General features: G+C 38.3%; 2 protein-coding genes across 4 annotated transcripts in view; both read left to right on the forward strand.

Annotated features, from left to right (window-relative positions):
* Nucleotides 1-5,339: 5,339 nt before the first annotated feature.
* On the forward strand, nucleotides 5,340-112,845 carry AGO3 (argonaute RISC catalytic component 3). 2 transcript variants are annotated; one of them, XM_069067929.1, is made up of 19 exons: nucleotides 5,340-6,164; nucleotides 22,418-22,589; nucleotides 36,731-36,851; nucleotides 38,971-39,179; nucleotides 42,970-43,106; nucleotides 68,921-69,055; nucleotides 72,382-72,469; nucleotides 72,622-72,769; nucleotides 73,569-73,688; nucleotides 82,610-82,732; nucleotides 83,071-83,204; nucleotides 84,118-84,302; nucleotides 84,930-85,089; nucleotides 87,540-87,630; nucleotides 94,095-94,289; nucleotides 95,318-95,452; nucleotides 98,917-99,018; nucleotides 100,830-101,029; nucleotides 101,848-112,845. In XM_069067929.1, exons 1-19 carry the CDS (start codon nucleotides 6,146-6,148, stop codon nucleotides 101,954-101,956), a joined length of 2,583 nt encoding a protein of 860 aa, XP_068924030.1. In that variant the 5' UTR covers nucleotides 5,340-6,145; the 3' UTR covers nucleotides 101,957-112,845. The 2 variants fall into 2 exon arrangements, with proteins under 2 accessions (XP_068924030.1, XP_068924031.1); XM_069067930.1 differs by lacking the exons at nucleotides 5,340-6,164; nucleotides 22,418-22,589; nucleotides 36,731-36,851; nucleotides 38,971-39,179 and adding an exon at nucleotides 40,271-40,344.
* A 22,006-nt stretch (nucleotides 112,846-134,851) lies between these two features.
* TEKT2 (tektin 2) overlaps nucleotides 134,852-144,179 on the forward strand; it is a 9,616-nt gene continuing 288 nt past the window's right edge. The window contains exons 1-10 of one of the 2 annotated variants that reach the window (XM_069068195.1): nucleotides 134,852-135,042; nucleotides 135,821-136,033; nucleotides 136,332-136,457; nucleotides 136,655-136,860; nucleotides 141,812-141,955; nucleotides 142,218-142,332; nucleotides 142,597-142,704; nucleotides 142,867-143,010; nucleotides 143,331-143,410; nucleotides 144,176-144,179. The exon at nucleotides 144,176-144,179 is cut by the window's right edge and continues 288 nt beyond it. In XM_069068195.1, the coding sequence (XP_068924296.1) occupies nucleotides 135,878-136,033; nucleotides 136,332-136,457; nucleotides 136,655-136,860; nucleotides 141,812-141,955; nucleotides 142,218-142,332; nucleotides 142,597-142,704; nucleotides 142,867-143,010; nucleotides 143,331-143,410; nucleotides 144,176-144,179 (1,083 nt within the window). In that variant the 5' untranslated portion in view covers nucleotides 134,852-135,042; nucleotides 135,821-135,877. The remainder of the gene's footprint in view (nucleotides 135,043-135,820; nucleotides 136,034-136,331; nucleotides 136,458-136,654; nucleotides 136,861-141,811; nucleotides 141,956-142,217; nucleotides 142,333-142,596; nucleotides 142,705-142,866; nucleotides 143,011-143,330; nucleotides 143,411-144,175) is intronic. The other variant, XM_069068196.1, reaches the window with a different exon arrangement.

Consider the following 144,179-nt stretch of genomic DNA (forward strand, 5'->3'; position numbering starts at 1 on the left):
AATACCTGGGAATTAGATTGTGTCTTTTCCTATTTGCCTCCTCATTCCACCTCCTCCCTTGGGGGCAAGTGTCTATATAGTGTGGAAAAGCATAGGAGTGACTCTCAGGCCTTCCCTAATATGTCTTTTCATTTAGAATGTCAGAACCACCTCTAAATAAGGCCAAGGCCTGCACAGATGCTTGAGATAAAAGTAAAAAAACAGCTTTCCTTTCTGTTTTCCTGGCTTTGTGGAGGGACTAGACTAGAGCTGAGCATGCTGGGGTGGCTGCAGTTTGGTTTAGGAGAGACTGTGGTCCTATTAGTGGAGTGGAAAATGCACTGGAGTCAGAACCTGGGTTTCAGATCCATTTTTAGCACTTCCTGGGTAGGCAAGGGCTTAACCTTTCTGAGCCTCAGTTTCTTCCCCCATAAAGTGGAGATATTATTACTTGCACTACCTACCTCACAGGGCTGTTGTGAGGAAAGCACTCAAAAATGGAAGTGATTATTATGTGATACCACTTTCTTTCCTAAAGTAAAACCACTTCCTTTATTATCAGGTAAAGATAGACCTCCAGCATCCTTCATCATGTCCTTTCCCCAAATAAAATAAATAAAAATGGCCCAACAGTTTACTAGGTCACATGACTACTGTAAATTGTTCACCAAATAATGCTTAACTCTATAAATTCTTATTGAACATCATTCTCTTCCAGGAAAACCAGTATCTGACCCCCTCTGGCTGAGCTGACTGGCCTGGTCCTTGGCACAGTGCCATGTTCATCTCAGTGAGATAGCTCAAGCAGGATATGAGGAATTAGAGCCTCCAGATTGGGAAGAGAGAGATCACATGCCCCAGCCCAGCCTTCCAATAAGGGTTAGGTATTGGGATTTTTCCAGATGTCCTGAACACAAGTACTGCAATTGCCTGTGGCCACATACCTGGCCAGATTCCACTGGGAAAAAACCTTTTTGTATTAACAGCTAAATCCTAGTTTCTTTTTGGGGAAGAAGTAGGGCTGGATGAGGGGTGGCTGACTGTGGTTGAAACTGTAGAGCAAGTTGGAACCTGGAATGAATTTTTTCCAAATGAAATGGAAACCTGAAAAATAAGTCGTAATCCAAATACTAGCAGCAGGCTTATTCTGCTATCCCAAGGGCCACAAAGTGTCTAGGTGAGGATTGTGGAGATGGCCTGGATGATTCGCTGCTATATTTGGACTTAGAAGCAACTGAGGTTTGTATGAGCCTCTGCATTAGGCAGCTGGCTGCTCCCCTGAGAACAGACATCTTGCTAGTGCAGGGAGCTAGGGCTGGCCAAGTGTGTGTTCAGTTCCAGGCCAAGGCTGTATTCCACCTGGGCCCAAAGCCAAAGATCCTGGGCTCAGGCTTGTCTCAGCCACTCCGTGTTCTTTCTCTGCATAGGTTGTGCTGCCTCTCTGCCCATCCTGGGCTGGGGACATGTATCCAGAATTCCTGTGAACAAATTATCCTGTCTCCCATATCTTTGCAGGTGTGTGGGGGACAGGGGGAGGGGATTCCAGCAATTTCCAATGAAATGGTGATGGAAGCCAGTGCAGAAGCAAAGTTGAGGTTGAAATGGGGTCCCTGTGGGGTTAAAGGGCCAGCACATTAGAAAACATGTCCAAGAAGTTGATGGCATTTAGGTTAAGTTGTGATGGGAGGAGACATAAGGACAGAGCCAGAAGAACCTAGGTTTCTTGCTCTTAGATCAGGCCAGCCCTGGCACAGACAATAATCTGGTTATGGGGAGTGGTATAGTAACTTTACCAGTCCCTTCTCTTGGCTGCCCTAGCAGCAAGCCTGGCATATATATGCTTCCCTGAGCTGAGGAAAGATTGGTATGGAGGGTGGACCAAGCCCAGCTAGAGCTCTACTTCAAAATTGCACTTCTGGAAGGAGAGGTTGGAAAAATCGAGGCTTGCTGAGTCTGACTGAAGAGCCTTTTGGTTAACACACTGCAACTGCCTTGTCTGAGGCCTGCAGCCAAGCCAAGGCACTGCTTCCTCTCTCTGCCCTAGCCCCTCCCTTTCCTTGGATGTTCCCTTTCCACAGGCTGCTGTGGTTTACACTCAAGGAACATAATGTCCTGCTCTCCCTAGTATGCTGCTCCAGGGGCCGATACAAATCTTACCCTGCCCCCAGTGCTACAGAGGGACAAGGTATGGGGCAGAAGGAAACTGCAGCCCCTGGGGTCCACCTTGTTTTCCTGATCAGCCCCTAACCTCTCTCCCCACCAGAAATATGCCATATTTTATAAGATGTCAGGGATGTAGGATTAGGGTAAAGGATCCCAGGCAGATCTTAGAGAAATAGGAGTTGTTTGTTTTTTGTTTTTTTTTTAATACATGCTATAGGAAAGAATCTTAGGAATTCCATATCTCCAGGTCCTAGTATAGTGAATAGCACATATTAGGTGCTTAATAAATGCTTTTTCATTCTTTTAAGGCAAGCATCAGCAGTTGGACCCAGGGGAAGAGGAATGAGTCTACTCCAGATCCAGTCCCAGCCCCCATATAGTGGTTGAAAGATCCCATGTTCAGTCATCTCAGGGCCAGAGCCTGACTCTTGGGGGACTGGTGGGGCAGGGGAGCTGTGTGTATGAGATGAGAATACACTTTGATAGCTGCATCTATCTGGTTATCCCCTCCTCATCTCTCCTGGGCACAATGGGCATCTTGTTGGAAGCTGAGATGGTTTAGTTTTCATAGGGCACTCCAGCCTACTCCTTATTTTACCAGGACTTCTATTTTCTGTAGTGTTCCTCTTGGATTAATATGTGCCAATGGGAAGGAGGAAAGAGCTGGTATAAGCAGGTGGCTGCTGCTGTCAGGCTGAGAATAAGGCTGGGTTGATGTACTTATTTCTTCAATCATATTCACAAAGTTGGAAGGAATTTCAGAGTTTAATCCATACCTGGTTGAGGGTTACTTCTTACAGTGTCCCCATCAGAATGATTATCCAACTTTCACTTAAAGCTCTCAAAGAGAGGAAGAACCTATTACCCAACCTGGGTCAGCTCATTTCAGTTGTGGATATTGTTGGGAAATTTTTCCTTATGTCCAGTCAAAATCTGCCTCTATAAATTAGTTCTAGCTCTGTCTCCCAGGACCAAGCAAAACAAAATTTCTTTTCCACCTGCCCTCCCCTCTAAGTTTCTTTTCTATAGTTTAGCAACCCACCCTAACCTTAAAGTTAAGGTGGTGGGGAAGCAGATTTTTGTGTTCTTAAGACACATTCAGTTTAGAAGGAGATTGACCAAACAGCCACCTCCAGCTTTGCTTTTCATTAAAAAAAAATTAATGCCTTTGAAAAATACCAATTCCTTTCCACTTCCTCATTTCTATTGCAGAGAACTAAACATATCTCAGAAATTCAATTTCAAGAAGTCCTTGAGGTCTATCCTCTACCTGAAGTATGAGTCCCTCTACTTGCTTGGATACTTCAATACCATTAGAACGTAAGCTCATTGAGGCTGGGGATTACTTTTCTTTTTGTTGTTGTAACCCCAGGACCTAGCACATAGCAGGTACAAAATAAATCATTGTTGGATTAGCTACTAAAGAAAATTCATTATTTTATTGCTATGGGCTTTCTTTCAACCTATGCACAATTTAATTCCTCCATCTTAGTGGTCTGTTTCATGAACTGTGGTAATCAACAAATTCACCACCCGATGGTCAACCCTACAATGAATGAATGATGAACTTCAACTAAACTGGTTCCTATTTGACAAACACCTATGTCACTAGGCCTAACCTTGAAACCTTTCTAGTTTGGCAGAACCTCCCAGGAGCCCATATCCTGCTGGCGGAGCCTTTGAAAACTCAGGGTCACTTTCATGCCACAATAAGGCATCAAAGGTGAACTTCCTGCCTCTGTTCTGAAGACCTCACTGGTGACCTGCCAAAGAAGTTCATTTCTTTTTTTTAATAACCCCAATTGTTAGCTATAGTACTTCCTTTATCTTGAGCTGATTACTGCCTCCCTGTAACTTTCACCTCAGTCCAGAAAGTATAATCCCTCTTTCTCATGACCTTCAGGAATTTGAAGAAAGTGATGCTGTCCTCTCCAGCCTAAACACCAAATGTGAGTGCCACAGTCCTTTAGTCTAAAGAGGCCGAATTAAATAGGTTATCTGTTTGACAGAAGCTCCCTATGCCTGGAATCCAGGGATTCAGTTGTAGGAGCCAGCTGGTATCCAGTAAACACAACCACTCTCCCTTACTGGGAGCATGGGGAATCACTTAAGGAGAGTCAAAGCCATCCACAGTGTACCATAGTGGAAATGCAACAACAGGGAAAAGGTGACTAAAGACAGCTTGGAGACAGTCCTCACTGTGTAGAATTCCGGTCAGTGGCAGGTGCTCTATTTCCCAACTCATTTCCCAGAGGACCGGCTTGGCCAGAGGAGGAGTGTGTTTTTGAAACTCCCTCAACTACTTATTGCTCAATCCAAGATTTTTACTTAAGAAAAAAATAAAAGTTGGTATGTGGGGGTGGGGATGGAGAGCACACGAGACTGGGGTGATGCTAGGATGGGTTATCGGCATCTGTTTAACTTCTCTTCATTCCTAGAATGGGTTTTAAGGCAGCAGTTCTCGTTCTTGGAGATGCTGTCTCTCCCTTCTTTGGAACTTTTGAGGGAGCTACTGCTGTATCCCTTCCCCTAAATCCTTGGCCACTGAGAGGTTCCGAAGAATTGACGGCGCTGTTGGGAAGAGGGGCCTTAGTTTTCCCATCTGTAAAATGACTAGATGAGTCCTGACGACCCTTTCAGCGTTGACGTCAATGCAACAGGCATTTATTATGCTCCTACTACATGTACCAGGTGCTGGGGATTCATGGAGGAAAAGCCGCCTGTACTCAGATAACTTTTGTACAATTACTGAATGCATATGATGACCAGGGCCTGCGATAATCTAGGAATTGGCATCGTGCCTAGCACTTAATAAGCGCTCGACTGATCACCCGCAGGCGGGGCGGGGCTGATGTCTCTCTCCGCCTAGAGATGATGACTGAGAGTAGAAACTGTCATGGCGGCCCTGCTGGGAGGCTCAGAGCCGAGGCAAGCTGCTGGGTGGGCAATGTCCAGGGCAGCCCAGTCAGCGCGCGGGCGCTGGGCGGGCGACCGTTAAACGGCCAGGCGGTAGCAGTTGGTGGAATGTTCATGCTACTCAACCCCGAAGTGTAACTACATACACAGTGAGGGGGGAAATCAGAGCGTCCAATCAGAGAAGCGGAAAAGGTGACAGACCTGGCCACTAGCCAATCCTAAAGCCGTCGGGGGGGGGGGGGCTGTCTAAAAAAAAAAAATCTACGTTTCCCCGCCCCCCACCCGTCAGTTAGCGTGGAGCAATGGGAGGTACTTGGAGAGCTCGGTAACCCTAAGAAGACCACGCCCGCAGAACTTTCTTTTTCCCGATTGGCCCCAACCCCAGCACACCTGAGGGCGATGGGACGTGCCCCAAGCCGGCAGGTCTCCTCAGGCCTGGAGGCGAGGACACACCCCTCCGCTTGTGTCCCTGTATTACCATTTGCTCCGCCCCAACCCACACACCCATTCTTCCCTCCCTTCACCTCCATCCCCGCCCTCCTCCGGCCCGAGGAAATTAGGCTTTCCCCGGAGCTTTGCGCCCCACCTCCTTTTCCTCTCCAGGTAGCGGGGCATTAGAGCGCGCGCTGGAATAAAGTGTTCATTCAGGGTAAAGGGCGGCTAGGCAACGGAGTCAGAGGGCTAGAACTGGCTACGGAAGTGACGTCGGAGGGCTTCCGGGGGGGGCGCCGGCGGGGAAGTCGGCGGTAGTGGCGGTTGAGCGAGTCAGAGTGTCAGCGGCTGCAGGCGACTACAGTTCGGTCCGCGGCTTGCTCCTCTCTTCCTCTCAGCTCGGCTTGTGTCTGTGTGGCCGGCGCGCCCGCCTTTCCTCCGCGGCCGTGACCCCCCTCGTTGTCGGAGCGGCAGACCTGAGGAGCGCTGAGCCCGGCCGGCAGTTTGCCAGCTCGGGGAAGGGGCCCCAGAGGAGGAGCCGCCGCCGCCCCGGGAGCCTGGCTCGTGGAGCGAGCCGCCACCCACCTCATTTCGTCTCCTCCCTCGTCGGACTGGGCCCAACTCTCTTCTAGAGCAGCCCTGCCCATCTCCATGAATGGAAATCGGCCCCGCAGGTGAGTGGGAGCCCCCTGTGGTGTGTCTCCAGTTCCCCCGCCCCGCGTGCTCCCCGTGGGAGGTCTGTGGGAACCCTCACTCCGCTGTGAGCTCTCTGCCCCTCCTGGGAGTCTCCGCGGGGTCCCATGGGGGTGTGTTTGTGTCACGCTGAGAGCGGTGGACGCCACCCATCTCTGTCACTCCTGGGTGAAGTGTGTGGGGAATAGCTTCGTGGGCCAGCTGTCCATCCTTCTGCCGCCTTCACCATCCCACCCTGAGGGGCTGTGGAAGTGGTCTAGAGGGTGTGTGCGCGTGTGTGCTGACATCGCTGTGTCTGAGCATGTCACCTTTAGGAGATGCTCTGCTGTTCATTACTTTGTCTTCCGCAGGGAGATAGTTTGCTCGCTAGACAGGGCTGTGTATGTCCCAGACTTGTTTTTAGACTTCTTGCTCGCCTCACGTAATTGTCAGGATTAAGGAGAGAACGAATGTGTTGGAGTAACTTTGAAAAAGTGTATAAACTGCTGTGGAAATACTAGGTGATACTTGTTGCTGCTGCTCTCCTCTTTACCCTTAATCGTCGTTACCATTGTAAAGTGCTCTAAAGTTAACCCTTTAAGTAAATCCACCTAGGTCATTGCGTGAGTGCCTTGGTCTTGCCATTGCGTCTGTGCCATAGGCACTGGCAGGGTCCTTTGGGAATTTAGAATGTCAGACTGGATAAGCTCCTTGAAGACAGGGACCATCTTTTTGTTTCTATTTGTATTCCCAGGGTTTAGCGTAGTGCCTGACACATAGTAATCGCTTAATTTGTGTGGATGTGTAAAGGGAACGGTCTTTATGGCTGTGGAAACTGATCTAAAAAATTAGTGTCAGTGGTGATTTGTTTTTAAACAGTTTTAAATGCAAATATAACATTTCTGGAGATTTTGCTTTGGGGGGAAAGTTGAAATCTAAGCAATGCTTTGTCCACTTTTATTCATCAAAAAAAGCCCTTTGTGTAGAAAATTGAGATGTATGCCCTACTTGATTTGTTTCTAAAATAGTCATATTTGGCAAATCTAACTTTAAAAGTATAGTTTATTCAAACATTTAGAAATTAATTTGATTTACTATTTAGATAATTATCATAAATGGAGCTACAAATTGCTGAGCTTTGAACTTAGTCTTTGCCTGTTTTAGAAACAGGCAAAAACTTGAAGAAGAAACCAACATTATAGTAAAGCCAAATTGCTTCATTTTTTCTGGGCATGATGCCCACTGTAACATCCAACAAATACAGAAAACATTCTTTTTCAGAAAAGATTGTGAGGGGGAAAAGAGCCCTCCATCTCCAAATTCATCAACTACAATTTTTGTTCTTAAGATGCTATTTTCTTACCATTATAACATCCTATAAAACGGAGCTTTTGTTTACCTGCATTTGGGCAAACTACACCATCTTTTACAAGAATTTTGGCACTGACCTTGAAAATCAGGAGAGATGTGGGTTCGCTGATAATATCTGAGACAATGAAAATTCAGTAAGCATTTTATTAAGTTTGAAGTAATATACCAAGTACTTGTTTGAGAATACTAAGATAAAAAATTCCTTTCCCTCAAACATCTTGCTATATTATATTAATTACATATTATATTATATATTATTTTCAAAACCTTTCACACACTTTATGTCATTTGATCTTTAACAATAACCTTAGGAAGGAGGTGTTATGATTGTCCTTATTTTACAAATGAGGAAACTAAGGCTCAAAATCAACAAACAGTAAGGACCTACTGTGGGTAAGAGATTATGCCGCAAAATAGGGACAGTATCTGCAGTATCTGCTCACATTGTTCTGAAATATAAATAAAATATGTAAAATAATTTGCAAATTTTAAAACTCCACATAAATGTCAGTTGTATCTTGTATATTAAGTTTTCTTTATCACATGGTTTTTAATTTAGCCCAATAGCAATGTATGAGAACCTTACCTTTATCCTATAAATCATTCTAAAACAAATTTTCTCACTTATGCTTTAGGTAAAAGAAAGCAAAAGGGCTTTTTTTTTCTTATCATTTTCTCTGCACACCCCCTTCCTCTTCCTTTTTTGACTCTTTACATATCTAGACTCATCCACTTTGTTTTTTCTGTTTCGGTACAAAGTTATAGGAAAGATCAGATGTAATCTGCCTTTTTAAATGAATTTCTCAAGAAGTTCAGTTTAGTGCAAATTATACTGTGTTCTTGCCATTTGAATAGTTTTTACTGCTTTTATCTTATACTAATGGTGAAATACATTCTCATATAAGTGAAAACAGAGGTAGTTAATTTGTACTTTGTCCCTGTGCTTGAACATCTTGACATAATCACTTTATATGCTTGGCTATAGTAGCTAGTATGTAAATCTACTATAGCCAAATAACTAAAAATAACTACAGTATTATTTTAAAATAATCATCTATGGTTGTTATTTAATAAAACAATCTTGTACTGTTCTTTATATTTTTGATGATGGGGAATATGACAGCTCAATAGTAAGCATTTATATGACACTATAAGGTTTGATTAGATGAAAAAGGAATACTGAACCTCAGAAAGGTTTGTGAAAAAGAACTTGAGATACGTAGTAGAGAATATATTGTAGTATAATATTTAGATGTTAGAATATCAGATTTTCAGAGTTAGAACCAGGACCCTCATGACCATTTAGTTCAGTGGTATCAAACTTAGATAGAAATGGGACCACTACAGAAGGATCCCTGTGGATTGTATTGACTTAGAAAACCACATATTAACATTATCTGTGTTGTATTGAATTTTTTTTATTTTCCTGAATATTTTCCAATTACATTTTAATCTAGTTCTGGCTGCACTTGGGAGTGTTGTGTGGTTTGTCTGCAGGTCCAATGTTTGAAGCCTCTGATCTACTCTAATTCTGAACTGTCTCAACAAGAATCCTAGTTTACAGCTTCCCTGACAAGTGATCATCAAAGTGTTTTAGTCACCCATTTGGTACTTTAGAAGTATAAATTGAGCCCCCCCCCCCTCCAGTTATGTGCTAATGTTATTTTTCCGAATTTCTGAAATGCTCTGAAATAAGAATCTTAGGACATAAGGTAATTGTTTTAATTAGTGGTTAGATAATAAACTCCAATTATAGAATTGTTTTATATTAGATGTCTCTGGAGAGAAAAAAAACTATATAATTTTATTTGAATTGTTTTGTGCATCATTTCCACAAACTTTAAGCCTCTTGTTTCAAATAAAACATTTTAACTAGTGTTTAAGATTATTTTATGGTCTTGACATCCCTATTTATCACAATTAATTGATACAAGTGAGAAAACTGTCCAAATTTAACTTAAACTGTGGGTTTAAGGAACTAGATAGGATTACTGTAGTTTCAATTCAAACTTAAAAAAAAAAATTTGAGTACCTTTTCTCCTTCACCCACCCCTCTAAAAAATAGCAAGATAACCTTTTAAAAGCAAAGATTAATTGACTTTGACCCATCACCATTATAATAGTGTGTAAACAAAGCAAAACAGTCACCACAATGAAGAGTATGAAAGATCAAAAAACTATGTCAACCAGAAAATACTGAATCTTGTTTACTAAGCAGGGAGACATGGTAGCCAATGGAAATGCTAGTTTCAATTATAAACTCCTCTATAAAGCATTCAGGGATGACAAGAAATTATGAGCAGCATTGCTCAACAAAACAGTGAAAAGAAATTGAGTGGGAAATGACTGCAGAGAGGATGGCACTGGAGCTGACTGAGTTAGGGCATATGGAAAGATTTGTATATGAAGTAAATCATTCAATAAAGCAGTGATTATTTGTTAAACACCTGCTATGTGCCTGGTACTGTGTGAAACCCTGAGAATATAAATATGAAAGTGAAACAGTTCCTGCTCTCTAATTGGGATAGATAATAGATAGGAAAGAAGAGAGAGGGGGGGAGAAGAGAGGTAGGAAGGAATGAAGGAAAAATGGAAGGACCCACTGAAAATTTTTGAAAGGGGGTGGTGGTGACTTGGTCAGACCTATACTTTAGGAAACCAGTTTAGCAGCTGTGAAAAAAGCTGTATTGAAGCAGAAAGAGTTGAGCCAGGGAGACCAGTTAGAAGGCTGTTGTAGTAGTCCAGGTGAGAGATGAGAGCCAGAACTAGAATGGTAGCTGTATGAGTGGAAATAAAGGCATGTATTTTGCTGCCATCATTCATTCTAATTGAGTTTAGCTCCACTATCCCATCAACTTAAATGGCCCTCTCAAACTTGGTCTCAAATCGGTGTTGCTCATTTTTATCATTGAAGAAATGTAGGCTTCTTAAAAGAATGAATCTCAGCCACAGACTGACTGCTCAAAGAAAAGCCAATAAAGGCTGCAGAAAAGATAAAAACATTATTTATATGTAGTCTTGCAAAAGATAAGATTATATAGGTTAACCAAAGAATATTGCCCACATAATTCATATTCAAGTTTTTAAAAATCTTAATTTCATTAGCAATACTATAACTATAAGATTTCTGCCCCTAAACTTATCATCTTTTTGCATGTATTGGCTTAGATAACTGAAATGGTCTTATAGTCTTCCATACAGCTTTTAGAAAGAGTTAATTCTTAGGAGATTTTGAGAATTTTTACCTAAAACAGTAGGTTAGTTATTTTCATTAAACCTAAGTATATTCTTTTGATTTTTCTACTACTCAAACTCTTCTCATTGCATCTCAACACTCATGCAAACTGATACAAAAGACATTCCAAGAGTCATAGCACTCACTTATATACTGAAATGCAAACTTCATGTTGATCTTGGCTGCAGCTACATCATGAGGGACAAGCACCTCTGAAATTCCTGTCAGAGGAATCAAAGGCAATGAAGTGAAGCATTCTGGTCTTTACAAAGCTGATAAATCAGTGAATTTCAGTTTCAGTTAAATTCAGACAGTTTTCTTGCCTGGATCAAGCATAAAGTTATTTAATAACGATAGCCAACATTTATATAATGCTTACTATTTGTGAGGCACTGTGCTAAGTGCATTACAATCGTTATCTTATTTGATCCTCACAATAGCTTATGGGTGTTAGGTGCTATTGTTTTTCCCATTTTACAGATGAGGAAACCGAGGCAAGTTACTTCCCCCGGGTCACACATCTAGTAAGTTTCTGAGGCAGGATTTGAACTTGGGTCTTTCAGACTCTAGGCCCAGCTCTTTAGCCATTCTGCCACCTGGCTATTTGTTTGGCATTTAAAACTCTTTAAAGCAGGCCCCTTTCTACCTTTTGTCTCCCTGTAGTTTACTTTCAGCCACACTCCCTGATTTAGCCATATTAAGCTGCTTGTATGACACTCCATCTTTTATCTTGTGCCTTTACATTGGTTGTCTCAGATGACTGCAGTTTGCTGTCTCTCTCTCTCATCTTAGAAACTCTGGCTTGAAGTGCCCCCTTCTGGGGAGACCTTTCCTGAGATTCCTCTTCCGTCCTCCCCCCACCTCCAAGTCTTCCTCTCTGTGGTTACTTTCCTTTCACTTCTTCACATATCACTTTGTGCTAGAGCATATAAGGTCCCCGAGAGTGGCAGTTATGTTTGCTCTCCTGGATATCCTTAGTGGTCATGCAGTAATTGCTAATAAATTAATTAGTAAACATTAAAACATAATGCAGCTGTGAGTATAGAACACAGCTTACATACTCAATGGCATGCCCATTTTAGGATATTTCTTGGTATGCTTATAATTTAAGAAGAAAAGAATATTCATGTCTAATTTTAGGAAGTAATGGATTTCATATTTCCCTGATGCTTTATTAAATACAGCATACTTTATGTTAATTGCCCAGTTTCAATTTGTTAGTATTTGTAGTAGGTTTGACTAGTTATAAGAGTTTAAACAATTATGGAAGATTTAAATGGCGAGGTGTTGTTAGTAGCTGTACTTAACTGTTTGCAATTGACAGAGTAACTTGAAGAAAATAATCTTAAAACAACTCAAAGCTTTGCAAATGTTATGAAGAAATAACTGAAAATGAATGTAATGAATGAAAAGACCTTTAGATGATGGTACTTTTAAAAAGCATTTTTTTTTCATTAAAGGGAGTGAAGATATCTTCATTAATGTGGAATTGACTTATATTTTCCAAAGGAAATGATGAGTTGTTCTGACTGGGCCTCTGAGTCTAAGCAAAGGTTTGGGGCCCTGTAAAAGGGAATTTTTCCTAGAAGGGTTCTTTCTGTTGGACGTGGACCAGTTCTCTATGACATAAAAAAGCTTCAGTTTAGAACAGAATATCTGCTTAGACAAATTATTTTGAGCTTCTGAACCATAGTTAAGTGATATTTTATTAATAACAAAATTATCTTGTCTCACACTGTCTGTTTAAAGGATTTTGGTTCTACTTAAAGGGCGGATTAGATGAAATTTTTCATTAATCTAGGCTCAAATTCTTTGTTTTGTAATACTGAAAAGTGAGAAAAGTATGCTGTTTTTACGTTGTTGGTAAGTAATTATATGCTTGGATGAAGGGAGAACTGACATTTCTTGCTTGAGGGAAGGTTAAAATAAAAGGGTATTTTTATTTCAGATCAATATTCTTTCCATACTTATTTAAAAGATTAGAAAAAATTGCTATGATGCCTCAGAATGCTCCCATGAATAGCCTTTACCAGACATTCCTACTTCTAATTCAGTTATCTAGTATACTCAATAGATCCTTATCCTTGGCTTTTAAAGAAAATAGACATGACAAAGTGTAGTATATGGTTCAAGCATAGTGTTTCTGCAGTTAGGATATGTAAACAGCTTTTCTGTGTTTGTGGATTTTTTTTGGTCTTCCATTATCTGTGTGGTACTATTAGTGACTTTCTTCAGGTATTCGTTCTCTCTCTCTCTCTCTCTCTCTCTCTCTCTCTCTCTCTCTCTCTCTTTTGTAGTTGGTTATAGCCAGAGATGGAGTCTGAATGCAGATCAAAACATACTGTTTTTTAGTTTATTTTTTTTTATGGGGTTTTTTTTTGGTCTGTTTTCTTTCACAACATGACTAATATGAAAATATGTTTTGCATGATTGCACATGTGTAACCCATATCAAATTGCTTGCTGTTGGGGTGGAAGGAGGGGGGAAGGGAAGGATAGAATTTGGAACTCAAAACCCAAACAAATATGAAAAATTGTTTCTACATGTAAATGGGAAAAATTTTTTTTAAAATCCTTTTATCTAGCATTCAAGATCCTCCCCAATTTCTTAACACTACTTTTTCGTATTCTAACATTCCTCTCCTTTACACACATTGCCAAACTCAACTATTCTTTGTACTACTTGACCCCTAACTTCCCTGCTTTTTACCATTTCACTTTCTTCTCTGTCTTGGATATCTTCCTTCAGCTTGATTTGTTCCATACTGTCCAGTAAAGCTCAAGTCAAACATCACCTCCTTCACAAAGACTTTCAATAACAGCCCCTACATATTTTATCTCCTAGAGGACAGGAAATGTTTTATTGTTGTTATATCTCCAGAATCTAGCTTAATATTTTGCATATACTAAGAAGCATTTGGTAACTAGAGCACTACATATCTCACTCATTTATATTTGGCTTATTCTATTACTAGAAAGTAAGGTCCACAGAAACTGGAATCCTGCCTATCTTATCTAAATCCTCTGTCTTTGCTAGCACCTATTTTGTTTGAATGAACTCAGGAAACACTTAAAACTTCATGTCTGTCATCCTAATATATAAAGATTTAAGTATGACTAAGTGTAGACTACTGTAAAGCAGTGCAATCATTCTGGATGTCAATATGGAATCATTCGAGAAAAGTGACACCAAACCCACTATTAAGCATAACTCTCTAAGGAAGTCATAGACAGAAGAAGCAAAGGTCCGATAAATACCCAAATCTTCATAGCACCTATCTGTGGTAGCAAAGAACTGGAAACAAAGTGAGTGCTCCCTAATTAGAAAAAATGCTTTAAAAAAAAAACAACACCTCAGAGCCTTGGAGTTTTGGTGTTTTAAAATTTTTTTACTTTTGGAAATTGTGGTGTCCCATGACTCCGTCATATAACATCATCAGGAGAAAAAGGAATTCTAGAATTATAAAAAATATGAAACACAAGATATGCCAGATAAAAATATATAGGGGAGGTTATCTAAATCCAAAGACAGACAACATTATAATTATTGAAAGAAGCAGATAGAAAGAATTGGACAATTGCTTTGGTATGTGAAAACCAATTCCAGTGCTCTGTTGTTCTTCAGTTTCAGAAGCTGCATATTATAATGCAGAAAAAATTTTCGCCACCAAACATAATTGATGAATATCTCTTAACATAGAGTTTCCTCATTCTATAACTGTAAATCTTCTTTAGTGAAGGGAGGGGAAATGTCTTTTATCACTTGTTCTTTATATCTGCTATTGATCATAGTTGCCTTTTATGTTATTTATAGTTATTATTCTGATGACACCTATCTCTCATCTCTGTATCTTTGCACTGACAGTCCCTTATGCTTAAAATATATTTTCAAATTTGTCTTTTCACCTCTTAGAATCTCTTGTTTTCTTCAGAGCTCAAGCAACACCTTCTATATGAAGCATTTCCTGATCCCATTGCCTGCTAGTGCCCTCCCTTCCAAAAAAAGAATCTTTTTTATTTATTTTGTATATTTTAGATACTTTGAGATGTTTTAAATCTCTCCAACCTCCCCCTCCTTAAAAAAATTAAAAAGAAAAATAAAACTTGTAAGAAATATACATAGGCATAAAAATTCCCACATTGGCCTTATAAAAATGTATGTCTCTTCTGCATCTTGAATCTATCATTTCTTTGTCAGTAGAGGGGTAGCATTCTTCATCAGCCTTCTAAAATCACGGCTGGTCATTGCATTGATCAGAGTTCTTAAGTCTTTCAAAGTTATTATAGTGTGGTTGTTGCATGTGTTGTTCCCCTGACTATGCTTATTTCATTCTGCATCAGTTCATACATATCTTCCCAAGTTTCCCTGAAATCATCCCTTTCATCATTTCTTATGGTATAGTATAATAATGTTCTATTACATTTGTATGGTATAATTTGTTCAGCCAATCCAGAATTGGTGGGCACTCCTTAATTTTCATTTTTTTTTTGCCAGTATAGAACCTTTTCCTCTTTCTTTGATAGCTTTGGACTATAGACCTTGTAGTATCAAAGAATATGCACTGTTTAACAACTTTTTGGGTATAGTTTAACATTGCTTTCTAGAATTTCCAGAAATGCACTGCCCTACCAAGTGTACATTAATGTGCCTGTTTGACCATAACCTCTCCAACAATTGCCATTTTCCTTTATTGTCAACTTTGTCAGTCTGAGGAATATGGAATAGAGCCTTAGTTAATTATTTTTAAAAATTTTTTTTGCTTTTTGGAGGGCAATCAGGGTTAAGTGACTTGCCCAAGGTCACATGGCTAGTTTTTGTGTTAATTGTTTGAGGCCGGATTTGAACTCAGGTCCCCCTGTGACTCCAGGGCCTGTGCTCTATTTACTATGCCACCTAACTGCCCCAGTTAATTTTCATTTCTCTAATTTTTAGTGTTTTGGAGCATTTTTTCATATGGTTAATGATGACTTAGGTTTCTTTCTTTGAAAGCTTCTTGTTCATATCATTTGACTATCAGTTGTGGGGAATGGATCTTATTCCTATAAATTTGAATTTGTTCCCTATATATCTTGGAAATGAACCTTTTTCAAAGAAACTTCCAAGTCTTATTTTAACCCATACCTATTTTAAAACTTAATTTAATTTTTTTAATTAATAAAAAGCCACCTTCTCTCCCTCTTCTTCCATTGAAAAAGAAAATAAAACCCTTGTACCAAATATGCATAATCAAGCAAAATGAATTCTTCCATTGGCCATCTAAAAATAGATATATAGATATTGGTAGATTGCGTCCACTATCATTCCCACTTTCTCATTTATCTTCAGTCATTCCCTGTCTACTACTGACTGCTTCCTAACTACTTACAAATATGTCCAAGTCTTCCCCAATCTCAAAAGCCCTGATTTGATTCATCCATTCTTGCTAGTTATAGATAGGTTCTATAGCTAGGTGATGCAGTACATAGAACAGGAGTCAGGAAGACCTGGATTCAAGTCTGGCCTCAGACACTTACTACCTATGTGACCCTGGGCAGGTCATTTCACTGTGCTTGCCTCAGTTTCCTCATCTATAAAATGAGCTGGAGAAGGAAATGGCAGACCACTCTAGTATCTTTGTTAAGAAAACCCTAAATGAGTCATGAGGAGTCAGACATGACTCCTCATAGGCCCATGACTATATATGTATAATCTATATCAGATTGCTTGTTGTCTTGGGGAGGAGGAAGGTAAGGGACAGAAGGAGAAAAATTTGGAACTCAAAATTTTATAAAGATGAGTCTTGAAGACTGTCTTTACATGTAATTGGGGGAAAATACTATTAAGGATAAAAAAAACCCAATAACATAGGCCCGTAGCCCTCTGCTCTTTTGTGGCCAATCTTCTTGAGAAAGCCATCTACAATATGTGCCTTCACTTACTTTCTTCTCTTTTCTTAAGTTTCTGAATCACAGTTGTCAAGCTTAACATTAGACAAAAGTCCTGAAAGCAGCCAGAATTATATAAAAATGCTATTGAAAAATTCACTTCAGTAAGCATTTATTAGGTGTCTACTATGTGCCAAGCACTGTACCAAACTCAGGGGATGCAAGAAGAGGTAAACAGACAATCCTTGCCCTTATGGAGCTTACAGTCTAATGGGGGAGATAACATGCAAACAAATGCATACAAAATAAGCTGTGTGTAGGATAAATAGGAAATAATTGACAGAGGGAAGGCACTGGAATTGACAAGGGTTGAGAATTCAAGGAAACCAGGGATGTCAGTAGTCAGAGTAGAGGAAGGAGAACATTCCAGGCATGAAGGAAAGACAGAGAGAATGCCTGGAGCCGATAGATGGAGGGGCTTGTTCGTGGAATAGCCAGAAAGCCAGTGTCATTGTATGTCAGAGTATGTCTTGTGGAGTAAGGTATAAGAAGACTGGAAAGGTAAGAGGGGGCTAGGTTATGAATGGCTTTGAATGCCAAACAGAACATTGTGTATTTGATCCTGGAGGCAATAGGAAGACACCAGTGTTTATTGAGTAGAAAAGCTACATGATCACGCTTGCATTTTAAGAAAGTCATTTTAGTAAAGTGGCTTAATGGAGAATGGATTGTAGTGGGAAGACATTTGAGGCAGCCAGACCCCTCAGCAGGCTAATGCAGTAATCAAGACATGAGGTGATGAGGACCTGCCAACACAGTGGTGGCAGTGTCAGAGGAGAGAAGGGGACATATATTGCAGAGATGTTGCAAAGGTGAAATTTGTAGGCCTTGGTAACATCTTGGATACAGGAGGTGATAGTGAGGAATCCAAGATAACTGCAAGGTTGTGAGCCTGAGGGACTAAGAGGCTTGTGTTGCCCTTTATAGTAATAGAAAACCTTTCCATTCTTCTTAAATGCCCACCCCTTCCCCATGTATTCTGCAATTACTGAAACTGGCCTCCTTGTTCTTTCTTGTACACAACAGTACATGTCTTGATTCCAGGTATTTTTACTGACTGTTCCCCATGCTAATCCCCCATGAAAAGGAGAATTCTCTCCTTCCTTATCTTTGCCTACTGGCTTGCTTTAAGTTTTACTTAAAGTCCCACCTTTTGCAAGAAGTCTTTTCTAATTTTCCTCAATCTTAATGCCTTCCCTCTGGAACTATCCCTAATTAATATTGTCTATCTTGTTTATACGTAGCTGTTTGCATGCTGGCTTTTCTATTAGAGTAAGGTTGTTGATGGTAGGGACTGACTTTTCATTGTACCATCAGTGCTTAGCACAGTACCTGGCACATAGAAGATGCTTAATATATCTTGACTTGACAGAGACTTGTATTGTCTATTGTAGTGGATTTATTTCTTTTTCATGTGTGGGTTGGACTAAATGGCCATTGGGGTCCCTTCCATCTCTGTAATTCTCTTACTGTGGTCTGATTCCTCATTATATCTATATGTGCCTGTTGGACATATCTATCTGGTTGTCTCATTGACACTTGAAAATCATAGTGCAGGGGAAAAATATTGGTTTTGAGTCAGAAGAATCTTGTTTTAAATCCCAGTTTTGCCACTTAACTACTTGTATGACATGAAACTGCCTTTGGCAAGTTCCCTAACCTCTCTGGACCTTAGTTTCCTTATCTGTAAAATCTACTGTCTAATGTAACTCCTTACTTTATTCTTCAGTCCACCTCTGAACTATGCAGCTAGGTAATATAGTGAATACTATGTCAGATTTGGAGTTAGGGAAGATTGAATTCAAATCCTACTTCAGTCACTAGCTATGTGATCCTGGGCAAGTTATTTAACTTCTCAGCCTTATCTGCAAAATGGGTTCAATAATAGCACTTCCTTCACTGGGTTGTTGTGAGGTTCATATGCAGTGATTAATATATGTAAAGTGGTTGGCAAGCCTTAAAGCATTACAAAAGTGCTAACTATTATAACTATCTTATTTTTGTTGGGTACTTCCCATTATTCCATTCACTCACATTTATAACCCAACAGTGAATTTTGATTCTTATCCTTTACTCCAAATTTTCAGTCACTTGTCAAGTTTTGTCAATTCTATCTTCACAACATATTTTTGCACTGTCTTTTCTCTATTTATACTGCTGCTGTCATAACTGAGGCTCTCATCATTATTTGGTTAAAGTAATGAAATGACCTTCATATTGTTCTTTGGTACTTCTAGTGTATACCGCTTCGATTCATCCTTCACACAATTCACATCCTTCACTGGGGAAAAAAAAATCTTCCTTATGCTCATCACTCCGCTGCTCAAACCTTCAGTAGCTTTCTGTTGCCTTTTAAGTTAAAGGAATTTATTTAAGTACTTTTGCATTCTGGCTCTACCCTACCTTTCTAGCTTTATTTTACTTTATTCCTGGGCAGCTAGGTGACATATTAGATAAAGCGGGGTGTCAGACTCAGAGAGAAACAAGGCCACGAAACTGTGCATAAGGACCCCAGCAGGGCACAGGGGTGGTAATGCAGAGTGGTATTTTGATACCTCTGGGGTAGAGTAAAATAAAACTTGGAGACAGGAAGACCTGAGTTCAAATCCTTCCTTAGACACTTATTAGCTGTGGGATCCCAAGCACATTGACTAACCTATGTCTCTCAATTTCCTCATCTGTAAAATGGGAATAATAATTATAATAGCATGTTTCTCATGTAAGTGTTATGAGGATCAAATGAGTTATGTATGTAAAGATAGGTAAAACAAATACAAAATACATAAAGTACTTTTCAAACCTTAAAGTGATATAAATGCTATAAATATATAAATGCTAACTAATATTAACACCTTGTTTTCTAGCAATATTGAACTACCAGCTATATGCCATACATGGAATGTACTTTCTTCTCAACTCTGATTTGTAGAATTCTTATCATGAAGATTTAGCTCAGGTGCTACTTCAATAAAGTCCCCTGTAATTTCCTCCATTATTATTATTTTCTCCCTTTTAAAAGTTTCTTGGGATATTTTCATATCTATTTCTTGTTCTCTACAGGTTAGTGTGATACCTGTATCTATTCAGCTGTCTATCTGTATCAGTTACGTGTTCTATTTCCCTCCTTGAGGCTTAGTACTGTTTGGTTTCTCTTTATATCTCTAAACCTAGTGCACACAGTAGGCCCTCAGTACATACTTGTATCTGTTGAATTTCCATCTTGATTTCAGGCTGTTGCAGGATAAAGACTGAAATCTTGTGACAAGAAAAGTGAGTAACTTCAGGATGGATTCTTGAGTGCCATCCCTATGGAGATTCTCCCTTTTTTTCTTTTCTTTTGTTTTGGCACAACAAATAGGCTTAATCACACAAACCAACAACCTAGTACCTTACCAGACAATAATTAAGTAAAGCAAAGAGTGATTGTCACTCGTAATGGCCTTACCAGTCATTCAGTCAATCCTTAAGAATGGCTTGAGGAAATAAGTTAGCATTGCATCTTAGGGAGCAATGAAAAACATGGTTAGCCTAGATAACCTCCTTAAAATCTACCGTGTTTCCCCGATAATAAGACCTATCCCAAAAATAAGCCCTCCCCTTACTGTGTAAGATTCCTCTAAAATGAGCCCTCCCCCCAAAATAAGCCCTATTGAGATTGCTACTGTAGTGAAGGTGATCCCCTGCGCTACACGCTACATTACGGTACCCTCTGTATGCACCGTTCCTCCCCCCCCCGAAACGCACACCGCGCTCTGAGCTGCATCCAATCAGAGCTGCAGCAGTGAGCGCATCATCCTGTTCTTCCCCAGTGATTTGCTTATTGAATAAAGGTACATTTTTTTGTTCACATTTACCTGTTTATTAAAATTGCTGTCAATGTTCATTAAAATAAGCCCTCCCCTGAAAATAAGCCCTCTGGTGTTTTTCTGTCCAAAAAAATAATAAGACAGTGTCTTATTATCGGGGAAACATGGTATATAGTTCCTACTTCAGTAGGTTTTAATCAGACAATCTCCCTCTTATAATTATTAGAGGTCATTGAAGTGTGTGTGTGTATGTATGTATGTATTTGTGGGAGGGAGATGGAGGTAGGCATAGTAAAGTATCCAAAAGATCAGTTTTAGAATCAAGAAGATCCGAGTTCCAATCCTTCAGCTGCTGAATTGGTAATGAAGCCACTTTTGGGGGGGGAGGGGCGGAACTTTTTGGAGGGGGAAGGCAGGGCAGTAGGGGTTAAGTGACTTGCCCAAGGTGACACGGCTAGTAAGTATTAAGTGTCTGAGGCCACATTTGAACTCCAAGACCAGTGCTCTATTTACTGCGCCACCTAGCCACCCCATGAAGCCACTTTCAAAAGTCACAGGTGTTAAGGAGCTTTTTCTAAGATTATAAATTGCCCAAGTGAAGAGAGTTTGAGAGTTCTATAACAATTCATCTTTCTCCTCCCCCCCAAACTCTCTCTGCTTTCAAAATATTCCCAATAACCTAAATTCACGATCTAGATGTCATCTTCAACTCTACTTTCATTCACCCTTCATATCTAATGTTACTCCTCCCATTCAGTAAAATCCAGTTGTTTCCTATTACCTTTAGGATCAAATTAAAAATCCTCCGACATAAAAAGCCCTTCATCCCTGGTTTCCTCCTCTTCTCTTTCCAGTCTTCTTATGCCTTAAATCTCAATGAACTCTGTAATGCAGTGATACTGACCTCTCTGCTATTCCTGGAAGAAGACACTTCATATCTAGACTCTGGGCATCTTTTTTATTTTTTTTGCCTAGAATAATCTCTTCTCCACCTTCTGGCTTCCCTGACTTTCTTCAAGGCACAGATAAAATCTCATTTTATATGAGAAGCCTTTTTTTGCTTACCTTTAATGCTAGTGTCTTCTTTTGATTATTTCCAATTTATCCTGTCCATAACTTGTTTGTACATAGCTATATGTTCCCTACCCCCCCCCCCCACTCCCCCATTATACTGAACTCCTTGAGAGCAGGGACTGTATTTTGTCTTTTTTTGGGAGGGAGGGGAGATGGAATTCCCAGTGCTTAGCACAGCACTTGACACATAATTATAGTGCTTAATAAATGCTTATTGACAGATTTTGAATTTTAACCCCTTTTCATCTCCATTCACTTCTCTGACTCCTAAAGTACATTGGTTATTAAGTTCTTACCAATCCCATGACTCTTCCCTTTGAAATTCACTATTGTGGGTATCTCAGTAGTTTTAGGATGATTATCTCTTAAGTAGATATGACATACACTTACAGGCAACACTGTCAAAATTGGCTTTTTTCATACTAAATGTATAGGAACCCTCAACCCAAGGTATATACATTAAGCTTTGCAGCAAACCCAGATCCAGGAGCTATCAAGTACTATTATGTTACCTGCAACTGAATATGACAGTGTAAATATTAGTTATGTAGAACAGGGATTTATAAGCTCCTTTATCATCCCCCCCCTTTTGGGGGGGTGCATCAGCCCACTTTGGCAGTCTAGCGAAGCCTATGGACCTTTCCTCAGAATAGTATTTTTAAATGCATGAAATAAAATTCAGAGAATTATTAAAGAAACTAATTATATTGAAAGAGTTATAAATAATTTTTTAAGGTAATAAGAAATTCATGCATCCCAAGATAAGATTTCCCTCCTCTAAATCTCTGACCCTAATATAGCAAATGTAAGATATAATGATATATTTCTCTTTTTTTTCCTTGCAGGACCCGTTGGGGCACAGCCCCTGCTCATGGTGCCCAGACGTCCTGGCTATGGCACCATGGGCAAACCCATTAAGCTGCTGGCCAACTGCTTCCAAGTTGAAATCCCAAAGATTGATGTCTATCTCTATGAGGTAGATATTAAACCTGACAAATGTCCTAGGAGGGTAAACAGGTAAGATATGAAACATTTTGATTTTAGGAGTACTGCAACCTACTTTAGTTGTTTGTGCATCTATTATAAGACTGTGTTTACATTTTGACTAAGTATACTCCAATTTACTTTAGAAATCACTATACCTTAGAGATAAAAGAGTTGCAAAAATAGGAGTACTGTTGTATAAACTGCTTTGAAGCTATGTTTCACTTCAACTTTAACATTTACATTTCCCTAGCTATGATAGGAAAAGTCTGATGCATCTGTACATCCTTCCTCAAACCAGGGTAAACCCAGTAGTGAGGTGGGGAGCATTGGATTCTGACATAGTAGAAAGAGTGCTGGATTTAGAGTCAGAGGGGCTGGGTTTGAATGTGAGGCAGATCATTTAACCTCTCTGGCCCTCAGTTTATTCATCTCTAAAAACAGGGGTTATGGTCCCTATACCCCCTTCCAGTCCTAAATCTATGGTGTTGTGTTTGTGTTATATTCTTCTCTCCCCTTTCTACCTCTTTTCACCCATCCTTCACAGTTGCCCACATTGCCTCATTTTTGGCTTCTAACAAATCATTCCTCCTGTTTAGGGACAATGATGGTCAGAAATATAGCTGCTATGATATTACACTACTAAGGATGTGTTAATACCCTGTCATACTTATTAGTCACAGGACTTTGAACCAAATAATGTATTGGTTCATTTTAGAGATTATTTTGGTCAATAAGTATTTTTCAGGTGCCCATGTACCAAATACTCTGCTAGGGAATATAAAGACCAAAAAAAAAAAAAACAGTCTTCTCTCAAGGAGCTCTTTTGGGGGAGACAACATGTACTGATATGTACATACAGAATACATATAAATAGCTTCAAGGTAGTTAAGGAAAATGCTAGCTATTGAGGTGGGGGGAATCAAGAAAGACTTGTGTGAGTTGCATATCAAAAGAAGTGAGGGAATTTTTGAGGCAGTGAGGAAGGAGTGCTTTTCAGGCATGGCGGGGGAGAGCAATGCAGAGGCTCAGAAATGGGAGATAAAATGCTGTCTGTGAGGAGCTGAGAGAGAGTTGGTTTGGATGGACCATAGAGTAAGGAAAGGAGAGTAATGTATAATGAGCTGGAGAAATAGATTGGGGCCAGTTTGTGAGGCTTTAAATTAAAGTCTATCAGAATAATTTGTACTTTATCCTAGAGGCAATGAAGTATCACTAGATTTTATCAAGTAGCAGAGTGATATAGTTAAATCTTCACTTGAGGGAAATAATTTTGGCATCTGTGTGGAAGATTAATTGGAGTGGGGAAAGATTTGAGGCAGAGAGATCAAGTAGGAAGCCATTCGAGGTTGTCCAGATGAGATCTGTGGAGGGCACCTGAATTAAAGGTGGTTGTGTGAAAGATAGAGAGGAGTTTAGGTCAAATGTGAAGAATATTGTGAATGTAGAAATGGCAAGATTTGTCAAATGTGATTCAATATGTGGAGTGAGATGGAGGAATTGAATATGCCTGAGTTTACAAGTCTGGGAGATTAGAAAGATGGTAATGCTCTTGATAGAAATAGAGAAATTCAAAAATAAAGAGTTCTCTTGGCTATGTTGAGTTTAAGACATCTCTCTGTGATAGCCAGTTTCAAATGTCTTAATAAGCAAGTGGCAATGCAGGACTAGAGTTCCACAGAGAGACTCAGGCTGGATATGTATAGATCTTGGAGTCATTTGCATAAACATAATTAAACTCATGGGAACTGATAATATCGCTGTGTGAGAGGGAAGGATACATGACTGAGCCTTAGGGAATACCCTCAGTTAAGGAGTGTGTGATATAGTGGATTAGCCAAAGGAGTGGTCAGTGAGGTAGGAGCAACAACCAAAGAATAGTGTCAAGAAAACGGAGAGAGGAGAAAACATCCTAAAGTAGAGGGTGCTCAGCAATGTCAGAAACAGAGGCCAAGAGGAATGAGGGACCGAGGAGACGATCAGAACTGGTAATTAAGAGATCATGATCATTTTGAAGAAAGTTGAGTAATGAGGTAATTTGAGTGGTACAAAGTAACTTGATGATCCAGTTGTATCCCAGTTCCATAGTCATAGAAAATAATAATCGTTCACATTGACATAGTACTTTATACTTGAGAAAAAATTTTCAATAAATTTTATTTTTCTGCTAACCAGAATCTACCTTCTCTCAATACCCACTTGTCTCCCCACCACCTTACACTTTGAAAGCCTTTTACACATTTTGTCATTTGATGCCCAAAAAAGCCCTCATGAGAATTGAAAGTTTATAAAATTATATATAAAAATAAGCTGTTAGGTAGTGTAAGAATTGTTATTTTCATTGATGAGGAAGTGCAGGCTTAGATGGGTTGTAACCTAGAATCACAAAATTCTAGAGCTGGAAAGTATTTTAGAGATTATCTAGTCAAATCTATTCATTTTGCAAATGAGGAAATTGAGTTCCAGGAAAATTGACTTGCTTTGAAACTGAAATCTCTTGGTGTCAAAATCAGGACTTTTCACTATATTGACAAGAACAAATATAAATAGAAAATCAATACAAGTAGGTTTATCCCAATTTGAATTCAGCAGGAATTGAGCTTTTACATGCTCATTTTTGGATGTTAATAGAGATCCCTGCCCACAGCCTGGTTGGAAAAGTAATCCGTGATGCACTAAACTATTAAATAATAAAAATATAGAAGTTAATGTGAATTGCTACTAAGGTATCTAAAAACTCGATCATTGAACAAATATTTGAACACATATTCTATGCTATTCAATAAAATTAAACAAATATTAAGTGCCTACTATCTTTAACATTCCATGTTAGTGTTAAGGACTATTAAGGGGTTCTCTGAACTTGTCTTTGAGTTGCCATATTTTCCAGAAACACTAGACTCACTGGGGATACAAAAGACAAAAATGAAATTGTTCCTGATCTCAAGGAGCTTACATCCTAGTGAGAGGATACAGCATGTACTAAATACATAGCTAAATATGGGGTAATTTGAACTGAGTGAAAATATTAGGGGTGGAAGGAGGGAAGTCATGGAATTGGAATCAGGGAAGATTTCATGTTAAAAGCTTAAGTATGATTAGATAGTAATTATAAATGAAAAAGATCGGTGACTTTTAGTGGCTTTTTATTCCTGTTTGAGCCCTCATCACCTTTCACGTGGATTACTGCCAATAGCTTCCTAATTGACCTCCCTCCCTCAAATCTTTCCCCACTTCAATTTAAAAAAAAAAGTCATCTTTAGAAGACTAGCTTTCAGGGTGGCTAGGTAGTGCAGTGAATAGAGCACTGGCCCTGAAGTCAGGAGTACCTGAGTTCAAATCCGGCCTCAGACACTTAACGCAAAAACTCACCATGTGACCTTGGGCAAGTCACTTAACCCCAATTGCCCTCCAAAAAGCAAAAAAAAAAAAAAATTAAAAAAAAATAGAAGACTAGCTTTCAAGAATAGGGAGGTTATCACTTGTGCTGTAATTTGAATATTGTTTCCAGTTCTGGGTGCAATTGATATAAGAAGAAAATTAATGAACTGGAGTGTCTGAAGAAGGACTCCCAGAATGGTAAAGGACCTTTAATTGGTGATAAGTGAAGATCAGTTGAAAGAACTGAGTAAATTTATGATGGATGAGAGAATACTCTAGGGAACATGATACACATAAGTATTGGAAGGACTGATATGTGAAGGAAGAATTAGACTTGTTTTGTTTGAACCAAGAGGCAAATTTGATATCAGTAGAAATTTCCTATCTGAAGCATACAGAAGTAGAATTGGCTTCCATGAGAGGTGGTGGGTTCTCCCTACATGGAGGTCTTGAAATAGAGACTGGATGACTACTTGACAGCTATGTTGTAATAGTGATACCTTTTGGGTATCAGTTGGACTAGGCTGCTGAGGTGTCCCTCTAAAGTTTGATACTGAACTGAATCTTGTAGGAAGATAAGGGTTCTGAGAGGTAAAGGTGAGAAGGAATGCTTCCCAGGCATGGGAAACAGATGCATAGGGTGAAAAATGCCTTTATGTTGTCTAACTTGAAATCTATTGGTGATTTATTTATTCCATCTGAATATAGATAAGAAAACTATAAGATACTATGTATGTGAGGGGCGGCCAGGAGGCTCAGCAAGTAAGAGCACTGGCCCCAGTGTCGGGATGACCTGGGGTTCAAATCCGGGCTCAGATACTTAGCACCATACCCAGAAATAACTGGATGTGTAACCTTGAGCAAGTTACTTAACCCCGATTGCTTAATAAAAAAAAAAAAAAAGATACTATGTATGTGAACCTAAAATGGATTCATTATAGATATTTGAGAAGGAGAATGTTATGTTAAAAATAGTATTCTAGAAAGATACATCAGTTAGTTAGCAGTAGGGTAGAGTCTGTGTGCAGGGTTAATTACTCTTGAAGTAGATGAGACTTGAGGTGATGAGGAACTGGCTTAGAGGGAGTGGTGGCCGTTGGAGTAGAAGAAAGGGATATACTAGTTCACTAGATGTTTAAAAACAAGTAAACTATGAAACCACAAACCAGTCTGTGTGTATGTTTTAAAGTGTGTGTGTGTGTGTGTGTGTGTGTGAATATTGGTTGTTTGTATTTTTTAAAACTTGTTTGTTTCATTTACTATAAAAATGCTAAATGTAGATGAGATTAATCCTTGGAGTATGAATTGGATTAGATCGTTTATAACTTCTTTTCCAATTCCATATTTCTTGTTCTTAATACATTGTTTCATTAAGTCTCCAATTTTATATCTTGAAATTTAATTATCTTCTCATTTGTTTCATCATTTTATTGTTACTCAAGTAGGAGGAAAGAGGATCTCTGATTTTGCTAGTTTTATTTTTATTTTCAGTGTCAAGTTCTCTCCTTCTTTCCCATCTTCTTCCCCACCCATTGAGAAGGCAATAAATATAGTACTCATTATACATATGAAATCATGCAAAACATTTACACATTAGCCATATTGTAGGGGTGGAAGCAAGAAAAAAAATGTAAATATATGTGTCAGTGTGCACTCAGAATTCATCAGTGGTATTTCTAGAGGTAGATAGCATTTTTCATCATAAGTCCTTCAAAATTGCCATGGATCATTGATCAAAGTAGCCAATTTTCTTACAGTTTATTATTGTTAAATATTACTGTTGCATCAGTTCATATAAATCTAGATTTCTCTGAAATCATCCCATTTGTCACTTCTTTTTTTTTCTTTTTGGAGGGGCAGTTGGGGTTGTGACTGCCCAAAGTCACACAGCTAGTAAGTGTGAAGTTCTTGAGGCTGGATTTGAACTCAGGTCCTCCTGACTTTAGGGTGGGTACTCCATTCACTGGGCCACTTACTTAGCCGCCCCCATTTGTCATTTCTTTTTTTTTTTTCCAATTTTTAAATTTATTTTTAGTTTTCAACATTCATTTCCACAAGATTTGTAGTTATGATTTTTTCTCCCCATCTTTCCCTTACCCCCCACCCCAAAATAGCGAGCCTACTGAATACCCCTTTCCCCAATCTGTTCTCTCTTATATACTCCCTCATCCAGTCCCCCCCAGCTTTCTAGTAATAGTAGGGCAAGATGGATTTCTATACCCCAGTGCCTGTATATCTTATTTCCCAGTTGCATGTAAAAACAAAATTTTTTTTTAAACATTTGTTTTTAAAACTTTGAGTTCCAGATTTTTTCCCTTCTTCCCTCCTCAACCACCTCTACTGGGAAGATAAGCAATTCACTATAGGTTGTACATATGTACAACCTATATGTTACAACATAAACTCAAAACATTTCCATAGTAGTTATATTGTGGAAGACTTATAATTCCCTCCATCCTATCCCGCCCCCCACTTATTCTGTTTTCTCCTTTGACCTTGTCCCGTTTCAAAAGTATTTACTTCTAACTACCCTCTCCCTCAATCTGTCCTCCCTTATATCGTCCCCCCTCTTATCCCCTTCCCCCCTACTTTCCTGTAGGGTAAGATACCCAATTGAGTGTGTATGTTATTCCCTTCTTAAGCCAAATTCTATGAGAGTAAGGTTGACCCATTCCCTTTCACCTTCCTGCTCTTCCCCTCCATTGTAACAGTTTTCTCTTGTCTCTTTTATATAAGATAATTTACCCTAATCTATCCCTTTCTCCTTCTCCCAATATATTCTTTTCTCACATCTTAATTTTATATTTTTAGATATTATCCTTTCATATTCAACTCATCCTGTGCCCTCTATGTATACATGTACATACATATGCACACACTCACATATATATTTATACACACATACAGCCTCCTATATATACATATATATGTATATATACATATATACACATATATGTTCCCTTCAACTATACTCATACTGAGAAGAGTCTTATGAGTTAAAATTATCATTTTTCCATGTAGGAATGTAAATAGTTCAACTTTAGTAAGTTCCTTATGATTTCTTTTTCTTGTTTACCTTCTCATGCTTCTCTTGCTTCTTGTATTTGAAAGTCAGATTTTCTGTTCAGCTCTGATTTTTTTCATCAAGAATGCTTGAAAGTCCTCTATTTCATTGAATGACTATATTTTTCCCTGAAGTATTATACTCGGTTTTGCTGGGTAGGTGATTCTTGGTTTTAATTCTAGCCTCTTTGACCTCATGAATATCGTATTCCAAGCCTTTTGATCCCTTAATGTAGAAGCTGCTAGGGTCTTGTGTTATTCTGATTGTGTTTCTATAATACTCAAATTTTTTCTTCCTGACTTCTTGCAGTATTTTCTTCTTGACCTGGAACTCTGGAATTTGGCTATAGGAGTTTTCTTTTGGGGATCTTTTTCAAGAGATGATCAGTGAATTCTTTCAATTTCTGTTTTGCCCTCAGGTTCTAAAACATCAGGGCAATTTTGCTTGAGAATTTCTTGAAGGATGATTTCTAGGCTCTTTTTTTTTGATCATGACTTTCAGGTAGTCCAATAATTTTTAAATTATCTCTCCTGGATCTATTTTCCAGGTCAGCAGTTTTTCCGGTGAGATATTTCACATTGCCTTCTTTTTTTTCACTTGTTTGAATCTGTTTTATGGTATCTTGATTTCTCATAAAGTCATTAACTTCTATTTGCTCAAATCTAATTTTGAAGGAATTATTCTCTTCAGTGAGTTTTTGAAATTCCTTTTCCATCTGGCAAATTCAGCTTTTTAAGGCATTCTTCTCCTTATTGACTTTTTGGGCCTCTTTTGCCATTTGGGTTAGTCTATTTTTTAAGGTGTTTTCAGTTTCCATACTATAACTGCTTGAATGGACCATTAAATCTCTTGATTAATTAATAAAATTTGTGGTTTAATGGGAGGGGGGGAGTATTCTGAACTTGCATAGCTGGTGGTCTAGAAAAGTGAGAGGGAGGGGCAGCCAGGTGGTGCAGTGAACAGAGCACCAGCCCTGCTATCAAGAGTACCTGAGTTCAAATGTGGTCTCAGACACTTAACACTTACTAGTTATGTGACCTTGGGCAAGTTACTTAACCCCAATTGCCCTGCCTTCCCCCCTCCAAAAAAAGCAAAAAAAAAAAAAAAAGGTGAGAGGGAGCTAGGATTCATGTGTAATTTGCATTTAGTTTTAACCATACAGCTGTGAATAAAATCCCAAAGCCAGAGTATGATTAGGTTTTAATTTGCAGAGTGGTCAGGTTCTATCTAATGATGTGTTAGTGGAAAGGTTTGTTAATTTCTGAGAAAGCTTATTAGTGACTCACTTAAAAGTGACTAATACTCCGAAATCAACATGTATTATTAGGTTCAGCAGGTCCATATGCAGTTCACACAAATATTTGCCAGAATTATTGTATTATTGGATTAATGTATTAAATGGAGTAGTAGAATGATAGATCCCAATGAATTTCCATTTCAGTCAGAAGGGATTTTATTGGTTCTCAGCAGGTCATTAATTGCCTTTGAATCATCTTATGAGTAAACTGGCAAGATTTATTCTTCAGATGTAAAAGACTATGACCTTTATGTCCCTTTAAAAAAAATTATTTAGTTTTAGTTTTCAGCATTCACTTCCATAAGATTTTGAGTTCCAGATTTTCTCCTCATCTCTCCCCTCCATGTAATTTGATGGCATGTAATTTGATATAGGCTCTAAATATACATTCAAATGGAGCCTATTTTCACATTAATCATGTTGTAAAGAATTAGAACCAATGGGGAAAGCATGAGAAAGAAGAAACAAACAAAAAAAGAAAAAAAGAGCAAATAATACTTCGATCAATATTCAGACTCAATAGTTCTTTTTTTCTAGGTGTGGGCAGCATTTTCCATCATGATTCTTTTGGAGTTCTACTTGTATTTGCTGAGAAGAGATAGGTCTATGTATCTAGTCATCACATATTGTGACTGTTACTGTGTGCAGTGTTCTTCTGGTTTTGCTCACTTCTCTCAGTATAATTCAGGTCTTTTCAGGTTTTTCTGAAGTCTCTCTGCTCATCATTTCTTATAGCACAATGATATTCCATTATATTCACATACCACAACTTGTTCAGCCATTCCCCAGTTGATAGGCTGAACAGGTCATGATATATGAGTGTAATGGAATACTATTGGAACTTGTGACCATTTTTATTACACTGGTATCAAATGCTATAAATACTTATTTTTAAAAATTATATGGATTATAATAAAAAGAAACCTTTTAAGGACCGACCCATATCAGAAATACTTTTCTGATTATATTATATTAACATTGATAACTTATTTTCCTTCAGTGATTATGTCTGCAAGTTTCTCTGGAATAGAAGTTATTCTGATTTTGGAAGGACTATATGTTCTACCTTGTTTTTATTTTATATTGTGCTAAATAGTATTCACTTTCAAGTGCCTATCTGTGTACTAAAGTATTATGGTATTCACAAGCAGCTGAGTTCTGCCATCTGGCCCTATTCCATCAAGAGTAACTTTGAGATCTTAAATGCTATATCAGCAATACTATACTAACCCATGTCTAGATGAGTCCATTTAAGGATGCTTACCACTTTCCATTGCTTTATTGATCCTTACAATAATGAAGCCTATGAGAAAGTTACATAGAACTGTATATAATTTTTAGCTCCTTTGTTTAAGGAATTTCTTTTTTCCTCTACTAAAGCCACCTATGAAACAGTGTGGCCTTTTACTTCTTGCCAACTAAAAGGCACAGAAAGCTTATATTCATTAAATGAATTATTATGAAATAAGAGAAAACTATCAAATATTTGGATGAGATTTCAATCTGTATTGAAGCTAGATTCTCTAGTCTCCAAAGGGTAAAAGTATCATACCAGATACAATACAGAAATAGTTTAAAATCTAAGCGTCTGATTGCAGCATGGCTAAAGCTTCACATTCTTCTAGAGAGCAACTGAACTGCCCAATCTGTGGAATATGAAGCTATTTCTTTTTTTCTTATACATTATGTGATTATCATTGTGGGTTTCTAGGTAGATATCACACAGAAGCCAGCAGGTTGCCAGGATTTCCTTCTCTACTTCAGTGCTGCAATGGCACCCAGAACTGGTATCTTCTTTGACCTTCAACTCTTTCTCCTTCTGTAGTCACTACTGTTCACTCTCAGTCCAGGGCTGCTTTCACTGGCTTCAGTTTCTTGATTTTTTCATACTCCTGCTTCAGAAACCTCAGCAACTCACTTCTCAGCCTGTAGCAGCTGCTGTATAACTCACAGCAAGCTGGCTATAACCATGTCAAGACTGCTAAGGCCAAACTCACTAGCACATATTTAATTAGTAGGACAAAGTGAAAACAACATCCTTTTTGAATGCTTTTGAAGCTGTGCCATTGACCTGTATTATCAGCTTGCCAAGTGCTTGCCTTTTTGTTCAGAGCTTCTCTGTAAAGTATGGGATAATGTTCCTTTTGTTGCAGAGATAGTGAAGACTGAGATATTAAATGATAAAATATTTAAGTGCAATGTAATTTCTTAATGGACTAATTTTAAGAAAAGAAACTAGTATTTTTCTGTATAAGGTTGTTTTTTAATAGATATACTAATTCTGTTCCAATCATTGTAGGAATATTAGTGGCTACAATGTAGGGTAGTTGCTCCAATGCAGGTATAGAATGCTTTTGTTTGATTAGGAGGAAACCCCCAAGAAGACACTGTCTGTGAGAAATTTACTTTTAGGTGCTGCTCTCAGTGTTAAACTCTGTTGGGGAAAATATAGCAAACAAAAGATATCAACTGATAGTATTATTATTCATTATTTTACTTAGTGAGAAAACTTGCAAATAGCAGTTGAATGCCTCACAGAGCTTAAAATGATCTTGGAGTAATATCTAAATACATCTTAATTGAAAGGCAGAATGATTCTTTTTAGGACAGAACTAAAATTTGGAATGATTATATGTGGATTTTTAACATATAAAATTAGATACCTTTCCTAACTTTTGACCATCTTAGCAAACCATAACTTTTTAGAACTGAATAAATAGGACCTTGGAGACTGATTCCTTATTTTCCTTAACTTTGTCCTTTTAAAGCTCAATTTGAGGGTTTTGTTTTCTTTGTATAGACCTGTGATCCGAGTCCCTCCTGAAATAAAGGTTCTGGGAGGAGTTATTCAGTCTGAGAGAAGGGCCCCAGGGACTGAAGGACCCTACTTTTGTGGGTGTTTCAGAGCTGAAGGAATCTTCCAGGATGAAGAAATTTCTGGAGCATATGGAGAAGTCCTGAGTAGTGTAGCCAATTGGAAATGAAGAGAATTATGTAATGACTAATTTGGAGGAGGACCTTAGTTATTTAGTCCAACTCTTACCTGATCAGGAATCCCTAGTACAATATCTCCAGGTAGTTAGTCATCTATCTACTTTTCCCTTAAAGACCTATTCTGAGAGAACCTAATGCCTCCTGAGAAAGCCTGTTCTACTTTGTGACAGCTCTAACTGTTGGGAAATTTTTCTCGAGAAAGGGCTAAAAGCAGCTGGACATAGTGAAAGAGATCAATCTGAGTTCTGTGATCCTAGGTCAGTTAGTCATCTAGCAGTTATGAATTACCTGCTGTATGCCAGCCACTGTGCTAAGCACTGGGTATACAAAGACAAAAACAATTTTAAAGATTATCAACAGAGGGAAGGCACTAGAATTAAAGGGGAAAAAAGGAAAGTATTTTGTAAAAGGTAGGATTTTAGTTGGGATTAGAAGGAAGCCATGAATCCATGGAGACCAACCAGCAAGCTATTTATAAAGATTTAGATGTGAGATGATGAAGGCCTGTGTACTAGGATGGTGGCAGTGTTAGAGAACAGAAGGAGATGGTATGTATATGGGAGAGATATTACGAAGACAGAAACAGCAGTATTTGACCACTGATTGGAAATGGGATGGGAGGTAGTGAAAGTGAGGAGTAAAGAATGACACCTAAGTTGCAGGCCTGGGAATGGTGGTATCCTGGATAGTAATAGGAAAGTTTAGAAGGGGGTGGGTTTGGAAAAAATGTGTTCAGTTTGGGACATTTTGAGTTTAAGATTTCTTTTTTTCTTTTTTTTTATTAAATTGATTTGTTTATTTACTTTTAGTTTACAACATTCAGTTCCACAGTCCCTTGAGTTACAAATTTTTTCCCCCTCCATCTCCTCCCCCCCATCATGGCGGCATGCACTTGAATATAGGATCTACAAATATCTTCACATTAATCATTAGTCAGGTTGTAAAGAAGGATTATAACTGATGGAATGATCAGTGGGAAAGAGGAAACAAAACAAGAAAAAGAAACAGCAAGTATTTTGTTTCAATCTACATTCAGACTCCGTATCTCTTTCTCTGGATGTGGATATCTCTTTCGATCATGAGTGTTTTAGAGTTATCTTATAACTTTATATTTGCTGAGAGGAGCCTAGTCTGTTGAAGTTAGTTATCACACCTAAGTTGTGTCTGTGATTGTGTACAGATTTCTTCTGGTTCTGCCCTTCTCACTCAGTATCTGTTTATATAAATCCAGGTTATTTTGAAGTCTGTCTGCTCCTCATTTCTTATAGCTTATTCCTATATATTCTTATAACTTATTCATATAGTATTCCATTACATAAGTTTTAGATTTCTGTAGCACATTCAGTTCAAGATATCCAACAGGAAATGGGAGACCAGGGATCATTAGAAAGGTTAGGGCTGAACAAATAAATCTGACAGTCATCTATAGAGTGATAATAGTTGAATCCATAGGAGTTGATGAGATCACCAAGTAAGAGTATGGGAGGAGAGAACCCAGGAGTGAACTTTAGGGAACAGTTATTTGTCTGTATTTCTATAAAATTTATGTGCTTTGTGGTTGTGTTCATACAATTCTTGTATGTGTCTTAGCAAATGGACACAGATATGTTATATTCTATTAGGTCAGTCAGTCACCAAGGCTGTATTAAGGATTTACTATTACTTTACTAAGCACAAAGGATGTGAAGATAAACAAAAACACAGTACCTGCTTTCAAGGAACTCACATTTTAATAGAAGACAACTTGAAAAATAACTAAGTACATACAAGATGGATACAATGTAAATGGAAGATAATTTCAGAGGGAAAATGCTAGCATTGAAGGGATAAGGTGGGGTAGAACAAGCAAGAAGGTGGAATTTAAACTGAGTCTTGAAGGAAGCCAAGGAAGCCAGGAGTCTGAGGTGAGGAAGGACAGCATTCCAGGAATGGGGGCAGCCAGTACTGGACAGCAGAGTTGGGGGGGGCGACTAAGTGGTGCAGTGAGTAGAGCGCCAGCCCTGGAGTAAGGAGGACCTGAGTTCGGATCCGGCCTCAGACATTTAGCACACACACACACAAGAAACCTAGCCGTGTAACCTTTGGCAAGTTACTTAACGCCTATTGCCCAAAATATCCAAAAAGCAAAAAAACAAACAAAAACAAAACCCACAAAAGCAGAATTGGGAGATGGTATGTGATGTTAGAGAAGCAGCAAATAAACCGATCTAACTAGATCATGGTATGTATGAAGAGGAGTAAAGCCTGAGTCCTGAGTAGTGGAGAAATTATATAATTAGCAGTCCTGGATCTAGCTGATAACTCTTAGTTTAGGTTCATTTTTAGAATGAAGTGAGTTATATATTCTTTTAACAAAGAGAGGTTTACTTAGTTATTAGCTATAATATAGAAAAAAATCTTCAGGAAGAATACTGTGTGATTTAGCTTGGGTAGAAATGTCTCATCTCTGTTCCTTTGTGTAGGCTGTTCCCCATGTTTGAGACTCATTCTTCCCATATCTCCCCCTCATAGAATCCCTTTCATCCTTCAAAGCTTAGGTTGTGTTGCCTCCAGGAAGCCTATCCTGATGTCATCAGTCATTAGTGTTGTTCCTTCCCCCTCCCAAAATTAATTTGTGTTTATATTTTGTATTAAATTTTTCAATGCCCATGTTTTTCCACTCTAGTAAAATATAAGCTTTTTGAAGTAAGGCAATATTTTGTTTTTGTCTTTGTATTTCCATTGTCTAGTTCCATGCTTGATCCATAGCAGACTAAATGCTTGTTACATGGTTGGATAGGTGAAAAGAGAAAGAAATTTCAATGTAGAAATTAAAGCTTTTTCTTGGTAAAAGAGGAGATGAGGCATGGTTAGAGGCCTGAAGAGAATGGAAAAGGTTTGAAGAACAACTTTGTGAATGAGATTGGGATTCAGAAATAAATAAAAAGATTATCTGGCATCAGTGTGGGTTTACTGTACTTCTAACTTCAGGTTTGGGGATTTCCATATAATTATATATGCAAAGCTTCTTTATATACAAGGCTATTTCATTACCTTTCCTATTAAACCTGATTCTTTTGAGTAACTGCTGTATTCCAGTCATGAGGCCTGCTTCACTGTCTCAATTTTTATCTGAGATATCTAACTCTATAATTTTTAGATTTTTTTTCTATCTTTTCCTTCATTTCAGTTGGCAGTCTTCTTGATCAAGTTATCCAGCCAAAAGCATTCTTCCCTGTCTTCTCAAATATCTAATCCTTGCCAGGAGCATATTGTTTTGATAATCATTTTCCAAAAAACCAAGTGCCTTTCAGAATTTTGACAGATTCTTAAATCTTATAAAAAATCGATTCATCTGAATAGGTGAAACTAAAATTCTTAAAATTTGTGATTTATCATCTTTTTTTCCTTTCACCCTCACATAGAAGTTCATATTAATGTTTTTTTTTTCTTCTTCAGGGAAGTGGTTGATTCAATGGTTCAGCATTTTAAGGTAACGATATTCGGAGACCGAAGACCAGTTTATGATGGGAAAAGAAGTCTTTATACAGCCAATCCACTTCCTGTAGCAACTACTGGGGTAAGAGAGTCATACTTTTTGTAGTTTTTATTAACTTATATATGCTTTTACTAAGGCACTCCCCAACCCTCCACCCCCTCCAAAATAAAAGCAGGACCAGAAAAATACTATACATCATGAACATATAAGAGAAAAAAAATGGGGCAGGGGGAGGGAGAGTTAAGAGATCTGATGGTACAAGGATGTGGCTGAAAAGTTGATAGCTTATGTGTGAAAGTTATTTGAAATGTAATTTGTTACATTGCACCTCTTGCCTTCAGGCATTTTCTCCAGCCTGTGTTCCCTTCTGGAACTTTCTCCCTCCTCATCTCTACCTCCTGGCTTCCTTTAAGTCTCAGATAAAATCCTTCTTACTACAGAAAGCATTTCCCAATCCCTATTAATTTTGGTGCTTTTCCTCTGTTGAATACTTCCTGTTTATCCTGCCTACAGCTTGATTGTATGTAGTTCTTAAATTTTGTCTCCCTCACTAGATTGTGGAGTCTTTGAAATTAGGGACTGTCTTTTTTTTTTTTTTGGTATCATTTATACTTAGTACAGAATTTAGCACATGGCAGATGCTTAATAAATGCTCCACTAAAGTTTAGTTGACTGTCTTAATGCTTATTATTAAAGTTTTAATAACTTTTAATTTAAGATCTGTGTTTATAGCTTTGAAAGTCTTGCATTACTTTCATTTAAAGTGCTTTATTATTGTCCACGTGAATAATAATATACATTTTAAAAGTTTTATTTATATCTTTTAATAGCACCTTATTTACTATTATGTCCTTGCCTTCTCCTCCTCCCAGAAAGCCATCTCCTCTAACAAAGAATAGAAAAAGAAAAATTCTGTTTAGCCAACAACACATCAACCCTTGTCTAACATTATATGTAGGTTTCTTGATTCATGGTTCCTCAGCCTCTCCAAAGAAGGAAGGGAGGTCCATCATTAGACTTCTTCAATGAAGGCTTGTTCATATTAGGCAGTGCTAAGTTTAAAATCTGTTTTCAATTTATATTGTTCTAGGGATTGTATGTATTATTTTCCTGGTTCTGTTGACTTCAATTTTATATCAGTTCATATGATTTGCCATTCTCCTCTGTATTAATTTTCATTGTTTCTCACAACAGAAATATTCCATCACATTTTATGTAACACAATTTGTTTAGTCATTCTCCAATTGATGGCTTCTACTTTTTATTCTAGTTCTTTGTATTACAAAAAAAATGATACTACAAATATTTTGATTTTTTCGATCTTTCATTTTGCCATTGCCTCTTTGAACTGTGGGCCTAGCAGTGGAATCTCTCTGTCATAGCGTATGTTTAGCATAATTCCAAATTGCTTTCTAGAGTGTTTGGACCAATTTACAGATCCACCAGTAGTGCATCAGTATGTTTGCTTCTATCGTTTATTATTCCCTTCCTTTTTCATCTTTGCCACTGTTTTGAATGTGAGGTGAAACATCGAAGGTTACTTCAGTTTGCTGTTTTCTTATTAATGATTTGGAAATTTTTCCATAGGGATATCATTAGTTTACAATTATCTTTTTTGAGAACCATTTGTTAATATAGTTTAACCACGTTGTTTGTGGGGAATTCTTTTGTCTTACATATTTGCATTAATTTCCTATATATCTTGGATAGCTAACCCTTAATCAGAGGTAGATGCAAATATTTTTACCCATTTAACTGATTTCCTTCTTATCCTTATTGTTTTTAATTTTCTTGTATAAAAACTTTTCAGTGTTAATATATACATTTTTAAAATCTCTTATGTAAGTGTGCACTTTTACTCTGTTGTTTTATTAATTACTGCTTCAGTATTTTAAGGCATTTGAGATTTCATCTAATATCTATACTCCTATCTCCACTTGAACAGCCTCAGTAGTTTCTCTGACCAAAAAAAAAAAATAAATCCCTCTGTCAGCATTCTGGTAATGAAGTTACCTGTCTACAACCTGGCCAGTTCTCCTACCAAAGACTTTTTAAAGTCTGGGCCCATATTTGAAGCCTTTTTTTGTTTTAGTGCAGTACAGGGTTTATGTTCTGCCGACATAGTCTTTGTAGCCTAGTGTCGGCCTCATGCATATATATCCTATTAGGTTTTGATTTGGTTCTTTTTCCCTCCCTACAGGTGGATTTGGATGTTACATTGCCTGGAGAAGGTGGAAAAGATCGTCCTTTCAAGGTGTCAATAAAATTTGTGTCTCGGGTGAGCTGGCATCTGCTGCATGAAGTTCTGACAGGACGGGCTTTACCTGAGCCTATAGAACTAGACAAACCAATCAGCACTAACCCTGTTCATGCTGTCGATGTGGTGCTACGACATCTACCCTCCATGAAGTGGGTTCTCTTACTATCTTTTTATTTCTTTAAATGAGAGGTGATTTGTGCAGATTTTTCTTTGAAAGGTCCTCATTAGTTTTACTATGTTGATCAGGCATAATATGAATGATCATCTGAAGTACATATATATTTTCCTTCAGGACTTGATCATGTAGCTCATTGTGTCAGCATCCATCATAATTGTATACTGCTAGCTACATGTGGTAAAATAGACATTGTATTAAAGTAGACACTTGCCCTTTCTCTTAACTGCTTACTTTTTGCAGTAGTTTTTATGCCTTAATGTGTTCCATGTTATCTCATTTAATCCTCACAAAAACCCTGCCAAAAAAAAAAAAACCCTGTCCATTAGATCATATAAGTGTTATTTCCTTTTCTCAGATGAAACAAGCTTAGAAGTTTTGACTTGCTTTAGGTCACACAGTAAGTGGCAGAACTAGGATTAGAATTTAGGTCTTCTGATTCCAAACTTGTTATTCTTTACACTATGCTACAATACTGTTGTTACTATATTTAGACCACCTTATATTTTAAAATCTAGTTATCTGACTCTTCAACCGATTAGTAAGCATTTGTGAAACTCCTACTATTTTCCGGGTACTGTGCTGAGCCCTGGGTTACAAATATTAAAAAATGGAGCCTCTCTCAAGAAATTTGTATTCTAATGGAGAGATACCAAGTACTTATAAAAGTGTGTATAGAATAAACATAAAGAAAAAAATACAAGGGTAGTTAGGAAGGGAGGGCACTAGCAGTTGTAAGATAGGGATCAGGAAAGGCTTCATGTAGGAGATGGTGTTTGAGTTGCCTGTTGAAGAGAGGAATTCATTGAAGTAGAGATGAAAAGAGTGCTTTCCAGGTATGATGGATGGTCAGTGCAAAGGCATGGAGACTGGGAATAGGGACTAAAAAGAAGGCTAGATTGAATGGATCACACCATGTGGGAGAGGTAGTGATGTTTTGCACACATAGATTGTATTATATCATAAAAGGCTTAAGTTAAAAAAGTCCTACTTATAGCCTGAGTGACCTGAATTTACTGCACTGACTTCTTCCCTCTTAGGCCTCTCTGGATCATTGAGGTTCAGACTATGGATAGGATCTTCAGACCTTCTTTGGCATGCTAGGATCATTAGAGCCCCTGGACCTGGACTGGCCAGGTGTGAGTACTATTTTACTGTGGTCAGCTTTAGGCTGGGCTGCTGTCTATCCCCCAGGATCTCTCTGACTATCTGTAGGCTTTCTTAAGGGAGTCTTCTATTCTTGCTGCCTCAGGAAACTGAGCCTTGCAGGTTGCAATTGCCCATTCTGGTCACACTGCACTGGTAGGCTCATTCCTGTTACTCTTGAGCTTCTGATTAAATTCTTTTACAATTCTGGGGTAGAAGAAGTCACTTAGTATAATTTGTCATTGAATTTCTTAGTCATTATTCTTTCTGGTATACACTTTTGCTGGAATAGGCATGTGGATGCTAGACCGTCTTCCTCCCATTCAGGCAACTGTCTTGGCAGGAAGGCTGATTGTCTTGTCTTGGCCTTCATCCTTCTCAACCTGTCTTCTTTTTCATTTGACATTGTTGACTACTCTGTCCTCTGGGTTTTTGTGACAACTCTCTCCTACTTCTCCTGTGTGTAGATTTTTAATCTCCTTTGCTGGCTTATCATCCATATCATGCCCCCTAACTGTGGGAGTTTTCTAGGGCTCCATTGTAGACCCTCTTCTCCCTGTACTGATTCTTGGTAACCTCATCAGCTCCCTTGGTTTGAACTATCATCTCTGTGTTGGTGACTCCTAGATCCATATATTCAGCCCCAGTCTTTCTACTAAACTACACTCTCCTATTCCTGATTGAATGGAATATTTCAAACAAAATACCTTGGAGTCATCTCAAAGTTGACTTGTCCAAAACAACTTGTATTTTCTCCCCAAACCCATTCCTCTTCCAAATTTCCCTATTTCTGATAATGATACTACCATCCTTCTATTATCCCACATTGGTAATCTTAGCAGTCTTCAGCTTCACCCCATATATCCATTTAGTTGCCATCTCTTGTCATTTTTACCTCCATTGATTGTTGCAAGAGCCTCCTAATTGGTCTCATTGTTTCAAATTTCTCTTTTTCTCTGTTCATCTTATACATTACTGTCAGGTAAATTTATTTAAGCATAGGTCTGACCATATAACCTGCCTACTCAGTTAACTCTAATGGCCTTCTATTCCCCCTAAGATAAAATATAGATTCCTCTGTTTAGTTTTTAAAACCTCTTTTAATATGGCTTTATAAGAGCTGTCTTTGCAGGTCTTCCCATTCTCTGATTAGTCTAACTGAACTTCTCTCCATTCTTCCGTCATAACACTCCATCTCCCATCATCATGCCTTTGCTCTGGCCATCTGACATACCTGGAATGCCTTCTTCCTCGTGGAATTCCTCTTTTCCTTTAAAATGGAGCTAAAGAACTATCTTTTATGTGAAGCTTTTAAGCTTTTCCTGATTTCCATCCCCCCAATTGCTATTGACCCTCTCTCAAATGACCTTGTATTTAACTATTTTGTATATATTTGTATTTACTTTAAATTTATGTTTTATGTGTGTGTTCTTACTTATTTATTCTTATTGTCTCCCCAGTAGAATGTAAGCTTCTTGTGAGAAGGGATGATTTCGTTCTTTAAGTAATACTACATTAATTTAAAAGTGAGAGGGGAGAGAGAGAGAGAGAGAGAGAGAGAGAGAGAGAGAGAGAGAGAGAGAGAGAGAGAGAGAGAGAGAGAGAAGATGAGAAGATGAGAAGACTGAGATTGGAGCTTTGGGGAACAGAGTCAAGAAAATCACAAAATCACCGAAAGAAAAGAGTATCCAGGAGGAAAGGTGGTCAGCATAGAGGTCAAAAAGAATAAGAATGGGAATACAGTTGTTGGGTTTTTTTAAAAAGCAATTGGGGTTAAGTAACTTGCTCAAGGTTACACAGCCAGTTATTATTTTGTGTGGGTGCCAAGTATCTGAGGCTGGAACTGATCCCGGGTCTCCTGACGCTGGGGCCAGTGCTCTTACTCACTGCGCCACCTGGCCGCCCCTCACTTGTTTTTTTAAACCACATTTGGGATTTCACTCCCAAGTGAAGAAATTCTTCTCATTGCAAGTCAGCATTTCCTCTGCAACTTACAGTCTTAGGGTGTTGCCTGGGGCACTGAGAGGTTAAGTGATTTGCCAAGGGAAGCACTTACAGTTTGTGTCATGGATAGGACCTGAACCCAAATCTTCCCAACTCCAAATCTGCCTCTCTAGTCACTTTACCTGGCTACCTTCTTCTGCAGTAGACTCTAAATTATTGGTATGTTAGTTGCGAATGACTTGACTTTTTATCATGCTACCACCTCATAGTTAGCTCTACTATAGAGGAATATCTCCATTGATTTGTTTATAGTAGCTTTTTACACTTCAACAGTTACATAATACAGATAGCCTTTTCTTAGGCTTATGGAACTCTTGAATTTTTAACCCATGTTGACTTCTTGGAATATCCAAGTAAACACTCATTCCACAAACGAGTTTTTAAAATAATGACAGCATTAATGTATGATGAATGGTTATAATCCAATTGGGTCCTGTTTTTTTCCCTGGCTAGGAAAATGTTCATTTTATTTTCATATATTTGACAATTCTGTTCTTTTGGTAATATAATTTTATATGTCACAACTAAAGTTTCTAATATGTTCTAAGGGTTGTTTAAAAATTCATCTAGAAGACCAATTGAACACAGAAAATGATTTTTTTTTCTTTTTGTAGGTATACACCAGTGGGCCGTTCCTTTTTTTCTGCTCCTGAAGGATATGATCACCCTCTGGGAGGAGGCAGGGAAGTATGGTTTGGATTCCATCAGTCTGTTCGACCTGCCATGTGGAAAATGATGCTTAATATTGATGGTAAGGACCCTGATTCTAGAATGCATTATTGGTGTGACTTTTGTGTAATGTGTATCTCTGATATAAAAAATGCACATTTGAATTTTTTGATGATAAGACTTTGACAGGCCAGGAAAAAGAATCTTCTAAAATTTTATTAAAGCAATAGCATTCCAAAAAAAGCCTTTAAAAAAAAGCTTTACCGAGGGTATACAGATTCATCCCATTTATGTATTAAATATGAAGTTTGCACATGAGCTGTCAAATCCTGACTTTGTGATCTGAACGGAATTTTCTGTATGACTCATTTTTGTCCTTTTAATTCTAATAAGCAAGTATTTCTTTGCAAAATTTGTATTTTAAAGCAACAAACTGGAAGCAGTCATGATGACCAAAGATGTTGTGACTGCTGCTACTTTTTAATACAGTGTTATTTTCTTTTTTAAAAAATAAATTTATTTACTTATTTACTTTTAGTTTACAACATTCAGTTCCACAATCCCTTGAGTTCCACATTTTCTCTGGTTCCCCCCCATGGCAGCATGTAATCCAATATAGGTTCTACAGATACCTTCACATTAAACATTAGTCAAGTTGCAAAGAAGAATTATAGCCAATGGAATAAACATGGAGAAAGAAGGAATAAAACAAAGCAAAAAAGAGAGCAAGTAGTTTGTTTCAATCTGCATTCAGACTCTGCAGTTCTTTCCCGGGATGGGATAGCCCCTTCCATTATGAGTCTTTTGGAGTTGTCTTATAGCATTTCATTGCAAAGAGGAACCCAGTCTGTCGAAGTTAGTCATCACAGATACGAAGTGTCTGTAATTGTGTACAGTGTTCTCCTGCTTCTGCTCTCCTCACTCAGCATCAGTTTATATAAGTCTCTCCAGGTTATTATGTAGTCCTTCTGCTCCTCATTTCTCATATTGCACAAGCACAATAGTATTCCATTACATTCATATACCACAACTTGTTTAGTCATCCCCCAATTGATGGGCATCCCCTTGATAATACAGTGCTATTTTCAACCACAAATGTTTGTTCTTCTTTTGAATCCTAATGTACTTTCATTCATACAAATCTGTTGTTGAGAGAATATTTCTGTTTTATTTATTGAACTTAGAAATGCTTTTGGATTTTTTGAGAATGCTTTCAAAGGTTAGGGAAAAAAACAACACAAAATTGAGGTCAGTGTCTAGTTTTGATTATGGTTTAAAGAGAAAAGGGTACAAATGGGTATATCCTTAACTTCTCACATTGTATCCTTATATCTAGTCTAATGGCAAGTTTTGACAGTTTTTTTTAACCTTCATAACATAGCTTGTGTTTGCCCCACTCTGTCTTCTGACACTGCCACTACCCTGATACAGGCTCTTTTTACCTCACACCTGGACTATTGCAATAACCAATCTGCTCTCTACTCACCTTTAAATTGATTTTCCTAAAACTTAGATCTGGCCAAGGTTTCTCCTCCTCCTCCCCAACCCTCACTCACTCAGTAAAGTGCAGTGGCTCTTTGTCACCTCCAGGATCAAATATAAAATTCTCTGTTTGGCATTGAAAATTCTTCATCACCTGGCTCCTCTCCCTCACATTTCTAGTCTTCTCATACCTTACTTCCTTCAAGTCCTAGCTAAAATTCTAACTTTTAGAGAGATTTTTCCCAATCCCCTTTAATTCTAGTGGTTTTCTTCTGAGATTATCATGTGTGTCTATGATGCAGGCAGATATACATACATCCATAATACATACATACACACAGATACATACATATGTTTTATCTATATATATATACACACACAGAGTATATATGTGTGTGTGTGTATTATACATGTTGTTTATTCTTTGTTTTTGAAGAGGACCAATGATATCACAATTGGTATCTTGTGCACAAATTGGATTTAAGTGAGCAGAGTTGCACAAAGTCATCATCCTCACTCTGTTCCTAAATCATTGAAGGACAAAAATCAAGAAAACTGGTGATGATCCAGGATGCAGTGCATGACCTTGGTATCTCTCTGATGTCTAACCATGCTCTAAGCTCTCCATAGTGCCTGCTTCAGCCACCTTCGTGGCTCTTGGAACAAATTGTTCTCAGCTATCCATCCCACCAGGAGACGGTCTTCACATGCTTGGGGTAGACATTTCCCTAACTCTCCAATAGGTTTAAGGCCTACTGGTTTAGCCTTTCTGCCAAGATGGTTTATGGGGGTGTGGCCACTGCTAACTAGAGCTTCTTGGAGCCCCAGGTGAGAGTTGGGTGAATCAAATAGAGGATGAAAAACCCTGAAAAGGGCTCAGCAAGTCCTCACACAGAAGTGCTACTCTTCCTGAACACTGCATGTCGCCTATTACACATATAAATTATACACACACACACACACATGCACATATATGTATGCGTGTGTATATATATATATATGTATATATATATATATATATAAATAAATGTGTTTGTATACACATCTCCATCCCACCTTCTACAAGAAGCTTTCCCAAATCCCTTTAATACATACACATACACACTGATCCTAGAGGGAAGGCCCTAGAATTAAAAGGATTGGGAAAGCTCTCTTTAGAAGGCAGGGTAGAGGCATAGAGCTTCACTAGATAAGCCCTGCATGCAAACTGTGGTGAGACCTTTCAGGACAGGGGCTGTCTTTTGCCTTTCTCTGTATCCTCAGTGCCTGGCACATGGTGGATAGTTAATAAATGCTACAGACTGACTGACATCACCTAATGGGAGAGTGTTAGATGCTAAGGGATTCCCCAAGAAGCAGTTTTGGGGTGAATGTTTAAAATTTTTGTAACTAAATTATTTTAAGGAATATTCTGTGGCTAAATTGAACTTTTCCAAATACTAAAAAGATCAAACTGATGAGGATTAGCTAGAGAAAGTTTTCATTTTGCTTTTGGTAAGTAGAAAAGAATGAGAGAAAAATAATCTAAATTATATGAGAGTTCTGAACTGTCACTTAAGACCTAGAAGTCACATAGATAACACTCTAATGTATTGCCATAACCAGAAAAGCCAATAAAATGCAGAACATGAGGAAAAAGAATATAGGATTTAGCAGGATGCTAGCAATATTGGTAACTGGAATCCTGCACATACTTCCTTCCACTTGGTAAACCTTAAGACAGACATCTTAAGGTTGGAGATGGTTGTTGATAACTAGAGGACAAATTAATAATAATTAGGACTTGAAGAATCACAGCATTTGAGCTAGGAAGGACATTATAGATCTAGTCAGGGAATGTAAGAAGACCAGAAAGGTGAGAGGGGCACAGAGTTATGAAGAACTTTGGACACAAAATAGAGTATCCTGGTAGTGATTGAGAGCCACTGAAGTTTATTAAATTAGGAAGGTGACATAGTCATATTTTCAATATGGGAAGATGACTTTGGTAGCTAAGTGGAGGAGACAGGAGGTTGTATATGAGAGATATTATGCAGGTTAAGTAGATGGAACTTGGCAATAGATTGGATATGAGGGTTGAAAAAGTTAGCAGTCATGCACCAACATTGTGAACTGGCATCTGTGGGATTGTGTTGATGCCCTAGACAGTAATAGGAAAGTTAGGAAGAGAGGAAGGGTTTCAGGGGAAATGTGTTCAGTTCTTGACATGTTGAGTTTAAGATGTCTATAGAACATTCATTTTGAGATGCCCAGTAGGTAGTGGGAATTGTAATTCTAGACATCAGAAAGGTTTAGGACTGGATAGGTAGAATTGAGAATCATCAGCCTAGCAATGATTGAATCCGTGGGACTGATGAGATCACCAAGTAAAATTGAATAAAGAAAGAAAAGGGCCCAAGACAGAGTCTTGTGGGATACAAACAGTTAGCAAGCATGACCTGGATAAAGATGTAGGCAAGGAGATTGAGAAGGAGAAAGTCAGATAAGTAAGAAAGAGAATCAGAAGAGATTTGTGTCATGAGATCCTAGAGAAGAGAATATCAGAGAGAAGAGGGTGATCAGCACTGTCAGAGGATGCAGAAAAATCAAGAAGAATGAGAATTGAAAAAAGGCAGTTAAGCTTTGGCAATTAAGAGATCTTTAGAATCATTCAAGAATCACAATATTTGCTGCGTGTTTTCTTTGATAAGGTCTCCTTTCCAATATCTATAAGAAATGGATTTAAATTTGCAAGAAGTGCCATTCCAAGATCTAAGAATGTGAATAGCTAGTTTTCAAGGAAGAAATCCAAGCTATCAAGAAACACATGAAAAAAATGCTCCAAATCATCAATAGAGAAAATACCCGTTCCTCTGATTATTAGCAACTTCTCAGAGGAACTATGAGAAACCAGACACATGAATGCACTACTGGTTGAGCTGTGAATGAATCCAGTCATTCTGGAAAAGTTTGGAATGATATACATAACTAAACTGTGCATATAGTCTTTGACATTTTCTTTCTCTCTGTATACACACACACATACATATATCTATACATATGTGTGTATACACACGCACACACATATGTGTATACATAGCAAGAGACAGTACCAGAATACTATTTTGCCCTAAAAAAAATGAAGACGGATATTTTCAGAGAAACCTTGGAAAACTTAATATGAACTGATACAGAATTATAATGACAACTTTGAAAAAACTTAAGAATTCTGATCAGTGAAATGACCAACCATAATTCCAGAGGATCAATAAAGAAATAGGCTGTTCACTTCCTAATAGAGAAGTGATATACTCAGGATACAGAGGTTTTTTCGGACATACCAATTGCAAAAATTTGTTTTGCTTGACTATGCTTATTTGTTACAAGGGTTTGTTTTTTTTTCTTTTTCAACTAAAGTGGAGGGAGGTTGGGAGAGAAAATAAATGCTTAATTGAAAAAATAAGTTTAAATAAAAAGTTAAATTATAAATATGGAGAGAACAGTTTTGGTTAAATGGAAGTTAAATGGACTTTGAAAGCCAGATTCTGGAGAGGAAAGTGTGAGCGGAAAGGAAGTCAGGCACCTATTATAGATGGCCATCTCAAGTTTATCCACGAAAGGGACAATAGCAGGAATAGATGAATCAATTGAGGGTTTTTTTTTTTTTGACGATGGAGTAGATTTATAGGCAGAAGCAGCCAATAGACAGGAAAATATTGAAGATAAATGAAGAGGATAGGGATGGAAAGGGCTATCTAGGGCAGAGACAAGAAGGAATGGGGTCACTTGTGGATGTAAATGGGGAGAACCATCTCTTCATGTGAGTCAGAGATTAAGAAGGAGATAGTGAAGGAAGGCCTCTGAGGCAGGGAAGAAGAGGCAACTGTGAATGGTCTTTTTTTTTCCCCAGCAAAATACGAGACTAAGTTCTTAGATGAGATGGCAATTGAGATGGCATCTATTGTAGATGACCTTCTCAAGGAGTTTAGCCATAAAAGAGAGGAGAGATAATGACTAATAGCTAGCGGGAATGGAGGATTGCATTCTATCTTATATCACAGTCAAATGCATAGAGAGGGCCAGGCAGAGTGTAGGGCATACTGTTAGAAGAAGAGCTTACTTTCAATTGGTGGGATTGAGGAGTAAGTAGTATCTTAAAGGGAGAGAAGTATTTCAGAAGGGGCAGTGGGTCAAGAGCACATTCTAAATATAAGAGTAGACAGAAGAAAGAACATTGTAGAACCCAAAGTTCTAGTTTTGCTGGAATATAGGCTTCTTGGAGAAGAATAGTTTGAGAAGAATGAAAGGATGTTTTTTAACCAGATTATAAAGAGCCTTTGAATATCTGGATCAGAACCTTGACTATTAATAGGTAGGCAGTAGGCAATCACTGAAGATTTTTGAGTAGAGAGGTAAAACCTTTTGGTAGCACATTAGAATGATTATTTTTATAATCAGTGGTGTGGAGGGTAAGTAGGAGAAAGGAGAGATTAAGAGTTAAGATAGTAGAGTTATTTGCCTATTAAAATAGTCCTGGACAAATGTAAAAAGGATCTGGTTGTGTGCAATAAGAAAGGATGTCACATAGATGGATAAAAGATTTGTTTTGGCAATAGATTTAACAGGACTTGGAAATCAGTTGTGCGTGTAGGGTGATGTAGAAGGAAGAATAAGAGATGATTTAGGTTTTTGAGCGTGGACATCAAGAATTATATGAAGTTGCCAATGAGGAAAGTAGAAAAGAGGGGAAAGTGATGAGTTTTGGACATGTTTAAGTTGACTAACTAGTTATGTGGAGATTCCCTGTTGTTGGAATATGAAGTGTTTGAAATGTGAGGCTATAACTGAGGAAAGGTCTGGGTTTCAGAAATAGACATGGAAGTCATCTGTATAAAAGTGATGGAAACTATGGAAGTAGAGGAGACCTTCATTTATTCTGATGAAGGCTAGGAAGGTAAATCAAGGATAGAGACTAGTGGGACATTGAGATTTTAGGAGTTGTTTGCTGAAATAGAGACGGAACAGAGATAAAAGGAAAACTTTGAGAATGTATTGTCATGTAAACCAAAGAGCAGAATATCTGGGAAGGATGATTGAGCAAGGTCATAGAAGAAAAAAGAGGTTATATCCCATAGAGAAATATATATTATGTACACACACATACACACATGCTTTGGAAAGAACACTGATACTTATTCTGTTGCATTTGAAAAAAGGACTTAGTATAGTATAGGAGAGAGAACATATACAGATGCCATTTTAATTTGTACATAACAAAATTAGAATCTGCTGGGAGATTACAAGGAAGAAGTCACTTCAAACTAGAGTTCAAGGAAGAATTCATGGAAGAGGTATGCTTGAGCCCAGCCCTAAAAAAGTAAGCTGTCAACAGGTAGACATTAGGTTTGCTGTAGTCAAGAATAGAGACAGTAGCATACAATGTGAGCAGGGGTACAGAGGCAAGAAAGCATGAGCTATGTTTAGAGGAACTTGAAAAGTCTGATGTAGAGAGTTGAAAGCAAAGGATTTGTTTATCACATTTCCTAATTTCATTAATGTATATGTCCTATATTTTTTCTTTAAATTATCAGCTTCTGGAGAGTTGATACATTATATATTATTCCGTTTACTATTCCCAAAACCACCTAATCCAGGGCCTTGTATAGAGAAGGTATTCTGATTTTGTGAAATTGAATTTTATGTGTTTTAAGACAGTTATTTAGTGTATACTATTTGCCAAGTCCCAAACTAGACACAGAAACAAAGATGCTCTCAGGGTTTATAATCTAGTAAAATTACTTTGCTACAGAATATCACGATTCAATGCTGAATATCATTCTAAAAATTCACTTAATATATATACCCTGAAAGAATATGATGGTTCCCTAGAGGATAATTAAATCCCCATTTTCCCCAAGAGCCTATGAGCAGGCACACCACAAACCCAGCAAGTCTGAATTGAGAAACTTTATTTCAGCATACTTTTTTGAACACCTTTTTCAAGAAGTTGTATTTTCGCATCTACCTTTTCAGGAAAAAAAAAATTGTTTTTGTTTTGCTTCTAGAAAAAAGTAAGAAGAAAAAAAAGAAAAAAGTAAGAAGAGTAAATAATGTGTAGAATTTAGATGCTTATAGTCAGAACCACCTAAAATAACTCCTTTGGAAAGGAAAACAAGTTTAACCAAAAATATTAGTCTAGATCACAATGTTTTAAGTTTTTTCATTATTTTTATTATCTTAGATTCAGAGGGAGAAAGCCCTAATTTAACATTAGAAAACAGTTTGAGGACATCAGCCTCTATATGAATTGTTCAAATCAAAGTCAACTGCAAGTCATGTCATCATTTCCCTGATGTCATGGTCCTTTTTGAAAATGAAGGACAAACACAATGCATGAGTAGACTGAGCTGCCTGAATGGGGACCCAGCCAGCCGGGTAACTCAGCTCATCCTCACCCTCTCCAAAGGAAAGTAAATTTTGATGGTTGGAAGCTTCCCAGTTAACTTGGGGTTTACTGACTAGATTCCTTACTTCTTTCTTCTTTCCTGTCTTTCTTTCTCGCTTTACTCAAAGACCAAATCTTAAATACATTTCCCTTAGGAGCTCATAGATTGGACCACAATAGGTCCCTGTCCAAGCCCCACTTAATGGTTACATTTTGGACCTTCCTAGTAAGTGTTTATCTTTTGACCAGCAACCCTGAGGGTCTTCCCCGCCGAGTTTGACTTTTTTGTTTTGTTTTTTTTTTAATTAAAGGGGCCATCCTTGACTCACTTCTCTTTTTTCTAATCTTTTATTTATTTATTTTTAGTTTTCAACATTCATTTCCACAAGATTTGAGTACAAATTTTCTCCCCATCTTTCCCCTACCTCCACCCCAAGATATCAAGCCTACTGAATATCCTTTGCCCTATCTGCTCTCTTATTTCCTCCCCTATGCCCCCTAACTTTCTTTCTTGCTTTTTTTTTTCTTTTTGGAGGGCAACTGGGGATAAGTGACTTGCCCGAAGTTACACAGCTAGTTTTTGTGTTAAGTGTGTGAGGCCGCATTTGAACTCAGGTCCTCCTGACTCCAGGGCCAGTGCTCTATTCACTGCACCACCTAGCCGCCCCTTCCCTCCCCCCCCCCAACTTTTTAGTAGGGCAAGATAGATTTCTATACGCCAGTGCCTTTATATCTTATTTCCCAGTAAAAAACAATTTTTTTAAACACTTGTTTTTAAAACTTTGATTTCCAGATTCTTTCCCTTCTTCTCTCCTTACCCACCCCAACTTGGAAGAAAAGCAGTTCAGTATAGCATGTGTAGTTACACAAAATGTTTCCACAGTTATATTGTGAAAGACTAAATGTATTTCCCTCCATCTTATCCTGCCCCCCAACTTATTCTGTTTTCTCCTTTGACCCTGTACCTTTTCAAAAGTGTTTGCTTCTAACTACCCTCTCCCCCAGTCTGCCCTCCCTTCTATCATCCCCCCTCTTATCCCCTTCCCCCTTACTTTCCTGTAAGGTAAGATACCCAATTGAGTGTGTATGTTATTCCTTCCTTAAGCCAAATTCTATGAGAGTAAGGTTGACCCATTCCATTTTACCCTATTCCATTGTAACAGTTTTCTCTTGCCTCTTTTATATAAGATAATTTACCCTATTCTAGCTCTCCCTTTCTCCTTCTCCTATTATATTCCTCTCTCACCTCTTAATTTTATTTTTTAGATATCCTCCCTTCCTATTCAACTGATCCTGTGCCCTCTGTCTATGTATACATGTACACACATATACACACACTCATATATGTATTTATACACACATACACCCTCCTATACTTACGTATATATGTATGTATACACACACATATATATATATATACATATATATTCCCTTCAACTGTCCTCATATTGAGAAAAGTCTCATGAGTTACAATTATCATTTTTCTATGTAGGAATGTAAATAGTTCAACTTTAATAAGTTCTTTATGATTTCTTTTTCCTGTTTACCTTCTCATGCTTCTCTTGCTTCTTGTATTTGAAAGTCAGATTTTCTATTCAGCTCTGGTTTTTTCATCATGAATACTTGAAAGTTCTCTGTTTCGTTGAATGACCATATTTCCCCCTGAAGTATTATACACAGTTTTTCTGGGCAGGTGATTCTTGGTTTTAATCCTAGCTCCTTTGACCTACTGAATATCATATTCCAAGCCCTTTGATCCCTTAGTGTAGAAGCTGCTAGATCTTGTGTTATCCTGATTGTGTTTCCACAGTACTCAAATTATTTCTTCCTGACAGCTTGTAATATTTTGTCCTTGACCTGGGAACTCTGGAATTTGGCTATAATATTCCTAGGAGTTTTCTTTTGGGGATCTTTTTCAAGAGGCAATCAGTAAATTCTTTCCATTTCTATTTTTTCCTCTGGTTCTAGAATATCAGGGCAATTTTCCTTGAGAATTTCTTAAAGGATGATTTCTAGGTTCTTTTTTTGATCATGGCTTTCAGGTAGTCCAGTAATTTTTAAAGTATCTCTCCTGGATCTATTTTCCAGGTCAGTGGTTTTTCCGGTGAGATATTTCACATTGCCTTCAATTTTTTCATTTGTTTGGATCTGTCTTATAGTATCTTGATTTCTCATAAAGTCATTAACTTCCATTTGGTCCAATCTAACTTTGAAGGAATTATTTTCTTCAGTGAATTTTTGAAATTCCTTTTCCATCTGGCAAATTCAGCTTTTTAAGGCATTCTTCTCATTGGCGTTTTGGACCTCTTTTGCCATTTGAGTTAGTCTATTTTTTAAGGTGTTATTTTCTTCAGTATTTTTGGGGTCTCCAGGCTGTTTGACTCACTTTTCGTGATTTTCTTGCATCATTCTCATTTCTCATCCCAATTTTTCCTCCACTTCTCTTACACGATTTTCAAAATCCTTCTTGTGTTCCTCCATGGCCTATAAGCAGTTCATATTTTTCTTGGAAGCTTTTGATGCAGGAGTTTTGACTTAGTTGTTTTTTTTGTGGTTCCATGTTTTGAATCTTTTTGTCCCTGAAAAAGGATTCTGTGGTCAGATTGTGCTTCCTCTGCTTGCTCATCTTGCCAGCCAATTACTTTGCTTTTTAGCTCTTTGCCACAGTAGAACTCTGCTTCCAGAGAGAGCTGTGTCCCAAATTGCTGGGGTCTTAGTAAATGTTGTCGGAGCTATGAGGAAGGTGCCCTCTGTCCACCCACCACAAGCTCTGGCACACTGGTGTTTCTCACCCTAGGACCACCACCCAAGACAGCAACCCAGATCCAAGCAGGTTAAAGCAAGAGCGATTACCCTCTGAATGGAATGGTTGCTTGGTCCCCCTACAGTCTGCAGGCCAGGAGCTCCTGAAGCAGACAGGTGGCATTAGCTACCACCTCTCACCCCAGGGGCAGGGGCTGGACCACCGTCTTCTTTACCCAGTTCCAACAGAATTCCCCACTGACCTTTTACTTTCTTTTTGGTGTTTATGGGTTGAGAAGTCTGGAAACTACCACAGCTGCTGGTGATTTATTCTCCGGAAGTCTGCTCTGGCTGGTCTGTGCTGCTGGTCAGGACTGTCCCTGGTCTGTGCCCACACAGCTCATGCAGCGCTGCTCAGCCCCCAGCCCTGTGCAATAGACCCTTCATGTCAGCCTGCCAGACTGCTTTCAGTAGGAGATTTTATGGGTTCTGTAGCTCTAAAATTTGTTGAGTAGTTTGTTTTTTTTTTACAGGTGTTGGAGGTGGTTGTGGCGGGAACTCACACAAATTCCTGCTTTTACTCCACCATCTTGGCTCCACCCTTCCCCCCCCCCAGCTTTTTTCTAAACTCCAGTTCTGACTGTGTCATTCATTTATTTAGTAAGCTCCAGTGACTGTTATTGTTTTGAGGATTGAAAAATTCTTATTTGATTTAAAACCCTTCAAAAACTGGCTCCAACCTACCTTTCCAACCTTATTATACATACTATCACTCTATGGTCCCAGTGAATTAGCCTTTTTTGCTGTTCTTTAGTCAAGCCCACAAGCATTTATTAAGCACCTACTACGTGCCAGGCATTATGCTAAGTACTAGGGTTAGAAAGAAGGTAAAAAATAATCTCTTTCCTTAAAGAGTTCATATTCTAATGAAGGAGACAACATATAGACAACTAAGTACAAACAAGTTATGTACAGGAAAAATTGTGGAGAAAATCTCAGAGGGAAAGCACTAAAATTGTGAAAGATTAAGAAAGGCTTCTGGAGTGGTAGATCATAATAATAATGTAGATGTGTGCCTGGGTTTCACACATTCCTTTAAAAGGCTTTTCTTGATTTCCCCAGTTGTTAGTATCCCAGTGAATCCGCCCCTTTTTTATTATATCCTATATTTATCTATGAACGTGTGTGGCATTCCCTCAACATAATGTAATCTCCTTGAGGGCAAGGAGTATTTCATTTTTGTCTTTATACACTAAGAGCCTAGCATAGTATTGGTGCTTTAATTGTAGATGCTTAATAAATGCTTATTGAACCAGTTAAGATGGCACAGTGGATATAGAACTGGACCTGGAATCAAAGGTTCAGACGCTTAAAAAATGTGTAACCCTGAATAAGTCACTTAACTTCCATCTGCCTCACTTTTGTCAACTGTCAAATGGTGATAATAATAGCATCTACCCACTTCACTGTGTTCTTGTGAAGATCAAATGAGGTAATATTTGTAAAGTCCTTAGCACTCTGCCTGGAACATAATAAATGCTTATTTCCTTCTTTCACATAAAAAAATGCTTCTTGATTAGGTGACACTGAAAATGAGCATGTAGAAGTGAGGGATAACTGTTCTCCTGGTTCTGGTGCTTTTAGGCTATTGGCCTTTACTTGATGATGCTTCAGTAGCTGAGCAGTTTCCATAGATCACACAGCTAGTTGGTGTCTCAAGTAGAATTTGAACTCATGGCTTCCGGATGCCAGGCCCAGTACTCTATCCACTATACCACCCTGATCTTGAAGCTGTTGGGGGGCCTCTGAATTCAGGCAACAGTCGGTGAATCCAGCCAGGCAAGAGCTGGGAGTGTGGAAGAGGAGCCGTAGAGTTTGGAAATCAGCCTTGGGGAAAGAAACCCCTGTCCCTGTACCCTTCCATCAGAATTCAGGGTCACCCAACTCAAGAAGGAGAAAACCAACCAGAGTGATCTGGATGGAAATAGATTTTCCTGTCCACATTGCTAGAGGTGGCTGAATCTTGTGATTCTTGACTGACTTCTTAAAGAGGCTTACTCACTGAATGGGCTTTACCTCACTCAGAGTGAGAACCTGAAAAGGCCTTATTCTAGAAAGGCCAGGGTCTCCCATTGCATCCTGGGCCATCTCCAGTCATATTAATGGATATCTGGCCACTAGACCCAGATGACTCTGGAGGAGAAAGTAAGACTGATGACTTTGCATAGCCCTCCTTCACTCAAATCAAAGTCAACTGCAAGTCATGTCATCATTTCCCTAATGTCATGATCCTCTTCGAAAACAAAGGACAAACACATAAAGAACAACACAACGCAATTGGAAATGTCACAAAAATGCCTTTTTGTTCTCCTGTACCCATAGCTTATAGTAGTAAGACAGTTACTGAACAGCCTTCTTCCTTTTAGTGAAGTAACCTGCGTTTTGGTTTTTAATTCAACCCATAAATGGGGGTTATTTAAGAGATGAAATTTTAGATATCTTCAGCTCTTCTCTCATACCATTGGTTTACATTGAAAAATGTTATTTTCCCTCCTTTGTCATATGACTTTGCTTATTTAAAAAGTATTAAGTGCCTACTTTGTGTCAGGCACCATTTTAGGCTATAAAGGAACAAAGATAAAAATGAAACAGTCCTTGCCCTCAAGGAACTTATGTCATACTAAGGGAAGACAATATTGAAAGTCAGATAATTAAATATAAAATATATACAAAGTCATTTGATGGGGGGGAGGGGCAGCAGGCAGCAGCTCTGACTCCTTCAGACATAAGAATAGGTCTTATGGAAGAAGTGGCACTTGAGCTAAATCTCTGAAGAGATTCTATGAGGTGAAGGAAGAGTACCTCACCTATACAAAAAGCTATACAAAAACACTGGGATGAAAGCTGCAATATGGTAGAAGGGGACTGGCAAGTAAGCCAGTTCAAGTAGAACATATAGTGCTTGGAGCAAAGTAATATTCAATAAATTTGGAAAGAGTAGGCTAAAGCTAGATAGTGAAGGATTTTAATAGCCAACCAGAGAGTGTATTTTATCCTAGACACAGTTGTTAGCCATTAGAACTTTGGTGGGGGAGGGAAAGGGGATATTGTTTATGGTCACATCTGAGCTTTAAAGGCATAAAGACAGGTAAGAAATAAAAATACCCCTGTTTGCTAATGATAGGATGATTTGTTTAGAAAAGCCTAGGCAATTGAGACAATTGCTTCAGTTAAAGTTGCAGGCTGTAAAAAAAATCATTTCTATATAATAATAAAATTCAAGCAAAAATAATAGAAAGGGAGATCCATTCCAAATAACTATAAAATGCATAAATAATGTGGGGATCAGTTTTTCAAAGCACACAGAAGACTTGCATAGATTCATTTACAAAGTGCTCCTTAAATGAACGATTTAAATAGATAGAGGAATGTTTGTTCAGTGCTCGTGATTAGGCTGTGCCAATTTAAGAAAAATTATACTTTCAGAATTAATTTATGCTCAGTGCTATGCCAATCAAATAATCAAAGGGATACTTTACAGAATTCAATAAAATAATAGCAATTTATTTGGAGAAATAAAAGATCTAGAGTATAAAGGAAAATGAAAACAGGGAAGGAAGAATAGTATTTCCCAACTTCAAGCGGTGTTATAAAACAATCATTAAAACCATTTGGTATTGGTTAAAAAAATAGAAAGTAGGGCATTGGAACACACCAGATGATGGAGACTCAAAAACAATGGAGCATAATAACCCAGTGTTTGATAAACCAGAAAACATAAAATTTAGTTAGTCACTCTACCTGATTTTAAAAAAATGCTTGGAAAATTAGAAAGCAGGCTGGAAGAAATTAAGTTTTGACTAACAGCTTACACAATATTCCATAATTCATTTTAAATGGATACATGACCTTAATATTAAAGATTATCAGTTTAAAAAATTAAAAGAAAAGTAGATCATATAATTTATGAAGGCTGTAGCTAGATGAATTCTTAACCAAACGAGATAGAGACAATCACAAAATATAAAATAGATAATTTTGATTATCAGAAAACATAAAAGATCCTGAACAGACCAAATTAATAGATCTAAGATAAAAAGGGAAACAGCTGAAAGAGGGAAAAATTTTTTGTATCAAATTTCTCTGATAAAGTATTGTTATCTAAGATATATAAGCAACATATATATAATCAGAAGTCATTTTCCAAGAGATAAGTGATCAGAACATGAGCATCAGTTCTCAAAAGAATTGCATAGTATTAACAAACATATGGAATAATGCTTCAGATGATTAATAATAGAAATGAAAATCAAAACAACCTTTAGTTTTTACGTTACATCCTGAAAATTGGCAAAGATGGGCATAGTCATTGTTGGAGAGATTAGGGGAAGATAGGCATTTTTGGTAGAGCTTTGGAATTATAGAAGAGCAGTTTGGAATTATGCAAATAAAAGCACTAAAATGTCTACGTTCTTTGACCTCAAATTTTAATATAGACTATTTGTGTCCAAACTGTGGTAGAGCATTCCAAGCTTGTGTTGGTCTGATCAGCAGCCACAGTACTTCGAGTCCAACATAGTGATGTTATTTTGGTCCTCTTTGAGAATAAGGACAACAGCCAACCAACTCTTTGACCCAGAGATTCCATTGGTAGGTTTATGCCCCAAAGAAACCATTGATAAGAAGAAAGTCCCCATACATACAAACACACACACACACACACACACACACACGCACGCACAAGACAGCATAAACAAATAAAAAACACTGCAAATTTTTTTTTAAAGCATAGTTCAAAAGAAGACAGTATATTCCTTTTCAGAGGTAGGAGGTCCATAAGTGTTATTATGCATTGCACTTTCTAGATGTATTGGTCAGTTATGCTCATTGATTTTCCTTTGCTTTTTCTCTGCAAAAATATTGTTTGTTATATCAGCACTCTGGAAAAGAAAAGAGAGAAAGGATACTAGTGGAAACTAGTGATGTAAAAATAACAAAAGACATCAGTAAAAACTTAGTTTTTAAAAAAGAAAAACCAGTTTCATGTACAAGATGAGAGAGGGAGGTGTAGGTACCGTGTTTCCCCGATAATAAGACCTATCCCGAAAATAAGCCCTCCCCTTACTGTGTAAGATTCCTCTGAAATAAGCCCTCCCCTGAAAATAAGCCCTATTGAGATTGCTACTGTAGTGAAGGTGATCCCCTGCGCTACACGCTACATTACGGTACCCTCTGTATGCACCGTCCCCCCCACCCCTGGGTGAAACGCACGCCGCGCTCCGAGCTGCATCCAGTCAGCTGCAGCAGTGAGCGCATCATCCTGTTCTTCCCCAGTGATTTGCTTATTGAATAAAGGTAAATTTTTTTGTTCACATTTACCTGTTTATTAAAATTGCTGTCGATGTTCATTAAAATAAGCCCTCCCCTGAAAATAAGCCCTCTGGTGTTTTTCTGTCCAAAAAAATTAATAAGACAGTGTCTTATTATCGGGGAAACACGGTAGCAGTTAATTTCAAAAAGACCTAGAGGTTTCACTGGCCTGCAAGTTTAATGTGAGTGTGATATGCAGTCTAGATTTTCATTTAAATTAAACCACAGTTATAAAGTTAGTTTCCTTATTACAAGGACTTTTAAGTTGCTGAATGTTTTCTTTTAATTCAGTTTGAAATTGTAAAAACTAGAATGGAAATAAACCCATTTTCATTTAATCATTTACCTCACTACACTAGCAAAATATGCTCTCATCTAGTTCATAAATTCGGTTACCAAGGAAACCAAAACCTTGGTTTGCTAACTGTTGTGGGTGTAAGGTATTCATTTAGTAATTGACTTTGGTAGGCATTGGCTACATCTTGCGTCATATGATGTTGGTGGAACTGATGCATGATTGAAGAATGTTTTGTTATATTAGGTTTTAAAATATTTTACCTTTTCAAGCCTCAGAACTTTAAAAATACTAGTTAACTATTTCATAATGTTTTTCAAATTAAACAACAGATTTTGATGTATCTTAAAGCTAATTTAGACATAACTTGGTGGTGTTGGAAGTGATGGAAAGGTAGTGATGGAAACGATATTAGTACATTTTAGCCTGTTGCATAAGCTCATCAGAAGTCAAATTACAACATGTTGAAGATTTTATGTCTGTCATGATAGGGAAGAATTGTATTTTATCAGCAGAAAATTAGCCTAATGGCATTGGAGGTAGCGTTGGCAGTTAATCATATAATTTTAGGAAGGGTTGTTAGAGAACATCTCATCCAGATCAAGGAAGATAATGCTGGATAAATTTAATTGTTTGCTGGAGGTCTTACAGCCAGTTTGTGACTGAACCAGGATTAGTACCTTGTCATCTAGTCCCCTTTTCAGTTATTGGGGAATTCCTCAACCCTGAGGTTGTGAGATCCTCCTGGAAAGAACTTCCTCCCACCTTGGTTGGAGGTCAACAAATCCAGAGGCAAGGCTAGAAGATAAAGTTCAGTTATCATTCACTGGTGGGCAGTTGCCCACTGGCTAGCAACTTCAAGTATCCAAGAGAAATACATAAAAATATAGTGTTTTGCAAAGCCTCAGGTTTGCATTGATTAGCTTTTTTTTTTCTTAAGGAAAACAAACTTAGTTATTCTAATACCTACAAGTCCAATTTAAAGTCTTATGAAATACAGAAATTATAAGCCACCATAAGAGTTGAGAATTATGACTCACTTGAATCTCCTTGTGCTTACTTGTAATTGTCCCACAGTAGTCATGTGTATATAATATATTATAATATTTTAGGATATTGGTTCTTAGGGCATTATACCAATTTAAAAACACTAGGCAGTTAATGTTTTATAAACTGGCAAACCCTAGCTTTTGAATGTGAAATAAATTAATTTGTGCTTGTTCTCTTATTATGCCTAGTGCTGAGAATTGTATATGTAATGTTACATGCTAAAAACACTGTTTCCCTCTTTTGAACTCTGATTTCTCAGTCCCCCTCTCCCAAGGGCATGTGGTGGTTGTTTTTATTTAGAATAGTGGTTGTGTGATTTCTCGTATGTTCAATCTACTTTCCTATCGCTTTTTGAGAGCTACTAAGAAGTAATAGGACAACCAACCTACCTTCCAGCCTCTACTTGACTCTAGTCTTGCCACAGTAGTGTATTTAACTAATTTTTATATGTAAAACACTTTAGTAACATCTTATATGAGAACTTTTGATTTACTTATTAATTACTATTAAAGTAAAACTTTTGGCTGTTTGCTATTAGTAGCAAAGGGGACCATCATCCAGTCATCCTGATTGTGCCACTGGGCCCAGATAGATCCTGAGGAGAAAGTGAGTCTAGTGACTTTGCACAGCCCTCTCTCACTTAAAACCAATTCACTTATAAGTCATGGCATCATCTTCCTGATGTCATGGTCCTCTTTGAGAATTAAGTACAAGCAACAACAATAATTAATAGCAAATAAATTGTTCTAGATAGCCTGTGGTTTCACTCTTTACGTACAAAATAGTTTGAGTTTTGTTTTTTAACTTTAGTCTGTTTTGGATGGAAATACTTTAAAAATGAACTAAACTCGTTGCAGTCTTTCCATGTCATACATATGCTGAATTGGTGCTTTAGAGTTCATAATAGTCTCAGTCAAAACAATATTTGCAAGGGACTATGTTTCAGTCTTTAAACATCCTCCATATCTGCAGTATACTCCTTCAATTCCAAGCTTATGAAGCCCTTTCTCATTTCTGCTGAAAATGATTTCTTGTTTCTTAAGTTCTTATAATACGTTGCTTGGAACTTTTTGTCCTTATTACTTTCCGCCTCATACCATACTTGTCTTTTCATTTCCTTTTAGGTTGTTAGTTCCTCAAGGGAAGGGGCCTATGTTTGTTTTCATCTTCCTGTCCCCATTGCCAAAAGCAGAGGTTTCCATATGTATAAGTATCTGACAAATATCAATTGGATAGAATCTATTTTGGTTACTTAGATTGCATATTTTTGATTATCATCTAGATATACAATATTTGTTTAGTTTTTTTAAATTAAATTTTGTTTATTTTTAATTTACATCATTCATTTCCACAAGATTTTTTGATTCACAAATTTCCTCCCCATTTTTCCCCTACCCACCACCCCAAAACAGCTTTTCCACTGAATATCCCTCCCCTAATCTGCTCTCTCCTTTATCTTCCCCCATCCCCCCTCCTATTTTCTGTTAGGGCATGGTGGATCTCTATGCCCCAGTGCCTGTATATCTTATTTCCCAGTTATATGTAAAATAATAATCATATATATATGTATGTATATATATATATATGTGTGTGTGTGTGTGTGTGTGTGTGTGTGTATATATATATATATAAAACATTTGATTTTAAAACTTTGAATTCCAGATTCTTTCCCTTCCTCCCTCATCACTCACCCTTACTGGGAAGATAAGCAGTTCAATATAGGTTGTGCATATGTAGCTATGCAAAATATTTCCATAGTGGATATATTGTGAAAGACTGACTATATTTACCTCCATCCTATCCCACCCTCAACTTGTTCTATTCTCTACTTTGATCCTGTCCCTTTTCAGAAGTGGGTGCTTCCAACTTCCCTCCCTCCCAGCCTGTCCTCTCTTCCATCATCCCCCCTCTCATCCCCTTCCCCTCTACTCTCCTGTAGGTGAGATACCCTATTTAGTGTGTATGTAATTCCCTCCCTAAGCCAAATTCAATGAGAGTAAGGTTGACTCATTTCCTTTTGCCTTCCTATTTTTCCCCTCCATTGTAAGTTTACCCTTGCCTCTTCTATATGAGATAGTTTACCCCATTCTGTCTCTCCCCATCTCCTCTCATTATATTCCTCTCTCACCTCTTAATTTCACCTTTTAAGTATCATCCCTTCCTATTCAATTGGTCCTGTGCCCTCTATCTATGTATACCTGTACCCATATAATGCACACATTCACATATGTATTCATACACCCATATGTCCTCCTATATAGACATATATATGTATGTATACATACATATAAACACACACACATTTCTATTCCCTTCAACTATTCTCATACTGAGAAAAGTTTCATAAGTTACAATTATCATTTTTCCATATAGGAATGTAGATGGTTCAACTTTGATAAAGTTTCTTATGATTTCTTTTCCCAGTTTACCTTCTCATGCTTTTCTTCCTTCTTGTATCTGAATGTCAAATTTTCTATTCAACTCTGGTTTTTCATCATGAATGCTTGAAAGTCCTCTATTCTACTGAATGACCATATTTTCCCCTGAAACATGATACTCAGTTTTGCTGGGTAGGTGATTCTTGGTTTTAATCCCAGCTCCTTTGACCTCCAGAATATCATATTCCAAGCCCTTTTATCCCTCAGTGTAGAAGCTGCTAGGGTCTTGTGTTATCCTGATTGTGTTTCCACAATATTCAAATTGTTTCTTTCTGGCTGCTTGTAATATTTTCTCCTTGAACTCTGGAACCTGGCTATAATATTCCTAGGAGTTTTCTTTTTGGGATATTTTCAGGAGGTGATCAGTGGATTCTTTCAACCTCTGTTTTACCCTCTGATTCTAAAACATCAGGGCAATTTTCCTTGAGAATTTCTTGAAGGCTGATTTCTAGGTTCTTTTTTTGATCATGGCTTTCAGGTAGTCCAATAATTTTTAAATTATCTCTCCTGGATCTATTTTCCAGGTCAATGGTTTTTCCAATGAGATATTTCACATTGCCTTCAATTTTTTCATTTGTTTGGATCTGTTTAATAGTATCTTGATTTCTCATAAAGTCACTAGCTTCCATTTGCTCCAGTCTAATGCTGAAGGAATGATTCTCCTCATTGGGCTTTTGAGATTCTTTTTCAATTTGGCTCTTTAAGGCATTCTTCTCCTCACTGGCTTTTTAGAGCCTCTTTTGCCATTTGAGTTAATCTATTTTTAAGGTGTTATTTTCTTCAGTCAAGTTGTTGACTCTCATTTCATAATATTCTTGCATCATTTTCATTTCTCTTCCCAATTTTTTCCTCCACTTCTCTTATTTGGCTTTCAAAATCCTTCTTAAAGTCCTCTATGGCCTGTAACCAGCTCATATTTTTCTTGGAAGCTTTTGGTGCAGGAGTTCTGATTTTCGTTGTCTTCCTCCTGTTCCGTGCTTTCATCCTTTTTGTCCTCAAAATAGGAGAGTAAAGTCAGATTTCTGTGTTTGCTTTGCTTCCTTTGCTTGTTCATGTTGCCACTCAATTACTTTACTTTTGAGCTTTTTGCCACAGTAGAACTCTGCTACCAGAGAGGGGAGCTTTGTCCCAAACGCTGGGGTTTTCTCAGCTGCTAGAGCTTAGTTGGCTGTTCTCTCTGATGCCTCCAGAAGCTCTGGCAAACTGGTCACGCACCCCAGGATCTCCACCCTTGGCAGTGATCGAGATCCAAGCAGGTTAAATCCAGAGTGATTACCCCTCAGACTGGTTGCTTGGTCCCCCTACAATCTGCAAGCCAGGAGCTCTGAAGTAGCCTCGTGGCAGTAGCTTCATGGCCACCATGTCTCAGCCACTTCTCCCTCCAGGGCGCAAAGGCTGGACTGCACTACTGGACTCCTGGTTCCCAAAGTCCACACTGCACTGACCTCTCACTTTGTCCTTAGCATCTGTGGGTTGAACATTCTGGAAACCACCACAGCTGCTGGTGATCTGAAGTGGCTGGTTGTGGCCGCCCTGAGACTAAGACCTCTGGCTCACTGGGGGCTGGGCTAGACTCCCAGAGCGTTTCACTGGCCCCTTCCTGCCGGCCTGCAGGACTGTCTTCAGCGGGAAGTTAGCTTCTCTCTGTCATTTGTGGGTTCTGTCGATAAACAATATTTGGAGATCAATTTGGGATAGGTGGATAGATTTGGGATTTATAGCTAATAGAGATTATTGAAATAAAGAATCAATTAAGTTGTTTTCAATCATAAATTCAGTGTGTATAATGTATTTGAAAGTTAGTAGACCATTTTGGTAAGGGAGAGTGGCTTGGTTGGTAGGGTAACTTAGGATCAAATTGTAAAGAGTTTTGACAAAATTAGTAACACTAGTCAGGGCTAAGAAATTTTAAGATTAATTTTGTAAGCAATAGGAAATCATTAAAGGTTTTTAAGCAGTGGACTAATTTGATTCAACAAACGTTTATATAAGGGTATGCTGTGTTCAGTGTTATAGTCTAATTGAGTGGATCACACATTGTGCATGTATATGCCAATATGTGTGTGTCTACATAGTATGATGTATGAATATTTATAAATATACAGAATTATGTGCATGTGCATGAACACCCTCCCCTCCAACCCCCAAGAAGTATAATATTTGTAGAACAAGAGAGACATCATATTCATCTTGAAGGAATCAGAAGAATTTGTGGAGGAATTAGCATTTGAACTTAGCCTTAAAGGAAAAGAAAGATTTCAGCAGGCAAAATTGTAGTGTGTTTCAGATGTTAGGAAGAATTTGCACAGAGGATGTGATGAAAGTGGTTTTTTAGGATGGTTATTCTGGCAATATATCCATACTGGATTGGAGCTAGATGAATAGTTAGGCCAAATAAGAGAAGTGGAGGAAAATAGTTAGGCCACAGCTAGGATGATAGCAATTGAACTGGGGGGTAGAAGGGATTCCTAAGAAAGAATTGATAAAATTCGGTGGCTAATTGTGGATATTGGAGTGAGTTGGAGATGAGTGAGGTTTTGTGCCTGAATATTTTTTACTAGAAGATTGATACTAGTAAATATTGTGTTCAAATGAAAAAAATAGTAACAATGGCTTTGTTTGATTTTGTTTTTTCTCTGGTTTTCAACTCTTTACGTGTACTGGGTATAGGATCCATTTCTATTTACCATGTCCCATTCCCTATAAAATAACACAGGTAAAATTTATGTATTGTTTACTATGTACTAAGCACTGTGCTAAGTGCTTTATAGTTATTTTTCTCATTTGTTCCTCACAACAACCCTGGAAGGTAGGGGCTATTATTATTCCCATTTTACAGATGAGGAAACTGAGGCATACAGGTTAAGTGAGTTACCTAGGGTCATCCAGGTAAGTGTCTGAGGCAGGATTTGAATTTGGGTCTTCCTAACTCTAGACTTGGCACGCTATCCATGGCATGTTTAGCTGCTCTGCTCATCTTAGGTAGGGAAAGAACTGGGAGAAAGAGAACTGTTCATAGACACAAAACCTACAAGGCCAGGCTTTAATATGAATCTCTATGTTGCACTTGAAATAGTTTCATGAATAGTTATTCACAAGGTACTTCTCATACCATGCTACCTAGAAAAGCTAAAATAATTTTAGCGTTTTCATGGGGCAGCTAGGTGGCTCAGTGAATAGAGCACTGGCCCTGGTGTCAGGAGGACCTGAGTTCAAATCCCACCTCAGACACTTTACACTTATTAGCCGTGTGACCTTGGGCAAGTCACTTAACCCCAATTGCCCCTCCAAAAAAAAAGGCAAAAAAATTTTTAATTTTAGTGTTTTTTATACAAAATCCTGCACAATATTGGTTATAGTAGCATGAAATCTTCATTCTAAAGTTTCATACAGGCTTCATATATTATTAACCCAAGAGAAAGAGTTTTTATTGCCTTCAGTCTGCTGTTTCTGTTCTTCCAGATGCCTGGTATCAAAATATCATTTGGCAAAATAGATGTTGCCTTTTAATTTCTAAAGACTTGGGTTGAGAGAGTATACCCTATCTCAAAATAGTTAGCTGAAATAAGCTCTTGTTTCTAAATGTGATAAGCCGTGTGGTGCTTTATAGTTAGTTACAGATCACATACCATACATATTTGGTCTCACTTTATTCTCATGACAACCCTATTCAACAAGTTGTATAGGTCATGTCCCTGATTTACAAAGCTGAAAACTTAAGTTTCTCAAACTTAAATAACCTCCCCATAATCACACACCTAAAAAATACCTAGCTTTTGCAGTTCTTAGCACAGTTTCTTGGACATTTAACAAATTCTTGTTGGTTGATTGAAGAACATAGTGGTAGAAACTTCAGAGAAAGCTATTCCAATAAATCCAGAATGTTATAGTATGAAGCAGTATGGATCTCTCCAAAAAGGGTTACAACAGAAGGAGCACTGGGCTATGAGTCGAAAGACCTGTGTCCTGATTCTGCCACTTCATAGAACAAGGACATGGTTTCTTAGTTACTTCCCCTCTTTTAAGCCTTATTTTCCTCATCTTATAAATGGGGCAGTGATACTTATGCAGCCTGCCTCTCAGTATGGTAGTGAGTATCAAATGAGATAATGTATATAAAGCATTTAATGGGGAGTTTTAGTTGCATCTTTGCTTTTATGTCATAGCTTTCTTTGCCTCTTACTCTTTGATCAGGAATGAAACCCCAGTTATAATATTATTCTTATGGGAAGAGCTTGTTAACATTAATTCTTCAGGCTATGGTTTTCAGAAATAAATTGCAGCAAAAAGTGAGAGATAGCTTGAAAGTACAAAAGCAAGTCTGTCTCTCTCTTTGTCACATGCATGTGCACACACACAGGAAATTCCTTTAACTTCTGAATAAAATAAATCAGTAGTGATGGAAAGGACAGTGTTTTAAAAAAACCACTTTGAATCCTTTATTTATTTATTGCATGTATCTTACACACCTTTATTTTCTTTTTCTAATATAGACTGTCATAGCAAGGAAAGCATCTCTTTGGCAACCATTCAGTAAATGTCTGTTATTGACAAGGCACTGCTACCGTGTTTCCCCGATAATAAGACCTATCCCGAAAATAAGCCCTCCCCTTACTGTGTAAGATTCCTCTAAAATAAGCCCTCCCCCGAAAATAAGCCCTATTGAGATTGCTACTGTAGTGAAGGTGATCCCCTGCGCTACACGCTACATTACGGTACCCTCTGTATGCACCGTCCCCCCCACCCCCGGGTGAAACGCACGCCGCGCTCTGAGCTGCATCCAATCAGAGCTGCAGCAGTGAGTGTGTCATCCTGTTCTTCCCCAGTGATTTGCTTGCTGGCACCATTGAGAGCAGTGCTGTGGAGGAGAGCTGAAGCAGGACAACATAAGCCCTCCCCTGAAAATAAGCCCTCTGGTGTTTTTCTTTCCAAAAAAAAAAAAAAAAGACAGTGTCTTATTATCGGGGAAACACGGTAGGTACTACATAAATGTTAATCATTATTGTGAGAGGAAGGGAACATCCTCCTTAACTCCATAGTGCTTAGAATTTAGCAGAGTATAGCCAATTGATTTTCCTAGCCCATAAATGAAGGAAAGGTAGAGCTTTTAAAAAGATGTGAATTTCACTTCTTGAAAATTTCCTTTTAGTCATTGATTTTAATTTAATTTTAATTCTTCCTTGACTTCTGCAAGTTTCTTATGAATAAAAAAATTTGATTTTATTTCTAATATGCCTGCCCTATTATGGAGTAACAATGACCTTGTCTAGAGATAAGCCAGAAGGAGAAACTTTGAATAAAAAAGTATAATATGACTGATAGGACCAGGAGAATTGCATCAGCTATCATAGCATGTCTTGATTGTGTTGACAGGAAAATTAAAATTCACTATATTTCTTGCCTTTTCTCTGAATGTTTTTACGTATTTTTCTCATTCATATGAGCCTTTGGGCTTGATAATGACAAACAGCAGGCATAATAACAGTAATAATAATAAATAACCTATTCAGTTGACCAGATTTTTTTCTTTTCTCTGGGGTGAAAAAAGAAAGTGACAACCAAAAAATTGTTGCCACAGATATGTTAGAAAATTCTGCTTCTAGATTTTGTTATCAGTAGTATTTATTCAGTACCACTAATATCAGTTTTTCTTAATCACTTTTAAAGTTAGTGTAGTATCATGGAAAAAGCACCAGGTAAAGATCCAGACAACATCTGTTTGGATTCCAATTTTATCACTTGCTTCCCATGTGACCATGTACAAGTCACTTAACCTTTTTGAGCCTCAGTTTCCTTATCCATACGATGAAATTGGACTAAGTAATGTTGTACAACATGGTGATTTTAGGCTGAAAAGAATTGTATGAAAAAGATTTATTCTTTACTGTTTTAGGTGGTTATCTACTACTAATAAGGTTAGGATCATGCTTCAAAAATAGGGCATTAAAAACAAATGTAAAATTGATATGTTAGTAACTTTTGCTATAAGTGCTATTAATGAACTCTAAATCTTGTTATTTCTTTTAAGTAGCGTTTGAACTCTGTACAGTGGTAAAGATGATTCCTTGATTCTTTAAAATTTTTTCTCCTTGTAGTTTCTGCCACTGCCTTCTACAAAGCACAACCTGTAATTCAGTTCATGTGTGAAGTCCTTGACATTCATAACATTGATGAACAGCCAAGACCTCTGACTGATTCTCATAGGGTAAAATTCACCAAAGAGATAAAGGGTGAGTAGACAGGGATGTCTGGAATAGTTTCTATATAATGACCAAAAATGGAGTGATTACAGCTTTCTTTGACATTTTGTTTCATAATCCAAGTAGTTTTTCATCTATCACACATCACCAGTAAGAATATTCCCTAAACTATCATGTGAATTCATATCCACGGCATCTTAGTTGGGTAGGACTTTATTTTGCTTCATTGCAATAAATGAAATAGTTAAGTGATGAAAATTTCTGTGCTTTTTAAGAGTAGTATGAACCATTATTATGCAAAGTAAAATTTGTGCGAGCTAGAGTTTTGACTGGATACCAGACCTCCCCAGCTGGAGAAGTGTTCCAGTACAGTGACTTTCTTAAGTTTCTATGAAATTGTATAATGTAGACCATCAAACATTACCTCAGTCAAGTCCTCCTTACTCTCTGTTCATTTAAAAACATTTGGAATGTGGAGTTGATCAATCCTGTTTATGAGAACAAGGGTAGTTAGAGTTGGTCACATAACTGGCCATTGATTCATGGAAATCTTAACAGTTTTAGCCCAGTGGCAAAAACCTGTGTACAGTTATTTGGAATGGTGATGCTGAACAAATTAATTTTCCCATTATCTGAGTGGTACAGCTTCCATTTGGTGTAACTGATAATAAATTTACAAAATGCCCATGCCCAAGAACAGATACATTGTGTTTTTAAAAACTATTCTTGGTGAATGTGAGTTTTGGTTCAGTGGGCTAAGACCCACTTAGACCTTTCAAGCTGTCCACTATAAATGTTTTAGAATGTCAAATAGTACTGAGAAGTGATATCTCCTTCCCCAACAGATGTTAATACTGTGCCTTTCACCAAGAGAGGAAAGATTAGAAAGGAAATTTCTCCTGCTTTGAAAATAAGCATCTTAGTTTTATCTTAGGAAATGCTGCTCAAGCGCTACAACAAGAAACCTTTATTTTATCTTGCTCCTATGCCATTGTCTTTACATGATTAGCATTAACAGCACAGTTAGCATTTTCCAGGAGATAGTGCAGAATCATTAATACGATACCATCTAAATGCCATAGTTTACAATGGAGTTGCTGCTTAGTTACCACCTCAATCTCATAAAATCACATACATTACTTTGCGGTAACTATGCAATCAACTCATATCACCACTCTATCACAGAAAATACAAGATGTACAGAACAAGGATTCAGCTGCTGCCCGAAGAGCATGGAATCGAGCTTAACTTCAACTGCTCAGGGGCCCAAAGAAATGACTGAAAAATCACTAGAAATCATTATAAAGTTGATGTTATAGTGAAGGTAAAGCCGTGTTTATAGGTTAAATATTTGATTAAAGCCAACCAAACATTTGGTTGGGTGGAGGTGGTGGGAAGGGGAATGGGCACCAAAACATTTAGCCACATTTTAAAAGCTCAGCTTTTTATACCCTTTAGACAATTATCTGAATACTTAGCTTCTGTTGTCTTATGTTTGGGAAAGTGGGGGTTGGTAATTGGCTAATAGTATGTTTCCCAAATAATGGCATCTAAGTGCTTCTCGTTGACAGGTTGAGTTTTTTCTTCCCTTCCTGATGTCAGGAAGACAGTTTTAAAGAGATAATAAAAACTGGTTGTGTTTATATACCAACACTAGAAAGTAAAGCAAACTCAGAATTTCAAAAGTCTCCCATACTATGCACTTTAAATGGAAAATATACTTAGTTTTCAATCTGTTCCCAGAAAGAACCCTGATGATAGGCATATTGGTACTAAGTGTGCTATGTATGAAGTGGAAGCACAAACTTTCATTTTCCATAGTATTAATTTGCTTCCAGTTGAATTTTTTCTTGTATTCTATTAATATTAATAATAATCTAGGGAATATTGATTAATTTAGCCATCTTTTATAGTTGGACAGCAGAAATCATGAGGGAAATTTGTTTTTATAATGTAATAAAAATTGTAGTTGCAGTAACAGTTTGAAACTTATTTAGGATGTTTGCAGAGTTTTATTAATGAAAATGACTGCGAGTAAGAGCACCGACTCCAGTGTCGGGATGACCTGGAGATCTAATCCCGGGCTCAGACTCTTAGCACCCACCCAGAAATACCTGGCCGTGTAACCTTGAGCAAGTTACTTAACCCCAATTGCTTAGGGGCGGCAAGGTGGCTCAGCAAGTAAGAGCACCGGCTCCAGTGTTGGGATGACCTGGATCGAATCCTGGGCTTAAATACTCAGCACCACACCCAGAAATAACTGGCCATGTAACCTTGAGCAAGTTACTTAACCCCAATTGCTTTAAAAAAAAAAAAAAAAGAAAGAAAGAAAATGACTTGTCCAATTAAGAGGAAATCAATCACAATTTATTCAAATGATTCAGACAACTAGGCAGTTCCTTTTGCAGTTTATCATGTGAAATATTTTCCTCACTTAACACTTTGCTATGCAATACATACACCTTCAGTATATATTTTTGTAACATTGCTCACCTTATTTTATTTTCTTAGCCTTTATTATTATACAGAAAAAATAGTCTTGTTTTTATTGATCTAAATTTTTGTTTTCCTGATTCCAGACCTGGCACTTTATCCACTGTACCACCTAGCTGCACCTTGGGAACTGTTAGAACATATAAATAGACTAATACAGGGGACAAAATAGACTAGAATAGGTTAGAACATGTAAATAGGCAAATACAAAGGACTTACTAGTAAAATTTTCTGTCTCCTTATTGACTCAGTTAATTGTTTTCTAACATGTCTTTAGGAAATGTATCACCAAAAAAGTATTGAAACAAAATCTTTTAGGAAGTCTAGGAAACATTTAGGTTGTCTTTTGTCCCTAGTAGCCAGGAATAAAATAGCTCTTTAGAGGACAGCTCCACTTCTATACAGAGGTCCTGTTCAAGTCACCTCTTGTTCAATAAATTTGTCAAGAGCTTTCTTCTACTGGTTTTTGGTCTCTAGTCAGTACATTAGTAAATTAGGCTTGTCAAACATTCTTTATTTTCAAAGGGAAGAATACAGTTATCTTAAAAGTTTCCCTTCCAAACATCTAGATTTTATGACCAATAGGTGTTTGTTTATAGCAACCTTTGTCCCATGACTTGTAGGGGTTACTGAATTTATAGTTTTTTCATTGTTTAAGTATAGAGCTTTTGGAAGGGATTGCAATGGGTATGATGAGAATTAGGAACTTGTTGATTAATAGTATTTCACTGCCAATTAGTTATAAACATTTTTGTTAAGCTATTCAGAAGTGAATCTTTGGCTCTTGTGCTAGTTATATGTTCAGTTGCAAATGTATTTTACATGCAGCAGTTTGTAATCCCAGTTTTTGTTGTTGGGTACAGGTCTGAAGGTTGAAGTGACTCATTGTGGAACAATGAGGCGGAAATATCGTGTTTGTAATGTAACAAGGAGACCTGCCAGTCATCAAACGTAAGAGAAGCTGGTATTTGTAAGTGGACAGACACTGTGTAGGAAATGTCCTAGCATGAAGTGTATTGGGAGCTTTGCTCATTTCGTGATAAGATAATAATCAATGATCTTACTTTCTGTGATATTTCTAAAAGTCTTCCTATGTTTTCCAGCTTTCCTTTACAGTTAGAAAATGGCCAAACTGTAGAAAGGACAGTAGCACAATATTTCAGAGAGAAGTACAACCTCCAGCTGAAGTATCCTCATCTTCCCTGTCTTCAAGTGGGACAGGAGCAGAAGCATACTTACCTGCCTCTGGAAGTAATTAAAGCTGCTTGTCATGGATTATAATTAATAACTTTGGGAACTGTTTGGTTTATTTGTTGCTATTCATTCATTTTTCATTCATGTCCTACTCTTTATGTCCTCTTTTGGGTTTTCTTGATAAAGATATTGGAGTAGTTAGCCATATCATGGTCACATAGCTGGGAAGTGTCTGAGGCCAGATTTGAACTCAGGAGTCTTCCTGATTCCAGACCTGGCACTTTATCTACTGTGTCACCTAGCTTCACCTTGGGAACTGTTAGAACATGAAAATAGGCTTATAATTTACTTTGTGGTCCATTAAGTATCCCTAGTATGTTCAAATTTTTTACACAGTTTTCTTTACTCTTCCTTCTCATCAATAAGCAAAGATATAAATTAAATTGTACCAATTGCCCCTGTTTAAAAGTGGAAAAAATGTCTGGTACTTTCAAAAGTTGATTAAAGTAAACTTTGAGAAGGAAGGAATAAGTATTTTTTAAGCATTTAACAAATGTTACCTCTTTTGATCCTCACAACAATCCTGAGAGGTAGAGGCTATTATTATACCCATTTCATGGATGAGGAAACTGAGGCAAATGGAGGTTAAGTGACCTCGCCAGGGTCATCCAGCTTGTAAGTCTGGGGTCAGATTTTAATTCAGGTCTTCCTGACTCCAAACATAGCACTCTATCAACTGGTTTGTGGAAATAGATTCATCACACCAAATTATGGAAGTAATGATTTGTTTTTGTTTTGAAGGTTTTTTTAAGAGCTCAAATGACATCTAGAACATAATCTTTATTCCCATTTGTAGGTCTGTAATATTGTGGCAGGACAACGGTGCATTAAGAAGCTGACTGACAATCAAACATCCACCATGATCAAGGCAACTGCAAGATCTGCTCCTGATAGACAAGAAGAAATTAGCAGATTGGTTAGTTTTTTATTAATCTTTTAAAAACTCAGAAAAGTCACAGCAAGTCATGAGAGAAGTCTCTTATTCCTCAGTGCAAGTCCAATCAAGTTTTTCACACTTTTCACTCTTCCTTCACCCCACTTCCCCAGTTGTTTCTATATAGCTTTTCCTTTGCCTTTAGGAGCACTAGAATACAATCTCTATTTTAGTTCTAGATACCAATAAGCAGACATTTATTAAGCTTCCACTATGCCAGGTGATAAGAATTTTGCAACAAAAATGAAACAGTTGATGCTTTCAAAGAGCTTGTATTTTGTAGAGAGAATGCAATAAGAACACAATTTATACAAAATAATTTCTGAGTGGAAGGACACTAATCACAGGGAAGAACAGGTAGGAGATGGTACATTAGTTGAGCCTCAAAGGAAACAAGAAATTCTGCGGAGTGAAAATAAAGATGGAGCACATTCCATGCGTGGGGGATAGTCTTTGCAAAGGCACTAAAATGGGAAATGGCACGTTGCTTCAGATGAAATAGGTCAGGTTGGCTGGACCATAGGATGGGTGAAGGAGAATAATGGGTCGTAAGCCTGGAAATGTAGCCTGGAACCTTTATTTCCCCCCATATCAAAATTATTATTTCTTTTTAGTTTTGAGTTGTGAATTCTCGTCCACCACCCATTGAGAAGACAAGAAGTATGATATCAGTTATTCATGTGAAAACATGCAAAACATATTTCCATATTTGCCATGTTGCAAAAAAAGGCAAGAAAAATAAAGTAAAAGATTATACTTCAATCTGCAGTCAGACTTTACTCAGTTTTTGCTGTAGTGGTGAATATCATTTTTCTTCTTGGGTCCTTTGAAATTCTCTTGGATCATTTTCTTGATCAGAGATCAGAGTAGCTAAGTCTTTTCATAGTTGATCATCCTTTCAGTTTAGGACCACTTTCAGTTAGGAACACTATGTACAGTATTCTTGTTCATTTCATTTTGCATCTATTCATATAAGTCTACCTAGGTTTTTCTGAAACTTCTGATCATCATTTCTTAGAACACAATAGTATTCCATCACAATCACATACCACAATTTATTCAGCCATTCTGCAGTTGATGGGCATCCCCTAAATTTCCAGTTCTTTGCCACTACAAAAAGAACTACTATATATATATATATATATACCTTTGTACATCTGGGTCCTTTTCCTTTTCCTTTGATCTCTTAGGGATACAGACCTAGTAGTGGTATTCCCAGGTCAAAGGATATGCACAGTTTTATAGAAAGCCCTTTAGGCAGAATTCCAAATTATTTTCCAGAACAGTTAGACCAGTTCACAGCTGCGCCCACAGTGCATTAGTGTTCCTATTTTTCTGCATCCCCTTCTGCATTTGTCATTTTCCTTTTCCATTATGTTAGCCTGTCTCATAGGTATGAGATGGTACCTTGAGTTGTTTTAATTTGCATTTCTCTAATAGTGATTTAGAGCATTTTTTAATTTTATCATATAGAACTTTGATTTCTTTTTCTGAAAACTGCCTGTTTATATTCTTTGACCACTTATTAATTGGGTAATGAGTCTTATTTTTAGAAATTTGACTCTGTTCCCTATGTATTTGAGAAATGAGACCTTTATCAGAAAAACTTGCTCCTAAATTTTTTCCCAGTTTACTGTTTTCCTTCTAATCTTAACTGCATTGGTTTTGTTGGTTCAAAACCTTTTTAATTTAATGTCATCAAAATTGTCTGTTTTATTTCCCATGATTCTCTCTATCTCTTTTTTGGTCATAATTCTTTCCTTATGCATAGATCTGATAGGTGAAATTTTCAAAGCTCCTTTAATTTGCATATGATATCACCCTTTATGGCTAAATCATGTATCCATTTTGACTTTATCTTGGTATATAGTGTGAGATACTGGTCTTTACTTAGTTTCTGCCAAATTGTCTTCCAGTTTCCCAGGCAATTTTTGTCAGTCACTTTTTTGTTTTTTTGCTTTTTGGAGGGGGGAAGGCAGGGCACTTAGGGTTGAGGGACTTGCCCAAGGACACACAGCTAGTAAGTGTCTGAGGTCGGATTTGAACTCAGGTCCTCCTTACTCCAGGGCCGGTGCTCAATTCACTGTGTCACCTAGCTACCCATGTCGGTTCTTGATGAAAAACTTGGAAATTTGAGTTTTCAAAACACTAGATTACTGTGGTCATTTACTACTGTGTATTATATACCTAATCTGTTCCATTGATTCACCATTCTGTTTCTTAGTACCAGGTTGTTTTGATGATTACCATTTTGTAATATAGTTTGAAATCTGGTACTGCTAGACTGTCTTCCTTCATATTCTTTTTCATTGATTCCCTGGATATTATTGACCTTTTGTTCTTACAAATGAATTTTGTTATTTTTTTCTGGCTCTATAAAATAAATCTTTGGTTTGATTGGTATAGCATTGAATAAGTAAATTAATTTAGGTAGAATTGTTATTTTTATTATATTGGCTTAGACTACCCTTGGAACAATTAATATTTCTCCAGTTATTTAGATCTGTCTTTATTTGTATGAAAAGTGTTTTGTAGTCACGTTCATGTAGCTGTTGGGTTTGTCTTGGCAGGTAGACTCCCAAGTATTTTATTTTGTCTGTAGTAATTTTTAAATAGCATTTTATTTTTTCCAATTACATGTAAAGATAGTTTTTAACATTCGTTTTTTATAAGATTTTTAATTCCAAATTTTTCCCCCTCCCTCCTTTCTTCCCCTCTCCAAGTTGGCAAACAATCCAATATAGGTTATACATGTGATCATGTTAAACATATTTCCACATTAGTCATATTGTGAAAGAAGAAACAGAACAATAGGGAAAAACCACCAAAAAAAGTGAAAATGGTATGCTTTGATCTGCATTCAGACTCCTTTGTCTGGATGTAAATAGCATTTTCCATCATGAGTCTTTTGGAATTGTCTTGGATCATTGTATTGCTGATAACAGCTAAGTCTGTCATAGTTGATCATCACAGTAGTTGCTTTTACTCTGTACTGGTTCTGTTCACTTAGCATCAGTTCATGTAAGTCTTTTCAGGATTTTTTGAAGTCTACCTGCTTATCATTTATTACAGCAAAATAGTATTCCATTACATTCATATACCACAACTTGTTCAGTCATTCCCCAATTGATGGGCATTCCCCCAATTTCCATTTCTTTGCCACCACAAAAAGAACTTGTCTGCAGTTATTTTAAATGGAACTTATTTTTTCTGTTATATTCCTGTTGGACTTTGTTGGTAATATATAGAAATGCTGATGATTTCTGTGGGTTTATTTTATTTTTCCAACTTTGCTAAAATTATTAATTATTTCAGCTAATTTTTTAGTTGATCTCTAGGATTCTGTAAGTATGCCATTCTGCTGTCTTCAAAGAGTGACAGTTTTTATTCCTTATTGCTTATTCTAATTCCTTTAATGTCTTTTCTTCTCTTACTGCTATAGCTAGCATTTCTAGTGCAATATTGAATAATAGTGATGATAATGGACAATTTTGCTTCACTCCTGATCTTATTGGGAAGGCTTCTAATTTAAAGATAATTCTTGCTCTTGATTTTAGATAGAGACTGCTTGTTATTTTAAGGAAAGCTCTAATTATCCCTATGCTTCCTGGTGTTTATAATAAGAAAGAGTGCTGCATTTTGCCAAAGCTTTTCCTGCCTCTATTGAGATAATCATTTTGTTGGTCTTGTTATTGATATGGTCAGTTATGCTTATAGTTTTCCTAATATTGAACCAGCCCTGCATTCCTGCTATAAATCCCATCTGATCATAGTGTAATATACCATTTTTGCAATATATTGTTGTAGTACCCTTGCTTGTGTTTTATTTAGAATTTTTGCATTGATATTCATTAGGAAAATTGGTCTATAATTTTCTTTCTGGTTTTTCCTCTTCCTGATTTAGGTATCAAAACCATATTTCATGACATTAGGTCATGAAATAAATTTTCTAGAACTTTTCTTTACCTGTTTTTCCAAATAGTTTGTATTGTGTTGGAATTGTTCTTTCAATACATAGTAGAATTCATTTGTAAATCCATCTGATCCTGGGAATTTTTCCTTAGGGATCTCATTGATGGCTTGTTCAATTTCTTTTTCTAAGATAGGGTATTTAAGTATTCTGTTTCTTCATTTCTCTCGGCAATTTATATTTTTGTAAATATTTATTCATTTTCCTTAGATTTTCAGATTTATTGACATGTAATTGAACAAACTAACTCTCAATGATTGCTTTAATTTCCTCTTCATTGATAGTGTATTTATCCTTTTCATTTTTGATTCTAATACTTTGGTTTTCATCTTTTTTATTTGTTCTTTTTCTAGTTTCTTTAATTGCATGCCCAATTTATTGACCTGCTCTTTCTCTTTTTTATTGATATAAATGTATAGAGATAATAAATTTTCCCTTGAGTACTGCTTTGAATGCATGCTACAAAATTATCTTTATTGAAATTACTGATTGTTCTTATGATTTATTCTTTGACCTGCTTATTCTTTAGGATTTGATTATTTAGTTCCAAATTAATTTTTAATCTGAGTTTCAAAGGCCCTTTTTTGAATATGATGTTTTTTTCATTATGGCCTGAAAAGGGTACATTTAATATTTCTGTTTTTCTGCATTTATTTATGAAGTTTTTATGCCATCGTCAGTTTTTGGGAAGATGTACAACTGAGAAAAAGGTATATTTCTTTCTATTCCCACTCAGTCTTGTCCAGAAGTCAATCATATCTAACTTTATAAAATTCTGTTCATCTTTTTAACTTCCTAATTATTTTATGGTTAGATTTATCTAGTTCTAAGAGGGGAAAGTTGAAGTCCCCCATTAGTATGTTTTGCTGTCTATTTCCTTAAGTAATTTATTTTTCCTTTAAGACTTTGGAAGCTATGTCATTTTATACATATACACCAACATAGATATGCATATATGTGCGTATGTATATACATACATATCTATGTCTATTTATACATACACATATATGTAATTGATATTACTTCATTGTCTGTGGTACCTTTCAGCAAAATATGTTTCCCTGATTATCTCTTTTAATTAGGTCTGTTTTTGCTTTTGCTTTGTCTGAGATCATGATTGCTACCCCTGCCCTTTTTTTTTTAACCTTAGATGAAGCATAATAGATTCTGCTCCAGCCTTTTATTTTAACAATGTGTGTCTTTCTGTTTCAAGTATATTTCTTGTATATAGCATATTGTTGGGTCCTGGTTTCTAATCCATTCTGCTATCCACCTCTGTTTTATGAGTGAATTCATCCTGTTCACATTCACAGTTAACATTGCTAATTGTGTATTTCCTTCTATCCTGTTTTCTTCTGTTTATGCTTTTCTCTTTCATTTTACTCTGTTCCTCCTCAAAAGTCTATTTTGCCTCTGATCACTGTCTCCCTTAATCTACCCTCCCCCCTTTTTTTATCCCCTTCTCCTCTTACCTCTCTGCTGGGTAAGATAGATTTCATACACAATTGACAAAGAAAGAGAGGGAGAGGGGGAGAGAGAGAATGTGTGTGTGTGTTTTCTTCCCTCTTTGGACCAGTTCAGATTAGAGTGAAGTTCAAATGTTGCCCACCATCCCCCACCCAATTTTCCCCTCCACAGTAAAAGCTCTTCATTGAGTACCTATTTTATGTGAGATAATTTTCCCCCTTCTTCCTCTTCCTTGACTCTTCTCCGAGTGTATGCCTCTTTCTCATCCCCTTCATTTTCTGGAAAAATAATCCCAACATAATTCAACTCACACTCATGCCCTCTATTTATGTAGACTCCTTTCTAACTACACTAATAATGATAATGTTCCTAGGAATTACATGTATCATCTTCCCTTAATAGGCACATAAACCTTTGAACCTGATTAAGTCCCTTGTGATTTCTCTTTAATATTTGACTTTTTATGCTTCTTTTGTGTCTTGTTTGAATATCACATTCTTCTGTTCAACTCTGGTCTTTTCATCAGGATTGCTTGAGAGTCTTCTCTTTCTTTAAATGTCCATTTTATCCGAGTCTTCTCTTTCTTTAAATGTCCATTTTATCCCCTGAAGGATTATAGTCCTTTTTATTTTCTGGGTAGATTATTATTATTAGGTGTAATCCTAGCTCCTTTGCCTTCCAGAATATCATATTCCAAGCCCTCCACTTCTTTAATGTGGAAGCTGCTAAATCTTATATCATCCTGACTGTGGTTTCATGGTATCTGAATGGTTTATTTCTGTCTGCTTTTGAAATTTTTTCTTCTTGACCTTGATAGCTCTGGAATGGCTATAATAATCCTGGGAGTTTGTATTTTGGGATCTTTCAGGAAGTGATCAGTGAATTCTTTCATTTTCTATTTTCTTCAGGTTCTAATATATTGGGATGGCTTTGATAATTTATTGAAATACAATGTCTAGGCTCTTTTTATTGTGGCATTCATATAGTCCAATAATTCTTAAATTATTTCTCAATTTATTTTCTGGTTCACTTGTTTTTCCAGTGAGATATTTCACATTTTCCTTTATCTTTTCATTCTTTTGACTTTGTTTATTTCTTGAAGGTTTATGGAGTCATTAACTTCCACTTTCTCAATTCTGATTTTGAAGAAATTTTAAAGCTTCAGTGAAGCTTTGTACCTGTTTTTCCATTTGGCCACTTCTGCTTTCTAAGGAGTTCTTTTCCTCAGTGAATTTTTATACCTCTATTACCATTTTGTAATGGTAATAGTTCTATTTTTTTTTAAGATGCTATTTTCATCAGCAGTTTTTGTGCCTTTTTTATGAAGTCATTATTCCTCTTTTCATAATTTTCTTGCATCATTTTCATTTCTTTTTTTCAATTTTACCTCTACCATTCTTTTCTCTTTAGTGCTTCCAGGGATTCTTGTTGTGTCTAATTTGCATTTTCTTTGAGGTTTTGCTTGTGACTTTTTTTTTCATGTTGTTATCTTTTTTCCGAGTTTGTTCTTGATCTTCCCTGTCACCATTGTAGCTTTTTAGTGGTTGGATTTTGTTATTGTTGTTTTCTCTTTTTTTTTCCAACCTATTTGTTGACACTTAACTTTATGTTAAAAGTTGGGTTCTGCTTACCTGGAATTTGGGAGACACTGTGCCAAGTTGCTATTTTCACAGCAAGTTCTGGGGGTTTGGAAATTTTGGTTGCTTTCAAGGTAATAAGATCCAAGGAGAAGTGTGGTCACTGCTCTTTTGGTCTGAGCTCTGGTCTTTACCCAGAAGGACCCCTGTTCCCATGCAGCCCCAAGCATTAGTACTCTGCTCCACCCTGGAATTGTGACCAAGAACTGCATTTAGCCAATCCAACTGTACTAGCTCATGGTCCCCTGCAATCTCTTTCTAACTGTTTGCCCAACTCCCCTTACTGCCTCTGGACTGAGAGCTTTTCTTCAAGGCCCACCACAAGGTGTTGCTGACCCACATATGCTGGTCCCTACCCCAATGTCACAGACCTCTCCTGCCAACCTCATAAGTTGTCTTGGACTGGAAAAATATATCACAGTGACCCTTTATTGGCTCTGCTGTGCTAGAATTTGATTTGACATATTATTTTAAAATTATTTGGCAGGGAATATTGGGAAAGTTCAGCTGGATTGCTTCCTCTACACCACCATCTTGGCTCTTCTCACCTCTGAATGACTTTAAATGTTAAACAGGGGTGTTTGGGAACTTTTTGAACAAAAGAATATCAAAAAGTTCAAACTTCTGCTTTAAAAATCTCATTTGGCTGTAGTGTGGAGAATGGATTGGCAAAGGGCAGAAATAGAAACAGGGAGACAAAAGTCAAGACTATTGAGGGCAAAGGTTGTGTGAGGAGTAAGAGGAGGTACATACAAGAGACACTGTAGGGGTGGAGACCATAAGACTTTGCAACTGAATATGGAGAGTGAGGGAAAGGAAGGTATAAGAGTGTGCTGAGGTTGTGAAGCTGGGTAATTCGAAGAATAGTGAGTGGTGCCTTCAATAGAACTGCTACTATTAATTATATTTCATTGTACAGAAATTTTTCATTTTAATATAGCTAAGTCTAGCTACCTTTTCTTAATTCCTTCTTTTTGAATAGGAATAGTTGAATGGTAATAGGAAGATCCCTCCTCCATAATTGAGAAACATATTCCATTTTCTTCTTCCATCTTTTAATTTTTTTTTCATGTTTTTAAGTCTTTCATCTAGCTAGAATTTACTAAAGTATATACTTTAAACATAAGGATTTAAATCTATTGTCAACCAAGTTGCTGAACAGTTTTCCCAGGTACTGTTAAATAATAATCCTTTCCTCAATTTTTAGTTTGACTTTTCTAATTTTATTTTTTTTATTTACCGTGAGAGCAGTTAAGAAACTTGTTTGGAGGACACTTAATTATTATAACATGGTACAGATGTGAAAGATCCAGTTTCACATTAGATTATAACTTTCATATCTTTTATTTTCTGTGATTGCAGTAAAATTTCATGTCTTTTTAGTAAATGTCATTATGGAGAAACCTGTCCATAGCTCTTATTTTCGTGTGCCATAAAAACAGGAAATTTTTTTTGTAATAAAAAGGTGGGGGGACAGGAAATTTGACTGAGTGAGTAATTAAAGAATTGATGGTGCAGAGTCACTTGTTTGTTCACCATTTTCAGGTACCTCTTTTGGAGATAGATCCTTCAATTTAGTTAAGAGAAGAGACATTATGAAAAATTAGTGGCCATATTTGGTGTGTGAATAAAGAAATTTAACTATCAGTGTGACATTTTGATCCATGTTACTATCTCATATTGTAAAATTTTGTGAAAATTGTCATTGCCATTTATGGTTCCATTAGCAAAACGAACTTTGAGGCACAGCCTTAAATAAAGAAGTAGCTAGTTTCTAAATATTAAATTCATCTTTCCTTAACAATTGCAAATTTTTCTTGTGTCTTTAGGTGAGAAGTGCAAATTATGATGCTGATCCATTTGTTCAGGAGTTTCAGTTTAAAGTTCGAGATGAAATGGCTCGCGTTACAGGACGTGTACTCCCCGCTCCTATGCTGCAGTATGGAGGACGGGTAAAAGCCATTTTTCTCTTCTTTATCCATATTACATTTTTCAAGAGTAGAACAGAAGAATAGCTGAGTTGGGCTGAAATTTTAAGTCTTTTCCCAACTCCTCTTTGTTTAAATTGATAATAGATCATTTTAAAACAAAATTGTTAATATCTTTCATTTAGATTGTTTTACTGTGACTCTACTTTCTATTTAGGGTCAGGAAAAAGAAACCAGTCATTTCTTGGCATAAGGAGAAAAGTTTCTGTTTTCATCAAATGGTGCATCAGTTAAATAGATTATAGGTGTTGTTACTACCCTTTAGGCTTAGTACAAATTCATCTTGTCTTGTCTTTTTTTAGAATAGAACAGTAGCAACTCCAAGCCATGGAGTATGGGACATGCGAGGAAAACAGTTCCACACAGGTGTTGAGATCAAAATGTGGGCTATAGCCTGTTTTGCTACTCAGAGACAGTGCCGAGAAGAAATATTGAAGTAAGGCATTACTTTCTTAAAGCCTTTTGGTCTTAATTTAATTTTAAAATCTCTAGCTACATTTATTTACCAATTTTGTCTTGTTTTCTCAATACCTAATATATTTGATTACTGTGTACAGTAATCTGATTACTCTTTGAAATGAGTGATAATCTGATTGACCAGCAGATATCAAAAGACTTAAATGATAAGATTGCTAAAAGATTTCTTGAATAGCTGGTATCAATCAATCAATCAAAATTGGTGAAAGAAAACACCTCCAATTTTATTTTCAGTGAATTTTTGCTGTGGCTTTCTCTGTATCTCTTGGCTTAACTGGAAATCTTACTATATTTTGCCGTATAGCTACCATTGAAGTTCACCCTCTTCCTATTTATCAAAATTGTTAAATTTTTTTTTTGTTAAACCAAAAACAATGTTTTGTGGTGTTTTCTGTTTTAAAATCTGTTTTCTATTCCTAGTCAATGTTCTTTATTCATGTTTAAGGAAGGACAAGGTCCTTCACTGGGGACCTTTTTTATTTTGGTCCAACTGATTTAAACCTTCAATAAATACACATTTATTTAAGCTAAACACTTAATTCTATTTTCCATATGAGCTTTCCCATGTTCTTTTGAAATGGATTAAAATGCGTCTTACCTTATTGAACTTAGAAAAATCATTAATGTGCAAAAATGCAAATGAAATGTAAATGCAAAAATAACATTTTTTTTTACTGTTATACAATCCTGTATTCCTTTAAAGTTAAGATTTTTGCCAGTTATCTTCATTTTCAAATAGTTTCCCATTCTAATTTTTCTTATTGAATGCATGGCAGTTAGGATTCACTTAACTCTTCATCTTATGCATTGTACTTTTACATGATATGTTATTCCTAGAGAAAGTTAATACATTCAAAGGTTCTTCTTTGAAGGGGTTTCACAGACCAGCTCCGTAAGATTTCCAAGGATGCAGGGATGCCCATCCAGGGCCAACCTTGTTTCTGCAAATACGCGCAGGGTGCAGACAGCGTGGAGCCCATGTTCCGGCATCTCAAGAACACCTACTCGGGACTGCAGCTCATCATTGTTATTCTGCCCGGGAAGACACCTGTGTATGGTAAGAAATTAATTTAATACCATGTTTTTATTCAGTTATGTTATTTAATCTGGTCTCTCCTTCACCTTTCCAGTCTCCTTATACTCTATCATTTACTTTGTGGTCCAGTGACACTGACTTCCTTGCTGCTCTTCTCACAAGATAATTCTGTCTCCTGACTCTGGGCATTTTCACTGTCTATCCTCCATCCATGTAATTCTTTTCATCCTCTTCTCTACCTCCTGGCCTCCTTCAAGCTACCTTCTCCAGGAAGCCTTTCATAATCCCTCTTAATTCTAGAGCCTTTCCTCTGTTAATTATTTCCTATTTATCCTGTATATAACCTGTTTGCATGTTGTCTCCCTCATTAGATTGGGAGCAGAAACTGTCTTTTGCCTTTCTTTGTACCCTAGCACTTAGCACAGTGCTTAGCACATAGTGGGTTCTTAATAAATTTTACTAAGTGACTGATCTTCAGTTTTTTTCTTTAAATATAACTCAAGTGCTAGAGACAGCCCTAAAATCAGTCTGTCATTTTGTTTTAAATTCAAACAAGTAAAATTGTGACATGATAGTAGTATATAGCCTGCTTGATTTCAAGGTCATGCTTTTGCTTTTCCTAATGAGATATGTGTATTTGCTCTTCAGCGGAAGTGAAGAGAGTAGGAGATACACTCTTGGGGATGGCTACGCAGTGTGTCCAAGTGAAGAATGTTATAAAAACATCTCCTCAAACCCTCTCAAACCTGTGCCTAAAGATTAATGTCAAACTAGGAGGAATTAATAATATCCTTGTACCTCATCAAAGGTAAGAAAATCAAATGATAAATATCATTCTAGAAATGACTCCAGTTGATTTCATATTGCTATAACCTATCAAAGATAGTTCTAGGAGAAAGAAAGAATGTTTAGTTCTACAAATATCCCCATTAATACAGGGATTTGTTTGTCCTTTGTAATATTTAAGGTTTCATCAAAAAGTTTTTATCAAAATCCCTATGAACTTTTGCTTCCAGTTCATTTTGAATATCAAATAACCCTTGTAGCAAGTATCTGGCCATAAATTATTAGGAAAACGAATTGTATTCTACTTTGTTTGGAAGGATAAGTAGTTGTCATCCTTAAAAAGCATTTTTCAAGCAACAGAGTCTATACATCCATGTTCTAGGTGCTGTATGAAGAGTATGGCACAGCCACAGCTCTCTGCATTCCCGAAGTATGGAATTTAAATCCAGTCTTTTAGTGAGGCAGGATGGGATATTGGGAAAAGCTGAATTTGGAGTCAGGAGACCTATTTCATATGGACATGAAAGCTGTATGACTTTGGACTAAATATTTAATCTGAGTCTCCTATTACTTATTTGTAAAAATGTGGATGCTATTTGCGTTACCTACTTCATGGAATGAAACATAAACATACAAACACAAAGTGCTATAGAAATATGAGGGATTTTAAAATAGTTGTTGTTTTGAACTTATATGTGATATTAATATTTTTCCCACTTTTCTCTTTTAGGTGAAACATTGGGTTGTTTTTTTTCTTTATATCTTTAGGATTATATCTTGGGGTTAAGTGTCAGGGTAAAAACATGATCCTGAAATGATTTTCCAGATTCGTTGCCATCTCTACCACTAACCTCATAGAGATTAAATAAGATATTATCCCTGTCTTCATGGAGCTTAGAATCTAGGGAATTTAATGTATACATAAATAACTTGCTTAAGCACTCTGTAAGGTCTCTGAATTGAAATCATTCCTGACTCTAGCAGGCATGGCATAGGTAAGGGTTAAGTAAGCAAGACTCCATTGGAAGAGGTGGATTCTTCAAGTGGGGTTCTTAAGTTAAAAGACAGAGTAATATTTTAATAGCTATTTCAGGCCAAGGGAACAGAGTTAAAGCCTGAAGGCTTAGAAAGCACAGCACAGATACAGAAGACTATCAATAAGGATTTCTTTGTCATTCTTCAGTTATCTGGAGTCACGTCTAACTTTCTGTGACAACATTTGGGGTTTTCTTGACAAAGGTGCTGGAGTAGCTTGCCATTTCTTTCTTGAGTTCATTTTACAGATGAGGAAACTAAGGCAAAATGACTTTCACAGGGTCACACAGCTAATAAGTTGTCAGATTTGAACTCAGGAAGAGGAGTCTTCCTCACTCCAGGCCCAGAACTCTATCCACTGTGCCACTTAGCTGTCCCAAACATTTCTTACTTGCCTGCTATATGCCAGGTTCTGTCCTTGGTGTTGGAGGTACAGAGACACAAAAGGAAAGCAATCTGTCTGAGAAGATGTGGACGAAGTGTGTTTGTGCATATGTGTGTGCATGTATATGTACATGAATGTATGTCTATACAACAGAATAAAAACATGGTAGCTAAATGCAAAAGAGAAAGAGGGTACTAGCAGTTGAGGAAATTGGGAAAGGCTTTGTGTAGAAGATGCCACTTGAGCTAAACCTTGAATAGGTCAGTGCATAAAATCATAAGATACAGATATGGTGAATGTAGATGTGTTTTAACAAATTCTAGGAATATTTGAACTAGTGAAGTCCTTAGTTCTTAGTTTCAGAACAACTAAAGAGAATCTGGGGCAGGGAGGGGGAGGAGTGGAATAACTAATAGACTAGAAGCTGGAAGATGTGACTTCTAGTTCTGGCTGCTTTACCCAAGTGACTTTAAACAAATCATTCCTCTTCGGGCAACAGTTTTCTCAAATGTAAAGAGAGGAAGTTGAATTAAATGCTTTGTAGCATTTTTTTACATAAACTTTAGGATTGTACTACAAAAGGTAATAGATAGTGAAAATATGAAGATTGAAAAGATATTTAGATAAATTGGTAGATCTTATATCTGTAAAAAGCTATTTAAGGGAAGTTGGGAATATTTGGGGTAGTTTCCTAGTCTTTTGTCAGTGTCTTTGAAGGAAGTTATAATGCTTCTTATTTCTGCTGTCAGAATGTAGACTTGAGATCATTCATATGACAATGTAACATTTTAAAAATATTATTATAGGATAGTGAAACATGAATTAAGCAAATAAAAGTTTTCAGTAGAACAGGCTTACCCAGAAAACTACTCATGGGCTTTTTTCACTTCTGTAGTTTTTCTGTACTTAAAAAGGTTTTCCCCCATTCTAAATGGATATAGATCTGTAACTAAGCAGCTTATAACATTAGTAGTAGCCTAAAGAGAGAGTGTGTGTGTGTGTGTGTGTATACATACATAAACACACACACACTTTTTTTTTTTATCTTAAAGACCTTCTGTGTTCCAACAACCAGTGATCTTTTTGGGAGCAGATGTCACTCATCCACCTGCTGGTGATGGAAAGAAACCTTCGATTGCTGCTGTGAGTTTCTTCTTTTTAAATTTTATTTTTTTTCCTGAACTTAAATATATATACAAAGTAGAACATTAAAGGATTAATGTGCATGAAACTGTGAGTCTCCATTTTATACCACTGGCTTGGTGAGTTCCTTTCTGCTTCTTAGGAGCTTATCAACATTTTAAAAATATCATTAGATTTACAAGTAGACTTGATAAATTTCAGAAATTAACTTGCAGTACTCTAGCATATACCTTGTTGATTTCTATACTATGTTCTGGTTATCTCTCTATAGAGGCTTTAGATTTTCAGTTAATGGTTTTTACATCATTTGACAAGGTGAAGGAAGTTATCTCTTTACTGTTAAACAGCACTTTATACTTCAGTACTGCATTCGATCCATTATCTTCTCTATGTAGGCATTCAATTCATAGTATAAATCACAACCCATCTATGCCCATTCATCCTAAGTAATTCATGTCAATATTTTCTCTAAATTAGCTTCATAGATGATATATTCAATATGCTAGAACCTTTAATCTGATGTATTCTACATTTTGATTCTTCTTCTATTATTCTTCCCTCTTACTATATCCTCTATCTCTAGTGCATCTATTTTTCTCATCATGTATCCCTTAATATTTTTAACTTCTCACGTGCAAGTAATATGCTCCAACATGCGGCAGTTGGGGTTAAGTGACTTACCCAGGGTCACACAGCTAGTTAAATGTGAAGTGTTTGAGGATGGATTTGAACTCGGGTCTTTCTTACTCCAGAGCCTGTGTTTTATCCATTGTACCACATAGCTGCCTGTTCATTTTACACACGAAAAGATAGAGTCCCAGAAAGGTTGAGTTATTTGCCCAAGTCCACACAGGTGATAATTGGTAGCAGTGGAGTTTGAAAATATTCTCCACTCCAAACTTAATGCTTTATCCTTGCCAGGATTCTGGCAGAGGGTTAAATCAAAGGAACAGTTCATTGAGCAGGTCAAGATGATAGTGAGGAAATGGAAGCACTTTTTTTTTAATGCTTTATTAACTTCTGATTTACATCATTCGTTTCTACCAGATTTTGAGTTACAAATTTTCTCCCTGTTTTTCCCCTACCCACCACCCCAGAATAGCAGTCTCACAGGATATCCCCTCCACCAATCTGCTCTCTACCATACCCCCTTAGACTTTTTCAGTAGGGCATGGTGGATCTCTATGCCCCAGTGCCTGTATATCTTCTTTCCCAATTACATGTAAGATATTATTAATAATAGTATATATGTATATATAATTTTAAACATTTGATTTTAAAACTTTGAATTCCAGATTCATTCCCTTCCTCCCTTGTCACCACCCTTACTGGGAAGATAAGTAGTACAGTATAGATTATACATGTGTAGCTAATGCAAAACATTAACATAGTAGATATATTGTAAAAGACTGGCTATATTTCCCTCCCTCCTATCCCACCTGCCACTTGTCCTATTCTCTAATTTGATCCCGTCCCTTTTCAAAAGTGGGTGCTTCCAACTTCACTTCCCCCCAGCCTGCCCTCCCTTCCATCATCCCCCCTCTCATCCCCTTCCCCCTACTCTCCTGTAGGGTGAGATACCCTATTTAGTGTATTTTTCATTCCCTCCCCGAGCAAAATTCAGCGAGAATAAGGTTGACCCATTCCCTTTTGCCTTCCTATTCTTCCCCTCTATTGTAACCCTTATCCCTTGCCTCTTCTTTATGAGATAGTTTACCCCATTCTGTCTCTCTCCATCTCCTCTCATTATATTCCTCTCTCACTTCTTAATTTCCCCTTTTAAGTATCATCCCTTCCTATTCAATTGGTCCTGTGCCCTCTGTCTGTGTATACCTGTAAACATATATACACACATTGACACATGTATTCATATGCCCGTATACCCTCCGAGATAGATAGATAGATAGATAGATATTAGATTTCTATTTCCTTCAACTATTTTCATACAAAGAAAAGTTTCATCAATTACAGTTATTGTTTTTCCATGTAGGAATGTTAATAGTTCAACTTTGATCAGTGCCTTATGATTTCTTTTCCCTGTTTACCTTCTTAAGCTTCTCTTGCTTCTTGTATCTGGATCAAATTTTCTATTCAACTCTGGTTTTTTCATTAAGAATGCTTGAAAGTCCTCTATTCCACTGAATGACCATATTTTCCCCTGAAACATGATACTCAGCTTTCTGGGTAGGTGATTCTTGGTTTTAATCCCAGCTCCTCTGCCCTCTGGAATATCCTATTCCAGGCCCTTTGATTCCTCAGTGTAGAAGCTGCCAGATCGGGGGGCGGCCAGGTAGCACGGCGAGTAAGAGCACCAGCTCCAGTGTTGAGAAAACCTGGAGATCGAATCCCAGGCTCAGACACTTGGCACCCACCCAGAAACACCTGGCCGTGTAACCTTGAGCAAGTTACTTAACCCCAATTGCTTAGGGGCGGCCAGGTGGCTCAGCAAGTAAGAGCACCGGCTCCAGCATCAGGATGACCTGAGGATCAAATCCGGGCTCAGATACTTAGCACCACACCCAGAAATAACTGGCCGTGTAACCTTGAGCAAGTTACTTAACCCCGATTGCTTTAAAAAAAAAAAAAGCTGCCAGATCCTGTGTTATCCTGATTGTGTTTCCACAATATTCAAATTGTTTCTTCCTGGCTGCTCATAATATTCTCTCCTTGATCTGGGAATTCCAGAACCTGGCTATAATATTCCTAGGAGTTTTCTTTTTGGGATCATTTTTAGGAGGTGATCGGTGGATTCTTTCAACCTCTGTTTTGCCTTCTGGTTCTAAAACATCAGGTCAGTTTTCCTTGAGAATTTCTTGGAAGATGATTTCTAGGTTCTTTCCCTGATCATGGCTTTCAGCTAGTCCAGTAATTTTTAAATTATCTCTCCTGGATCTATTTTCAGGTCAATGGTTTTTCCCATGGGATATTTCACATTGCCTTCTATTCTTTCATTTGTTTGGATCTGTTTAACATCATCTTGATTTTTCTTAAAGTCACTAGCTTCCCTTTGCTCCAATCTAAATCCAAGGGAATAGTTCTCCTCATTGAGCTTTTGAGATTCTTTTTCCATGTGGCAAATTCAACTTTTCAAGACATTCCTCTCCTCATTGCCTTTTTGAGCCTCTTTTGCCAATTGAGTCAGTCTGTTTTTTAAGGTATGATTTTCCTCAGTCAGGCTGTTGACTCTCAGTTCGTAATTTTCTTGCATCGTTCTCACTTCTCTTCCCAATTTTTCTTCCACTTCTCTTATCTGTTTCTTAAAGTCCTCTATGGCCTGTAACCAACTCGTATTTTCCTTTGAAGTTTTTGGTGCAGGAGTTCTGACTTCACTGTCTTCCTCCTGTTCCATGCTTTGCTCCTTTTTGTCCCCAAAATAGGTTTCTAATGTTGGAGTCTTCTTTTTGTTTTGCTTCCTTTGTCTGGTCATGTCGCCCCTCAGTCACTTGACCCCTGAGCTTTTTACCATGGTAGGACTCTGCCACCAGACAGGGGAGCTTTTGTGCCAAATGCTGGGGTTTTCTCAGCTGCTGGAGCTGTTAGTTGGGTGCCCTCTCTGAGGCCTCCACATGCTCTGGCAAGCTGGTCACGCACCCCAGGACCTCCACCCTAGACTGCAATCCAGATCCAAGCAGGTTAAAGCAAGAGCGATTACCTCTTAGACTGGTGCTTGGTCCCCCTACACTCTGCAGGCCAGGAGCTGAAGCTGCAACAAGGCACTGCACAGGGTAACAAAACTGATGCACTCCCAACTATTGGTCCCAAAGTCCAGACTGCACTGACCCCTCACTTTGTCCTTCACATCTATGTGTTGATAAATCTGGAAACCCTCAAGCTGGGGGCTGGTCAGGCCCACCCTGGGGCTAAAACCTTCAGCTCACGGGCGCCTGGGCTCAGCTCCCAGAGCACTGTGCTGGCCAATTCCTGCCAGGCTGTCCTCAGCGGGAGGTTAGTTTCTCTGTGTCATTTTGTGGGTTCTGCAATTTCAAAGTTTGTTTAGAGTCCCCTTTTACATGGATTGGGGAAGGTGGAAGGCATAGTCCCGCGGAGGTCATGCTTCTACTCTGCTATCTTGTCTCCGAGGCTGATTGAAAATTATCTTGATCAAACATAAAGCACATTTGATGGTTTACTTGTTTTTTATGTTAAACAGGTAGGTATAATACAAGACTCGATCCACATTAGAAATAAGTGGTTATAAAGAATTCGTTCATTAAAAATGGAGAAAATTGGATGATTATTTATCCAGAAATGGGAGTAGGTCCCATGCTTCACACCATATGTTATAATAAATTCCAATTAAATCAATAAACCTACATCTTTAAACATGTATAGGGGATTATTTCATCTTCATGATTTTGGTAGCTTTTAGAGAATTGGAAGAAATTACTGGAGATAAACTAGTTGGGCTACCTTATGTAGAAAAAAAGGTTTTACACAGCACAAAGTAATGCATCCGAAATAAAAAGCAAAGCAGGTTGTAAGGGGAGGGCCTTTGACCTAGATAAATGTCCTAATAAAAGTCAAAGCTCTAGAGTCTATAAACTGTGACACATTAACAGGAATAATACCTATTTCCCCTGTGAATGAGTGATCAGAGATTATGCAACAGGCAGTTCTTGAAAGAATTAACACATTATTAATAATCACCTGAAAAACCATTCCAGCCCTGTAATCTGAAAAATTGAAATTACAACTTTGAAATGAGGCAAAAATTTTACCATTTGTCAAATTGGCAAAGATAATAAAATTTATTGTTGGTTGGAGGTATCAGAAAACAGACATGAGACTGTGAACTAGTTCAGTCTCTTTGAAAAGTATATTTAGGCATTCTGTAAGGAACTACAAAATTGATCATAGCTTTTAACCTAGTAATCATATTTCTAATTATGACTCTTCCTAAAGATGTTATTGAAAGAAAGCTACATATTTGTAGTAGTGTTACTTATGATAACAAAAACTGGAAACTAACTATGTCTAGTGATTTGGGAATAGCAGTGTAATAGAATATTATTGTGCCATAAATGACAAAAGAATACAGTAAAATATGGGGGGAAAGTCTGTATCTGTTGGTTTTACTTAACTTTCTATTACAAGGAAGGCTAGAGGGCTGGACATTTAGGGGAGATGACTGTGGAAGTGATTCAGGACAAAGAAAACAGAAACAGGACAAATTACTTTGACTACGGGAGGGAATGCAGCAATCTGATAAATTTATAGAATAAAAAAAAACGATTGGAAGGGTCCATAGAAGTAAAATAAGTGACAAAAAAACTTTCCCCAAATTAGAACTTTCCAGAAGTGAAGTTGACTTCCTTGGTAGGTTTCTACCTATTAAAGGTCTTCAGGTGAATGCTACTTGCAAAAGATTACTCTTTCTATGTTCGTTCTGTATCTATTCATCTATGGATTGGATAGATGGCCTTTGAGGTTCTTTTCCAATTCTGAAATTCTGTGATTGTATATAAAGGTGTTATTGTTCTTTTGCTCACCTTTTTCATTGGGAGTTAATAGTTTTATGTTTAATTGTATTTCTTGTTTGTGGCATCATTAAATTTATATTTTAAAGAAAAAACCTAGGGCAGCCGGGTGGCGCAGTGAGTTAGAGTGCTGGCCCCAGAGTTGGGAGACCTGGGATCAGTTCTGGCCTCAGATACTTCACACCCACACCCCCCCCACACACACACACACACAACTGACCATGTAACCTTGAGCAAGTTACTTAACCCCAATTGCTTTAAAAAAAAAAAAAAAGCCTTCCAAAATGATATTTCTGGAGTTAATGCTGCTCAATGGACCATGAAGCTGTTATTAGTGGCATACTTTTTTTCCTTCTCATTTCTTTTCTCTTCCACTCATCTTCTCTGTTTCCTAGTTGTCTTTTTTTTCTTCATTACTTTCTTCCCTTACTTATCCTGTAGACTTCTTACTGGTACCTGTCAGAGTGTCCGTCCATTATTGGTAGCATGGGCTAGGGAGGTGCAAAAGTTCTACCCTAGGCTATATATAATAAAGAATGTCCACATTTCTTTTGCATTTCATTTTACAAGATGCATTCACATACAGTATTTCATTCTGTCACAGAATGATACTGTGATGTACTCATTATCAGGGCAATATTAGTTATATTTTTCAGATGAGAAAGCTGAGTCTCAGAAGTTTTGATTTATCTGTAAGCAGGCACCTTATAAATGTTGGAGCCATGATAAAACCTATGTTTTATCCTGGTACCTTCCAACTCTTGAGTCTCCATTGCCTTTTGTGTTACCTTGTGCTGCTCAGAGGTATGTAAAACAATGAAGAATACTATTGCAGCACAGTAATTTGGAGGGTTAAATTTGAGTCTTAATTCTCTTCATTAGAAATTATCTAATAATGCTAATTTATATAAGGAAGATAATTAATTTGTAGTAATTCCACATGATTTTGGTAGTTATTTCTTCATTTTCTTATGCATCTTTTTTTAGGTTGTAGGCAGTATGGATGCTCACCCAAGCAGGTACTGTGCCACAGTAAGAGTTCAAAGACCCCGACAGGAGATCATCCAAGATTTGGCCTCCATGGTCAGGGAACTTCTCATCCAGTTCTATAAGTCAACTCGGTTCAAGCCCACTCGCATAATCTTTTATCGGGATGGTGTTTCTGAGGGCCAGTTTCGGCAGGTGAGCTGGCCGAAAGGTCTTGATCCAGAAATGAATCCAGAAATGGTGCCTACGTAATAAATTCTAGCCCTCTGAAGACTCTAAAGTTGAGAGATCATCATAAATGGTTTTAAATTTTGATGTTTCAGTATCATTTAGTTTTAGAGTGACTAGTAGATATATGGTTTTGATAGGTGTGAAGAGCACACAGTTTGACAGATGAGATGCCATTGTTCCTTGAAGCCTTTCTATATCATCCTTCCCCTTGCATGTCCATCAGAAACAACTCTCTACCTTTCAGCCCTCACACAATGCTCATTTTTGTACCTCTTTAATGTGTTTAGCATGTAATGCCACACATAGCTACATATTTTTGTCTTAGTCCTCTAGTAGATAATTTTCATAAAGGCAGGGATTGTTTCTTAAATTTTTTGTCTTCTTTTAACTCAGTGTACTGCACAAATGTAGTAGTGAGTGAAGAAATATTTGAGTAATTATTTATGTACCAGGAATGGTGTGAAGCATTGGCAATACAAATACAAGCCAAAAAAAAAGAGAGAGAAAATGTCACCACCCTCAAGGAGTTTACATTCTGTGGGGAGAAGAGAATACATAAAGGATTGTTCTGGAGGAACGGAGGTTCTGATCTAGACCCTTCTTTAAAATGGAAGTTTTTGGAGGAAGGAGACCACAGGGGTGGAGGGAAAAGATAGGGAAGCATGGTGGCAGAATCTGAAAAGGTATGATGAATAAATGGAATAAGAAACTAAATTAAAAGGGGAGAGGGGGAGGCCAGGTGGCTCAGTGAGTAAGAGCACAGGCTCCAGTGTCGGGATGACCTGGGGATTGAATCCCAGGCTCAGACACTCAACACCACACCCAGAAATAACTGGCTGTGTAATCTTGAGCAAGTTACTTAACCCCAATTGCTTTAAAAAAAAAAAATTTTAAAAGGGGAGAGGAGAAAATGAGGTACCTTAAGTATAAAAAATTCTTTTTTCTTGAAAGATATATAACAAGCACCATTGACTAAACTTTCTCTAATCTAGGTATTATATTATGAGCTACTTGCAATTAGAGAAGCCTGCATCAGCTTGGAGAAGGACTACCAACCTGGCATCACCTACATTGTGGTACAGAAACGCCACCACACACGGCTGTTTTGTGCTGACAGAACGGAAAGGGTAATCTTGCATCTGGGACAGTGTCATTAATCAGGCACATATTGCACACAATCAGCAGAGTTCTCACAACTTGTGACATGTTTGGGGTGATCCTTTACATTTAAATTACCCTCTCTGGGAGATAAGCATTGTATGAGCTTTACTCTCATTGGTTTCAGTTCAAGGAAGGAATAACATACTCAGTTAAGTATAGGAATTTAATGTGAAGAGACACAAAAAACTTATTATAGTAGAGGGAAAGAAGGGAGGGAAAAGAGCATTGTTTGAGATTTACTCTTATAGAATTGGGTTCAAGGAGGGAATAACATACTTTGTTAAGTATATAAATCTAACGTGCCCTACAGGCAGTAGGAGGGGAAAGGGGAAAAAAGGGGGAGGGTGGTTAGAAGGAAAGGAAGAAGTAGTAAGGGAAAAAGGTAGATAAAGGGAGGGGGGCTGCTAGGGAGGGAATATTGAGGGAGGCAGTGGTCAAAAGCAAAACTCTTTTGAGGAGGGGAAGGGAAAAAGGAGAAACAAAAGCATAAACAGGGGAAATAGGATGGGGAGAAAGACACAAATAGTAACCATAACTGTGAATGTGATTGGGATGAACTCTCCCATAAAACAGACAGCAGAATGGATTAAAAACCATAGTCCTACAATATGCTGTTCACAAGAAACATATTTGAAATGGGAATATGCACAGGGTAAAGGTAAAAGGCTGGAGCAGAATATATTATGCTTCAGGTAAAGTAAAAAAAGCAAAAGTAGCAATCCTAATCTTAGACAAAGCAAAAGCAAAAATAGATCTAAATAAAAGAGATAAGGAAGGTAACTATATCCTTCTAAAAGGTACCATTGACAATGAAGTAATATCATTACTAAATATATGTGCACCAAGTGGTATAGCAGAGGAGAAGTTAAGGGAGTTAAAGGAAGAAATAGATACCAAAACTATACTAGTGGGGGACCTCAATCTCCCCCTCTCTGAACTTGATAAATCTAACCTCAAAATAAACAAAAAAGAAATTAAGGAGGTGAATAGAATTTTAGAGAAGGTAGATATGACAGACCTCTGGAGAAAACCGAATGGGGATAAAAAGGAATATACCTTCTTCACAGTGGTACATGGCACATACACAAAAACTCACCATGTACTAGGGCATAAAAACCTCACAATCCAGTGCAGAAAGGCAGAAATATTAAAAGTATCTTTTTCAGATCATGGTGCAATAAAAATTATATGTACTAAAGAGCCATGGAAAGATAGATTCTAAAAACTAATTAGCTAAAGAATGAGTGGGTCAAACAATAAATCATAGAAACAATCGGTAACTTCATTCAAGAGAATGACAATAATGAGACAACATACCAAAACTTATGGAATGCAGCAAAAGCAATTCTTAGGGGAGGTTTTATATCTCTGAATGCTTGCATGAGTAAAATAGAGAAAAAGGAGATTAATAAGTTGGGCATTCAACTGAAAAAACTAGAAAAAGAACAAATTGAAAATGCCCAATTAAATACTAAAATTAGAAATACTAAAAACCAAAGGAGAGATTAATAAATTACCTTCTCTGCCTTTGTGGAGTGGTGATTGTGTGTATGAAATAAAGTGTGGGTACAGAAGCAATAGGCTCAGAGATGTTGACTGTTAAAAGTGAATGACCCTTTTTAGAGATTTTAAGAGAGTCTGCTACACTCTGGCAGAAGCCAGGTTATAAAGAAGAAAACTAAAACCTGCTAGACTGGTTCATGAGCGATTTTAATCAATTTGCTGCAAAGTGACTTTTATATCAAAACTAGCTTCAAAATTAAAAAAATCAGGGGCTAGGTGGCGCAGTGAATAGAGCACTGACCCTGGAGTCAGGAGGACCTGAGTTCAAATCTGTCTTCAGGCACAACACAAAAAACTAATCATGTGATCTTGGGCAAGTCACTTAACCCCAATTGCTCTACCTTCCCTCCTCCAAAAAAAAACAAAAAAAAAAAATCAGGAAAGAGAAGCTGCCCAGGTACAAAATTTGCCTTGTGCTGCATTAGACAGAGGACTGTAACAGAGGTCAGGTGACATTCTCATGTATGCATAGCAGGAAGGGGCAGGATTACTGAGCTAAAAATCTAAGCCACAGGGAACAGAGAAAGATGTGGGGAGCAAAAGGCAAATGTCTTCCTCTTAGAAAGAAGACTCCTAAGGCAGCAAATCAATACCCTTTAATAAGTGGCAAATAAGTAGTTTAAGGACTTTAGATACCAAGCTGTCTAGAAGCCACAAAGCTATTAATGCCTGAAACATAAGTGAGAAAAGGCTAAAGGCTTCTCCTTAAAACAAAACAAATGAAACCAGAGTTAAGTTAACCAACAACTCATAAGAAGAATGAGTTTTATTCACAAAAGCATTTAGTCTATATCTAGATGTTTATATTTCATTTGGTTTTACTCTGATATTATTTACTCTAAATACCTTTTCCTACTACCCCACCAGCCCTGTAATTTCATTAGTGTATTGAACTAGCATCAAGGGAATTCATTCTGCCAATGCAGCTACCAAGGCCAGTTGCTCTGCAACTTAGTTTGAGATAGCTGCTTGGGGCACTGAGCCCTTTGACTGAATCCAAACTTCATAGAACAAATACCATGTGGCCTGGAGGTCTCAGGTTCCCCACTTCTTCTAGAGTCATACAGCCAATTTGTGTCATAGCCTAGATTGGAACCCAGATACTCCTGACTGTAAAACCATCTCTCAATTCTCAATGCCAAGCTGCCTCTCCATATTTTCTTATAAATAATAATTAGAAATAAATTAACAGCTATGTTTGTGTTTTTAAGAGAGAGCTTCAATGGCTAGCTCATGTTAATCTGTATTATATAAACATGGCAATAAGACAGTTGACACAAATAACCACAATTCAATGGCACTTAGAGTTTAAATGATGGCATCTCTCTAATTTTCTTTTTTTTTTTTTGCTTTTTTGGAAGGCAGTTGGGTTAAGTAACTTGCCCAAGGTTATACGGCTAGTTTTTTTTTTCGTGTGTGTTAAGTGTCTGAGGCCAGATCCGAACTCAGGTCCTCCTGACTCTGGGACCGGCGCTTTACTCACTGTACCACCCAGCCGCCCCCATCTCTCTAATTTTCAAGCCTAAGCAGTAAAAAACTGCCTCTGAAGTGCTTAAAATCTAAATTGGAATATACATTAATGAGAAAAAATGGGGATGGAGAATAGCAGAACTGGTAATGAAATAATGCTCCATGCCAAGTGCTCCGTGGAGAACCCTGGGAGGGAAGAATCCTGGCTGAAGTGATCCCTGGCACTTTATTGGCCAGAGGACCAGAGAGAAGTAGCTATAGAAACCTGAGACCCAAATCCTAGACAGAAGAACTCAGATCTGCCTAGGCAGCAGACATGTGTCATGGATTTTTATTTCCCTCTGATGTGCAATCATGTTATTTATGTCTTATTTACATTTTGATGGGGAAAAAACAGGTTGGAAGAAGTGGAAACATCCCAGCTGGAACAACAGTAGATACAGATATTACCCACCCCTATGAGTTTGATTTTTACCTCTGTAGTCATGCTGGAATACAGGTAAGCCTTTTGCATTTTGACATATACTTGTAAATATCAGTAATTTCTTTTTTTTTAATGTTAGTTTCTTTAAAGGTAAAATTTTGTTGGTCATTTAATATATATTTATTCAGACTATATTAGTGCTTTAGGTGAAATTACTTCAAGTATCTTTTTCTTTCAGGTAATACTTCAGTATAATTTCACATCTTACTCCAGGTGAATGCATTCCACAGGCTTTTTTTTAATCCATCTATAATATGCAAAGTGCAGGTGATATTAACAGAATTGAGGAATGATCCCTGCCCTCACATCTGCTTATAATGAGTAGAGAAAAATAGAACATACTCATGTGTTATATACTACATGTGACTATAATGCAAAATTGCAAGAGTATGAGGAATACAAAAGGATTTGCAGGGTTCCAGAAAGAAAAGATGTTAGGGATATGGGGGAGAGACCTGGAGAGGGGACCTTGGAAGAGGTGGCATTTGTTGAATGCAGCCTTGAAAGATGGGTACAATTTCGAATGGTGGACATAGGGTAGGGACATAAGCTTACAGAGCTGGGAAAAGAAGGAACAAAGGCACCTCCAGGAGAAAGGTACCAGAGATAATGAAAAGGATAGTGAATAATCCCCTCTGGCACTTAAATCAGTGGACATTTATTGAGTGCCTGTTCTGTGCCAAGCTCTTTGCAAGAAGGGATGTTTTTATTCATTGTCTTTGTATTTCCAGCATCTAGTACAGTAACTCAAGCATACTACATGGATTGTTGTTCAGTCATGTCTGACTTTTGTGACCTCCTTTGGGGTTTTCGTGGCAAAGATACTGAAGTGGTTTGCCATTTCCTTCTCCAGAGCATTTTACAGATGAGGAAACTGAGGCAAACAGGCTTAAGTGACTTGCCCAGGGTCACACAGCTAGTAAGTGTCTGAGGCTGGATTTGAACTCATGAAGAAGAGTCTACCTGATCCCAAGCCCAGTGTTCTGTGCACTATGGTGCCACCTAGCTGCCAGTAAATGGATAAGAAATGTCTAATCGATCCACAGTCTTGCCAAACTATCCTGCTTCCCTTTTTCCTTACAAAACATCCCATCACTAGCCTTTGCAGAATCTGTCTTCCATGCCTGGAATGCTCTCCCTTCTCCCATCAGCTTCTTAGAATCCCCAGTTCCTCCAAAGCTCAGCTAAAGTACTGCTGCCTCCTGAGCCCCTGAGATGTTAGTGCCCCTGTAGTCTTGTCTCAAGATTACTTCATGTATATGCTTTTTGTTCACTTATCTGTGTGTGTTAGTTCTTTACGGAAGGTCCTGTTTCATTTTTGTCTCCATAACCTAAGTATCTTCATACACTGTTGGTGCTTCTCATGTATGTTAGTTAAATTGAAAGATGTGACATGGCCATGTATGTGCATAGAGAAAATTATCCTGGCAGTAATGCTTCATAAAATCAAATATCTAGAACCAAGAGGGACTTTAGGCACCCTCTCATTTTACAGACAAGGTCACAGGCCCAAGCAAGGTAAAAGACTCACCTTCAGATCACACAAGGTAGGAAAGTATATCATGAAAGATGACCTGGAGAGGGGCAGAGGGCATGTGCTAGCACATTACTAAAAATGGGAACAGGAAGGAATTTAAAAGAGATTTGAAAGATTGGTGATTGACCAGAGAAGAAACTAGAATTAGTTTTTGCTAATGTAACAAGCTGCTTTTTTTTTTAAGCTAAAGAACTGGAGTTAAGCTTGTGCTGTGTGTGTGTATGTGTCTGTGTCTTTGTCGCTCCAAAAGTTTTTTATTCCATGAAAATTGCTGTTGCTTTTTGCCTAGGGTACCAGCCGTCCCTCACACTATCACGTTTTGTGGGATGATAACTGTTTTACTGCGGATGAACTTCAGCTGCTAACTTACCAACTCTGCCATACATATGTGCGTTGTACTAGATCTGTTTCAATACCTGCACCAGCATATTATGCTCATCTGGTAGCGTTCAGAGCCAGATATCATCTCGTGGACAAAGAACATGACAGGTAAAATGGAATAGGACACAGATATTGTCAGTCATTCTTTTTGAGTCCTCATCACTATGCCAGTCACAGACTTTAGGTGCTTAATAAATGCTTATTGAATTGACTTTTGAGCTTCTCCTCTCCTCCCCACCCAGTTGCCTATTGTAGTAAACTAGTAAATTTTTTTAAGATTTCCTGGTTGACTATACAAAAGGGAATAGAGCCTAGAACTTCTATACTGGATATAAAATGATTCAGATAAAATAAATACATTCTCAGAAAAATAATTGTCTTCTCTGTTTATGAAGACTTCTGAGATGTTATAGTACACATATAATTCACATAAGGTGAACTTACAAGTTTTTCTGTTATTATGCCTTAATATATATCTTTTTACTCTAGAGGGTTACCATCAGAATGAAGACTTTAGCATTTGAACTAAGTAAGCTAAATGGGTCCTATGATATTAGAATAAATAACCTCTACAAATTGTTGCTTTTATCTTGAACTCTGGAGTTTATTTACTATAACCATGAGGGTTTATCTGGTTCATTTTTTTCTAATGAGTAATAACAACAGTGACACATTTATTTTACTTAATTATCCCAGGAGAAGAACCTTCTTTCTCTAGGGTATCCCTTGGTTTACATTTTTTTTTAAAGCAATTGGGGTTAAGTAACTTGCTCAAGGTTACACAGTCAGGTGTTTCTGGGTGGGTGCTAAGTGTCTGAGCCCGGGATTCGATCCCCAGGTCATCCCGACACTGGGGCCGGTGCTCTTACTCGCTGTGCTACCTGGCCATCCCTTGGTTTACATTTTGATTTTCGCTTCTCTTGCAGTGCTGAAGGAAGTCATGTTTCAGGACAGAGCAATGGTAGAGACCCACAAGCTCTCGCCAAGGCTGTACAGATTCACCAAGACACCTTACGCACAATGTACTTTGCTTAAGAAGAAGTCCAAGTATACTCAGTGAGGAAAAAACTGAAAATGACAAACATACAATGTATGTTTCCAGTGGGGTCAGTTGAATGGGCATGCATGCCTCTAGCCATAGGGAGGCCAGCCCTGTGGAGGATCAGGGGCTGATCCTTAAAAACTGACGCACGGAACCTTGTTTACTTCATCGAGGAACACAGCACTATTATGCAATATGAAACCAGCCAACTGCTTTTTGTGCGGTCTCCCATAGGAAGTATCGCAATCCATTTTTTTTCTTGTAGTTAAACCCTTCTAATGCCTTTACCTCAAGTTGCTTGGCAGCACAACTATCTTTGCAAAAAAGAAAAGAAAATTATGATTTAACAAATATACACCTACAGGAATAATCAAAATGATTGTTCAGAAGAAATGTGCAAAAAGTTAAAGTGTGTATACATGTAGAAAGTGTCCATGTGTGTATTTTAATATATGCACATGCATACTTCGCATGTTTGTATGTGTGTGTATATATATGTGTATATCTATCTATATATAGATATATATGCATACATAATAGATATATGGCTATGTATATATTTTTATACCCTACTCCATTGGAGAATATTCTCTTTCCCTTTTACTCATCACGTCCCTTTTTCTTTTTTCCTTCTTTCCACCTCATCAACTTCAGTCCCTTTTTTTTCCTAATGCTACCAGTGACATTTGCAAACTCTTCTCTCTGGTACATTTGAATATGCAGCCTTGGCTGACTAGATTTTTATTTTTGCACACCCTCACACTTAAGTTTAGCAAGCTGCTGTCTTTGTGTCTTAACACAGCTCTGAATTCTCAGCTCTAGAAATCATTTTCATGAGGGGAAAATGCTTATATATTGACATGTGTGCATTGAGCATGTGTGTGGATATATATATATATATATATATACAAATGTGGGCTTTGTGTTTGCTGATTTGCAAGAGGTACACATAAGCAGTAATACTAGTAGTAGCCTAAATTATTTTTAGCTATTGTTTTACCTTGTTAGATGTTTTCACTGTTTTTCTCTGGTAAGCAATATGGATTTTGAAGCCGCTTGCATTACAAAATTTATGGATTTTGAAGCCTCTTGCATTTTACATACAGATGGCCATCCCAAAAAGTATCCCTATCACTAAGGGGGTACATATTTGAAGTAATTAGAAAGCCAGAATTGGAGGTCTCTCTGAAGTATGAGGATGGAGGATGGATTTTTTTCCTAATTTACTTGCTGCCCTCCTACCTTAATGTGACTTTCATATATATATTTATATTTGTGTGTATATATATATATGCACATATATATATATACACACACACATATATATACACACATACACACACACACATATATATAGTGTGTGTATATGTGTATAAATATATATAAACTTATATGTATGTGTCTTGAAGTTTAGCTTCCTCTCTTGGTATTTATTAGAATAATAATGCTTTAATTTAATAATTGTAGATCATATTGGCCACATCCTTTTTAGAAATGTAATCATGTTTATTTTGAGAACTGACGCCTTGTTTTTGCTATCTTGTAGTGCAATAAGCTGTTCTAAAGGAAAGTTGTGTCTGCTTGGATGTATTGTAGCAGCCTTTGTACCACTTGCTGGGCAAGAGCGGCACCTCCACACTTTTAAAAGGGCAAAGTGATACCAAAAAAAAAAAAGCCTTAATCTCAGAAAGAAAGTGCTGTCATCTGTGGGCACACAGGGGGCTTTGCAGTGGGAACCGCCTGTGTTGGGGTGTGTGCTTCTCTATTAGGAATGAACTACAGCTTTTAGTTTTAATAAAGGCCAGTGCATGGTTCAGGTTTCAGAACACACTGAAATGCCTTCAAAATGACCGAATGTTTGAGTTGGGTTGTTTAGGTTTAGTTTTCAGGAATCACATTTCCTCATGCCCATTTTCATTTGGCTGAAGTAAATCAGGAAAACTTCCTAGTGAACTAATAAACCAGAGGCTTTTTTGCTTAATCATTGTTACAAATTCTCTTTTAAAACTAGGGTGTTGGTGACTTAAATACTTCATTTCACTTTATAAATACATACTAAGGGCTGGGATATAATATAAATAAGTTAAATCACTGAGATGTGAACTTTCACAAAACTCTAATACCTTCATTCCACTTTAAAATGAAGAAAGGACTATAAAGCTGTCAGAACTGAGTATTCAGTAATAGGGAATCGGGAGCTTTGCACTTTGTAATTCTTGAGAAGCATTTTTAACTGTTTTGTTTGCACTGGTTCAGAGTACAGATACTGCTAGTAGTTGATAATGGGCATTGCTGTTGTCCCAGCCCTGTAGAATCCCACCTATTCTCCACATGAAAACCAATAGGTTTAGTTCTTTAGTTTGTTCTTATACATAACCCATTTATTGCCAATTTACTGTATTTTTGAGCCTGAAATCTGAGCCCATTTGCTCCAACAGGCATAAATTGTTTGGTCCCTCGTTTTATGCCAGAAAACTGAGAAAGTACTGTATTTGGTATATCATTTCTATGTTTTATTGAAATGTGTGTAGTCCTATTCACAACACTTGTCTCCAAGAGCTTTACATTGCAGTGTATATACTGTATACATCTAATTTTTCACAGTTTTCCCGGGGGGAAAATGTAAACTGCAAAGACATGAATTTTTAATAATTAAATTTGCACTGGACATGGTTGTGTAGGTGGGAAACAGAAGGAAACACAACAAACCTCTAAATGATAAAGGGCCCGATTTCTCTGTGGCTGCTATAGATTTCCTTTTGTTAGTGAGTCTAGTGGGAAGAACTCCAGGTTCTTAAGTAGGCATTGTGAACATCCCTCATTTACAGGGAAGATATTTCTCAGCATCTTACAGAAGACTTGCTTGAGGAGGCTCTTGTTTTGTCTCTATTGAAAGCACTTTTTTAGACAAAATAAATAAATGTAAATATTTACTTTCTGAGTAATTCCTTTTGAGGGTGCTCTGATTCTTCATAACAATGCTAGCTCAAGTCTTAGCTTGGGTGAAAAAAAGTTTCTACTTTGCATACTAAAATTATTATTAGACATTTAATTACAATGAACATCAGAGTTTGAAGATGCTGGGTCAAATGGCAATTTTTTAAAACTGGTTTAAGCATTTATTATTGCATCTTGGGGCAGAATATTTAAGCTTTTTGATTATATTTAAAAAGAAATGTTCCGAGATATTGCATCCCCCCTCCTGCCCTTACTATAGCTATGTGCTTTTAAATTTGTTTGCTGCTTTAATGTTTCCTTTTTTTCCCCCCAAATGTTAGCCCTACCAGCAGGAATAATTGGTTTTCATGTGAAGAGAAGTTGGGAGTTGAATGCAAATATGTCAGTGCATATTTTTGCATTGCCAGCATTAAGTTTCAGGCATTTGGGGCCAAACATTTGTGATTTTGTAGCTGCTATATTTATTTAAACAGAGACAGTTAACTGCACTAGAGAATGAGGAGGTGAACAAGAATCAAGGCTTGGTGTTTGAAACCAGGTGTCTTTTTTCCCTCCTAAAGAAAATCAATAGAATGGAAATCAAATATAATGATAGGTGCTGTCATTTTAGCTGATATTAAATGTCCATATCTTCCTTTATTTAAAACATTTGGGTTTTTAATTTTCCCTTTTGGAAAAAGGGCAGCTCATCTAAAGTTGATGACATTTTTATTAGAGACCCTGGATTTATTTTGTTGTTTTTCTTTAAGGAGAAATTCAGAATATTTTTTTAGTATACTTCTATCAAAATAAATGTTCTTGATCACAACGTAAGTAATCTTTTTCTTTTCTAAGGAAATAGTCCAGGAATGATGTTATTAGCAAGGATGGACAACTTTGACAGGTACGTGAAGACAGCTCATCCCTACCTCCTGGAATTAACATCTCCAGCCTTTTCATTTCCTGGCCTAGTTTGCCTAGCTATCTGTACATACATCCTAATGTATCCTCTGCCTCCTATTCATTTCTATATTCTCAAGTGGAATGTACTTGACTGACTGTAGAAAATTCAGCTTCAGTTACAGATAAGAGAATATCTAGGAAAATAAAAGGCCAGCTGCAGTGGTACAGGAGAGGCTGGCAAAGAGTTTCCTTGGTGAGAGGCAGGATGATAGTATGGCAGGGTACCAGACAAATGGTATGGATGTGGGACCATCATCTGAGAAATGTGAAACTGGAGTTCTTTTCAGAAGACCACATGATCTTGCCAAGAGTGATTATTTTTACGTTATTGTGACTCAAGAAGTTTGACCTTTGGGTCCAGCTTTCAAAAGAAACCAGCTAGAATTTTAATATTTGTGGTTTTGTTTATCTGGGATAGGGTTTGGTCAGGACCAGAGTTGGGAGGGGAGAGGTGGTAACATTTGCCAATGTACTGAACTAACAGCTCTGCGTAGTGGCATTTTTACTGAGTGTCATTAGGCTGATCTTAAACATTTGTTAATTCTTTTCTGATACTGTTTGGAGATATTTTGAGGACTGATAACACATAAAAGTAACTTTTACATTTAAAGTGGATTAATCTGGTTTTTTTTTTCATCTATAACCAGATGTCATTAGCCTGGCATATTTTCCTATTATATGAATATAAACCTTTAGATTTCTCATGTCAGACATGAATAATTAGAATCTCATTCTGTCATTGATGGGGGTTTGGTTTGGTTGTTAAGGTTTTGTTTTGTTTGGTGGATTATTTAGGTTCATAGAATTCCCAGGTGGGAGATTTTGTTTCACGATGTGAAGTTTTTTATCTCAGTGTATCCTATGATCTTAGACCCCTATGAACTTGCTTCTATGTATATATACCTATATGTGTATATTTCCTGACTCTTCCAGTGTTACCAAAAGTGTTAAGGTGTGTATACATATATACCATACACACACTTTCCTCACTTTTGATAACCCTGCAGGAGTCAGAAAAGAAATGAGAAAGATTTTATGTGTATATAATCTTTCAAATGTAAAATTAACTAAAGGAAATAAGAGTGGGTTTTCCCTCAATTTTTTTTCCCCTGTTACCAGTGGCATTTGTTCAGTCACTTATATTGGTGACATTTGCCTTTTTCAGTGGCCAAGTTGATTCCTGGGACAAATTATGGCTTGCTTTCATACTCAAAAATGGTACTTTAAAAGTTATATAACTTTAGTTTCAAACTTGAAATTCACAAAATAAATAACTTTAGAGTGTCATTTTGGTAATACTGAGACAATAGTGGTCAAGTTTGTGCAAAAATCCTATTTGTAATTTTGCATGGTTTAAGTTTAAGAACTTGGGTTTTTGCTTGGCTATCTTAAATATTGAATGTAGGCAAGAAAATACCAATTATATGGCATAGAGAAGCTTAGAATTATCCAAAGAAATGCTGTTTTGAAGTATCTGTTCCAAGAATGCCTATCAAATTCTTGATCTAGCTATGTGTCCTCTTCCTTTTTGACTATTGTCTGAGGTAACTCAATTTTGCAGGCAACTAGATTAGAGTCTCCATAAAGCATTTCATTTTTTTTTTAAAGCATGATTATCCTCAAGATATGCCTTTTCCAGGAGATGGTGCTGTCAATTTTTATTCTCAGTGATTTTGTGGTTGGAAACCTACAGGAACAATTATTTTTAAATGCCAAGTGTTTTACCCTAGAATCATTGTTTCTCTTAGGACTAAGATAAAACAAAAAAAATATGTTTTGTGTTCTCTCCAGTAAAAAGAAGTTCTCACCAAAGAATTTGTGGAAGTAACCCTTTCAGTTCTTGGTGTCATTGGAGGCCACAGACATGGTGGTTTTTTGAAAAATAAAACTACCAGACCTTTTTACAAGATTGTAATTGACTTGAGTACAGAGGAAAATACCCAGAGGTGAAAAATTACTTGCCGTACATCACAGGTGACTTGTCTTCTCTCTTCCTCTTTTTTTTGAGTCATTCAAGCTTAAATGACTTGCCCAGGGTCACACAGTTAGTAAATGTCTTAGGCCAGATTTGACTTCAAATCCTCCTGACTCCAAGTCTGGTGCTTTATCTAGCTGCCATTGTCTTCTCTCTTGATGTACAACATGGCCCTTCTCTCATCATCTTTATCATGAAAAACTTCCTAACAGAGGAAAGGAATTGTGTGTACACATGTGTGCGCTCCCCCTCCATAACCCACTTCTAATACATAGTGGCTGTGTGACCCTGGGCAAGTGATCTAACAACCTCTTGGTGCTCTGTATCTGCGGTGTCAAATTGAAATAGGAATGGATCCCTGCAAGCCACATATTCACCGAGAAAACCACAAAATTAACATTATGTGGCATTGCATTTTTGTTTATTTCATTAAGCATTTCCTAGTTACATTTTAATCTGGTTCTGGACTTTTGCAGGCCTTGAGTTTGACACCTCTGCTCTTGATAGCAAAGACTATAAATTGCCAAGAAGGTGCTGAACTACACTGGTAGGAGTTCCTTCACCTGGGACTTCCTTATTAGCCTAGTAAAATCACAGGTCTAGTTCCTATCCCTTGGCAAATTGAACAGGTCCATTTTTGTAATGGTCTTCATAGCAATAGTGAGTTTTTTACTTTTTTAAAAGATGAGCTTTTTACTGTGGCATTTCTGTTTATTGGCACTATCTGTGTACCTTATGTTTTAATAGCCTGGATGTTACTTTTAAAATATTTTGACTAAAGAAATTTCCAGGTTTAGCTTCCTTTTCTCGGTTGTGTTAACCTCTCTAATCATACATAATAGAAGAAATCAGATGCACTGTAATTAAGATATCAACCAAACTACTTAATTTTATTCATTCCATTTAGATTTTGGATTTGGTCTATGAATCTATATAACCCCTTTTTCAGTCATCATTTTAAATTCTGTTAATACCAGCCTGAACATTAAAGATAGTGAAAACATAAATTTCTGATATAGTGGCTTTTTAATGTAAGCTGCCAGAGCTGCGGATATTTCTTCAACTTGGACTTGTACCCCATACAGCAAACTTTGTTACTGACAACATAGGTTTACCTAATCTGGAAAGTTACCTACCAGAATGGTCTTGGCATTTCTTTCTCAAATTTACTTCATCTGAAATTTTCTACAACAGAGTAACTAAATCTCTTTTGGAATAATGAAACAATTTTACAAATTCAGTCACTGGGTACAACACAGGTAATCTAACATAGCAGATATTTATTTATCTTTGGAATTCATTACATAGTGATTCATCACCACCAAAAGTTTGCCTTCCAAATTGTTTTGTGTTTTGTTCCCTTAGTTGTCAATATTAAAGGCAGATAGTCTTAGCATAGGATTTGGGAAATTAACAGTAATGATGGCTATGGGCAAAGTTAGCACATAATTTTTTAAGTTCCAGTGGTTAGTTGAAAGCTATGTTGTAATACCTCACCAGTTTGAATGAAAGGGAAGACTAGTAAGAATTGGACAAAGCTGAATTGTTACTTCAAATGTATATAATAATGTAGAATATTTCCAAGTATATTTTCCCCCAGGGATTATTTGTCCATTATATTTCTATTTAATGCAGATGTTGTTGGAATCTTTTACCATTCCCAAACATCCAATATCCCCTGACTAATACAGCTTTGTTGATTTATCTTTAATGTGTAATCACTTGCCTTTTTAAAAAATATTATCTTTACCAATTCTGTGTAATATGAGTATTTTTCTTTTAGTGTATATTTATACATTATAGTCAGTTTAAAGTAGATCTATATGTTTCTTGTAGATCCAATATAGGCCAGAATTTTTATGGCTTCTATAGAGAGATCTCTCCCTTCTAAAAGGAATGAGCATGGTTCATATAGCTCATGTTGCCTTTTAGCTTAGGTTAAATCTCTAGACCCAAGTTTCCTGACACTAGGTCTAATACAGTACAAAAGCATAGGGATTGGTGAGTTGAGGCCTGTTGAAATATATCATTGAAGTGGAGAAAAGATAGATCAACAAAGAGCTGCCATGAACAATGTTCTCCTAATAGTTTACTATATTTATATAAGTTATGTAATTTTCCATTTCAATGGAGCTGCTTTAGGACAAGTAAGGGTGATTACTTTGGCCTTCGGTGTATCTCCACTAGGTGGGTGGAATATCTTTTATTACCTTTTAAAAAAATATTTTTAAAAACCAAAGAAGAGAACAATGTTTCTGCAAAAACACTGCTAATGTGTCTAGCATCCATTTGTGGAGGCATCAGAGATCTCCATAAATAAATGAGAGAGTAAAATTAAGGAAAAGCACTGAAGAAAAAGTAGGGCCCTCCTAGTATTGTTTTGCTTTGGCTGAAATCTTGCAGTTGTTTGTTTCTCAGCCACTCAAAGTGGGGCACACTTGGATGCTGGAACAGCACGTAGGGAATTTCATAGTTGGGGAGGAAAATACATACCAAGTGAATGTGCAGAATAGACCTGAGGGAGAGGCAGTGGAAACTCAATTTGGATTCTGGACTATTGCTTTATTTGGTAGTTGAACTGAAGTATCTTGAAGTTTGCTTACAGAATGTGTATCAAGCCTATTCTTTATTAGTATGCATTGCCATGGCATTGCAGTAGCACAACCCTTGCTTAAACTTTCCCTTTAACTGATTAAAACTGAAACAGTAATCAAGGCTCTCCTATTCTGGGAAGATTTTTCCTGTGGATAAAATGATGGCTTTTTCTTAATGGTATAGAAAGGATGTTGAATTTTGTCAAGTAGGTTTTGATGTAGAGGGAAAAAAACATACTTGGCAGTAGAGACGCTTTAGACACCCATTATTGTATCTGTCTGGTTACTTCCTCAGCTGAAACACAGGATCACAATTCTTTTACTCCTTAGGTCATTTTCATGAATTACTGTGACTGAAAAAATTCACCTTCTAATGTTGAGCCTCTCTACATTTAGCTAGGCTAGGATTCAGGCAACAGGCACAGACTGTCACCAGGCCTCTATACAAATTTTTTCAGTCTGGTAGGACCTGTCAAATCTGTGTTTCAGTAGCACAGTAGGGGTTCCAAGAGCCCCTAGTCACTGCTATATAAAACACCAGGGATTGGGGAAGAACTTCATTGGAGGAATATAAAATAATCGATTAAAGTTCACTCAGCCTCAAGGAGTTGTTAGTTGCAGGAAGTGAAGTGTAACTAGGTTCTCAAATGTTCAGGAAATTCATAGTATCTCCGTTCTTAATGATATATACCTTCGAAAAAGCTATATGAGCCTTTATTTTTAGTGATAATCTTTTGAGGACCATGTGCCTTTTTTTTTAAGCTGATAATAAGGACCAGGTTCACACAGAGCTTCTCTTTCCAAATATTCCCACACTGTAAATTTTCCCTGAGAGATGATTAAAACACCACGAATTACACCTTGGTTGGCCAAAATCATCTAGCACTTTTTAAAAATAACTTTGTATTTTTTTGATAAATACCAGCAAAATGAGTGTTTTCACATACAAAGAGCAGGAAAAGAAGTTTGTACCTGAAACCATGAATATTAGTCATTTGGCACTCTGATTATGCTTTGATTTACTAAGCTATTGGTTTCTTCCCTTTATCTTCATTGAAGATTTACCCAACCTGGATTCCAAGCTCCTAAACTGTGATGCATTTAGTTGTTTTATATCACATAATGCTTCTTCAGAACCTAAAACTATTCTTACCTTCATATTCCATTTCCAATTCTAGTGTAGCCAATTAGAATGCTGCTTTTGATGAAAGATAGAGAGCAAAGAAATCTCAATCTGTTAAAGTGAAAATTTAGAATTGAAAGAATTAATGCTTCAAGTAGTCACTGTAAGATTTGTTTGCTAGCAATTGGGTATTGCTAATTATAGAAAATAGTGTTTGGAATGTGTGTAGCAAAGTGGTATAAAAACACTTTTTTCCTATTTCTTCAAAGAAGTGATGTTCAGTCTCTTACAAAAGAAATCCCATTCTTCACAGTCAATGAAGATTGCCTCCAGTTTTACTGAGCCGGATTTCCTCCAATTTCAACTTTTATTCTACAACAAAGTTTCTTATATTTAATTTTAATATCAAATGAAATGCTACTCATAATATTCTTTCCTCTTAGTCCATCTATGAATTCATTCTCTTATTTCACCAATACATCTAGATGTTCTTAATCTAGGAAAATACTATATATCATTTATTTTTATGTCAGCTAGGCCATGGGCTGCATGTGAGAAGGAAGTATTTTCAAATATAGAGATTTGAGAATAGCAGCTGTAATAAAGCAAAAGGCTGTTCCTGACCTTCAAAAAGTAGAAAGAGCAACTTGACTAGGGCTTGGAAGACCCAACCTTGTGCTGGGTCCCAGCTCTGCCACTAAATTGCTATGTGTCCTTACAAGTTCCTTAACCACTGTGCCTCCGTTTCCCCTTAAATAAAATGGTGGTAAATAATGTTTGCCCCTACCTACCTCACAGAGATGTTGTGAGAATAAGATAATGTATGTACAAGTTTGCAATCCAAGATAGTAGTAGTATTGTGGTACTATGTAGATGATCTCTTTCCAGTTTGCCTCTGTGTGAAAGTGTCTTTAATAGGCTTATTTCACAAAACCAGTATCAGAAAAAAAAAAACAAAAACAGTGTTCACTTACAAACATGTCCTACTCCATCTCCCTCTTCCTCAGTGCACAAGACTAAACTTTGTGATTGTTCTTGGTAAATGATTCAAAAAGACTAAATTCATTTTAGTGGTGCTATGGTAACTGAAGTTGTATTTTGAATTAGTTTCCACAGGGAAGCCATCACATTAGCAGCCTTTATAACTTCAGATTTTTTGTTTGTTTGGTTTTTGCTAAATTTTGGCATTTGGGGCTATTTTGAGTTTTGTGTACACAGTTATTCCCTTGCTGGTTGGAGGTTTAATAGTCCCTTTTTGCTCTTTGGGGTGGGTTTGGGATTGGGTTTTGTTGTTATTGTTGTTATTTGGGTGGGAGAACATTATTTTAAAGAGGAAAGTGTACTTATTTCACTCCAAATAGCTTTGCCATGTGAGCCTGACTGTGCCTCTGGCAGCTTCTAGGGCTCAGATACCTGCAGATGTTTGCTAGAATGATGGAAACTTTTCCTTTTCCCCTGAAGTCCACAGAACCTGCAGATGCTTCTGGAGAAGAAAGTTTCTATATGGCAGGGATGAGGGCTATGGGACACTCCTTCAATTTTTGATGACAACCCTACTCCCCATTGCACGGTTACATCCCTTGGTCAAAAAATTTGCCATATAGCATCAAGACCCGAAATAAATTTCTTGTTACAACAGTGTAGATTTTTTTAAAAATACATTTTGGGTACACAGGGTATAGATTCATTTAATAGTTGACCTAATATATTTTATATATATTTATATAAATATGTGTTAGAGGGTGTATATCTTCACACACACACACACATACACACCCTCTGAGCTCCTTTTGGTACAAGCAGTTGGGGTTTTCCCTCAGATGCTAATATGAAGTAGGTGGCATTTGTCCTTGTTATATTAGGGTACTACTTAAGACTTCCAGTTCTGAACAATAAAAAGTAAATTATGCCTAAAGAGGGAGAACAAAATAACTTTACATGATTTCTGTTGATAAAGAGCACTGTCTTTACCATATAACAAATATCGACTTAAAGAATTTTCATTGTGACAGAGCTTTAACATATTTCTTTATTCAGTTATGGACCCATAAAAGTATTATTGTGCTATATGAGCTTGCTCCTAAAAGACTCTTCCAGATCATAGGCTTTGGAAAGCAGCAATTTGTATATGTGTGTGCATATGAATAAAATACATGTATAATGTAATAGTTTGTATAAGAAAAACCCGTAGAGAGAAAATGTGCTCAGTGCTTTTTAGAATTAGATTATAAACAAACCACTCCAGTGGACCAAGAGACCATTATATTATTTTCACACACACTCCATTAGCATTACCAACCCATTTGCTACTACTTTGAGCAAGTAATGGTAAATTCTGCTCACAATGGTAGAAATGTATCCTCTTACAAGGGCCCTTCTCAGGAGCAAGTAAAAAGGTGGGCCTTGTTGGGATAGGGACAGGAGAGGGGGCATGTACCAACAGATAGCAGATTAGTCTATAAAGCCTTTTAATGTTTCCATTATAACCATCTTGACCATGTGTGCCTATCTGTGCTGCTGATATAAACTACTATTAGGGATTTGGGGAAGGGTGTGTATGTATAATCGTTATGTTTAAAACTGAATTACTGTCTGGATCAGTCTCTAACCACTTGCCAAAAATTTCTATCAGTAACCAAATTTCAGCTTTTAGCATGGTAAAATGGTGGGACCCTGAAACTGTCTTCCCCATTATCACTGCTTTCTATCTTACCACCAGGCCTGTCTTTCTTTCTTGTTTCTTTTTGTGTGTGTATGTTGACTTTTCTGAAAAATGATTGTGGTCCATGTTAGCTTCACTGTAGTCATTTAGAGACTACATGATTTTGAAATGCTCCTTTTACTTAAGTCTTTTAAGTTAATATCTAAATGGAGTAAGGCCTGAATGTAACCAAATGAGATCTTGGATAACCAACAAACAGAATAGTCAGATTTTTATGAGAGGAATTAGAACTTTTCAGGAATGGTTCATTTACAGTTAGAAGGATGACAATGGGCCAGAGACAAATGTTAAGATGAAATAGTTGAGTTCTTGAATTAGTTCTAATGAATGTTTAAAAGTATCGGATTTATAGATTGCATCTCAGGGCATTCAGCTGTACCAATGTCTTTGAGAACAGTCACTGCCCTTGAGACCACCAAGTGACAGCTGATTATCTATTTTGACCTCCTGAGAATGAATATGAGTACAGAATAAAGAAGGGTGTTCAGGGTAATTAATTTTGGTGGTCAGTGTTCTCCCTTAAATTATTATCTTGATGATAAAATGTATTCCAAAGAACCCATAGTTTCAAATGAGAAATCTGAGGGAGGTATTTTGGGTGGGTTTTGTTTTACTTTCTTAATGTCATTACAAGGACTTTTAAGAACTAGTAATGTTAATTTCTTTCTGAGCCAAAGTGTCACCAAAATTATCTGTGATAGAGCCTTTCTTCCCTCTCCACCTCAGTGCTATATACTGGAAGGATTCTATATTGTGTCTATTTTTACAGTTTTTTTTTAATCTTTTGGTTTGTGTCGCTTTGCTTCAGTTTGAAGTGTAACTTTCACTACTGCAATAAAAAGAATTTTAAAAAAACCTTTGCTCCTTAATCTGTATCATCATTACAAAAAGACCAAAGTTTCATTTGAAAGCATGTAGAGACTCCATGTGGGCAATATTACGAGCATCTAGTGTCACTCTGATTACCTGCGGACAGACTTTAAGCATTTTAAAACAAAAAAGCTTATGAAAAGGCAGAAAGCAAAGAATATGGAGATGAATTTAGAGGTTATCAGACATAAAGGAGGAAAAATAAACCAGGCCATGTTAAATTCAACAGACCTTAGTTATCTACCTCTGCTGTGTGCCTTATCATATATGCACAAAAATGAAACAGTCCTTGCCCTCAGGCAAATTACATAGTGGTCCCAGGTACCCAGATAAGTAATCTGAGGGAGAAAGTACTAAGAGCTGGGTAGAGAAGTAGAGGGAGCAGCACCTGAAAGAAGCTAGAGAGATTTTAAGAGGTAGGGAAGTGCATTCCCAGAATAGGAGACAGCCTATGCAGAGACATGAAGAATCCAGTTCAGGGAATAATTGGAGCAGTTTGAAGGGTGCAAAGAGATTATGAAATAACTAGAAAGGTTAGTGGCACTTAATCTTCCCCATCAACGTGCCAGGTTGAGGAGATTGCATTTTCTACTTGAGGCAGTAATTCCTATTGAGAGAAATTTATTAGATACCTGGTATTCAACCCACCAAAATATTAAGGATTACATGAAGACAAGTATTGTACAAAACACTACGAAAATGAGGGAAAATTAATCAGAAAGTGCGTGGTCAAGCTGCATCACCTGGGTGTACAGCAATGGTTCTCTTTTTTCCTTTTTGGAGGGGGGGAAGGCAAGGCAATTGGGGTTAAATGACTTGTCCAGGGTCACACAGCTAGTAAGTAGCAATGGTTCTCAAAGGGTATACCATCAATTACATGGAACTTATATTCACAATACGTGGAGGAATTTCCAACTATTACACAGTGTGCCTTAATTTCTCATAGCAAATACTAATATAGTACCATGAGCAAAATGTTTGAAAAGTGTTGATTTGGTATCATACCAAACCACCAAGATTTTTTAGAACTAGACAAAATTCAACTTGAAGCAAATGGTTCTTGTAGGAACATAGAACTTGCACACTTCAAATCACTCTACAAAATAATAATCATCAAAATTATTTGGTACTGGTTTAAAAAAAATAGAAAATTTGAACAATGGAAGACTAGAGTAAGCAAGACTCAGAAGCAATTGAATATAGTATCTGGTAAACCCAAAGATACCAACAACCAAAGTAAGGACTCTGATAAAATAGATGAACTATTTGGCTGGTATCCATTTGGCTAGACTATCATCAAAACAATCATTTAGTAATTTATTAAGCTGCTATTTTGTGACCAGGCCAGAGAATAGGCCTTTTTTTCTTGATTTGCATATAATCTATTTTAAAATGCTTCACTGCAACTTGTCATAGTTGGTCAATTACTTCAGAATGTTGAAAGGGCTACTTCCTTTACTACATTTACTTCCGTTTTTTTGTTTTTTTTTTGCTTCATACCATCATTTTATTTTTATTTATTTTTGCTCTTTGGAGGGCAATTGGGGTTAAGTAACTTGCCCAAGGTTACATGGCTAGTTATTTTTTGTGTGTGGGTGTTAAGTGTCTGAGGCCGGAACCGAACTTGGGTCCTCCCGACTCCAAGCCGGTGCTTTTCTCACTGCGCCACCTAGCCATCCCACATACCATCATTTTAATGATCGACTTTCATTTCTCTGGCATTAAGGGAAAAAGCCCCATGGATTTTACATTTGTGGATACAAGTACAAAGAATGAAATTCTCCAATTCAAAAACCTTAACATCCTAAGTATAGACATTATGAAAACTGAATAAAGTAGTTAAATTCAAGGTAGTATGAGAGGAAGGGGAATAGCAGTTGAGATCAAAAAAAGGCTTCATATTGGGGCAGCTAGGTGGCACAGTGAGCAAAGCGCCAGCCCCAGAGTCAGGAGGACGCGAGTTCAGTTCCTGGCCTCAGACACTCAACACCCACACAAAAAGACTAGCTGTGTAACCTTGGGCAAGTTACTTAACTCCAATTACCCTCCAAAAGGCAAAAAAAAAAAAGGTGTCATAGAGATGATTCTTGAGTGCATTTTAAAGGAAAAGGCCTCCCATGAGGAAGAGCGGAGGAGAGAGTATGGTCCAGAAAACAGAATGACCAGCCCAAAACTATGGAGATGGCGAATGAGAGTACCTCCTGTGGGGAACAGAGGCCAGTTTGGATGGCAGTGTGGAAGACAGAGTAATGTCCAATAAGGCTGGGAAGATTATTGGGGCCAGGTTATGAAGGGCTTTTAAAAGTTAAATGGAGTTTATATTTTATCCTAGAGACAATATCGAATGAATGGCCCAAATATAAAAGGTCACTTTTTTTTTAATTAGAGAATAGAGGTACCTTGTACATCTATATGGCTTAGAGGCAAATTCTTAAATAAATGCATTCATTCATGGAAGTTCAAATGAACATTTCATTACATAACATTGAAATGCTCCTGTACAAAATCAATGCAGCCAGAATTAGAAGAGAAGCACATAGTGCCTGCTGTGTTTTAGGCACTATTCAATCCTGGATGCATACGTGTGTGTAAGTGTAAGAAAAAGCCATTCCCCAAAGTAGGCTCTGGAATGAGGGTTGTATGTTTTATTTTGTTCCGGAGTACATGACATGACTGTAAAAGAATATGAGTAGGCTGGTCCCTGCTATTCAGAGTCTGAGGACATTTTTCCCATAAAACAAATCTTGCTATACATAGGCAAAACAATGGGAAAACCTTTACTCAGCCTGCTATATCAATAATCTATTACTATGTTAACTTTCTCAGAATATTCACAATCCCCACTAATTTTCACATCAGTCTCCTAATTCCATACTTTCCCTGGCAGCTAAATTTGTACCACTCAATTTTTCTATATTTTCAAAAAATTATATATTGCATACATCAAATGAAATTGATCAAACGAAAAGCCTGGCTATGGCACCAAATTGGGTCAGTGATAGGGCTCTTTCTTTGTGCATGAAATAAAAATGCATTGATTAACCTGAAGTCATAGTCCTGTGTGTTAATTCTTTGACAGGACATAGAATGTGACGGAGGGTGAAGAAGGACAGAATTTCAACCATGGAGACAACCAATAAAAATGCCCAGAATCAGGAGATGGAGTGTTATGTGCAAGAAACAGCAAGGAGGAAAATGTCACTGGATTCCAGTGTGTGGTGGGCTGTAAGGTGTAAGAAAACTAGGAAAGGTGTGAGAGACCCAATTATGAATGCCAAAGGGTTTGATATTTGATCTTGTAAGTGATAGTGTAAATAGTGGAGTTTATTGAGAGGGGGAGGGTGTGACATGGTCAAACCTTTGCTTTAAGAAGGTCACTTTAGCAGCCAAGTGGAGGATGGACTAGAGTCAGAAGAGATATGGTATGGAAACCACCCAACAAGTTATTGCAAATAATCCAGGTGTGAGGTGATGAAGCTTTGCTCCAGGGTGAGGGCAGCGTCAGAGAAGAGAAGGGGGTGTATGCAAAAAATGTTATCAAGGTAAAAATGGTAGAACTTGGCAACAGATTGGATATGGGAAGTGAGAGAGAAGTGAGAATGAAAGCTAGGTTGCAAGCCTAGGTAACTGGGAGAATTATGCTACCTTCAAGAGTCATACTGTGTTTCCCCGATAATAAGACACTATCTTATTTTTTTTTGGACAGAAAAACACCAGAGGGCTTATTTTCAGGGGAGGGCTTATTTTAATGAACATTGACAGCAATTTTAATAAACAGGTAAATGTGAACAAAAAAATTTACCTTTATTCAATAATGAATTCAATAAAGAACAGGATGACGCGCTCACTGCTGCAGCTCTGATTGGATGCAGCTCAGAGCGCGGCGTGTGTTTCGGGGGGGGGACGGTGCATACAGAGGGTACCGTAATGTAGCGTGTAGTACAGGGGATCACCTTCACTACAGTAGCAATCTCAATAGGGCTTATTTTTGGGGAGGGCTTATTTTAGAGGAATCTTACATAGTAAGGGGAGGGCTTATTTTCGGGATAGGTCTTATTATCGGGGAAACACGGGTAGGTACATTAAAAGTAGAGGCAGGTTTGGGGGAAAAATATGAGTTCAATTTTGGACATGTGAAGTTTAGTTCACGATGTACATAGGCAGTTGGAGTTACAAGACTAGAGGTCAGCTGAGAGGTTAGATAGAGCTGGATAGGTCGATCTGAGTCATAAATAAAGAGGTAATTGAATCTATAGGAGCTGATGAAATCACCAAGTGAAGGGAGTATAGAGCAGGTTCCCCAACCCTGGTATAGAGGAAAAATAAAAGAGGGTCCAGTACAGAGCTCTCCAGGACATCTGTGATTAGCAGACATGACTGGGGTGATGATCTAGCAAAGGAGAGTGAAAAGGAGCTGTCAGGTAGGAGGGGAAGCAGAAGAGTAGTATTAGGAAAGGCTAGAGCATCAAGGAGAAGAGGGGGATCGCCAGTGTCCAGAGCAGCAGAAAGGTCAAGGATGACAAGAATTGAGAAAAGGCCATTGGAGTTGGCAGCTGTGGAAAGGACATTTGGGGTTAAATGATGACATTGGAAGCCAGACTGTAGAGAATTAAGAAAGAGAAAAGGAAGTGGAGGCACCTGCCATAGCTGGTTTTCTCAAGTTTAGCCACAAAAAGGAGGAGAAATATAGGATAATAGCTAGCAGGAATGGGTGGATCCAGTGGAGGTTTTTGAGGATGGGGGGAGGGGTGTAGACATAGGCATATTTATAGGTAATAATGAAACAAACTGTAGTCAGGGAGAGGTTGAAAATAAGTGAGAGGGTGGGGATGATAAAGAGGCAGTCTACTAGAGAAGATGGGATGAAATGGAATCATTTGTGCAAGGATGGTGGAGATAGTGGGCCAAAGTATTCTAGGGAAGGTAGAGGAGGGAGCTCTCTGTGAATGAGCTTAATTTTTCTTCATGGAAATTTAAGACTATTCTTAGCCAAGAAGTAAGGAGAGGAGTTCCATGGGGAGTTTGAGGAGGGATGAAAAGGTTTGGAAAAGCTGCTGTGCTGAATGGAAGAATAAATTAGGGGATAAATTTGTCTTATTGCAGTGAGGGCCCAGTTGAGATTCTGTAACAAATTTATGGTGGAACCACAATTTTCTCTACTTATTCATCAACACATGACTAGAAGCTAAGGCAAGAGATGATGGGAGTGATACAAGCTGAAATCTGACAAGGCATTATCAGTGATAGGATAAGGGTGCAAGGAAGTGAACTGGTAGGTGAGGTAGAAGACTACAGACAGCGCAAGGGTGATGGCCTGGGAAAGAACTGGGAAATGGATGGATTGGAGGTCACAGTGAGGATGCAGAACAGGGTTAGTGGTCAGAAGGTAGAGGGAGAGATGGAACAATAAAAGATTAGAATCCCATCAATGAATTTTACAGTTCATGAACATGACACATAGCTGAAGGAAAGTGGTGGAGTAGGTCATAGAAAATTAATAAATTCAGTAATTAGGAACTTAAGTCATTTGAGGAGATATCAATATGTATGTTGAAGTCTCCCAATGTGAGAGCAGGAGTTGGGCAGGAGAGAGAAAGACCCTGAACCAAGCACTGAACTCCCTGAGGAAAGCAGCAGAGTGACCTGGAGGGGAGGGAGGTAGATACCAGAGTCTTGATTGGATGACAATTATTGACTGAACAAACCTGGATGAAAGAGAGATTATTGAGTGATGGTGAAAGTGGAAATGGGGAACAAGGAGTATTTCAACTCCTCCAACTTGGCCAGTGAGCCAGGGATATGGAAGTTCAATAAAAGAGAGAAAGGTCCCATGTAAGCAAAGTATTGGTAATAACACTTTATAATAGCAAAGAACTGAAAGTGGATACCCATCAACTGCGTAATACTCAAAAAAATTATGATAATTTAATGAAATACTCTTGTGGCATATGAAATGATGTGGGGCTTCTGGTTAAGATGATGACATTAAAGAAATTCATAAAGAATCCCAGCTTTCCCATATAAACCCCCCAAAATATCTGAAAAGGCACATATACGCCTCCATCCAGACCAGAACTGTACAAAAAGATAACAGATTGAGGTAGTGAGAAGAACTATACCAGGAAAACTAGACTGAACTCCTTCCAAGAGACCTAAAGCCAGCCAGTCAGCACTGTGAAAGGGGATCTTAAGCCACTGCCAGTTCCAGGAGTCAGGGACCTGAGGCCAGATCCCCTCCCTGGCCTGTCAGAACAAAAACGGGAGATAGAACCAGTCCCCATAGGTCACTGGACAGTCAATTTACAGGGCCTACTGGCAGATACTCCAAGGACTGCAGGCCATCACAGGAGATAAGACCACCTCAGCACCAGGGCTCTTGTGGGGACTGTGCAGCAGGCCTTAAGTCAGAGTGATCTCCAGTGTTCCACTTGGCCCTGACAGGGTCACAGCAGAGGATAAAACAGAATTCTGATTATAGATCATGAAAGGAGAAGACCTGCAGCAGACCACTAGAAAACTAAGACAGGGGCGGCTAGGTGGCGCAGTGAATAGAGCACCGGCCCTGGAGTCAGGAGGACCTGGGTTCAAATCTGACCTCAGACACTTAACACACACACACACACACACACACACACACACACACCCTAGCTGTGTGACCTTGGGCAAGTCACTTAACCCCATTTGCCCTCCAAAAAGCAAAAAAAAAAAAAACAAACTAAGACAGAAGCTAGGGATTGAAACAAAGAACAAACCCTAGGGCAGTGCCAAGATGGCAAAATGAAAGCAGGGACTCACCTGAGCTCCCCCATAAATTCCTTCAGTTACCTCTAAAAAAATGAATCTGAACAAATTTTGGAGTGGAAGAATCTACTAGGAGACCGAATGTGGCAGATTTCCAGCCCAGGTCAACAACACAGAAAATCCTCAGTCAAGGAGATGGTCATTCAATGAAATAAAGGACTTCCAGACGTCCCTGATGAAAAGGCCAGAGCTCAATGGAAAATTTGATCTTCAAATTCTTCAAAGACTCAAGAGAGACATAAAGAGGGAAACTATATCCTGCTAAAAGGTACCATTGACAATGAAGTAATATCATTACTAAATATATATGCACCAAGTGGTATAGCAGAGGAGAAGTTAAGGTAGTTAGAGAAAGAAATAGATACCAAAACTATACTAGTTGGGGATCTCAATCTCCCCCTCTCTGAACTTGATAAATCTAACCTCAAAATAAAAAAGTTAAGGAGGTGAATAGAATTTTAGAGAAGGTAGATATGACAGACCTCTGGAGAAAACTGAATGGAGATAAAAAGGAATATACTTCTTCTCAGTGGTACATGGCACATACACAAAAACTGACCATATACTAGGGCATAAAAACCTCACAATCCAGTGCAAAAAAAGCAGAAATATCAAATACATCTTTTTCAGATCATGATGCAATAAAAATTATATGTAATAAAGGGCCATGGAAAGACAGACAAAGAACAAAGCCTAATGCCAGCCCCCATATCAGAATAGCATTAAGAACCAAATAAGGCATCCCTAGTCTAGCCAAGAGTGCTCAAGGGGCCTGACTGAGGCACACAATCCCAGATTCAAGAACTAAGGCTAAAAATATGAGTAAACAGAAGAAAATGCTGACTACAATTGAAAAAATTGGAGGAATGCCATGATTAGGGGTTAGAGTCAATGACAGAGAGACTGGACACATCCAACTGGACACACTCAAAGGGGTGAGGCTCTTTAAAGGTTTAATTCCTGAGGGAGGGGTAAAAAGTAACAACCTTGGTTTTCACTTCCCACCTGGTGGTTCAACTGGACTTCTCCATCACCTCCAGAAACTCATCTCCTGCAAGATCACATCAACTCTGAAACTGACATCTCCTCAGTAACTCCCTACCCCTTGAGGGGTCAAGGGTGGATATCAGAGAGTGCCCTTCAGATCCTTTTTAAGGGAGGGACCCAGAGCAGACACCTCATCATTTCCCATGTCCCTCCCTCAGTAGGTACACTTCCTGTCCTCCCCTTTTCAGCTTCTTTTTATGTGTTGTCTCCCATTAGGTTGTGAGCTCCTTAAGGGCAGGGACTGTCTCTTGCCTTTCTTTGTAGCACAGTGCCTTGCAGCACATAGTAGGTGCTTAATGTCTACTGATTATCTGGCTAATTGGCCTTGCAGGTAGTGGGGGCCAAGGTAGTAACTATTACACTTAGAAAACAAGGTCAAAAAGTTGGAAAAAATAATAAACATGTAAAGTACCTACTACCAAAAACAAATGACCTGGTCAAGGAGAGAATTTAAGAGCCATCAAATTCCCTGAAAACCATGACATAAAAGCTTGGACACTATAGTTCAAGAAATAATTAAAGAAAATTTTCCAAATTAGAATCAAACGGCAAGTGAATGTAAAAAGAATCCCCTTTACATCATCAGGACTTAACACAGGACCTGGAACATAATAGGTACTTGATAAATGCGTGTGTAATGACTGAGTCACAGAATCCACCAATCACGTCATAGGAGAAACCCCAAAAGGGAAAATATCTTGGAACAAGAGTGCCAAAATACAAACTTCCAAGTTAAAAAAAAAATACTACCAACAGAAAAAAGAGTTCAGTCAGGATCACTCAAGATTTAGCAGCTACTATAAAACAGCTAGCATTTAGATAGTTCGAGAAAGAAGCTCTTGGGTACAATAATTTTTCTAAAAAACCAACAAAAGATAAAGGCTTACAACCAAGAATAACTTGCCCTACAAAGCTAAATATAATCCTACAGGAGAGAAGTGGAGCTTTAATGTAATAGAGAACTTTCAAACATTCCTGACAAAAATACCAAAGGTAAGAATAAGCTTTTGTTTTAGCTTTTTTTCTTTTTGGAGGGGGGAGGACAGGGCAATTGGGGTTAAGTGACTTGCCCAAGGTCACAGGCTAGTAAAGTGTTAAGTGTCTGAGGTCATATTTGAACTCAGGTCCTCCTGACTCCAGGGCCAGTGCTCTACTCACTGCACCACCTAGCTGCCCGAGCATAAGTTTTAAAATGCAAGCACAAGAGTCTAAAGAAACCTAGAATTTTTTTGAGTCATTGGTAGAAACTAAATAATGAACAAGTTTACATTCTAATGAGAGAAAAGAGACAAGTTCTCCTTCTGAACCATAATGTCTTCAAGTGTCACAGAGAATGTTAAATAAGGCAAAGAAGGCCTGGACGTGGCTTTGATCCGTATTGTTGGATTTAAGAATGGAAAGCAAAGGGAGGGGAAAAGTAACACTCAGCAGAAGAAATGAGGACAAGGGAGAGAAATTACTATTTCACACAAATGTGATTCACAAGAAAAAAATTCTGTAAACATAAGACCTCACTCTTACCTCAAACAGATAAAGGAGGGTTTAACACACACACACACACACACACACACACACACACACACAGCGTCTGATGTCAAAATACACTGAATTCAAGACTTTGGGTCACATGACCAAGGGCAAGGCATTTTCTCTGAGCCTCTTGACCTATCAAACTGGACCAAAACAGGAATTATATATGAGATAAAGCAGTTTCATCTGTTTCCACTGTCTCAGACACCAAGAAGCCAAATGAGGTAACAATTCAATGAATAGCAGAGAAGGCTCCTTGCTAGCCCCATCTCATGCCAGCACCAGAGATGCACAAGCTGATGCTTAAGCCTGAAAGAAAACTCCACCCTATAGCTCTCTGCCATTCTCCCAGTGCTATGAAAATTAAAAAGGCAGAAGCTTGCTCAGGCTGCAACAGAGCTCAGACAGAGAACTGAAGAACAGAGAGAACTGGGAGAGGATATGTGTGTGTATGAAGGGAGGGAAGGTGCAGGGGAGGAGGGGGGAAGAAAAGGGAGAAGCTTTCTATTAAGCTTCAGAGAAAGAGCCCAGTATCCGGGTGGAGCCAATACTCCCCTCTCCCAAGTCATCTGTAGCAGAGAATGAGGCCTGTGAAACATGAATTGTCTAGCAAGGGAGGAGGCTGAGATAGTTTTGAAGTCCAACCCAGACAGACACTGCCATCAAAGGGGATGGACTCAGAAAGTGAGTGACTGGAGAATAGATGGGGTGGGGGAAGACAAATTACTAAAGATTCCAGGAAGAAGAAAAATCAAAGACCTTGAATAAAAGCAGATAAATCAACAGGGAAGATATTAATAACAGAAGGGAATATGGCCCTCTAGATCAGTTAAAAGAGCTTAGACATCTATGAATAAATATTGCTAGGTCTGTAGCAGCAAGCACCCCAGCGTCTCCAGGGTGTCTGCCAACACAGGTTCTTAGATCTGCTTTGTTAAAGGAAAGCAACTCAAAATGGGTTAACAAGCTTACTTTAATCAGTCAGATATGTATCGTTTACCTAGTTCAGGAGGAAAAGGTCAGCACCCTGAACATCAGAGTATACAGACAGAATTATCAAGACAGAGAAACAGATTAAGTAGACAGATTTCCAAACTGTCCAACCATAACATCCATACCAAATCAACATCTGGGTTTTTCGAAGCGGGTTGACTCTCAACAACGGCTTCCCAGAGTCTCATCTGATCAAATCACAGAACACTTCTCAAAGTGAGCCCCAAAACAAAGCCTCAAATCAGGGTTTATACAGCCTTCTCCTGGCTCAGAGAATGTAACAACCTTCTGGACCCACTGGCCAATAAAAAAGTATCTACTGAAAAACAAGCCTCCCACCCCAGGCTTCAGGTGCACTTTATTTTTTTTTTTTTTGAAAACTCAATTTTATTTCACACCAAAAACTCTTCACAAGCAAGTGTTTCAACACATCTTTACATCACATATTATCAAGGTTGATTATATTCCTTTCCTTCAGGATGCTGTTTTCTATGGTTAGATCATGCACTTGCTCTTAGGATCCTTGTATCAGAAAGAGACTCAAAATACTTAAAACAAAAGTTGTCTTGGGAAATGGAAAAAACATTATTCTTTTTTTTAATGCTTTTTTAACTTCTGATTTACATCATCCGTTTCCACCAGATTTTGAGTTACAAATTTTCTCCCCATTTCTCCCCCACCCACCTCCCCCAAATAGCAGTTCCACAGGATATCCCCTCCTCCAATCTGCTCTCTCCCACATTTTCCCCCATAACCCTTTCCACTTTTCCAGTGGATCTCTATGCCTCAGTGCCTGCACATCCCATTTCCCAATTACATGTAAGGTAGTATTAATTATAGTGTATATATATATATATATATATATATATATATATATATATACACATACACACACACATATATACATATTTGAATATTTGATTTCAAAACTTTCAATTCCAGATTCGTTCCCCTCTTTCCCTGTCACCCACCCCTACTGGGAAGATATGCAGTTCAGTATAAGTTGCACATGTGTGGCTAATGCAAAACAATAACATAGTAGATACATTGTAAAAGACTGGTTACACTTCCCTCCCTCCCATCCCACCTCCCACCCGCTCTACTCTCCACTTTGATCCCTTCTATTTTCAAAAGTGAGTGCTTCCAACCTCCCTCTCCCCCAGCCTACCCTCCCTTCTATCGTACCCCCTCTCATCCTTCCCCCCCTATTCTCCTGGAAGGTGAGATACTCTATTTAGTGCATATTTCACACACTCCTCAAGCCAAATTCAATGGGAATAAGGTTGACCCATTTCCTTTTGCCTTCCTATTCTTCCCCTCCATTGTAACCATTTTCCCTTGCCTCTTCTGTATGAGATAGTTTACCCCAATTTGTCTCTCCCCATCTCCTCTCATCATATTCCTCTCACCTCACCTCTTAATTTCACCTTTTAAGTATCATTCCTTCCTGTTAAAATTGGACCTGTGCCCTCTATCTATAGATATCTGTAAACATATATACACATTCACATATGTATTCATATGCCCATATGCCCTCATATATAGACAAATTATATATATATATATATATATATATATATATATATTTCTAATCCCTTCAACTACTGAGAAAAGTTTCATAAGTTACAATTATTGTTTTTCCATGTAGGAATGTAAATAGTTCAACTTTGATAAGCTCCTTATGATTCCTTTTCCCTGTTCACCTTCTCATGCTTCTCTTGCTTCTTGTATCTGAATGTCAAATTTTCTATTCAACTCTGGTTTTTTCAGCAAGAATGCTTGAAAGTCCTCTAATTCCACTGAATGACCATATTTTCCCCTGAAACATGATACTCAGTTTTGCTGGGTGGGTGACTCTTGGTTTTAATCCCAGCTCCTTTGCCCTCCAGAATATCATATTCCAAGCCCTTCGATCCCTCAGTGTAGAAGCTGCCAGATCCTGGGTTATCCTGATTGTATTTCCACAATATTCAAATTGTTTCTTCCTGGCTGCTTGTAATATTCTCTCCTTAATCTGGGAATTCTGGAACCTGGCTATAATATTCCTAGGAGTTTTCTTTTTGGGATCTTTTTCAGGAGGTGATTGGTGGATTCTTTCAACCTCTATTTTGCCCTCTGGTACTAAAACATTGGGGCAGTTTTCTTTGAGAACTTCCTCATGGTGAATCATTTTTCCAGGCAGGTCAGCTTAGGGAGACAAGTCTTAGAGGTCTGCAGACACTAGTGATGTGGTCTGACCAGGACATTCCAGCACCCAGTGACTGACAGCAAGCTGAAACTGGGCATCAAGACAAGCCCTTGGGTGGGAAGAAAACAACAGGGATCCTTGAACAAGCATAGGATACAGGAACAGGCACTATATGTCAGTTCTATGAGCTCTACTTGACTGAAGAATAAGTTCAGAAGCAAACAGTAACTATGTAGTTCTGATTCCAGGAGCAAAGCAGGGACTCATTTGTACTTTTTTTTTTTTTAAAGCAATCGGGGTTAAGTAACTTGCTCAAGGTTACATGGCCAGTTATTTCTGGGTGTGGTGCTGAGTATCTGAGCCCGGATTTGATCCAGGTCATCCCAACACTGGAGCCGGTGCTCTTACTTGCTGAGCCACCTGGCCGCCCCTAAGCAATTGGGGTTAAGTAACTTGCTCAAGGTTACACGGCCAGGTGTTTCTGGGTGGGTGCTAAGGACTCAGTTGTACTTTTGAGCCCAGAATGAAGCCTGAAGTAGGATGACTAGGGCAGAACTTCTAAACCAAAGGGGAGCCTTCTAAACACTAAACCAGTGGGCTAATAGCGGCTGAGACCAGTAGCAGTCTCCTGAAACTTCTAGCCAGGGACAAAGAGACAAACCTAAACCTTGGTCAGACACTTGCAGAGGTCAGATAAGAGGGTAGTGATCAGGCTGGATCCCTGAAGTGCATCACATTAGGAGCAAAGCTTGCAGGCCCCCAGCCAGAGTTACAAAAGCATCAGAAGAACAAAAAAGTACAGAAATTCACCCCAGAGCTTCCTTGCAAAAGTGTGCAGAGCCCATTCTTAGCATAAAGTCCAAAGTCAAGAAGCAGGCTGGAAAAATGAGCAAACAAAAAGAGAATCCTGCTTTAAAGAGCTATTATGATGACAAGGAAGCTCAAGACAAAACCAGAAGACTGTTGTGATTTGAAAGTATCTACTAGCAAAGCCTCAAAAGAAATGCAACTTGAATACAAGTCCAACCAGAATTCCTGGGACAGTTAAAGCAAGAATTTAAAAAGAGCTAAAAATCAAATGAAAGCAATAGAGAAAAAAATGGGAAAAGAAATGAGAGCTATGGAAGAAAGGGTTATTAACAGCATGGTACAAGAGGTACAAAACCTCACCCAAGAAAATAACTTCTTGAAAAATTAGAATTTACCAAAGAGAAGTTAGTGACTCTATGAAACAACATGAAATATTAAAACAAAGTCAAAAGACTGAAAAAATAGAAGAAAATGTAATATATCTCATAGCCAAAAAAACAAAACTGACTTGGAAAACAGATCAAGGAGAATTTAAGAATCATTGGACTATCTGAAAGTCATGACAAAAAAACAAGGCATAGACATCACGTTTCAAGCAATCATAAAATAAAACTGCCTACATCTCTTGGAATCAAGAGGTGAAATAGAAATTGAAAGAATCCATTGGTAATCTTTTGAAAGTAACCCACAAATGAAAACTCCCAAGAATATTATAACCAAAATACCAACTCCCGGGTCAAAGAAAAATACTGCAAACAGTCTAAGAGAAAGAATTCAAGTAGCAAGGAGCCACAGTCAAGATTTAGCCATTACTGGGGTGGCTAGGTGGTGTAGTGAATAGAGTATCAGCCCTGGAATCAGGAAGACCTGAGTTCAAATTTGACCTCAGACACTTAATACTTACTAGCCGTCTGACCTTGGGCAAGTCACTTAACCCCAATTACCCTGCCTTCCCCCACCAAAAAACAAAACAAAACAAAAAGAAAAGATTTAGCCATTACTCTAAAAGAGTAAAGAGCTTAGAATTTGATATTCTAGAAAACAAAAGATCTACAACCAAGAAAAACCTAACCAGCAAAATTGAGTGTAATCCCACAGGGGAAAAAAAATGAATCTTTAATGAAATAAGGAACTTCCACAGGCATCCCTGATGAAAAGAACAGAGCTAAGTAGAAAATATGACACTCAAACACAAGAGTCAAGAAAAGAATTCAAAGGTGATCAAAAAGTTATTCTGAGATAGATTTGTCCAGTCTTGAGAATCTGACTAATGAAAAGAGAATTTCTGCATTAAAGAGGAAGATCATTAATTGGGGAAAGACCTTAATCCCTCCTTATCCTGACTTGTCAGAAGATATGAAAATGAAGGACTGCAGCAGAGTCTATTATGCTTCAGCTGAAGTAAACTACGCAGGTGTAATGGGAATGTAAATTTTTAAGATCTTCCCTGCCTCTAGGCTAAAGTGCACCTGGAGCCTGGGGTGGGAGGCTTGTTTTTCAGTAGATACTTCTTGATTGGCCAGTGAGTCAATAAGGTTGTTACATTCTCTGAGCCAGGAGAAGGCTATATAAGCCCTGATGTGTAGCTTTGTTTTGGGGCTCACTTTGAGAAATGTTCTGTGATTTGATCAGATGAAACTCTGTTGTCCAGAGTCCCCCGGCTTTGATACCCAGATGTTGTTTGGTATGGATGTAATGGTTGGACAGTTTGGAAATCTGTCTACTTGATCTGTTTTTGTCTTGATAATTCTGTCTGTATACTCTGAAGTTCGGGGTGCTGACCTTTTCCCACTGAACTAGGTGAACGATACATATCTGACTGATTAAAGTAAGCTTGTTAACCCATTTTGAGTTGCTTTCCTTTATCAAAGCAGATCCAAGAACCTGTGTTGGCAGCAAACCCTGAGGACGCTTGGGGTGCTTGCTGTTACAGCAGGGATGGTAATCATGATCTCAGACAAAACAAAAGCAAAATTAGACCTAATTGAAAGAGATAATCAGGGAAATTTTGCTGAAAGGTACCACAGACAATCACTTAATATAAAAAAAAATTGTAGCAAGTTTCTCTGACAAAGGCCTCATTTCTCAAATATATAGGGAACTGAGTGAAATTTATAAAAAAAAAAAAAAGAGCAATTCCCCAATTGACAAATGGTCAAAGATATGAACAGGTAAGTTTCAGCTATCTATAGTAATATGAAAAAAATGCTCTAAATCACTATTGATTAGAAAAAAGTAAATTAAAACAACTCTGAGGTACCACCTCACACTTATCAGAAATGACAAATGATGGAGGGAAAATAGATACATTAATGAGCTATTGGTAGAGCAGTGAACTTGTCCAACCATTCTAAAGAACAATCTAGAACTATTCCCAAAGGTCTATAAAAAACTGTGCTTACCCTTTGATCCAGCAATACCACTACAGGTCTGTACTCCAAAGAGATCCAAGAAAAGGAAAAGAACCTGTATGTACAAAAATATTTATAGCAGCTTTTTGTGGTAGCAAAGAATTGGAAATTGAGAGGATGCCTCCATCAATTGGGGAATGGCTAAACAAGTTGTGGTATATGATTATGATGGAGTACTATTGTCCTATAAAAAATGACAAGGGGGTAGTTTCAGGAAAAAAAAAAAACCCAAACTTTGGCAAGATCTATATGAAATGATGAAAAATGAAGTGAGAAGAACCAGGAGATCATTATGTACAGTAACAGAAATGTTTTAATGATGATCAACTGTGAAAGACTTGGCTACTCTGATCAATACAGTGATCTAAGACAATTCCAAAGGACTCATGATGAAAAAATGCTATCCACTTCCAGAGAAAGAAATAAACTTTGAGTGCAAACTTAAGTATACTTTTTTTACTTTCATTTTTTTTGCTTTTTTGTGAGATGGTGAATAAGGAGATATGTTTTGTATGATTTCAACATGCATAATTGATATATTGTTTGCCTTGGTGTGCGTGGAGGGAGAGAATCTGGCATTTAAAATTTTTTTAAAATAATGTTAAAAATAATTAAAAATAACTTTTTAAAAAAGAAATAACAAGGGCATGAACTAGGGTTGTGGTTGTGTGAATTGAGAGAAGGGGTTGTATATGAGAAATATTTTCAAGATAAGGTGACAAGATTTAGCAACAGATTGGAGTATTGAATGAGTGAAATTGAGTTGAGTGAAATTGAGAATGACCAAAGTTTTGAGCCTGGACAACTGAGAGGATAGTGGTATTCTCAAAAGTCATTGGGAAGATGGGAAAAGGGGGAGGATTTGGGAGGAAAGAGAATGAGTTCTGCTTTGGGCATGTTGGGTTTGAATCAAGATGTCTAGAAGGTTTAGTAATATGGAATTAGAGTTCCGGAGAGAGACTTAGCTTGGATTTATAGACCAGCACAGAAATGTTCATCAAACCCATGGGAGCTGTTGAGATCACCAAGCAAGATACTATAGAGAGAGAAGAGAAAGGGGCCTAGCATCTTTGGGGGAATCCTCATGATGAGTGAACATGAAATGGGTGAAGATCATTGAAGGAAGGCAGCAAACATTTATTATATGCGCAATGCTTACTGAGGGTCAGCACTGTGTTAAGTAAGCAACGGAGAGATAAATGAATACAAGCAAAAAGACAGGCCCTTCCCTCAGGAAGAGGTTGGTGAGGAAGTTAGGGGAGGAGTAAGAGGGGACAGTGATGATTTTTTTAAAAAAAGGAATCAAATAACATGAACGTATAATTTTTAAAAATAAACAAAAGAGAGAAGGAAGTTTCTAAGGGTATAAACCAGCAGGAAATGTTGGAACTACCATGATAAATTAGAAGTAAACAAAAACACAGCCAAAAAACCTCTGTACATAGATAAGATTCATGGTCTTGTATGTAGTATCAAGTTCATAATAATGAGAAAGAAATTTTAATTAAAAGAAAGAAAAATTATGGATATGAAGAATTGAGAAAAACATGGGAAACATATGAAATAATACAGCGAAGTAAGCCAAACAAGGAGAATATTTTACACAAGGACCTCAATTATATCAAGAAAAACAACACTGAAGGAGCGGCCAGGTGGCTCAGCAAGTAAGAGCACCAGCTCCAGTGTCGGGATAACCTGGGAATCAAATCCGGGCTCAGATACTCAGCACCACACCCATAAATAACTGGCCATGTAATCTTGAGCAAGTTACTTAACCCCCATTGCTTTAAAAAAAAAAAAAAAAGAAAAGAAAAACAACACTGGGGCAGCTAGGCGGCGAAGTGAGTAGAGCACCAGCCCTGGAATCAGGAGGACCTGAGTTCAAATCCGACCTTAGACACTCAACACTTACTAGCCATGTGACCTTGGGCAAGTCACTTAAAACCCCAATTGCCCTACTTTCCCCCGGGGGGGGAAAAAACACTGCAAGATTTCAGAACCTTGATCTGTTCTGTAATCTGATAATGAAGCATCTTCCTATTTATTTTATTGTCTATGCTGATTTGTTAACCGGAAGAGCTCTCCCAGGTGGGATAAGGGGGATCATTAAGGACGTGACAGTGACATTAAATGTATTTCAAATCAATAAAATATTTTGAAGGGAGATTGGAAATCCTGGAGATAATAGTAGAGGAAAGAAGTCTTCAGAAACAAGACTGTAAAGCTCTGGGGCCAATTGGTGGTGAGGAAGGGGAGACAATGAACACAAGAAACTCTGTAAAAGTTGAACAGTTAAGAGATGGAACAATAATTGACTAGCAGAGTCAAATGAAGGTTTTCCCTGTATAGGAATAAGAAAACCTGGTACTGACGCTGCTTTTAGCCACTTAGGGTTAAATATGGCATGTCCCAAATCCCTTCTGCTGGCTTGCTTTTCCCCATCCTTGACATGATGGATGAAGGAGAAGGAGAAGGTTAAATGAACCCTAAGGTTCCTTCTAGCTCTAAAATTCTTAAGGTCCAAGGTCATTTAGCCCAACCTCCCAACCAGTACAAGAATCTTGTCTACAATATGTGTGAAATAGAAATCAGTCAGGACTCGAATACTCAGTGATTAGAAAACTCAGAGCTTCAAGAGGCAGACAAATCCCTTGTTGAGTTACTTTCATTGTACTGCTGAGCCCAAGTCCCAACAACAACCACTCATTAAGCCTAGTTATCCTTTCAGGAGCAATAGCAAACACATTTATTCCCTTTGTATCTTTTACAAATTTGAAGATGGTGATCCTAACTGTTCTACATTCCCCCTTCTCCTTCAACCAACAATTCTGTCCTCTAGGTCAAATATATTCCAGCTTCCTTCAGTCCTTCATATAGGATATGGTTTTAAGTCCCCTCATGATCCTGGTTGCCCTCCTCTGGGTGTGCATTAATTGGCCAATACTCCTTCAAAAGCGCAGCTTTCAGTTCATTTTTTAAAAAATCTGTTGCACATTAAGCTTCTGTTAAATCAATCTGATAAGGTGTGACAAGGGGTCAACAGCTCAAGTTCTCCAAAGGACTACTCAAGATACAAGGAGAAAGCAAGTAAGGCTTCCAATACTTGGAATACTTCCAATACCTCCCGTGGCAAATTTGTGGGATGATGTGGTTAAAACTCACAGGATGGACAAGCATGGATGGGCTTCAATCTGAGCTGCTGGAGGGAACTCCAGATGGCTGAGACTGCAGATCCATTTGAGTATCAACCTCAGAAATGCGTTAATATTAATTTGAAGTGTGTTTGTGTGCACATGGCCATCAATAAGGAAACTCGAAGTTAGCCTCATACACTATTTGTGACCCTGGACAAGTCACTTAACTTTTACCTGCCTCAGTTTCCTTGTCTGTAAAATGGGGATGCTATTAGCGTCTACCTCCCAGTGCTGTTGTGAGGCTCAAATGAGACATTTGTAAAGTGCTTATCTTAGTGCCTGGCACATAGTAGATGCTTAATAAAAGCATTTCCTTCTATATATATATGTATGTGTATATGCATATATGAGTAGTTTTCTCTCACCCTTTATTTCCCCTTTCTCACATTTCTCTTGGCTTAAGCAAAGGAACATTTTCATTCATCCACTCTGGTCACAAATCACTCTGCATACATTATCTCATTTGATACTCAACATCAGTTCCAAGAAGTCAGGTACCCCAGGCATTACTGCCCCAATTTTACAAATAAGGAAACTGGAACCCAAAGAGCTTGTGATTTGCCCAAGGTCATACAACTAGCATTCTGTCACCAGGGGACAGGACGGACTATTTTCCTATTTCCCAACAGCACCCTTACCGACAGAATCCTGGCTATTTCTTTCGCTTTGGGAGACTCTGTAGCTGATGTCATAACTTACCACTTAGGCCCCGCCCCAAAGAATCCCTCCTTTAGACCCCGAGATCCCCAGCCCCCTCCACCTTGTGTTTTCTCCTCTCTCGTGCTGCCAAGATAAACAAGGGAGGGTCGGCTCTCATAGGCTCTCGCGGAGAGCCGTTGCCTAGCTACTGACCGAGCGTGCTTAACAACTGCCGGCTCGCTTAAGTGGCCGCAAAGACTAGTGTTGGAAGGGAAGGAAGAGGTAAGATCCCCGAGAAGCCAGTGAGGAGAGGGGCAGGGAGGGTCGAACTGAGAAAAGGAAGTGGAAAACTCAGACCTGGGGCACCCTTTCTCCCATGGAGAATTCTCCCCTTGTCACTAGGGCGCCAGCTGGGCTCCCACCTTCTCATTCTACCAAGCCTGGCCCTTCCATCCTCTCCTGGGAGGCAAGGAAGGCTGGGCAGCCCTCCAAGACTGAGGCGCTGAGTGAGGCCCCTCTCAGGAGCTTTCAACCAGACAGTTCCCAAGGGCTGTGTCTTACACTTCCCTGGTCTCCCACGGAACCTCCAGCCCAGAGCTTTTTGTAAGGTTTGAAGGGAGAAGACCTGACTGAGACACAATGAAAACTGGTTGATTGAGCCTGGCACACTCGGGGTAGGAGGGGAAGTGGGAAGAGGTGACCCAGATGTTCTTGTCCACCAGGCCATCTTCTGCCAACAGGTGGTGGCTCCTCCCATCAGCTCAGCTCAACTAGGTGTATTCAATACTTTACCTCTTTCAGGCCCTTTCTCAGGGGCATGCTGATTATCTGATACTGTTGGGGCTGGAGGAAAGCGGGACTTGCCCCCTTTTTCTTCCTTTGTACACAGATGCATATACACTACTGAAAGAGAAGCAAGCTTACTAGAGAAAATACCTTCATTCTGGAAGAGGGAGGTGGTCGGGGAGGAAAATATATGGCAGCAGAAAGGGAGTGGGAAGGGGAGAGAAGCTGTTAGATGTTTTTCTCCAGGCCGACCTTTGTTTTTTTTGTCAAGCAGATAGTGGACTCAAGGCATCCAGGGACAGGGTGTTAGTGCCCCTGCCAGCTTTGGGCCATGGCCACACTGAGCTTCAAGCCTGGCCAGCGCTTCCGGCTCCCTGACTGGCACATTAACACCTACCTGCTTTCCACTAATGCTGAGCAGCAGAGGGATACCTCACACCAGATCAGACAAGAGACCCTCATTCTCCGAAATGAGACCAACAACCAGGTAGGGAGAAAGAATCACATGAAATAGGGAAAGAGACACACACCCTCTTCATTCCTTGCCTTTGAAATCCCTAACTGCCAACAACTCCCCTGGCTATAATGATGCTTCAAGCTTTCCAAAGCACCTTCCTACTACAGCTACATTGTAAGGTCAATTATGCAAACAACCACATTTACTGACAAAACAGAGTCAGAGATTAAGTAATTTGCCCAATGTCACACAGCTACCAAGTGTCAGAGTCTAGTCTTTTTTTTCTGTTATATCATGCTCCCTCTCACACAACTCTTCGCTCTTCCAGACCATATGGGATGAATATGACAACCAGACCCGCCTGGCAGAGCGCATATGTTCTGTTGAGCGATGGAAGGAGACACTAGACAAATGTCTGACTGATATAGATGCCGAGATTGATGCCATGACACAGGCAAGGGAGCTGAGGGCAGGTGTAAAGTTGGGGATCGGGTATCATGGGGCAGCATCCCACTTGGGCAGGGAGGTATTGCTGGCCTCAGCTGCCATTTCACCCTTGACGCCCACTCTAGTGCCAAGAGGTTTGACAGGGCAGAAGTCTAACCTGGGAGAATTCTCTAAGCCTTCCCTCCCCCTGCCCTTCACCCCCAGATGAAGGAGGCAGCAGAGAGGGCCCTGCAGGGCAAGAACCTCCCTCTAGATGTGGCCATCGAGTGCCTAACACTTCGGGAAAGCCGGCGGGACGTTGATGTGGTGAAGGATTCTGCAGAAGAAGAGCTGCACAAGGAAGTGGAGGTGATTGACAGTGCCAAGCAGGCTTTGCAGCAGAAGATCAGGGAGGTCTTTGAGCAGCTTTGGTAAGTACTGGAGGGAAAATGGGACCTGTGCTTATAAGCAAACCTGGGGGCTTTTACACACACATAGGTGTGCACATGCTCAGTGTCTGCCCAGGGGATATTAGATAGTGTTTGCATATGCCCCCCACATGAGATATATGCACAAGCATGCTTACAAACATGCCCACCTGTGAGCAGCATATAGTAGTGTCCAGGTCCTTGTGGCCACACATCACGAATTAGAGGCCTTCATTCATCAAGTATTTATTGAGCACGCATGGAATACCATGCTTCTGGCTGGGAGGGATTGTGAATGATCTGGAATGATCTGAAAAGTTAGAGGGTAATCTATGCCCTGCTTCCTAGTGGAGCTTGGAGGTGAGGGGCACACACTGGTCTTTCCCACATGTGGAGCCCTGTAGTGAAAATCCCCCCTCTCAGATTTCAATTCAGCTCCATGAACACAGTAACTGCTCGGTACAAGCCACTGCATTAAATGCCAGCGATACAGAGAGAAGTTATAACACATTTCTGCCTTCAAAGAGCTAACATTTTACTCAGGGGTGGCATATGGATACATCCACAAATGAAGGGGATACAAAATAAAGTGTGACCAGGTCAAAGGAGAGATCCAGGCAACATTTTCTAAGAAAATCTGAAGCAAGACACACTTGTATGTGGACATATGTAGATATTAGAGAAAGCTTTCTGGAGGTAATGGGCCTCTGAGCCTCAGCTTGCCTTACAGGGAAATAACAGGGATTTTGGAAGGGGAGGCAGCACTGTGCATTCCAGGCCTGGGGGCAGCCTATGCCAATTCAGAGTGGTAGGAGAGATGTTGGGTTTGAGGAAAAGCTAGAATTCGAGCTAGGCTGCATTGCAAGGACATTGACACACACCAAATGTGTGATGAGTAAAATGCAAATAGAGCTAAAAAAAAAAGTAGATTTGGATCCAGATTGTGGAGGTCCTCCAGTGCCAAGAAATTTATATTTTTTCCTAAAATAAGAGGATTACTGAAGGGTTTTTTTTTTAAAAGAAGAGAGTGACATGATAGGTCCTGTGCCTTAGGAAGATTATTTTGGCAACTATGTGAAGGACTTATTGGTGAGGGAAGACCCTGGAGGCAGAGAGACCAGTTGAGAAATCTAGACAAGGTGGGAGGTGAAAAGGGTTTCAATGAGAATGGCTGCAGTGTGCATGGAAGAGATGTCAAGAGAAGTAGTGAAGATTGAACTGACAAGACTTGGTAGCTGATTAGGTGGGGGAGGGGGTGTACAAGCAAGGGTAAGGAAGAACAGGGAATCAAAGACAATTTCAAAGTTTTGGGTCCAAGAACCTGAGTTTCATCAACCAAACCAAGGAGGTTGAGATAAGTAAAAGGTCTGGAGGAATGGGGAGAAGATGTTGTTGAATTCACTTTTGGACATGTTGAATTGGATGTCCTAGCAGGATAAACAGATAAAGATAATACAGTAAGCAGCTGAAGATGTAGGACTCTGGAGTACAATGGAAAGATTATGACTGCAAATAGGAAGATTTGGGAATCAACTGTGTCATGGAATTCAGTTTGGGGTATGGATGAGATGACCATAAGATAATTTGTAGTCTGAGAAGAGAAGAGTTTCCAGTGCAGAGAGTCACAAGGTATGACTCAGGCTCAGCCAGAGTTGGGGTGTGATAACAAGAAAGATGGGAATCTAGCAAAGTAGACTGAGAAGGCTTGGCCCGATGGGTGGCAGAACCCATATAAAGCAATGTCATTTAGAGCAATGCCTTCAATGCCAAGAGGAAGAGTGTTCAGGAGGAGGAAGGAGTGATCAGTAATAATACTGGCTGAGCCCTCTGAGGTTCACAAAAATTTTTGCTTACATTATTATCACATCTGAACCTCTTAATTCTGTAAAGCACTGGAACTACAGGCATAATTTACTCACAATTTACGGATAAGGTTTAGAAAGGCTCTGTGGTCATACAGCCAGTCTCGGAGGCACAATTCAAACCTGAGTCCACCTGACTCCAAGTTCAACACCCTAACCTCTATACCACGCTACTTCCGCAGTGTCAACACTGTCCAGGGGGATCAAGAAGGATGAGAACTAATGAAGGCCATCATATCTATCAAATAAGAGATTATTAGTTGGGGGAGACAGAGATAGCATTGGTATCCTTTGGGAGAATGCTTCCAGTACAAAAGGTAGGAATGGAAGCCAGTGGAAAAGGGTTGATTGGGAAAGGTGAGTGCTAAGGAAAGAGATAAATGTAGATGACTTTACCTAGGACTTGAGCAATACCAAACTCAAACCCGAAAATGCCACATGGTTCCCTCTAGCCTTAGACCTCTGCACCTAAAGTCTCCCCTACCTTGATATGCTGCTACTGTTGGATTCTGCCAAAGGATCACACAGAAGCCAAGGCCCTCAGAGTCAGAAGAGACCGAAGAGGCCAGCCCTGGCCAAGAATCCCTGAGAATCTACCACCTTCAGCCCTGCTATATTCTACTGTTTCCTTTTTGGATAGTTCCATTAGCAATCTTTTTTTTTCTTCTCATTAGGCTTTACTTTATGCCTTCCATTCACTACTTCAAGTTCTGCCCTTGGGACCAATCTGTCTTCTACATACCAGCCCTTGAAATGGTTAAAGATAGCTATCTTATTCATCTTCACCCAAATTCTCTCCATCCTGCTTCCCAAGCTCTGCCCCCTCCCCACATCCTGGATTGCCTCACATATATTAATTTACAATTCGATCCTACCCCATTCCTCCTTTTACCTACCCTTTCAGAGCCATATGCCAGCATAGGTCTTATCCCACCAAGTCTCAGTGGTACCTCCACGGTCAAATCTGTGTTCCCTGTACTAGAATCTCTAGTTGCTTGTTATCTATACTTTGTGCATTTGGATATGGACATTGGATCACCCAGGGTGCCTTGTTGCCCTTTCTTAAAGACTTCCTGGGGCGGCTAGGTGGCACTGGTCTTGGAGTTAGGAGGACCTGAGTTTAAATCCATCCTCAGATACTTAAAACTTACTAGCCCTGTAACCTTGGGCAAGTCATTTAACCCCAATTGTCCTGCCTTCCCCCATCTAAAAAGCAAAAAAGAGAGAGAGAGAGAGAGACAGATAGACAAACAGACAGAATCCCTAGAATGAGAACAACCCTTAAGACATTTTTACATTTCCCTCAAATCTCAGTGTTAAATATGTCAATAGACTTAGGGTTGGACAATGGCATCACGATGTCTGATGTCAGTCAGCTTAGGGTTAGACAATAGTTAGACGCTATCTGACCATCATAACCTGGAGCAATTCCATTCCTTTTCTGGGTCCCATTTTCCTCAGGAATAAATGAAGGCCAGAACTGGTCATTTCCAAAGTCCCTTCCATCCCTGACATTCTATATTTTATAACAGACAATTTATGTCTCATTACCAAATCTCATTCCAGATGGCTAAATTGGGATATAACTGCACAGGACTTCCTCATCTTGGTCCACTTTTTTCTTCAGACAACCTAGCTAAGCATACAGTCCATGGCCATGCTGAAATGAAGTTTTATTTGCCTTCATGTTACATCACCCACTGCTTCCCAGACTGTTGCCTTTACCCACTCAAGCTAAGCCTTCTCTGGAACCCACAATGTTCATCATTCCCTTTCCCTCTGGGCCCATTACTGATAGATCCCCAACCTTTGGTGCCTTTCTTTCCTAGCCTGAGCAGCTAGGTGGTGCAGTGGAGAGAACATGACTTGGAATCAGGAAGACTCAAATCTGGCCTCACTCATTTACTAGCTGTGTGACCCTGGTCAAGTTAGCTCACCCTATATGCCTCAGCTCCTCATCTGTCAAATGAACTGGAGAAGGAAATGGCAAACCACTACACTAAATCTTTACCAAGAAAACCTTAAGGGCAGCCAGGTGGCTCAGTGAGTAAGAGCACTGGCTCCAGTGTCGGGATGACCTGGGGATCAATTCTAGGCTCAGATACTTAGCACCACACCCAGAAATAACTGGCCGTGTAACCTTGAGCAAGTTACTTAACCCTGATTGCTTTAAATTAAAAAAAAAAAAGAAAACCTTAAAATGGGGTCATGGAGAGTCAGGCATGACTGAAAACTGAACAACAGATTCCTAGTCTTATCTATAAGGTACCTCAACACTTGCCTACTTTGCAGGGCTGCTGTGAGGATAAAGTGAGATAAGAGACTAGAAAGTGCCATGAAAACTAAAATGCTGTGCATAATATACCTTTGGGCATTCAGTCAGAGCATGAGAATCTTAATCTCAAGGACACAGAATCAGAATTACCCATTGTAGTGCTGGCACCTTGATACCAGGCAGACCAATGCTGCAGAAAAACCCCAGGGCTGGGAGTCAGGAGCCCTAGGTTCTAGTAGTGACTCCATCCTATGACCTGGAGGGCAAAGGACTCTGTCTTCCTGGGCTTTGGTTTCCTTCTCTAAACAATGAGGGAGGTTATAGATTTATAGAATGCTAGATCTAGAAAAAAATCTTAAAGATCCAGCACAATTCTCCCCCTCCACACACCTCATTTTTAGAAAGAGGAAACATGCCTAAAGAGGCCTCACCCAGGGTAATTGCATCAAGGTAATGGTAGAACCAGATCTAGAACCCAGACCTCTTAGATTCAAGTTGGAGGTCTTTGTGCTGCCCACATGACCTCAGATTAGAGGAACAGGCAGTTATTCTTTGGTGGATGTGGTATCTGGGCAGATGTGGAGCCTAGCTGGTATTAGGATATCTGGGTATCTCAATACCCTACAATGAATGAGAGGTAAAGACTAAGGTAGACTCTCTTCCTCACTCAGCTTCCTCCTTCCTTCTGAGGGATCCTTGTCCTGAATCAGGTCTTAAACTGGGCCTAAGACTACATCTATCTGTCCAGGGAAGGGATTTTCTAGGCTGGTTAGTAACTGTGGACTGAACTGAACTTTTATGTCCTTGACCTCTCCAGCCTTCTTCAAGAGACAAGGCAGCAGCTGAACTCTGACCATCGACGCAAGATGGAAGCACTAGAGATCGATCGTGTCTGCCTCTCTCTCAATGTTCACTCCCCCAATATCTCCCTGAAGGTCAACCCTACCCGAATTCCCAGTGGGTAAGTCTGGGCCTCTGGTCCTGAGACTCCTTCTTCCCTTGTTTTCTCTGTCTTCCTCCTTGGTCTGTGGACCCTCCCTGCCCATGGAACTGCCAACTACTCACCCCCCCACCCTCTCCACCAGACAGCCCTTATAGGATTCACATCTGATCCCTGTTCAGTGCATGTGTGGCCTGTGTGTGACTCCTTTGTGGCATGCCTAACCCTTGTGGGCCTAGCCTGCTGGGCACTGTGGGAGCCTGTGCCCTTCTGGCTGCCCCAGCTCCTGCACGATACAGCAATGGGATGACTTCAGTCACTACATCAAGGACCGAGCAGAGGCTGAGAGGAAGGCTTCAGCAGATCTGCGTGAAGCTACCGCCCTCACCATTGCAGAGGTGAGCCCAACCACCCAGGCTCCCCAAAACTCACTTCCCCCCCTGCTCAAGGAGCTAACCACCATCCTTGCCAAACACAAATAAACTCATCTATCTTTGTAGAGACATGCATATGCCCATTTTCCCTTCCCCCTTCATGGCCCCTCTCTTTATCAGGATATCACCTTCTCTCCTGGTCCCTGTCATATTCCCACAACCCATTCACACTTCATTATTTCCCTGGCCCTATTCTCACCTCCCTTAACCCCTTACCCTTAACCCCAGACCAACAATGAATTGGAAGCCCAGCGTGTGGCCACTGAGTTTGCCTTCAGAAAGAGGATGCGAGAAATAGAGAAGCTTTTGAGTGAGCTCAGGTGGCAGGAGAAAAACGTAAGGAGTCCACTGGCTTCCAGGGCCCCCTGGGGGAGCTGGGAGCTGGGGGTGGGGACCAAGGGAGGGCATGGAATCAAATCGATGTTGAGGGGGTTTTCAGTCAGCAGAGTGGAGTGGGCAGGGAAGCCTGTCCACCCACCCTCTGGCCTCTTCCCTTAGAGCTTGGAAGAAAATGCACAGTTGGATGAGGCCGTCCGACGCCTGGAGGAAGATCTGCACATAAAAATGCTGAATCTGAAGCTAGCACATACCCGGCTGGAAACTCGAATATGCAGGCCCAACATGGAGATGTGCAGGGACCAGGTAGGTGCACATGTGTGCATGTGTCTGTGCCTCAAGTATACAGACCCAGCACAGAGATATGCAGGGACCAGGTACATGCACGTGTGTGCATGTGTTTGTGCCTACCCAGGGAGCCATGGTAGAGAAGTCCTGCAGAAATGGAGATCTAAAAGGAGGGGAAGGGACAAACAGCTAGTAACAGAGCTGGATCTCAGGACAACCTCAGGATCCTTCCCTCTCAGCTGCGAACAGAAGAATACAAAGGCACAGAGTCACAAGCTCTTGGATCAGTGGAACTGAAGGAGGATGATTCCCCTGATCCCTGTTCTTGTCTTAACCAGGTACAATATGGGCTCACTTTTGAAGTACACCAGCTGGAAGCTACCATTGCTTCCCTGAAGCAGAAACTGACCCAGGCACAGTAAGTTTGGGGCTTAGTGAACCTGAGAGTCCTGGGGCCCCATAAGTCACCCCAGCCACCAAATCATAGGACTCATTCATTCAACAAACATGAAGTACCTATTTGTGCAGAGAACTGCATGCCTGGAGGTGGAGGGGGATAAAATGATTAGACAAGACACCCTTCCCTTCTGGAGCTCCCAAGACATACAAAGTGCACCATAGATACATGATGTGAAATGGTCAGTGAATTAGAGGAAGTTCAGACAGAATGCCATGTGAAGTCCTAGGGGAAACGTTCTTGTGGAGCCCAGGGATGGAGAAAAGCTTCCTGGATGAGATGGTATCTGAATTAGGATTTAAAGGAGGGGAAAAGATGTTCCAGGTACAGGGTACAAGATGAGCAAAAGCAAAGAGGTGGAAGAATATAAAGAATGTTTCCTGGGCAAAGAGTGGGGCAGTATTTGGGGGCACAAGGCATCCCCAAGGATCATCGTCTCCCTCATTTTACAGATCAGGAAACTGTGGTCCAGGGAAGGTAAGGGACTTTACCAGACTTACAAGGAGCTAATGCCAGAGCTAGACTAGAAGGGTGCTGGGTCTGGGGCCAGGGCTTGGGGGGTCTTGGTTACCAGGAGTTCTGTCTTTGCTGTGACTAAGTACATAGCAACTCAACAAAGCTGAAGTTCAGGCTTCTTTTCCCTCCCTCCTTTCTTGGGGCCTTGCCTGGGCCACAAGGAGAGAGGGCAGGAGCAGCCTGGCCCTAAGTGTTCCTCAATACCCCTAGGAGT

The sequence above is a fragment of the Petaurus breviceps genome, unplaced genomic scaffold (assembly GCF_028583685.1).
Source record: "Petaurus breviceps papuanus isolate PSGF00001 unplaced genomic scaffold, PetGlider_PUasm1.0 90760, whole genome shotgun sequence".
NCBI lineage: Eukaryota > Metazoa > Chordata > Mammalia > Diprotodontia > Petauridae > Petaurus > Petaurus breviceps.

What these genes read in the sequence shown, in the direction of transcription:
- AGO3 (XM_069067929.1), top strand. An exon ending in AGACCTGCCAGTCATCAAAC is followed by an intron (nt 72,470 to 72,621) that starts GTAAGAGAAGCT and finishes TATGTTTTCCAG; the next exon opens with CTTTCCTTTACAGTTAGAAA. An exon ending in CTGAGGGCCAGTTTCGGCAG is followed by an intron (nt 94,290 to 95,317) that starts GTGAGCTGGCCG and finishes TCTCTAATCTAG; the next exon opens with GTATTATATTATGAGCTACT.